At 36.2% G+C, this 144179-nt stretch overlaps 4 protein-coding genes and 1 long non-coding RNA gene across 15 annotated transcripts in view; 3 read left to right on the forward strand and 2 right to left on the reverse strand.

The window, feature by feature from the left end:
• LOC139958982 (uncharacterized) overlaps nt 1-818 on the reverse strand; it is a 22663-nt gene extending 21845 nt beyond the window's left edge. Inside the window, exon 1 of the long non-coding RNA XR_011789917.1 lies at nt 434-818. This is a non-coding gene — a long non-coding RNA (uncharacterized lncRNA). The remainder of the gene's footprint in view (nt 1-433) is intronic.
• Nucleotides 819-10031: 9213 nt separating this feature from the next.
• LOC139959015 (transcriptional repressor NF-X1-like) lies at nt 10032-38289 on the forward strand. The gene is made up of 18 exons (XM_071956514.1): nt 10032-10192; nt 11589-12952; nt 14050-14442; nt 19350-19452; nt 20243-20451; nt 21360-21577; nt 22166-22274; nt 22799-22998; nt 23303-23407; nt 24357-24488; nt 26999-27078; nt 27541-27630; nt 28407-28448; nt 30348-30440; nt 32797-32863; nt 33956-34101; nt 34669-34773; nt 35678-38289. The coding sequence occupies exons 2-18, from the start codon at nt 11596-11598 to the stop codon at nt 35787-35789; spliced, it is 3561 nt and encodes a 1186-aa protein (XP_071812615.1). The 5' UTR covers nt 10032-10192; nt 11589-11595; the 3' UTR covers nt 35790-38289.
• Nucleotides 37917-41439, reverse strand: LOC139959017 (uncharacterized). Its single transcript, XM_071956523.1, has 3 exons — nt 41301-41439; nt 40593-40714; nt 37917-40210 (listed from the first exon to the last, which is right to left on the reverse strand). Exons 1-3 carry the CDS (start codon nt 41382-41384, stop codon nt 39808-39810), a joined length of 609 nt encoding a protein of 202 aa, XP_071812624.1. The 5' UTR covers nt 41385-41439; the 3' UTR covers nt 37917-39807.
• A 92-nt stretch (nt 41440-41531) lies between these two features.
• Nucleotides 41532-88017, forward strand: LOC139959013 (uncharacterized). 7 transcript variants are annotated; one of them, XM_071956507.1, is made up of 14 exons: nt 41532-41665; nt 53723-53977; nt 58808-58916; nt 59377-59493; nt 61038-61257; nt 62361-62410; nt 63381-63395; nt 66540-66987; nt 68032-68217; nt 74894-75514; nt 77308-77790; nt 82381-84098; nt 85320-85335; nt 87690-88017. In XM_071956507.1, exons 2-14 carry the CDS (start codon nt 53874-53876, stop codon nt 87722-87724), a joined length of 4122 nt encoding a protein of 1373 aa, XP_071812608.1. In that variant the 5' UTR covers nt 41532-41665; nt 53723-53873; the 3' UTR covers nt 87725-88017. The 7 variants fall into 7 exon arrangements, with proteins under 7 accessions (XP_071812608.1, XP_071812611.1, XP_071812614.1 ...); XM_071956509.1 differs by lacking the exon at nt 41532-41665 and adding an exon at nt 52058-52076; XM_071956508.1 differs by lacking the exon at nt 41532-41665 and adding an exon at nt 52342-52602.
• Nucleotides 88018-105713: 17696 nt separating this feature from the next.
• Nucleotides 105714-144179, forward strand: part of LOC139959016 (calcitonin gene-related peptide type 1 receptor-like) — an 88643-nt gene continuing 50177 nt past the window's right edge. Inside the window, exons 1-2 of one of the 5 annotated variants that reach the window (XM_071956519.1) lie at nt 129993-130141; nt 131214-131237. The gene's annotated coding sequence lies outside the window, so the exon portion shown is untranslated. Of the gene's footprint in view, nt 105948-129992; nt 130142-131213; nt 131238-144179 lie in introns of those variants that run through there. The other 4 variants (XM_071956517.1, XM_071956522.1, XM_071956521.1 and 1 more) reach the window with 4 other exon arrangements.

The raw sequence follows: 144179 nt of genomic DNA on the forward strand, positions 1-144179 counted from the left end.
AACTGATATGTTGTTTGTTTTCAAAGATATATTTTATATAAAACGAAAACAATTGAAACTATATGGAAAATGCATCTAGTTCTTTTCAATGTGTGTGTGTGTAAAATATGTTAAAAATATACAAATTCAGATATGAAGATCGTTCAGAGACATTTTGAATGATTCAAAAGTATTTGTGGAAGTTTAGATTCTCATTTAAGAAGGCAGTTGCATATATAAGTACTAAGTTTGTTAAGAAAATGACCAATATAACATTAGCATGATTATTTATAATACAACACCCACATGATAAATCTACAACAGTTATCGTCCACTTGATTCAAGACCACTTCTTTGAAGCAACACAACACACGATTTTTTTTCACGAACGTTACTTAGTTCTTAATCTTCAATGGCTTTATTAATATTTTAGCTATTTAATTAAAGTACTTACCCTGAAGAGATGTAGCCACTGCCTACTATATCTGTCAATGTCCTAATCGGACAACACCGTCAAGTGGAATTTCAAAAATGAAAATGGTTCTCGCCCAGGAAATCACTTTAGCTACTGGATCTATAGTGACAACTGAAAGGTATATCTTGACAGTAAAGTATGAAACTAAATGTTTTCTTGAATCTATTTGAACATCTACAAACTCCCCTCGTTTGCTTCTCTTGACCAAAAAAACGACTTTAAGTGCACAATCTTGTAATCTTAAACTGACTAAGCCTCTCTGACTTGTCTTTTCAATTTATAAACTCGTTTTTACAACCACCTACGAGCACTTTCTCAGTTTTGGTTATTACTACTGACTTCCCTTCTACTCGTGAACACATTGAATGAACTATACAGCGCGTAACGGAGGGGTTTTCATTCATATATTTATCTGGTTATGTGATTGGCTGCTAAGAATTTTTATAGTGTAGTCAAACCAGTCACATAAAACCTCATCTAACAGTTGAATATTCATGACGATTTCTGAGTGACTGCACTTACCAGACGTGCTTAAGGTTTACATCAAGCTCCATATTGGGTGATAGGGTTTCTCAATCAGCTCTATGGTTTTACATCCTTTGATCATTTCACAGCAAGTATTGGAGTTGATATTATTTGTCATGATCTGTCCGGAAACGTAAAAAATTACACGGCTACGTGGACAACAGGAAGTTTGAATCTCTATTTTACATTGTCATTTTATTTATATATTTGTTATTATCTCAATTTGACGATCATTGTAGTGGCAAATCATGAAAATAAAACAGAAAAACAACCTTTTATGTACAATACTTAACATAATTTCATTTAGGCATAAAAGAGATAAATGGCGTTATTTGTAGTTTTCCTAATGTTTTTCACAGAAGACATTTGTGGAAGAATGAAAATACACAAAAATGTAGAAAAATGGAGAGTCAAACACTGTTTTCAAGTGTTCAAGATTTCGTGTGTTATTAAACATCGGCGTTGTTGACGTAAGTAAACTATGTCACCGTTACTTTATACATATATTAACACCATTGTATTTCCAATTTTTGAACAGATTATTCTGCTTGGGGTATACATAAAATGAAATAAAAATAGTCCACTTTGAGAAAAAAATTCAATATTACATTTAGCAGGATCACGACAAAGGGCTTAACAGCAAACTCATGGAACAATGTGTAAAGTAAGAAATTTACTGGTTCATGAGATCATTCGATTTCAAGATATAAGTTGAAGGTATATAAATAACAAAATAGGCTATTATAATCACCCACATTGTCATAAACTATTGGAAGTGTTTCATTCAATTACTTCTTTTTCTTCAATTAAATCTGAACTGTGCCCAATGAATCATAAATTTGAACAAATTGACAAAACAAATGTTTAAGATGTTGTCAGTAATACTTAAAGGATGTTCGAATTTGGTTGATTCCAAATTTTCAAACAGCGAGTGACGCAGTTTGATTAACGTGGAATACAAAGGCATATGTGATTGGAAAATCAAGGAATAACTATAGACAAATACCACTCCAGCGCAAGAAACGAATGAATCTATTACCCCATATTCCAGGAAGTTACTTAAATTAAGATTTAATTACAGAGGAGCAATTTGTAGGTTAAAACTATTTACAGTACGGCTACATAGTACCAAGTCCAATAGTAAACGTTAACAAGCAAAATGACCAGACGTCTATTAACGTCATAATATTCTATAATTGATATTTGATTATCTCTCAACATGTGTTACCAACGAATGGCGGTAGTAGCAATCCAGGAGACATTTCGGCATAAAAAGTCATATTTCAGTGGGACAATATGGGTATTATATATATATCTTTATTCATGACATTTGGAAGGAAATTAGTAAAACATTTCTGTACGTCTATGCAAAAAATTTTTTAAATTTATTTAATGATAACTGTAGGGAAAGGAGTTATCTTTTCATTTGTATAAAGTTAATCAACCCTATTGAACACAATGTCTAGATCGCCGGATCGTTCTTCGCTTATAAAAATGGATTGCATTGTTTCGGACGCCACGTAAAGCTGCTATGAATGTGTACCGTACCGTACTACTGTACACATTCATAGCAGATGCAGCTTTACGTGGTGTCCGAAACAATGCTTATCAGTTTTTATAAGCGAAGAACGATCCGGCGATCTAGTCATTGTGTTCAATAGGGTTGATTAACTTCATACAAATGAAAAGTTAACTGAACAAGAATGCTATATCTGCTTTAAGTCGGACATTTTTCCATTCGACACAGTCTTCTACCTTTATCATACAAACACGTACTATAGGCACGAGTATGATTCCAGATTTTCGTCTGAACGGTATTTTTTTACTAAAGTAAGCGAAAATTTAGTCTATTTGGTTCTACAAATGTTTTAATATTATAAATCGAGAGAGAGGGAGAGAAAGAGATGAGAGAGAAAGTTAAGAATTACAACAATTTCAAAAGCACTTTAATTTGAAAGTCAGTAAGTAAAGATAGTAAACGAACGCAATTGAAAATATTTTGGTTGTTTTATTTTTCGAATTTTCACATTTAGTTGATTCTACCTCGTGTAGCCGCATCAATTTTGTGACTAAGTAGTATTGCATATGCGTGATTATCGTGTGGATATACCGTATAACTATATACTCAAAAGGCTAAACATTTATCAAGTCTCACGTTTTGTCCCTCAGATGTTTCTTTTTTCCTTTCCATTTTCGGTTTCAATTGAAATGCACCCATCTTCTTCTACAATATGGCATGTACCTATTGACAACTAAGAATCATCAGATGTTCTGGAGATTCATGTAAATCATTAAAAACATCTGTTTATCCTAATAATAACTCTATTTTTGCTTAATCATTACCATTGTGACATAACCCTGTGTCTAAACTTTCAAACGTTTCTCTACATTCAAAACTTTGTGGCAGATAAGCAATGGCTTTCACCGTTTTTGTTCCGTGTAATATAAAATATATATTACACGGAATATATATATATATATATATATATATATATTTTATATAAGTTTGATTAAATAACAATAACTAAAATTGATCAAATCATAACTTGTCTGTTTTAGGTTAATTTTTGCCATGCTCGTGATGAATTTGTATAAAACAAGGCACCGTAATATTTTGTAGAAATATGAAAGTCACGTGTCTCTTTTGAATGTCGTTACTACGTTGTATACATATTGCTACGTGAATCGTAACTAGGGTAACTGCGTCAAACGTGCTCAATCATGATCTTGGATAAAACAGTGCAGTTTTTCTATATATTTCAACTTAAAAATTATATTGCTTTATAATAGTTCGTATCATTATATTTTATACGTAGACAACCTACATTCATGCGACTGTTATATATACGTTCTTTGAACTTTAAAGAATGCTTTAAGCTGACTCGCTATCAACAGAAAAAGATGATTCAAGTTAAACTTGATGACTACGTAAAGAATCACATCGAGATAATTGAAGCATAAACATGTGTCCTTCTGGATGACATATCAATGTGTGTACTCAATATAGCAACAAAGTGAGTACACCGAGAGCGAAAATGCGAGAAATTATTGGCAATTAAGTATTCATTTTTGACTATTATAATCCAGCTCAACCTTGTTTGAAGGATTTTACATCGGCAGAAAAAACAAACCACTGACTAACATAAGGCTGTGTCCTCGACTATACATTCATACGTCAAATGCGTTTTAGTGACGCACACTCAAATTGTTGAAGAGGATTTGTGACAGCGACCGAACTAACACGAGAGTTGCTCTCTTAAATAATGATACGAGCAACGAGAAATCTTGTAAATGAAAAAAAAGGCTACGGCTTTATTTGTAGGTATTCACCTTTTTGTCTCCTTTCCACCCGGAAAAAGAAGAAAAAATAGATTATAGATGTCGTTCTAAAGGAAATCAACCGAGCAAGCATCTTCCTGGAATCCCGGTTTAAATTTGTAAACCTTATATGTTTCTATGATTGGTTTTCTACCCGAAGATGACAAAGAAATGTTGCAACTTCATGTCACAGTAACGTTAATTGAAAATGAGAGTTTAATTTTTCTCTTTTTCAAAGTGTTGAGAGAAGAATAAAAAGGGATCAGAGATTTCATTTCATTAGCAGCGTGCCAAGATAAGACTCGAAAACGTCATCATACAATGAATATAAATCTTGAATAGAGTGAGTACAAGATAATCACTAGAGACAAAATTACTTTATAGTTAAGTACAAAGTAAAGCGATCCTCGGATCACTGGTTCGCATTCCGTTTTAATTTGATTTAGTTTTGAAATGATATATGAACTACTCGCAGAGAAAGAAAGTTTTCTAAGTAGACTATAATATTTCCCAGAAGAAAGTTTCACTCTTCACATAAAATCTCGAATATTGTATCACACATCAACTAATTCACAAGGAGATTACAGTAACGATACTGTTAAACATAAAGTTTTGTACCACAGTAAAATTTGGATTTTGTCGATAAATCTGATAAATTTGTATAGCATGTGCTATTAGGATTACAGTAAGAACTGAGGATAAGTGTAATTTCCAAATAATGCATCAAACTGGATTTGTTGGAAATTACACATATCCTCGGGTCTTACTGTAATCCTAATAACACATAAATACCGATTTATCAGCACGAACCAGGTTTTAACTTTGATACCAAACTTTTAAGATTATTTTGTGAATCGTGTGAAGACAGAAAGAAGAAAAAAGAATATAGCCTAACAAGTTATTAAAATGTGATGTTTGTTTTGTGGACACATGGCGTTCTATAGGAAATCAGACGAACCAAAGTCTTCGATGAATCCCGTTTAAATTTGTAAAACATCTATAATATAAAACATTATAGGTACCTTTCAAATGAGGGGTACTGGGTGGAGCGGATATATGAAGACACGTTGCCATAACATGTTTTCTTTACGCCAATGCTATGATGACTAAAATCAAGCGATTTTTATTTACACTTCAGTCAATTCTGTCCAATAATTTAATACATGATTATTCTGCCGACTATAGTTCTTTAATTTTAAATTTTTCTCAGAAATCTTGAAAGTTATTGGCACTCTGATTCACAAATGAAGAACCTACGTCGGTCTTAAATATCTTATCGATGTACAATTGAGTTCAATATTAATTATTTGCGTCACATGTATACGGCAAAGATATAGGCCTACTCCAAATTTAGAAAGCATGGCGTCCAATTTATTTGACGTACGAAAATTTTATAGGTTATCATGGTAATCATTGCTGTATGAAATAATTATAGGATTCAATATTCTGTGAGATCCACAAATCCAGTATAATGTTTGGCAACATTGGTTTATTAACGAATGAACTTTCGTCGGGTGAACGAACTATAGTATATCAACATAGAATTATACTTAAAACCAAATAACCTGATTTAAGCTACTATACATGAAGCTTATACTACCTTAAAACTGTCGTTTTGAAGTCGTGTGACGATTTTAGGTAATGATAGTAAAATTCTGATTGTATTTTGACGTCATGTATAAGAATTCTAGAATATCAAACTGTGTGACTGACTCTTAGCAAATATCGCAACATTTCCAAGCACGGGGTGCTATATAAATGTGCTATTAGCGTTATCTAAACTGTGTACAGGCTGCAAGACGCTGTTTGAATTGATTAGGGCTGTAATTAGACCTCAATTGATGCTGGCACTTATAATCGGTACGTAGGCCTATTCAATTTATACGAATTCTTGATAGGTTAATCGAATTTATTAGCTAACTTCATTCAATTAATTGACGACTGTTGTACGTATGCGTAATATATGCATTATGTCGTTGCACAAATTAACCTCAGTGTACACTAACTGACGTCATCTTTACTTGGGTTCCGAGTGAAGTCACGTGCTTGTCTCCATGCACTATTTTACTTGAATGTACATTGAATAGGTGGTGCAAGTCAAGATTATCTTTACTAACATTTAAACTCGCCCTCCCTCCCTCCTACCATAGTTTTGAAATAAGATCGAACATAGATATTATTTATCGCAATTGACGTAATCATTCATGATGTATTTCGAATAAAAAAGAATCTTGAAAGATCTTGCACATGTAACACTGTACAGTTTTGTCGACATGCGTTGCCCTCTCAATTACATCAGTAATAACTTAAAAATGATTTTACTTGTACGCATAATGTCTAACCAATATTATGATTCGTTAAAGGTCGTAGATTTATTTACAATAAAACATTTGGATGTCAAAACCTTTTCATTTTTTTTTTTTTTTTTTAAATATCCCAATATTAAAATGTGCTTGAATGCAATTACTAATGCATTTGTGCAATATATACATGTAAACATGTCAGACGATACAAAACAGAATCCTTTTAACGTAAGAAATATTGCTATTGCAAAACACAAAGTGTTGTTTATACATGATACGAAGCGTATTTATTTTCAAAACATGGTTCATATCGAAAAAAAAAGGAAATTCATTGTGAAACCTGACGCGACCTAGAAAAGGGGATCTTATCTTAGAGAAGACGGATGGGTATTTGATCAAACTCTGCGCGACGGTAAAAACTTATTCAAAGACATATAGTCCTCTAAAAACAATTGCCGCTCCTCCTCTCTTAACCTCATGTCGATCGTTTCTTCTCGGCCTTCTTCCTCTTTCTTTACGTGAAGGAAGAACAGCGGTTAGCTTGCGTAAGCGGACGTAATTATCAATCAATTTCTTATTTTTAAAACTAAGATGTAGATTTAAGTCAGGCAGTTGAGTGTTTGTCTACATCGACGAGAGGCTGGGAAAACATCACCCATTGGATTGAGCGTGACCAGCCAGTGCAATGTTTCTCAATTGATTGAGGTGGGAACTGGAAATATGATAAATTGACGTTTAAATTTGACGAAATAACTGATTGGTCAGGTTTTTAAGAGCTAATGAGTATCACGTATACAGGTTACGCACGTGCCATTCAGATCCGACTTGTATTTGGCTCCATGTCAGATTTGATCAACCACTATATAGACCACACCTGCTTCTATACTATTGAACTCTATGAGACATCAGACAAAAATATAACTCTTTTTTTTCATTTTTTTTTAAGAAGTGTATTTACGGCATCGTCTCAATTCGATCTTCTTTACTCTATTAATTAGAACCGGAAACGTAGAGACGGTTAGATTTTTCCGGATATGCAAAACAATCAGACGGATCGTTATATTTTGTATAGTTGTGCTGTGATATGGGATCGTTAAGTAGCGTACGGGCATAGGCGTAGGAGGCCGGGGGGGGGGAGGGGCTGCAGCCCCCAACCAATTTTTTTGTGAAAATTCGGGCAACATGATGAGAATTTTTCGGGCACCTACTGAAAGAAAAATAATTTGCAATGTGTTTGTCAATGGTTAAACTGATATTGTTATCATTATTATTGTAACGACTTCCCCAATAATTATAACCAATATGGAAAGGTAATAACACGGGAAATGATTGTATGTTATTTGCATGCGATGTAATAACCGATGCATGCCTATATGATATGCACATTAAGATGTTGAATGCCCGCGGATGGTAATATTTTTCGGGCAAGTCGTTACAGCCCCCCCCCCCCCAATCAAATTGGGCTCCTACGCCTATGCGTATGGGTAGGGTTTCGAGTTGGTCTAGTCAGGTTGAAGAGTTAGAGCTGGAACAATTCACGTTTACCTCACGTCACCAGGGGGTAGGAGCCGGGGGCACTGGGGGAACGTGTCCCCCCACTTTTTTTCAAGAATAGCAAATATGCCCTACTAGCAAATAAAATGTGCCCTTTTGATGAAGAACTGTCTTTTGGATATCTAAAGCCTTTGTTAAGATTAATATTATATTTGTAATATTTATTTTTAGTCTGTACATGCTATTTTTAAAATGGCATCCCAGTATCATTTTGTATCATGGTTAACAATAAACAATCTCAATAAATAGTATTTATAGCATTCTAACACATCATATATATTTAAGTGGTATGGCCGGTGTGTATCGGGGTGGGGGGCGTTGGGGGGGGGGGTTGTACAATGAACCATGAGCCACTTATTAATACTCCTCTGGGATCGTTCACAGTCAAATATATTTTGTTGTGTAAAATGATGTATTTTAAACTGGTACTGCAGAAATCACTTTTCTTGTATTTAATTTGTTTATTATTAATTAATGAAAATAAAATTTTGATTACTGACAAAATGACGGTACATTTCCGATAAAATTAATTGTTTGATAACGGACTCGGATGAACCACTATGTCATTGGACAATCCACGATCTGGGTAATTCACTAACTGGATAATCCCACGATCTTGATAATCCACCATCTGGATAATCCCACAATCTGGATAGGCCTAACTTCCATTACCTGGATAATCCCACGATCTGGATAACAGATCGAGGTCCACGTCATCCATGTCTTAATGTACCTGCAAGAAATTTCTCATACAAGTCACACATATACTCTACATTGGAGGCTGAAGGTGATTTAATGGTGTTGTACTCGTACACAGGAAATAGAACGTAAATAAAATAACCAAAAGAAACATGGACAATTTATTCTTTGTATGTTTGCAGGTATTTCTTTCTTCATAGTTTACATAACAGAAAAAGTTGTACACAAGGGTACAAACTTATCGGATTTGAGTAAGAAGCTACGGAGGCTATAGTGGGCCGGGCCCTATATATTGCCCGAGCAATCAGTCCGCCTGCCTGGTCACCTATTTTTGGTGCCCGAAAATAAGTTTTCTGTCTAGGCATTATCCACGTAGCCTGCGTAGGCCTATAGGCACTGTAATTTTACAATAATTTATTGTGTTAATCATGACAATTGCCAAAAAGTGATGCATTGATCAAAATCGCTTCCAATATTTACTTGTTTAAGGGCATAACTTTACCCAAACGTATGGCATAGTTTTGGTTGAAACATTTGCCCAACGTTTTGAAAGTGACGTATACATCCATTATAATTAATTTTTAAGCGTCACAAGGCCGTTTGGATCCAGATTTGGGATGATTCGAGTCGAGTGATGAAATTAAACTTCAGACTCGAGTCAAAATAAGTTGAGACACTTGTCGAGTCCAGTCTTTTGAACTTGAGCAATTATAGATTCGAGTCGTGTCTTTTTTCTGCAAAGGGTTGAGTCGAGTATGGAGTCCCTAAAATCGGGGCTCAAGTCTGACTCTAGCCCTAGACCAGGGATCAATTCAGAGAACCAACCCTGTTAAGCTGGCTCTCGGCGGTAGTGCCAAACCCCAGGGCCCACATTTATATAGCTCCACCATGTTTGGAATAGGTTGTAAAACACAGAATTGAATCTCCATGCAGACAATGTTATTTCTGATCTTTGTCCTTTATATCATAGAAAAAGAAAAAGGAAAAAAAAGTGCGGTAATTTTCAACATGGAACTTCATCCTTTCCAAGTTTGTTGAAGGAGCATTTTCGATAACCCAATTGATCCCGTCCATTTTTTAATTATTTTTATTTTTATCCTTGTACATTGTTGGTAGCGCTCTTGCACCATAATGGTACAATCCTCTCAATAACACACTGTACATCTATATATGTATAGACCAGACGTAACATGTGAAAATATGTGTCTAAAACAGTGTGAGAGGCTATATGGCATACATTAACAGTAAAAGAATCTTTCATCGGGACAGCACTTGTGCCCTCGCATCTTCTGGATTCAATCAACATATTTTTTCGCTGTTTGGGTTATTGCCTATGCTGGTGAACATGAACTTTGTGGTTTCCTTTCTTTTCTTTTGTTACTGTCGATAAGTCTGAGCTATTATTAATTATTTCATTGATCCTGGGCAAATAGGCTAAAGCCTAACATACACTTACGTTGGATTTTACCCTGTACATTTTCTTGGACAAAGTAGGCTAGGCTAGTACATGGCATTGAAAGTTAGAATTGCTTCGGTTCGTAATCGCCCGTTATTCGTCGTATGCAAAGTATACTACCTTCATTTATAAACTACATAAACGTTGTAGATAGCAATAAGTTGCTTAGGCCAAACAGCTATTGCTAGGTAGAGAGTCAGCTGAGAAAGGAATCAACACAAGCAAATACTAGCTAGGCCTACAGTACTACTAATACTACTAACAGTTAGGCCTACTGTGGGTAAGCTGGCTAGGTATATTGTACAAAACATTAATATGCCGAAACTTTGCCACAAATTAATGCCATTTGGAGGGTTTGCTTGTGGTTGGTTATAAATTTAATATATTTTAAGACTTCCGTTGACAAATGTTTCTTTTTTGCTGTTCTAAAAATTGCTATGTAGACTATTTCTAACGGTACATCATCAGTATGTATGAACTAGAGGTATACCATTAATATTTAATATCACATAGGCCCAATTTAGATTCCTGTCATGTCAGATTATGTATTTTGTAACAAAAATTTTACACGGGGATTATATTTAATCTTTAGTTTACAGAAAAGAGATCATGAATGCACATTTTATTCTGCAAAACTTTGAATGACCCCTAGTTTATAATGGTACATTCTACTGTCTTCAGACAGTAATACTTTACACATTCCAAAAAGACACCTTGTTTCATGCAAAATTAATGTTTAACTTATTTTCGTTCATTTTTGGAAGAAATTAGTTGCAGTTTTGGTTTACACTTAACAATGAAAGACTTGTGAATTGTTTTAGGCATTTGACAACGATCCAACTTTTTCAGTTCGTGTCTTGAACAATCTGACAATAATTGAGCTGTGATATTGCTTTCCTTTGGCGTATTTGAAATTTTGTTTGTTGGTAAGGGTAAGCATTTCTTCCTGACTGACTGAGATTTTGACCAAAAAACAAACCTATCCAGCTACAGTAGCCCAAGTTGTGCCTGTAGTGTAGGCTTGGTTAGGCTTATTGTAATCCTCCATACTAGGCCTATGTCTGTGTAGCCTATATTGGCCTACAGTACTTCTGGTGGCCAAGTAAAGTTAACATTATGGATATAAACTTCAGGTTATGGTAGTATTCCCAGGTAGTTTTTACTTTTCATTTTGAGTTTGGAAACCCAAAGTAATTTGAAGCCAAATTTGCTACAGAGTTCACAATTTTGTATCCATAAACTTATTATCATTATACATGTAATGTTAATTTTTTTACAGATTAGTCATGGCAAGTAGTGTTGAAAACGACTTGGAAGATGTGCACAGCAAGGCCCAATCAGCACAACAGACAAGAAACAACCGTGGGAACAGACGTCCTCCTGATAGATCTCAGAGAGCAAACCAAGGCCTTCGAAGAAAGGAGGCCAACGAGACTTCAGAGAGTGGCCCCATAGATTCGAATGTTCAGCAGCAGAAAGGGAGGAAGGGTAGATTTCCCAGGAAGAACCATCTCAACCACGATGAATTTGATTCTTCATCTCAGGATGAAAGCTACCGAAGGAGGACCAACTTCAACAGGAGACGGGGTGGGGGCACCCAGCACTGGAACTCGGCGTACCGGGGATTCCAAGGTGAAAGGTCACATGGTAGGCAGAAGCAGGCCAGAGACTCAGATACTAGTGAACCAGATAGACCAAAGGATGGCGAGAGACAGGCCGAAGGCAGCAGCGCGGGGAAGATTGGCGAGGAGAGGGGTAGCCAATCGGAATCAGAACCCACGAGGGGACAGAAGCACACACAGAACTATCAGAACCTTCCGTACGATTTAAATTACCACAACGACAGTGGCTCAGACTCTGGTTACAGAAGAAACAACAGGAGGTACAACGGCAATGCTAGGTCGCAGAGGAGGTCGTACGACGGTAACGGTAACGGCGAACAAAGTCGATATTCACCCAGTCCGTATTCAGGGAACTATTCCCCCACATCGTACCATAGCAGTGAATCTCCTGTAGGGTTTCATGGCAGCTACTCCCCGCATATGTATCCTGGTTATCCCGGGCACCCTGGCGGACGATACCCATCAACAAACTCTTACCAGGGACATTTCTCTCCTACGCCCTATCAGACCCACCACGCTCCTTCGCCGCAAGGTTGGTACCCTCCTACGGCCGTCGACACCTCTGTCGACGGTCTACCACCGAAAGGAAACTCGCGCTTTGTCGAGAGAAATGGAAAGAGAAACACGGATAGTCCAAGAAGGCAGAAAAAACAGCAACAACAACATCAACAACAACATCAACAACAACAACATCAACATCAACAACATCAACAACAACATCAACAACAACATCAACAACAACATCAACAACATCAACAACAACAACCTAACCACAACAAAGCCCCCCATCAACGTTCCTCTGCAAGTCCAACAAGACGCACAGGTAGCAATGACATCACCGGGGACGAGAATCAAATGAGTGTCCTCATCGAGCAGCTTAGCAGCGGGTCGTATGAATGTCCAGTGTGCTACGACCATGTGCGATCCGATGCCTCTGTATGGAGTTGTAAGAACTGCTACACAGTCTTTCATCTCAAGTGCATTCGAAAGTGGGCATTATCCCAAGCAGCAGCAGTCGAAGGTGAGTCTAGATGAAAGCAACTGATTGTTGGGTGTGGGGGGGGCAGGAGGGATGGGGATGAGGGGGGTCGGGAAGGGCAAAGTTGCGATAGTGTTCATGGTTGCTGTTGCACTGTGTTTGTTTTACATTTTGTGTGTAACTAACAGAACATATTATTTTAAACCACTCTTTTACAGGGTCGCTCCAGTTAAGTGAAATTTTTCAAAATACACAAAGTGACCAGTCTGTATTCATGGATGGGGAAGCTACCAATGTCAAAATCTGTTTCCATTTATTTGAATTCATTACGTCCTGTTACGAGAATCTCTCTTTCCCACAAAAACTTGAAGGTACCTGTACACTGTGTGTACACAAGCAGACCTGCCCAGTATGCTTCAATGGCATAAAAAGTCGGCAACTTACCAGATACCATCTGAAAGTTTAATCCCGTCAAAGTACAAAAAAAAAACTTCCCCTTTAGAGGCCTGCAACATTTCACAGTGTATGTTCTATACACAGCGCAATTGAATTATTTGAAACAAAGAGCATGGTGTTGACATTTGCTGATAAAGAGTGATGATAAATATGCTGGTTTTCATTGAAAGTTTTACTGGCCCAAAGCCGGTGTTCTATGCACGAAATTGACATCTCTCTCCCACAGTAAACATTTTGGTCATTCTTTGTTATTTGTCATTTCTTTCCGAAAACCGAATTCGCTGTTCTGACAAGTTCAACAACCAATAAGTAAGACCTGGTTGTGCTAGGCACAACCACAAACAATCCTTATGAGTTTGCCCTGAATTGAAACTACATTGTCCCTAGAAACATACTGACATTCTAGCAGAGAGTTTGCATGAATCGACTCTATTTGGAATTGACTGTTGTTCAAAATGTACTTTACCGACATGGTACTGTAGCCTATCCTTACCTAACCTTACTACTGGGCTGTTTGGGTGGCATCAGTGTTGAATTATAAGTCCACATAGCATAACAAAGAGTTAACCATAGTAGGCTTTCACCTGTCGTACATTTTGCCTGCACAATATTTTCATATATCATAAATTAGCTATTAAGAGCTTGTTTTTCTTTTGGTTTTTTGCTCTCTATTTATTATAAAGGCTCCGATGGCTGGATGTGTCCCGCCTGTCGCCATGACGTCCAACAAATCCCTTTCGCCTACAAGTGCTTTTGTGGAAAGACCAGAGATCCGCAGTTCATGCCCGGAGAGATACCGCACAGCTGTGGCGAGGTATGTCGAGGCCAACGGCCTGGGGACCACTGTAAACACCCCTGTACGATCCTCTGTCATCCTGGGCCGTGTCCGTCGTGTCCAGCTAACGTGGAGGTGTCCTGCCTGTGTGAGAGAAGCAAGAAAACCGTCCGATGCAGTACAGTCGAAAAGTTCCAATGTACTGAGGTCTGTGGAGAAATTCTACTTTGTGGTCAGCACTACTGTGAAGAGATTTGCCACAAGGAGAACTGCAAACCCTGTAGCATACTACTGCAGAAAGGTGAGTACAGTGTTACCGTTGTTGTCGTATCCTTCATTCAAATCAGCAAGTAATTAATTACTTCATTTGTTTCAAAACTGTCATACACTAACACCCCCCACTCCCCCCTAGACACCTTTTCTTAATAGCAATTGCTGTATGTAATTGAATTGTTCCATTGTTAAAACTAATGAATCTCACTATTAATGGGGTTAGCATTGAATGTAGTAAAATTAATGTAATTTGTTAGCTATTACTGTATGTAATGAAATGAAAGTTCAATGGTTAAAATGAATGAATCTTACTATTTATGCGAGTAGCATCGAATGTACTTATGAAATTATTGAAGTGTAATGTAAAAAGGTACAGTATAAAGCTGTTTTTGCTATATTGTTTATAAGTGCATAAAGCCACAATAGGTCTACTGTTTATATTGTAGTTAGTTATTGGTTATCTATTAACCACAAAGGCAGCCTTTCACATAGTTCAAATTGACTTATGAGAACAAAGTGTGGCATATGCTGGTAATGCTGTCACACATTAGACTGACAGTTATCGTTGACATCGTTCAGACTATCAAATGCATGCACTAAGCACTGTTCAGTATGTTATACTGCTACATGCTCATAGTGTTGAAGTTCCTTTATATAATAATGCAATCTCATCTTCTTCTCAACATGATAAACATGTTGATTGATGTGATAGACCTTTCAGTATTTTTAAACATTAATGTTGTCTGCGAGACTGATGACGATGATATTAATCTGATTCCCATCTGATGAGGTCGATCCATCAAAAAGGCAATCTTTTGAGTCAGTTTTGGCTGGGTTTGGTTAATTTTTCGACTCCATTCCGTGCTTAAACTCCAGAACAATAGGTTGACCAGTCAAGTTTTATGAATATTAATGTGATGAAGTAAAATAATAAAGTAATGAATTATGAAGTAAAATCCAATAATTTGTAAAGTTTTTTAATTCACTTTTGAAAAGCGCTTAATACATTGAGTGGAAAGAAAATGCTCAGCATCGACACAATTCATCGATTACTACTTCGTGTTAGTTTCATTGTTTGGTTAGTAATTAATTAATTCTTGGCAATTGTCTTAAAATTGATCCATTACCATCTAATTTAATGTAAATTGTCCTTACTGTGTTCAGATGCAAGTTTTAGACCAAGTGCGAACAGATGCTTTAATGAGAGAGCACTGTACAGACGCTGTACAGCACTGTACAGCCTGTACTGCACTGTACAAGCGCTGTGATCTTTGTAGAGCGCTCTATCAAATACACATAATAATAATAATAATATTTATAATAATGATAATAATGATAATAATGATAATAATTATAATAATAATAATAATAAGACAGGGTATCATTTACCCGGTATTGCATTGCAAAACGCTATGGAAGATGAGCAACCCTGCAGTACAGATTATATTGCAAAAGATGTAATTTATAGCAAATTTGAGCAAACAGCAACCATATATGTATTTCATATTATAAGAGACAAAGTTCACAGATCTCATACCTGCAAAACAAAATTTGAACATACAGATTATTATTACTATTCTCTGCTGTAGGATGCATTAGTCCTGACCTTGCTTTAAATAGCTTTGCTCATCAGATATCATCTGAGCTATTTTGGTTTACTAAAGGTCATTATTTTAAATATGTCTGACATGTCTACCTTGCCCCCTCATTTGGAGGCATGTAGTTGTTAATGACTAGTACAGGCCTTACTCTACAACCCTGGGCTTAATCTCTTAAAATGGCCTGGCTTAAATACTGTACTCGGACTCTGACAGTCAGGGGCCTCTAGATTAGACCTTGATATCTAGGGTCCAAATGAGGGAACAGGTTTGCAAATTTAACAAATCAAAAAGCTGTCTGATGAGTTAATTGCTCAAGTTCAACTAGAGTTCATGTCACATATACTATAGTAAGTAGTGCTGTTGCTAGTAAGTAGTTAGCATGTGCTTTAGTAAGTAGTTAGTAAGTAGTTAGTAGTACTACATGTTAATTGTTATTAATTATTTTAATTGTTGTATTTTAATAGTTCATTGTTGTATTTTAATAGTTCATTGTTGTATTTAATAGTTCATTGTTGTATTTTAATAGTTCATTGTACAGCACTGACAAACAATTGTGCTTGAGCAGAATGCTGTGAACTTGACACAAGGAACAGTATTATATCAGTTGTGCTGTAGTTAATCTGTCTCTTCCCCTCCCCTCCCCCTCCCCTCCCCCTACTATTGTACCAGACATAAACATTCAGTACCAGTGTCATTCTGAAAGAAACGGCAAGCTATGTACTTACGCATGATGTTTGCTGGTCTTATTGCCTGGCTAGCATGTGCAGGACGTTTATTTTAAACTCGACAGGTAAAGTACAAAGCTTACTGCAATCTGTCTGGCTCAAACTGAAAGGGTCAGTTGGAAGATTAATAGGTTGTACACATTATGCATTAAAGCACAGTGAATAAATGTTATCTCATTGCAAAATGGTAAATATTGATATAACAGGTACGAATATCTGCAGCAAGTTTTAACGCAGGAACTATGTAGCATTTAATAAATAAAATAGCAGAGCTTTTGCAAGTACAGTGAAAGTAAATTTTAAAACTGCTTTTTATTCCTAAAACTCCTAAAATTCCTAAACCTGCTTTATAAATTACAAGCGTTCCATTTTAATCATCTGCGAGGAAGTTTCTTCTGCAAACTGCCAATGTTCATGTCTAAAGCCCTACAAGCCTAACAGTGCAATACCCCCCGGGCCCCCCCTCCCAATGGAACAAGCCAGTGACATCATCGTTTCTGGACAAGGAGCATCTTCTTAAAGGACATCAGATTGCCACCAAATGTTACAGAAAGACTTAAAGTGATTGTGAAATCATCTTCCTACAGTAGTATCACCTTAAATATTTGTATTCCCTGACTCACACATGTTTATGTTGTAATTTAACTCATCCCTCCCCCTCTCAACCACCCACCACGACCAACATATCTTACATAGGCTAATAATTGTGGTCACTTGTGTTCAAAATTCAACAAGCATTTTTCATTACCTGCCAAAAAAACAATTTCCCTAAAGATCTGAGATGTCTTTATTATCAGATTTAAATAAGTAATTTCATTAATTTGTAATTATTTCAAAAATTATTGTACCTGAAGTCTCAGGAGATTCAGGACATCTTAGATAGTCCTTCTTGAAAAACTTTGCTCAAGTTTTAATTTGCTTTAAAATAATAAACTGGGCACTATATTGATTTCATGCCCCCTTTAAGTCTGTTTTCACATATGATTTCATTGTTTGTCATGAGGTGTGAAATTCTGATCCGGATCGCATAATTTACGGACCCTACCCTATTTCTGTAGCGTAACGTGTTCGTCGCCTTGTGTGCACTGCTGTTCCTTGGATTCAGAACTGTACACTGCCCGGACAATTACTTGTACTTAGTTCTTAGAAACCATTTACCTCAAGTCTGCAAAACCGTGATGGTGACAAGTTATTTTCAACTCAAGTCCTCTTTGCCTTGGTGTCTATTTTAATAATAGTGTTTACCTCTCGGGGGAATTGTCTTGAATGTCAACAGGAATGTGCCCTAAGAGAGAGTGGGTGTTGTGTAATTACTGTGGGTCACTGTAGTCTGTTCTAGCAGCACAGGCTTGCTGTACAGAAGTCCTGATTGGAAAGTAATTTGGCAAAGAAGCCAATCCCTAGATCAACTCGAAACCTTAATGATCAGTGGAGAATATTTTTGAACTTTCTTTCTGCCCTGTCAACGCAATACCTTTCTCTCAGTAACAGTCATAAGATAATAATAATACTGCCTAAATGCAAACGGTATTAACAATGACAAACCAGTATATGATGCATTGTGTGGTGAAATAACAGTTGTTGAATCAGAACTATTGTGCCTAATGTTCTGATGCAGTTGATATTAATACGTGCATAAATATTAGAGGTTCGAAATCGATAAAAGAGAGTCTCCTTTAGTTCAAAAAGAGTTGATATAATTCTTGATCAATAAGGAAGACTTGTTTTTCACAAAGGGTCCATTTTGCTAAATTAAAGTTTCAATTCTAAGAAGTAACTTGATTAACTCTCTCCTACTGTCGATTCCACCCTTCGTTTCGAGACTGATCTTTGTTTGGTTTTGAAAGATCAACGGTTAATCTAGTCAGAAATTACAGTCGCTAGAAAACCATAAACTTGTGGAATGCACATGTATGTATGTATGCAGGTCTCCATTCTGCTTAAATCAAAGGAAATTGTGAATAATTCACCCAATTAATTATTTTCAAATGCCACATGTGAGAAATCATGGGGGTATGGCCCCCTCTTTCTTCAAACACAAAAGAAGTAAATAAATAGGGGAAAATAGGGGAGAAAAAAAAGGGGGTTCAGAATGGAAAAGGAAATTGGATTTCATCAGAGAAGCCAGCTCAGATTCTCTGTGAGTGAAGGTTTTTTCCGTCCAGTACAAAATTGAAAGTGCTTTTTTGTAAGCTTCACTAATTGTATAAACAGTACAATAAACTATTCTTGTATGTACCTTCTTGTGCTGATACTAGAGCTATTATAAATTCTTTATGCAGATTTCTCTGTCCGACCATTCATAATTTTAGAATGGTGTTTCATGTACTGTATGATTGGCCTTGGTATTCACAAGCTACAGTATTGACATACAGTAACTCTTTCTCTCCAGTAAACTGAAATTCAATTCTCTCTACCTAACCTTAGACTTGGTAAATTTGTAGCAGTGTGCCCCCTATCCACATCACTCTCTCTGCAAGCCCTCGACCCACTTTTTTGTTTATTTTGTTTATTTTGATTATTTTGTTTATTTTGTTTATTTTGTTTATTTTGTTTCTTTTATATTTTGTTTCTTTTATATTTTGTTTCTTTCATGGTTGTATTTTCAGCTTGTTTTTGCGGCCAGAAGACAGTCTCCTTCACATGCGGTTCTGATGACATATCCATATGGGGTGCTGATACTGGATTTTCCTGTGATGTACCATGTCAAAAGTAATGTTATCTCAAAACGATCTAGTTCACATTAATATGTCAAAGCAAAGGTCACAAAAATGGCTGCAAATTTGTAAAACAATAACCATGAATTTTTTAATTTATGCAACCATAATGGTTGGTCTTGCGTGATTGGAACAAGTGACCGTTGGAATGCAGTCCCGCTGTCAATCAACTGAGTTCTTAAATTTTGACTGAGAATAATATTTACATAATTACCATATATGAATAATTTATGTAGAGGTGCAAACCCAACCTTAGAATAGTGACTTGTACTGTACACAGTTTGCTTCAAATGTTGTACACGAATGTTTGTTCTTACATAAAATGGAAAGTTGCCCCAACTTATGACTTGATAGCTCAGTGGTATTACCTTAAAAGCTATGTTTTCTTTCCCAAGTTTACAGTTAAAGATGTATTCTAGCCCCCCCCCACCCCCCTCCCAATTTATTTCCAATAATTGCCCTAAAAACAAATTATAAAGAAACAAAAGATAATAAAAACTAAATGAAAAAATTGCATTTAGACCCAAGTTTTTAACTTATAATGGAGGATTCCAACGATGTAAAGCTAAGTGTTTTTACCACAGTGCAGTTTGGTTCTGGAAGGCTTGGTTTATCCAGATTTAAAAATTTAAAATTAAGAGATTTTTAATCATAAGCTCAAGAGAGTTTAAGAAATGATAATATATATTCTAAACTGATCTGAGGGTAACCAGAATTGGATCATCAAGTTTGCCTAATCATCAGATTGCTAGATTGTCTTCTTAAATTTGCTTTGGTCTGTACAGACAACTCTCGTGTGGCTATCATAACTGCAGTAAGATGTGCCATCACGGCGCATGCGGAGCGTGCCCTCTGACCCCAGAAAATGTGTCTCACTGTCCATGTGGCAAGACACCCCTGGCCGAACTGAAGGGTAATGACAGGGACAAGTGCATTGACCCCATTCCAACCTGCGAGGAAGTATGTGGGAAACGCCTTGGCTGCGGAGGTGAAGGTGAGGAGAGAGGAGGGTTATTGTTATGTTAATTCTTGTTTGTATCTGTCGCTAGAGGCAGGATATGACTCATCCTGTGGAATGTTAATAGAAGGTGTTGAATCATAAATGTTGACGTTAACAGACTGTCTGAACATTCTGTGTCTATTCCAAGTCCAACTCGTATCATGTTCTTGGGAAGTAAAGCTAACCCATCCCAACGATGTTATTCAAGAAGGCAGAGTAGTTTTTTTGTTTTTTGTTTTTAATAGAATAAATGCAACTTGTTTTAAATATGTTGTTTCCACCACGTTTGCTGCATTTGGACATTGTCAGAGATCAAGATTATTTTATAATGGACTGTAACGGGGATGAATTTTTCAGACTCTCGTAAACTGATTCTGTTGTGTTCCTATGTTAGAGGGTTACCTCATCACAAATTAAATGTTATCTTTTAATCAGTTAAAAGCAGGATTTGTGTGAATAAAGCTTCATTCTGGTATAATGTTTAGCAACTCAAACAACCTGTAAATTTCTCTGTAAGAGTAGAAACAAATTATGAACAAGCAGAGTAAATTTATGGCTTGACTGTTCACAGCCATAAATTTTTTTTTTTACTCTTTCAAAACTTTACAACGGTTACTAAGGTTTTTAACGGTCAAGATTTATGTACTTAATTCACTAAAAGCTATTTGTGAGCAATCAGATCATATTTCTATATTCTATAATCTCAGTAGAATACCCAAAAGGCTACACAGTCAGCGAGGAATAATAAAAATAACTCTTTGTGACATGATCCAGGCTTCTTTTCCCCAATTACTTTAACAAGAGCATAAATTCTAACAGATATATATTGCTGACATTGGTTTTATATAATTAATATAATAAAATATATAATAATAAGTGTTTAACTTTTTCTTTATGTGTAGATAATCCTCACACCTGTCAGAGGGTATGCCACGAGGGCAATTGTGCCCCTTGCAACAAGACTACATTGGCCAAATGTGCCTGCGGGCATCGCTACGTGGATGCCTCCTGCATCGACGTGCTGAATTCAGACAAGGGGTACAAGCTCCCCAGCTGCGATCGTAAATGCACCAAACGGAAACACTGTGGCAAACACAAATGCAACAGAAAGTGTTGTACTGTGAGTTTTAAGATACTACTATTATAAATACTTCACCTTACCTGTCTCATCTACACATCTGCATTATGATCTACAGAGCTAACAAAAATTGATGACATTTTGGTACTGCTTCTTCCCTCCCCCTCTACCCCCCTCCGCTCCTCCCTCCACCCTCCCCACGTACCACCTGGTTATTGCTCACATTATCGTCCCCCAGAATCTAACATTTTGAAGCCTTACGACATAAATGTGTATTCTACCCTTTTACTCGTAGTTATAGGGTATTGTTTTCTATACTCATTCTTGTCTTAATTGTTTAGGTCTGTACTCTGGGCATCGTAATATATGCATCCTGTACTTCTGCTCATGCATGGAGCCTTAGTACAGGGGGGGGGATTCTACTTGTACTCATACTGGTGATGTTGTACTCATACCAAAACCTGTTAGTACCTCTAAGTTGTGAGAGTGTGCTGGTTGTATATTCAGTTTCAAAAGTTGATGATGATGGTGATGATCATGATCATGATGATGATCATGATGAAGATGATTATGACCATGATAATGATGTTGAAAAATATAGTCAAATTCCTGTCTTTTCAAATCTTTTAGGATCTCAACCATATCTGTGACCAAGTTTGTGGGCGCAAGTTAAACTGCGGAGTTCACTTCTGCGAGGAGTTTTGCCACATTGGGGACTGTACTCGGTGCCTCGAAGCAAGTGAGTATAAACGTCCAATATCTCAATGCTAATGGAATCAGTGTTTTAGCTAGATAGATGTTAGAAATACTTTGCTTGTGGTCTGTGGGTGAAACATGAGTACTATAGATATCAACTTTTTCACAGAAAAAAGGAACAATGTTGATATGTCAAGCTGTGTAAGTTGGCAGTCTCGAAATCAAAGTACATTTATAAGTTCATTTCAAAATATGCTAAGTCAAGAAAAAATTTGAATGCACCTTTTATTGTAGAGTTAAACACCATTCTTGGGTGTCATTCCTTAAATTTGGTAAATATTTTATCTTTTATTTTTGCATGAAACACTGGTTGTAAATTTGGTCATCATGAAAGACGTAAAAATGCAGTTCTTGAGAGGAATGCATTGGCTCCATCAGCTGCAAAACATATTGTGAATAAACAAATGGACGATAATCGTCAGAGTTTGAAAACCAAAAGCTCAATAGAACTAACTCTGCTTTTAAAATTTGTTTCAATGTCATTGTATGTTTTAATTATACCTCCAGGTTTTGAGGAACTCACCTGTCATTGTGGTGCTCAGACTATGGAACCACCTATTCCATGTGGTGCTACGCCACCTCCCTGTGATTACCCCTGCGCCCGCTACCATCAGTGTGACCATCCCATACGCCACACATGTCATAACGATTCCCAGTGTCCTCCGTGCGTGGAGCTTACCTCAAAATACTGTTTCGGTAAACACGAGGTAAACGCCTTATTCTTTCCTTTAATCTGTCCTTAATTTCTGAAAAACCTGAGTCTGAACTTGGTATCAAAATCGAGTGCTTCATGTTTTTATGTTTTTATGCTTTTATGCTTTTTTTATGTTTTATGTCTATATTTATTAAAATGCTAATTTTGTTTTGTAATGGAATATGATTTTGAAAATTGTGAATTTTAAAATGTTAAGCCTGGTAACATTAGCTAATGGCATGGGATATTGTGTCGACGCAAGTGCTGTCGACATTCTACAGTGAAAAATATCAAAACATTTCTATTTCTTCCTGCAGTTGCGACACAACCTTCCGTGCCACATCAAGGACATTTCATGTGGTAAGCCGTGCATTAAACCCTTGGTCTGTGGAGCACACACGTGCCAGAAGACATGCCATAAGGTTAGTATCTCTCTTCAATTATTTCTTCTCTCCGATAAGTCCTATTGAGTCAGAAATCAAGAGAGAAGGCTTACCTTAGCATACGTTGCATGTAGATGTGTGATATTGAGTGCATCATGTGTATAGTTGTTAGTAGAGGTCAAAGGTTATCTGAGGTCAGTAGAGGGCCAAATGTGAAATGAAGAGCCCTCAGGAGCACCTCTGGTTACCCCTATAACAGCCAGAGTGGAAAACTGTCTTTTGTATTTATTAGGTCAGATTAGGCATGGTGGACTGGTGCTCCCTTGTCAGTTGCCAGATGGTAGAGCACAAGACGTGCTACCCTTTTCTTTGCTGTGTTCTATTGTTTTATAATTTCCCAGTCAGTTTACCCCCATCATTCAAGTAATACAGTACAACATCCAAATTTCTCTTGCAATCCCTGTTTTGCTGCTTTCTGGGTAAAACCTAATGAAACTGGGTGTGATTCATGGTTAGACGGTGTGCAAGCTACCGTGGCATCTGACTGGTGCCCCCCCCCAAGCAATGAAATGGCTATATAGGGTGTCACCATCAACTAAGGGATTGTTGGGTACAGTAGTTCAGTTGGTAGAGCTCAGAGCTTTTAATATCGAAAGAGGTAATGCTCCTCTTGCTCTAAGCAATGGTGAACTGATATTTAACAGTTATATCCTCTCAGTGAACAATGTAACCCTATTTACCCCTCTGCTGATACCATGGTTAGGTTTGCAGTGAAGGAACATTCTGGGCTTTAACATACGTCAAGGTGTATGTCATGTACAATAGGTACTTGGAAACAGGTATCTTAAATGGTCAAATGAATGACATATTGTCTATTTTCTTATGACTTTTGCATTATGAGAGCATCAGGTTTGTTGACTATTGCATCATCAGTGCATCAGGTTTGTTGAATATTGCATCATCAGAGCTCTCCTTCTCTTCCTCACAGGGACCATGTGAAGAGGGAGGCGTTTGCACTCAGCCCTGTACTGTCCTGAGATCCGATTGTGGCCATCCATGTAGTGCACCCTGCCACGTTGGATTAGCTTGTCCGATGGTGTGGACCTACTGCAAAGCAAAGGTGAGTCACCGTCACGGGGGAATCTATTTCTCCCGAGACCTTCAGTTTGTACAACCAACTTGGGAAGCAACGTGATGACAGGGGGCATATCGGGATTAACCTCCTCTGAAAATTAATGCCGATTTTTATGTGTGTCAAAAGTCGCTGATAATACTCCCTAAAGCAGAGCTTAAAATACATCGAATACTGCTAAAATTAGCAAATACTGCTAAAATTAGCTGTCCTCTGGATAACTTTATCGACAAGAATAGAAGTCACTCTGCTAATTGTTATGAAAAACAGAGAAACCATCAAGTAATGAAAGAAAAACAAAAACTAATTAAAATAAATGAAAATAAAAAGAAAGCTAATGTGTTTGGTGTTGGAGCTTTAATAGCAGAAAAAGATAATTAGGGATACTAATTAATGAGAAGGTATTTAAATGGATGGTTCTATGGCATGTCAAATTACCCACTCTGCTTGGTAACCTAATTAGTAAGCTCTAAAAATAGAAAAATGGCGGGGTGGGGGGGTTATTGTGGGTCTTTGTTTTCTTCACTTTTTGAGAAGCCTGTACACTGTTTATTTAGGTCAGCTGAATTCCCCCTAACAAAAAAAACTTGCTTTCTTTCTTAATTTGTAAGCAGAGCTTACTGATAAAGGTTACCTTCCCCTAGAAGATAGCTAGAAAATGATTCCACCTGGAATGTGATAACAATTTGAAGTCACTGTTAAAGATACTCACATATATCAAAGTTCTGGCTAGTGGGTGGGGGGTGTAGGGGTGGCGATTTGGGAGAGAATTGGGGGCGGTTAAGATTTGGTTTCAGTGGATTATAAGTATCATTCCTTTGGTGAGGATAGTACTAACGGTAGTACCTCTTTCTAATCGAATGGAATTTAGAGAAATGTTTTTCACCATGGTATCGTTTATTTTTTATTTTTAAACTTTCATTTATCAACGTAAAAGCACTGTGAATGACGATGTCTGTTTCGCCCCCAAATTTTCACATTGAATGTCAAAGTTGAGATTTAATTCCGTACAGCGCTAATTGGATTGTCAAACGTGATTTGGTGAATCGTATGTCAGAGATAATGAACCAATTACGCTTTTCACAGTTAATCTCTACTCTGTCTCTTAAAGCCTTTAGTATGATTTGTTGAGGTAGGTATTCTTTCCAGAATTATTTATAGGTAAACTTAAGGTCTTCGGTACGAGAATGGTGTCATTTTACAAACATCAACAATTTTGTGTGTCTTGAGTGGTCATTGGTTCATGTGATAGTGAAACGAATCAACTTAATATAATGTTACTTACAAAACTTAAGTCTGGTCCAGTGGCTTAGAAACTTGGGTCTTGCCGCCATAAAGGCACTGGAATTTTTTGCCGTAGGGTTCAGTTAGAATTTAAACATGATGAGTTAATAAATAACTATCGTCAGTCAAACAATTGGCATGTTTTCGATACCTGCAGTAATGTTAGCCCTGTATCGCTGCTAATTATCGGCAAATATATATTTATTGGGCTGCTGTGCTCAAAAGCCTGCGCAGTAACTCATGTGAGCCGCAATTCAGGGAAAACGCCGAAGAGAGAGAGAGAGCTTGATTTTAGCCACTGGATTTATATTTGCACTTACAAAGTTTAGCAAGTGGCAAAAGTTTTTAAAATTATATGCCTGTGACTTAACTGTCATATGCAGCTCATAAATTGACCTTTTACTCGGCACTTTCATTCCCCCCACACCTGCAGTCAATTTATGTCAATAATTAGGAATGCTGGGGAAAATGCATTATGGAAGGAACTAGTTCAACTAAATTCAGGCATTATAACCAACCTTAGCCCGTTTATGGGATGTTAAATTTGAAGCAATTAATTTGGGGCTTGACTGGAAAGGGCTCCTCAAAAATAGTATAATTATCTACGGAATCTCTGTTTGAGAGCATCTAAACAAAACGATTTCACATTAGAAAAAAACTTGATCTGAAGGTAAGCTAGAATTACTACTTCTTGTGCTATAACATTATTACATTAAAGAAATAAAAAACAATGGTTGGTATCAAATCAATCAACCCAAAAGGGATAATCTAAAAATAACTTGAAGATGTCAAAAAATTACAAAATTCTGTATATTTGACTATTTTAAGATATGTTTGGACTTAGGGGTAATGCCACGGTATCCTCTTCTCCCATGCCTAGCAGTACGTGTAGTAGCATAAGAGAGCCTACCAGGGATTCTAGCCCCCCTGGTTCTTCTGTCCGCCCCTCCTGAACCATAGTATTTACTTCACTCCTCGCTTACCTGTCTCCTCACAACCTTAGCACCTTGTTCTACCGTGCCTATAAAGTCCTGGTAAAAGAATAACACTGTGCGCCCTCTTTGACCCGACCTCCCGGTCACTGCCCTTCCTTCTTATTCTACCATTCAAAATGTCTCACACGAATTTCTTGTGAAAAAGTTTTCCTTTGGATTTCATCTTGGTTTTTCGTCTATATCATGTATGACAAAGTGTTCTGTTTCTATTTATATCAGGTTGAATTAAAGTGTGCGTGTGGCAACCTCTCAGGGATGGTGATGTGTATGAGTGGAGCAGACGAGACCCAGCTGCAGAGGTAAATTAATTAAAATGATAAAGAAATAAAAAAAAATGATAGGTAAAATGATAAATTCTTCAGCATGATGTTCCTCGGGTTGATAAATTGGTGTTACTCTGTGTTCGTTAAAAACGTCCATTATCTAACGGGTCGTCAGTAAAGTTAGGAAACGTTTTTTGTTGCATTAATCGTGTCACAAAACGGAAGGAAGTTTTGATCGTCGTTGTTGTAAAAGGCCCTTCACTTTTTTCAAAGCAGATATTATCACATCGCTGAGGTGTACAACAACAATTTCCATAGCAGATGAATGAAGGTGTGACTTAATTTATAAAATTTACCAACTCGATTTGACCTATTGTTACACCTTTACTTTTAAAGTTTCTCAGTTGTCATATTGATGCATCTTTTTCTGTTGGTCTCTTTCACCCCCTCCCCCTCTCCACCCTCCACCCTCCACCCTACACATGACTGTTTTAATAGGACATCTTCCGTCATGGCTAGCAAGATGCACGATCTAAAGGCAACCGAAGGAGTTGATATCACAGAAATGATGCCAGGGGGAAGAAAAACGTAAGTAGTGAAAGCGATATTTGAATTATCAGAAATGCTAACATTTGATTGGTCTATCTGTCTGTCTGTCTATCTATCTATCTCAAGTTGGTTAGCATCATGTTTGATCTCTAGAATAAGGCAAAATGTCACCAAAAACAGGACTAGTATTGTTCGAAACAGGTGACAAACGCCTACAGTGGAATTACGACCTTCCTTGCCGGTTTCGAACCTCTGGACGTACAATCAGCGTCCACAGCTGACATTGCTGTTATAGGTACTGACAAAACTTCTTCTTACAATATAATCTTCGATTGTCAATTCATTGGTTGGTTATTTCTCCCGATGCTAAGCAGCTGAACAGGTTTTGATCTTCATGTTACTTCTCTTACATTGGTTCACATGTACGCTGTCGATTTGATCTCACTCGACTGACGAGAAAAAAAGAAAGAAGGAACAATAAACAGACAGACAGATAACCACACAAACATATAGACAGACAAAGTAAAACAAATTTGAGACAATTTCTGTCGGACATGTACATCTTCCTCATCAATAACATTTTCCACCCAAATTGAAAAAAAAACATTATTATGGCTCGTTATAGAGGCTTATACCTGCAAAACAAAAACCTCCTCATTGAATGTCAGCTAATGTGTATTACTTTTTATTTATGTGTATTACTTTTTATGCCCCCCCCCCAAGAAAAACAAAAAAAATTGTATAATATGAGGAAACATTATGATATGAAACACAATAATAATAATAAAGACAATATTAATAATTCTCTTTTTCAGTTTGGAGTGTAACGAAATGTGTGCCATCATCGAAAGAAATCGGTGAGTGTGAATTTGTTTAAATGAAGCCTACTTATAGATTGTATTAAGATGAATATACTCATTTCCTGTGGCGTGGGAGTATCTCAACTTTAAATTATGTGTTTTATACTTTGTTGACTTCGTAGGGATTTGCTTCTTCGTAATTAGGCATCAAATTAAGGCTAATTTGTCATTACCGAAGGTCTTTTTTTGAATTTTTTTAATATTTGTTTTTGATTCTTGCCAAAGACCAAAGGTTTCTATGTTCGTAATGGTGCATGGGTGGCTTGTAAACATTTTTATCTTCAAAAGTAAACTTTAAGGTAGGATGAACTTAATACTTGGGTGTGTGGATCCACCTTATAGTGCGTACAAGTACCATATATTATTCTGTGAAGGTCAAAAGGTCATGTGAGGTAAGACAGTGGTCAATTGTAAGAAACTTTGTAAAGCATGATAATTCCAAATGGTAAAAAAACTTGATGAACTTAAACATAATATGTGGATTTGCCTTTATGAGCACAGGGAACCAGATCGCTATCCCTGAAGGTCAAAGGTTATTTAAGTCAACAGATTTCAAGCCAGAAGACTTTCCTTGTAACTCTTTTCTTCATAATAATAATAATATTAATAAAAACAATATTAATCAACAGTTATTTTTTAACATGTCAGTCATTATCTAAGTATTTCTTTACTTCACTCTTGTGGGAACTGCAGTTTCATGTGGTCGTGTGCTCAAAATTCGACCAGCAGTTTGCAGCATTTTTCCCTTTGTTGAAACATTTATTTGTCACGTCGCTTAACGTGTCACAGCAAGGGATATTCCAGTGGCTGAAAATTGAAATGATTTGAGAACAATGCTGAACAATGTTCTGTATCTCTAGATCAAAACCACATCCTCATAGCATTTTGTATGGATATCAATGTTTCAAAAACAATTTTTTTTTCTGGTGGGTTATGTTGTGAATCCATCTGATGAGTTTAATACTGTTAAGCTGAAAATGCTAAAATATCTTATAATAAATATGTAATAATATTTAACGCAGTGATTCGCAGAGGAAAAAGACATATTTCTACCAAAGAGTTTGATTTGAAACAACGTTTCTAAATCACAGAGAACCTTGACAGCAGAGCTAATATTCCAAATGTGTCAGGTATCGAAGGTAAATGAAACAAACAGATTATGCGAGGAAAGCCAAAAGATTTGCCGTTATGACGGAAGGGACCAACACTGTGATAGGCTCCAGTGCAGGATCCAGGGTACAGCCAGCCAAAATAGGTCCAAAATTCAAATCAATCATATCTCGAGTTGGGAACAATAATATGGGCTTTTCATCTAACAATATGCAACATTTTTTCTTATTCCATATAAATGTCACACTATCTGCCACCGGAATATCCCTTATTTGCAGATTTTTATTTCTGTTAGCGAGTTGAATTTTTAGTTTAGTTTAGTAGAAAAAAAAGGATCAGGAGGGACACTTAAGTCCCCATCAAGGACCCTATAGAGAGAGAATAAAAAAACTGAAGACACAAACACTCAGACCTGATTACAATGATTAAAGTGCTTGTGCAAAGCATTCTTGAACCCATTCACACTACTTGCAAGTACAACTCTCTCAGGCAAACCGTCCACTTGTTCACAACCCTATTAGAAAAAAAGTTATGCCGAATATTAATCCTACTATGTGACTTTTGGAGTTTAAGACAATGACCTCTGGTACAACTACTGTTAGCAAACATGAAAAAGTCGGTAAAGGATAAATTGTCAAAACCATACACACTCTTGAAAACCTGAATCAAGTCCCCACGTAACCTCCTAAGCTCCAGTGTTACTTTCTTAAGCTTCCAATGTTATTTTTTGGGCCAATAATCAAAGAAGGCCCGTTTTCCTGATGGAATATTCTTCTATTTTTACAGGAGAATGGCAGAAGCTCTGCAAGTGAAAGATGCAGAGTTGAGACCTGATGTTGGTGCTCCCCAGTACTCTGACTTTTTAAAGGATATGGCAAGGTAATTTACTTAATGGAACTTTTGCATATCTTCTGTAATATATAAAATTTTGGGGTTCTGAAGGAAGAGGTTTAACAAAAAAGAAAAAAAAGCTATAAAATGACACCCAAAATATTATCATTTTTTTCTTTTTCTTTTGATAAGTCACTTAAACTACATGATTTTGAGCTAACCACCCTGCTGCGAATTTATTCCCAGGGGGCATAAATACCATCTAATATGAACTTGGGACATTTTTCATGTTACTCTCTAAAAGTGCTTAAAATTAAATATGAAGTCCTCCTTAAATATGTCACAAACATTAAGCGACCCTTTCTTCAACTTTCATTCCTTTTCCAAATTTCAGGCATTGATATGAAACCTTTGTACATTCTGTATTTGTGATTTTTTTAGATTTTTTTTTTTTTTACTATTTCCTAATTCTGGAATCCTCTCAGTAATATGTAAGGCTTCGGGAAAAAGAAACCCATTTATCATCAATTTTTGCTAGAGGGTTGGAAGCTATTGGTCATTTTTTTAACACATTTTTTACTTTGATCCTGTTACGTTAGTATTGAAGATAAGAGTATTAAAAGCATAATCCTCCGTTTTTGTGTGGTTTCCCCACGTGAGTTGACAAAATGTTTACAGTGTTTGATACACATCATCGGTACAATTGTTTATGCAAATTGTTAGATAAGACATCTTGGGGGAGGGGGGGTGGTTAACTTGCAGCATACTTGTTTACCTACCTCAGTGTATAAATTAATCAATAGTTATTCATTATTAATCAATAGTGATGAAATATTCAACTCTCAATCCAATATATCAGCTGTTTTCTAGCCTTTGTACACAAGCATATAGAAAATGCAAATTAGATATCATAGGTTCAACGTCCTGTCTGGGGAGCTGTGATTTTGTAAACAAATCATTTAGTCCCCACTATGATCAGAAACGTTTCACTTTCTTTGCTTTTCATATTTTCGACAAGGTAGAATGTTTAAGGTAGTGACTCTGAAACCAATACCATCATTATAGCTTACATTGCATTACGTAGAGCATACGTTAGAATCAGCATTTTGTAAACCCATTGCCATCACAAAAAAATTAGCATTGTAATATTTGGATGAAATCATATTAAGAACCTGAATTGCTTGCTGATGTCATAGTTAGCCTTGATTAAGCCTTCAGCCCTGTACGTGAAGAAACATTAAATATGTGATATATCCCGAATGGAATATTGGATATTTTTTCTTAAAATAGGCTGTTTTGGGAAAGATGTTCATGACAGTTAGCTTTGTTGTATCTTATAGATCAGCACTTCAACAGTAATATTTTTAATTTTTTTTTTTTCACTCCTTTAAGAAATTTTCAGAGACCATTGATTCAATAACAATTTGGCAAGGCTTATTTCATGTTTGAGAAGCGTGTCTCTTTGATAATCTGAATTTTCAGGTGAACTTGGGCAATGAGGTGCCTGAGGGTAGGAAAATGTTAGAAATTGATAAAGTCTTTTTTCCAATATAAAGTTTATGTTTGACTTGATTTCAAGATATTTTTGTCACAGACTTGGAATATCAGATGGAAAGGAGGAACAAGAGTCAGTTGTTTATAAGTACTATACGTTGCTCCATATTTTTTAAATCTTTTTTTGTTTTATTCGAGTACAATGAATCTTCATCTAAGTCTTAATGGCAAAAGGTAGTCAAACAAATACCGAAATACATATAAATGATAAAGGACTGTACGTGTTTGAACCGCTCTGTTTAAAACAGGATTTTGTGTTTGTTTCGGAAGTTTAGAAATTTTTGGGCAAATTTCTTCTGACTGAAGGCAATCAGCAACTTTGTTGTACCGTGAATATTACTGCGATGGTCTTATCTGCATGCGTTGTCTCTGGATGGTTGGTATTACGTGAATTAGCAAAATAAACAGACAACGGTTACATGGCCCCCCCTAGAATGTCTTCTGATTTTACATAAATATCGTGACATATCTGTCATTAAAACGCTGAGTATGTACTCGTTTGATACAGTGATCATGTAGCGTGGTTCATGAAACGTAATTCTTGGAGCAAACACAACATTTGGTCTCTGGACGGCTGAACGTGAATTAGCAAAGTGAAGGACGACTGAACATCACCCCCTGGAATGTCTCTGACTTTCCACAATCACAAATGTCTGTCATTGTATTGTTCGGAAAGTAGGAAGGATCGTTAAAATAACATTATTACAACTTATTTTAAGTCATTGGTCTTAAACTCGCGAAAGATAACCTGCTGATGAGATGCATCCCTGAATTCAAATATAATAAATTCATATATATAAAAATAAGCCATAATTTTCCCTGTTTTTTTTATTTGTCTTGTTCCTTCCAGGAAAAATCCATCTGTCATCATTTCAGTTGAAAAAGGCCTGAGCAATCTGGTGCATTCAGTCCAAGATGTAAGTTTTACTTTTCATTCGTTTGATCTGTATGTATTTGGTGGTAACTATATAAAGGTTAGACTGGTCAGATTGTTGACTGACTACACCTGTCAAAACCAATGGGTACACAGGGCGTTGTGGTCAAGTGGTTCAGGCAGTGGACTTGTGATCTAAGGAGTACAGGTTCGAGCCCTGGCCAGATCATTGCCTTGTAGCCATGGGAAAGGCACTTTATCTCCATTGCCTCTCTTCACCCAGGTGTATGAATGGGGACTTGTGAGGTAACTTGTAAATATAGTTGTGTGCGCCGGTTTGTGGCTGCATCCTATGGGAAGTCCCCCGGGAGACACGTGGCTGTGGTGCACTGTGGTGCCCCAGGAGAGGTTGTTTGAATTGTGCACCCTTTGGTGTGGAGGTGTGACAAGTTACCAATGACCAGGGTTAAGTACAGCGCGACGAGACTTGATTGTAAGTTGCGCTATATAAGAACTGAGAATTAATTAATATTTATTTTGATCTGGTGTTTTAGTCAGTCACCACCCAGCAAAAGGAGTTTACTGGTGGTATTTATAAATTTGCTAATTTGAAGTTAAATAGTTTGTTTAATTTGTATCTTGCCGTGCACACCTTGAAGCAGATTGGTTTAGGATTGTAACATGACGATTTCAAGCCCCCACAGAAACACTACTTCAGGGAGTATTGTTAGGTTATTAATACTAGAAATCAGAAATGATGCTTAACTTGAAGCCACAACAACAGTTAATTTTTGGTAACAGTATTAATGTCTATATGGTTATAGGTCAGTGTTAGGTCTTACAACTGTGTCACGGTAGATATGCCAAGGTCGAGGATTGTAAGATGTGATGGGGGGAAAGTTTTTGTCATTTAGTCATCATGCTATTTGCTAACTATCAGACAATTAAATGCACCCTGGGATAAGAGATTGTTGCATGGTGTGCGTATGGAAAGATTCATACACATTCACTCAGGGTTGGATCTGTCCTTGGAATGCAGCAGGGTTGTCAAGTTCAAGAGACGATAAATAATGCAATCCACTTGTCCTTTGTATCGTTTCTGAGTACACGTCCGTTTCGCCTATTTCTTTCCCAGTCCAAATTTGCCACGAGGAGTCACCAGTTCCCCGTCATGAACAGGGACTCGCGTCGCATGATTCACGAGCTGGCCGAATTCTACGGCTGCCAAACTCAGAGTTACGACCAGGACCCCAGCAGGAATGTCGTAGCCACTGCTAGAAAGTAAGTTGAAAAATTGCTAGCTTTTAGAAGGTACAAACAGGCTCATCTGGAGTTAATATCTGGATGGTCGCTGGTTGCTGACCATGCTCAGATTAGGTCATTAGCATAGTTGCCCGAGTGGGACGTGTAAATCGTTTGGCTTCCTAAATGAGTAAATAGGAAGATTGCAAGTGGTTTTGGGCAGGAAAACTTGGTGATGAACTGTTGCTTGTTGAACTGAAATCTTTGCCGGACTGGACATGGGATATGTTGTCATTCTTTGACAGCAGTGCCACCACTCCCTAGATACCCTATTCCACCCCCCCCCCACCCCCTAAAAGTGTATTTCTTGACCAAATGAGCCCTCATTAAAGATCTTTCAGCTTTTCTATTTGATCTGCAAATAGAGAGTCGATACTTGAATAATTAGGTGACCACAAATGGATTAAGACTTAAAGCTATGATCCCAGGACTTACCAAGATTGGATTTATCCGACAAGTTTGGAAGAGAATCTAACAGCTTTTCATTTGGAAATGTTTACAAGAAGGGGAAAAAAAAGTCCAACCCTTCTTTTTCATCTATTTCAGAGATAAAAGCTACCTCCCAAACATGACGTTGTCAGCGGTCGTACAGAGAGAGAGATTCCCCAAGGCTCCCATGCCGATACCTCACCACCGTAAGATGGATATTAGGTAAGTTCGGTGAAGGATAAACACCACGATGGTTTATCGATCACTGTAAACCTATTCCAGATCTGAACTAGATATACACATCAGTGTAGACGAGTCAAACCACACCTTTTTTGCAAAAGCAAGGTCTTGTGAGAGTTAATCGCAGCATAAACGAGATGTGACAAATTAAGGCGGGACAGGACAGGGGGAACTGTAGGGTATCATTATCATGTATGGGGCAGGGCTTGGGGGAGGGGGGGACAAGGAGTTAATGGCAGAATAAACAAGATGTGACAAAGTTAGGATATGGACAGGAACAGGAACAGGGGGAATTGTAGGGGTATCATTATTATGTATGGGGTGGGGGGGGGAACAAGGAGTTAATGGCAGCATAAACAAGATGTGACAAAGTACAGGATGGACAGGAACAGGGGGAACTGTAGGGGTATCATTATCATGTATGTGGGGTGGAGGGGGAACAAGGAGTTAATCGCAGGATAAGCAAGATGTGACAAAGTAAGGATGGACAGGAACAGGGGAACTGTAGGGGTATCATTATCATGTATGGGGGTGTGGGGGGGGGGGAAACTCTACTCTAATGTTGCATTGTTGAGAAATACATCTGTAGTTTAGAATAAGTACATGGAATAAAGTTGAGTCCACTTTTAATATAACAAGTAGGTAGAGTTATAATTATTATCATCATTATTATTATTTTTATTATTATTACTATGTATTTGATAGAGGGCTTAAGATCACAGGGCTTTAATCGTTAACGAAAGTTGACCAGTCATAGTACAGTTTAAGGGAACGAGATATGCTTGATAGCATATCCTGCAGAAAGTTGTCTCATGTATTAACTTAACAAGCATATGGAACAGAAAATGAAAGACACTTTAAGTGACTTTAATATATCGTCCTGTAGGTCTCCGTCTCCAAGTACCAAGCTTTACTCTGACTCCGAGAACAGTCTCCCCGACAAACCCAAGAAGATCCATCCAAAAGAAGCTGAGGATTACTTTGATTGGACTGGTTGAATGTGGCCTCTCTATCTGACGATCGCCGAAATGTTTGTACGACCTAACAACACATTTAAGGGTCATGCCGGGTGTCAACGTTGGATGAGAGAAAGGATGGAAAGATTTGTTAATCGAGTTTCTTTCGTTATCGAAGATGTCGATTGTTCCATAAGGAGCACGTTGCTGGAAGAAGTATGACAGTCATAGAAAGGAGAGCATTTGGTTTTAACAGGAAATGAAAATCAGCTGGCATTTATTTAATATCAGTCATGGAATTTCATTTTTTCTTAGCTCCAGTGAGCTTACCTTCAAGTTGACCTTAGTTATTTTTTTCGATCTGGATACGAGTGTTCATAAAGTCATTTCTCTTTCATCTTACTTCTGACTTTAGCACAGATCATCCTGCTAAGGTTCTTAAAAAATGCATATTCATGTGTTGTAATACACCAGATTTTGTTTTCTGAATCAACAAATCACATTTGTTCAGTTGAGTTCTTTCATGGTTGGTACTCGGAGAATCGTGACAGATTTTTAAGTTTCTTGTAAACATATTGAAACTCCTTTAATTTTAATGAAGTTTTGTTTTGTTGAATGATTGTAGGATGGTATTTTTTTATATTTATAGCAGTTTACCTGTAGGCAAGAGACAGCATTTAATATAGCAAATTGTATAGCACACGACCGGATTCAGCTAGTCCTAATCTACCATTATAACTTAAAGGCATTGAAGACTCGCCCCAAACCGCACTCCAAAAAAGTTAACTTTCCGTTTCTTGCAAGTGAAGTTTTTTTCTTGTCGCTACAAAATGCAGACAGTAATGAAACGTGATACCTTGTTATCTTTAGCTGGACCTGAGATGTCCATCGCTGTATCGTTCATACACTGTGCTGTGGGTATTCTTGAATAATCTTGAAGAAGAGAGTGACCACTTTATTTTGATTTATGCTTCCCTACTTTAGAAATTTCCAGTTTATTTCTTCTTTTTTTTATGCTCTATCATCATTTTCATCAAAATCAGCAATAAGAAGGAAACATATTAACAAGTTACATTAAAGCAGTTCTGCAGATCAGCTGACTAAAATTTGTTTTAATAATCTGACAGCTATCATGGTCATGAAACTTGTTCTTATCAAAAATTTCAACATCAGATACTAGTTACCCTGTCTTGACTAATCAAAGGAACAAAGGTAAAGATTTAGCAACAAGTTGACCTGTTTCAGTTTTCAGGGAATGAATATCGCATCTGTTAAGTAAATTGTTGAATGCCATTTTTAGTGTAAAATCAAATATTTCTTTGCTGGTTTCAATATTTCTTTAAACTGATTTCCTAAGCAGTAGTTTTCAAATAATTTCTTTCCTGCAGACATTATCTACCAGTGATCAATTTCATTTTACTGGACTGGAAGTTGTGGTAAACAATTCTCATAAAATTATGGCTGGGAAAAAGAAAAAAAACGAAGATTGGTGCTGTTCTTTCCATTGGCTGTTTTCATCAAAAGATGGCAAAATAGAGAGATATGCTCTTTAAACGGCTCAGTTGGATTCAATACCTTTTTTCCATCTAATGATTAGAAAAAAAAATATAGCCAATTAAGTTGACCTAACGATGTCCGTCACCTGCTATGACTTCTTGCTCGTCAAGCTGACCATGATAGCAATCCTACCAAAAGCTAGTATTTTTCCATTTAATTGTTTGTAATAATGGTTTTCACAAGATTGTTTTGTGTATTAATGAGGCAGAAAAATTTGTCTTTGAAATTGCTTTATTAGGCTGGCATTTATGACTAAAAACGGCCTGTAATTCTGGACCACATTTTGTGAACATTTGAAAAAGTTCTCTTTGACCTTGATCAGAAGGGGACTACTTAAAACAAACCACCAAAACAAAATTTTTGCACAGCTCAGGAAAGGACATTTGGCTTATGAATTGAGAATTTAAAGTTATTAGTTTTTTCTCCTTTCTCATCAATTTAAATTAGCATCTTGTTACATTATTGTGAAATTTGATTAGCTTGCCAAGGTGCAAGTTTTGAAGCTAAGTCAATATTTTACAATCTTGTTTCTTAAGTATAGAAGTTAGTGTGAAAACATAATGTTGCCCAAATTTTTGACAAACCTGAGAAAAGCTTTGTTGCAAGCCGGACGAAAGCCGACACTTAAGGTTGTTGTTTATTTATTTTACAAAACAAAAGTATTTATAAATCTCAGTTCACTCCAGTGGAACTAATTTTAAGAATTTGATCAGTCATATCAACGTTTAAAAACTTTCTTGCCATACAGCCATAGTATAACTAGGCTGATAGAAGATTAAAAAGCTCCTTGCAACATTCTAAGCAGATAAATGGTTAAGCAAATTAGAAATTATAGATTAATAGCAACAACAAAAAAAAGAAAAGAAAAAAAAAAGGATAGATAGGTAGGGCCGATAACCTAAGGCTAAATACCTCATTCGGAGCACTGCTTATGTTTGTTCCTTTGGCCAATGGTTCCTAAGAAATGTTTTACATGATCCTCTTTCAAAGGAAAAGGGAGATTGATGTAAACATGCACTAGGGATTCATATTTTCTCTGCATTAATTTGTTTTCCATTTTCATGTATGATGTGTAAAGTAACCTTCATACACTTTTGTTTTCTTTATGAACATTCTGACAGCTCTGCAATTAGTTTTTGTTTTTGTCAGACTTGAAGATTCATGCTAGATTAAAACATTTACTTCTCTTGTTAGAATAGTCAGACATTTCAGGTAGGATTTTTTTTTTTCTTTTGCTCACAATCAATGATTGTGTCAGTGATTTCTATCAATCAATGATCAGTCAATCAATGATTCAATCGAAGATTGTAAAGCTGACAAAAATTATAAAATACAAAAAAAAAAAGAGAAAAAGAAAATACATATTCCACGAATTGTAAATTTATTTTTGATATTGCGTTTTATTTACATGTGTTGGTCTTTAATCTTGCTCAGTGGTAGTTGCTGAGACATTTTATGTTTAAAAAGGGAGTAAGATCAAGATAGCTAGAACTTTCCAAAACATAGAATTGGTACATGATTTATTAGGAAATATTTCCCAGAAACTGACAAAACTATATTTTTGGGTCTACAACCTCTCCACACATTGAGTACAATTATTGTAAAGTGATTGGACCATTGTGTTAATCTGTGTTTATAGCAGTCTCACCCAAAATCTAATCTAAAGTAAATCTTCCAACATATAACTGGCTTCAGTAATGCAGCACAGTTGACCATTTATAGGCCTAAAACAGGAATCTGGGTCTCCAGTTTTATGACGGAAGCAAAGAAAACCTGCATGATGATTAGACTTATCACACAAAAATATCTCGCATTCCAATGTTTAGCACTTTGCAAAGTGAACATTTTAAACAAGTTCTGACAAGTTATTATAGTGTGGCACAGCATTTATTTGTCAATATTTGTAGGACTTTAATATTCAAGACCAGTTTCCAAATATTAAGATACTGAGAGAGAAGCAGTGGTTGAGTACAGGCCCTGTTCTCTCCATCATCGCAGGAAGAAGATCCATTAAATAAGACCAACAGCAGCAGAGGAAAATAAAATAAAGTGAAATGAACAGATCTTGGTGGATGCTTAGGATGTGTATTTTCATCCAAGAAGTACTCCACAGTCAGGTTTGTATCCATGATGTATGAGCTTGGAGGGGTACAAACAATTTAAGGAGGGGTACTAATTTAAGGAGGGGTATACAAACAATTTAAGGAGGGGTACAAACAATTTAAGGAGGGAGGGGTACAAACAATTTCAGGAGGGGTACAAACAATTTCAGGAGGAGTACAAACAATTTCAGGAGGGGCACAATATTTATGTTGTGTAATTGGTGAAGTCTTTTCTTGTGAATATGGTAATGGCATAAATGGTGGAAGGCAGGGGGTGGGGGAGGGGAACAGTAGTCTGTATAGCGATCTTTCCTCCCCCTCTTGCTATGTATGGGTCATCTCTTCTGAAAGTGCATCACTAAACAATACTGTCAACAAAAGCAACTTCATCAGATTTAGCACTAGCTTACACCCGGTTGATACTTTGCTAGATCTAGGAACCCTAATTTCTCTGAAAGTTTTGCAAAGTCCCCTCTGATGATCTCCATCTCATTATCAGTTATCCCATCGCTAACATGTCTGCTGCCACCATCGACTGTTTTGTTGGTGTGTTCTGTCCGATCTTCAACAACTGCTGGCTCGTTTCTAGTTGAATGGCCACCGGAGCTTGTCTTTGAAGCTGTTGCTCCAGGTGCATTAAATGTTCTTGTTGAAGTCTCTGCATTTGAACTTTGCTGGTGAGATGGTAAATGATGCTGTTTGGTTTTCAATTGTTGAAGTCTCTGCAGGATTTCTCTCGCTGTGGAAACTTCTGATTCAGTGAGATTGGGGATGCCATGTACTTCCTGCATAGACAACAGACCGCTACATCAAGTAAGATAAAAAAAAGGGAAAAGTTTTACAAGTTTATGATTCCTCAATGAAACAGTCTTGTATACTAAAGGGCTAATGTAACCAAACCAGAGGATTAAAAAATATAGAGAGATAATACATATAATTAATATAGAGTACATTGTATCAACTCTAAATAGCTTCTCCATTGTTGAGCTAAATATTGACATTTATGTATTCATTATGTTTATGTCAAGAATAACAAAGAATTCACTTATCCACATCTATACCTTCCATGACAAGCATCTTTCAAACATTGCTCATTGACAAATGTGTATAATGAGACATGCAATACACCACACTGTCGTTATTCAGTGTTACCCTTGTTTATTTCAGTAAGACTACCTTTTCTTACCTCAGCGTGCCACTCATAAATCCATGCAACAAGGAACCGTTCAGATGCTCCTGAAATCCCTTTTCAAACCCATCTTGGATTGCAGCTTCCTGGCCATTAGTAACACCTTCCCTGTACCCATCCTAACAAATGAGGAGATGAGGTGTTTGTTGCTTTGGAGATTATTAGCTAGTAGTGGTTAAAATAAAGCTCAGGAAAAAGGAACCATATATAATACAGCCTCACCATGTGTTACGATTACCAGAGAGTGAATGTGGGGATTAACTACACCTGAGGTGCGCTGTGTCATTATATGATCATGTGTAAGGCCAAATATGTATCATCACCCTTCAAGTTCTCAGATACTACCCTTCTTCCCTGTCAAACCGAGCACCCATGAAGATATACCAACCCTTCACTGGCTACCAACTGGATGGGCTTTACAGTAAATGTTATGCATGTTAGATTACAAGTGCAACAATTTTAAACCGTAACATTGGGTCACCCAAACGTTCTACAGAGGTGTTATCAGTGTTATTATTATAATTTAACAAAAATGTGAAAAGAGCCTGGCTTGCCTTGGCTTAGTACCCCAACGTTTCGGTCATAAACGAAATACGACTTTTGTATCTAGGCCTAGGCTAATTTCCGTGCCACAGGCCTAGTACTAGTACTGCAATGGATCCGGAGATGCTGACCGCCTGTGACATGGAATCAGATCTTTCTTACCTTTATCCTTCTTTCAGCAATGTTCTTCCAGGCTTGCTGATCTAGTTTCCTATCATCGGAGCTATCGTCGAATTCTTCGTCCATAATTAAAAAGTTTGTACTGTAGTAACGTTAGACATCTTACACAACAAGTTACAGTTACACATACTACATTTACACTAATTCATGTAGCAAAACCCATACCAATGGTTTCACATTATAATAATGCTGCGGTTGGGCACCGACAGAGGTTAACTCAATTGGTACGGTAAACAACAGTGTGAATATTTACAACAGGTGACATCGCCCATCGATGCATCACATATCTTAATGTCCAAATTGAAAGGAAACATGACGGTGTTCTGAATTTCCATGATCGTTATACGGTTAGTATGCTTATAAAAATTGTGTAATACTTTAGGCTAATGAATTATTTTGACAAATGAATTCTTTAATAAGCCGTTTTGTTATGTTACGTTATGTGTGAATCTTCAAGTGGCATCGAAAGTTGACTGGAGTGGGTGTGCGACTAAATAACACAGGAGTATAAATAGCCTACAGGTAGGCCTATAACCAGTTAAGTCTAACGGTCGACAGTTAACTCTGTAGGCTAGTACAATCTGTAGGCATAGGCCTGGTCTTGGTACTAAAACTTCGGTAATCGTTGCCAGTAAGTCTATACTTTATAACCTGGAGGTTGGAGCCCTAGTGTAGTGAGTGGCTGTTAATTTATGAATTTAGGACCATTTTTAGGCCGAAATTAATACTGTAGTCTATGCTATGGGCCGAAACTGGGCCTGGACTGGAGTATAGACAGGGCCTATCTTTAAGTTTTTCTTGCTTACTTTACTTCTTGACTGAGGCGTCATCTACCTGTCTAATCAGAATATAAATGCAGACTTGCACACAAGGTTACAAAATTTTAATGCTGAATACCCGGTAATACTAATATTTAGTTACTTGTTAGTAGGCTAGACTAAGTAATATTGAACTTTTGGCAAGTATCCTAAGCCCAACCTTTGCATCACCTTTACCAGTTGAATACTTATAAGCCAAAAGAGAAGCCCTTTCAGCAGCTGCAGTAATGTTATCATTTAACTCATGTAGAATAAAGTAAATTCTGCGATAATATAAGAGGCCCCATATACCCTTAATTCATGGATACTACCTCTATTTAAAATCGTACACCCAAGAAACATTTAAAATCGTTGACACAATGCAGCGGGATGTACAAAATGTATTTGCTACTTGCCAAGAATTAGTAACATAGATTTGCATTGATCCCAGTATATTGTTTTATCTTAAATCTAGTAAATTCCTTTCCATGACATAAATATGCAAATGTCAAAAGGATATGATTTTATACATCTTACTTAAATAGATATGCCCAAACAATATTTTTCTGGTTCATCACCGAAACTACCAATTGGCTAAAACTGTCAGCCGACCTGCCAACATGTCTTTCACAAAAATAGAGAGATGACAAATGACCAAGAGAAAGAGAGAAGGCTAAACAAAAACAAAAACAAAAAGAGAATGTTACCACAAATATAACCGGAACCAGGAGAAAATTTCAAAGTCACAGAAGGGGGGAACCTCGCTAAAAAAGCATTATCTAGGAAGTTTTGTTTAAGTTTTTGTTGAAAAGAATGGAGAATTTTACAAGATTTAATTACCCTATAGATGTCTTGCCTGATTTTACAAAATTAGACATTTCAAACTAATTTTCCGTGTAAGGTGTTACTGTATGTCGGGTCATCGAAAACAAAATAATTAATTACTGTACGTTTATTTATATCATATTTTGCTATTTTAACAATAAGACATATAAGAGTTGGAAGCATACCATTAATGACAATATTTGTAAATTATACTACATTCACAGTGTGTGTACATGGTACAGTATGGTATGGCGTATACATGTATGCAACATATTGTAATTCCTGCAGGTCAAGATTTGTTTTACTGCAAAATGACCTGGAAAACTTAGCAATATTGATAGTTTTTCTGGGGTAAATTTTGAAGCAAACTAAAGTTTGGGGGGGGGGGTCATAGACATGGTAGGGAAAAGGGAATGGGATTGAGGCTAGGATGAGGAACAAGGTATAAGATTCATTTGCTCAAATATTAGCTAAATGTGTTTCAAGAAAAATAGGTTCATTTATTTAAAGTTATGTACAGTATATACTATATCAGTTCCGCATTAAAGGAATGAAATTTCTACAGGGACTAAGCAAGTTCTCTAGATCATTTTTTATGTTGTGGTGCGTGTGTGTGTTGGTATATTAGTGTGTGTGTGTATGTAAAGTGCACTGGAATTATTCATAATGTTTCATACCACCTTCATTCCCCCACCTCACTCAAAATAGGCGATCTTCAAAGTGTGAAGCAAAACCCCCCAAAAATGCTTATAAATCCTTTTACCAGATCATCAGTCTTCATAGATAATAAATTAATAATTTACGTGTTTGTGAGAACTTGGAGAAAGACACAATTGTACGTGTACAGTAAAAATGTCACGCTAAAATTTATATTATATTTATTCTGTTCTTGAAAAATATCTGCACTTAGCATTCCTAATCTTATTGTGATATAACTGAACTACAGTAATAATCCATTATCGAGACACTGACTTTTTGGTAGACCTGTTAGCGATAGTCAGAGTAATGTTATATTTCATTCATTCTTTTAGATGCAAGGTCTTAGGCTCTTAGCTATCCCAATTTTTCCCTCTAATGAAATTTAGAAGGTTGAAAAAAAGATGTAAAAAGTAAGCGATAGTTATTGATCCCAGTTGAAGGAGGATTGGTTGTGTTTACTTCTAATGCACTGACTCTTTTCCAAGGGAATACTTTGACAAGTGAGCAGCTTATTATATATTCTCAACAGATGAAATATACTGTATACTGCAGTTATAAAATCAGATTAGCCTTGTTTGGTTGACATTTTCGTTTGTTTACAGTACGTGTGCACAGTTAGTTCACCTTGGAAGTGTATTATGACGCATCTTACTCTCTAGATGTGTTTAAATTGCACAGTGCAATTCAGTGTGTACCTGTACATGTCGAGATGTGTACAGTTAGTCTGTATGTATACAGTCTACAGGCAGTACAAACACATTGCCACATTTTGTCACTTTTACTTGACAGTACTCGATTTTAATTCTCTGTTAGTTTTGAGGAATGAAAAATAATGAATAATATTAATTATAAATATTCAGTTTGTTAATCTTGCATGAACAATAGACTGCACAATAGGGGTCATACAGTAACAAGTGGAAGTAAACCTTACTGTGTGGAATGTGTTCAACACCTTTAAGGGACTTAAGTATGGTGGATTCTATAGGATCACAATAAGTGGCATTCTTCAGTCATAAACTACACAATAGAAGTACGTAAATAGATCTATAGTATATTTATAACACCATTTATACATCTGTGCCCATTATCTTATGCTACTGTAGTCCATTTTATTACAACTGTGCGTAGTAAAAACACATGCACACATAGACACACACACACGCGCACACACAACAACAACAAATTAAATGAATTAAATAAATTAATAAAAAGTAAACGTTGTTTATCTTAACCACCTGTTGATTATGAAATTGTGCTCGCCGAGACATAGTCTACTGTACATACGATGATCACTGAAGAATATGACGCCAGTCCAAAGTTTGGTAGTATACAGTAAATACAGTACCGTCGAGGGCTAAGTTGGATCTTCGGTAACAAACTCACAGAGAGAAGGTGTGTGAGCGGGTGGGTCCCGTATAGGAGAAAGCAGAACCAGGGGCCAATATTTGTATTTAAAGAGAAATCAAGAAAGAAGGACTAGATGTATCAGCTGCTCAGACTGTATCATACAGGGAATATAAATACTACTTTCTCGTTTTGCTCTCCAAACTTCATTAACTTTACCTGTAGTACAATATGGTTTTCTTCATTAACTTTATTAACTTGGAGTGACTTGAGTCACTCCAAGATTACAGAGTTGTTGACAATTGACAATTCATAATCATGGACGTTAAATATGAATGTAAGAGACTGACTTCGGTCAGCTTGCGGCTTTGATAAGCCAATGAGGCTTCTTCGTGAGTTACTGCTTGCAGGAGGATCTAAAATACATACATTGTATACATACAACATACATACACACATACATACAGTACAACTTTACAGTACAGTAAAGATTTTCTTTCTGTAAACAATTTCCAACCTTGTAAATCAATTGACTTACTGACTACAAGGCTGAGGTTCTTGATCTGTCCTTGCTGTAGAGTTCCTACCTTTGGATTGTTCCAGGATTTTAATTTTTAATTGTCAGTATTTTAAATTAATTTCTCTCTCTGGATTGTGCAGCATTTGAGCATCAGAGGCAAGCAAAACTAAAGTGTCTATAGTGTGTGGGAGATCTTTGAAAAATTGATGAACAAGGTTTTACAGCTCAAGTGCATGAATATTTAAAGACTGTAAGTACTGTGATGTACCGTTTACTTGCAGTGATACAATAATAATAATGGACATTTATAATGCACCGGTATCAGTCAAAAAAGACGCTCATGGCGCAGAAACACAAACAGTGCGACAGCAAAACAAAAAACAGTAAAGATCACATGAGTCTTGAAAGAGCATTTAAAAGAAGCTAGAGATGGACTGGGTTTTACATGTTCTGGAAGGCTGTTCCACAGAGAAGGGGCAGCAGCAGCAAAATCTCTTTAGCCCCATGATCGATTTGAGCGATTTTCACACAGAAGTAACTTATTGTGTGATCTCATGAAACTGCGATTTGTGTGATATGGTTACAAAGTACCATATCAGGGAATAGATCTAGTGACTAAATTATGTGTACATGGCACTGACCAAGGCTCTATACACCGTCGAATATACAACGCTATGGTTTCTGTGTACAAAGCCTGCTACCTGTATCTTTGCACTGTATCGCAATTTGCAAAATTTGCATATCATTTAGAGATACGATACGATAAACGATTCTTGATAAATTATTCCCCGCCGTATCGTAATTGTGGCAAAGACACAGAGCTCTGCAGATATGCTCACCAACCAATGAATGTATGCATTTTTGCAACTAACAGTTCGGTACATGATGGTACATCTAATAAGGGGAAAATCACATCTCTTGTTTAGAGTGACTTAGTTAGTTGGCATTCATGCAGAATGACAACTTACTCCCTGGAGTGACATAAATAAGACCATACATCACTACACAACACAAAATTCAGCTTTTACTAGTTATATATCTACACCAATTAGTTTCCTTTTCTAAACTTTGACTCCCAGACATGTTATACTCTACAATGGAGGACGAGCTGCCAGAGAGGTTGAAGTCAGACTACATGTATGTCATCAGTTCAAAACCAAAACATGAAAGTACAAACATGTGCCAAGGGCAAACATTTACTATTTACCTCTAGCTGTTGACATTAAAGGAAAAAGAAAAGGGGGGGGGGGGAGAGGGCGGAAACTAGGAAAAAACATGTCCTCCTTTTTTTTTTCTGTTCTTTTTGGCCTTTGTAACCCTATATAACAATGCCAATTAACTAGTACAGTAGAGTTCATTCAAATGTCATGTTTTTCTCAGCAGGAGAAACAATCCTAGATGTCTGTAGATACTGGTTTAGGAAATGACATTGTATTTGCAGCATAGAACTCTAAGGAGACTGAATTCACTGGGTTAAGATAACATGTACTTTCCACTGCCTGCTTATGTTTGTACAAATTGTTCAAATTCAATAGTTATTCCATAACAAGGATCTTTATATACAAAATGTAAAAGTACTCACCAGGTGAACAAAAAACCATACTAAGGCATTGTTCAGCAGGTTCAGTAAAAGGAGGGCAAAAAAAGGAGAATATTTATGTATGTACAGTTACTGTATAGTTAACTGTTTTCTTACTTCCATATTATCTTAGACAATTTATGCTCAACTTTCAGTAAAATGATCTGCTAGTGGTTGTCATACTTTTGTCGTGGTTTAGGACCCACAGTGGTTAGTTAGGACCCACAGCTCTAAGCAATGGACTAACGTCATTGGGTAAAGGTCTTATACAGTTCAGTAAATCTGCAACTATTGTGGGTGTTTTGCAGATTAATTACCGAATAGCATTTGAACAATTAATTCCAAATCTATACAAATTGTACAAAGGTTTTTGTGTTACTGCGTTCCATCATTCATAAACCTGATTTATTTTATACCCAACCGCACACCCCCCCCCCCCAAAAAAAACCCCTAAATTCCCTGAAAGGCTCATACAGTATACTGCAGGAGATGAAGTGGTCTCGGTGAAAATATCAATGTTGTTTACAAACAGACCTGTAACGACAACCAAATGACGTTATTCGTTACCTATTAGATATATGTTAAGAATAAATGTAGAAATTATGCATATTAACAGTACTGCAATAGAAATTGGGTAATCCATCCTCCCACCCAGAATCCTTGTGCTTTAACTGACCACTCACTGTGTGACCATATGATGTACAGTAGTTGCCTACTGTATACAGTGAATACTATGTATCCAGAACCGGACGTATTGTCTGTAGTGATTACTAACTGTGCACTGTGTGGTATGTGTACATCGCAGTTACTCACCAATAGCTGCTGTCCTATTGTGAACTACTGTTTATAATATTACCTCCCACTTCTCCATACCAGCGTTTTTCTTCACCACCTGGTGAAGAATGCAAACAAACACCAAACCCTATTGTTAACCTTCAGTGAACTATGGAAGTCTCCTTGATGATCATTTTAATAAGTGCTCAAGCAACACTTATTGTGAACAACACTGATTTCTGTTTGAATTGGAAAGGGAATCCTCTATTGTGTGCTTCGCTGAGTGAACAACACTGATTTTTGTCCAAAGGAAAAGGGAAAGCTCTATAAATACACATGTATACCATCTCACTGCATTGAATAAGCTGTGGGTGATGGCTACAGTAGTCCTACAGTAGAACTACATAATATGATCTTATCTATGTACTGTATATTTGTAGGAGGCAATGGGTTCCTCTTTAATTGACAATTACACAAAAAATTTTTGTTGCAACATCATAAATTTTTATATTTGTGGATAATTATATGGCAATCATTATAGCTAAAGTGTAGGCCTGCCTTTGATTAATGGTGTTCACTGTAAAGCATAGCGCTAAGTAGCTACTACCCATTGTCGTTTGGTACTTCGGAAGTACGACAAGAGTTTGATACTAGAACCAGCTACTTAGGATAGAAGGTTTCTCATCGCCTTTGAGTTGCACACAGCTTCTTCATCATTGTTAAACTGCTTGGTATAGTGATCTGTTCACTTTGTCACTCCTTGTCAAAATGCAACAAGGAATTATGCACATCAATTGATGGCGTTTTGAAGTTAGCGGACTAGGTCAGCAGGTTCACCTATGATCTATTAATCCAAGAAACCCTGTTGTTTCCTACGGATATCAGTCGTCCTTGAGATCAGCAGAATTTGGAAGGTCGAGAACCTTGTAAACAATGAGCTGATCAGATCCCTTGACATAAGTAATGTTCAAAGGTTAAAAGTCTTGTGCTCAGTGTGAGCATTTAATGTTATCACGTAAAATGTGGCGGGGGAACTAATCACCAGTCTATTTTTAGCTTTCTTGTTTGATGTAGTTATAGTTTTACAGATGGAAATGCGGGGGGTGGGGGGTTGGAGGAGTGAGGGGGAGGGGGAGTGTATGAACAACCCTTTCCCATCAACTCCTCAAAACAAAGTTAACTGTAATTATTAGCACAACCTTTATATCTGACCTAGTTTATAGCCTAAATATACCTCAGAATGCATTATTTCAGTCTGTTTGTTTTAGGGCTAGGGGGGGGGGGGGGGATGACCTCTCAGAAAGTTAGTTGGTTAATTGACATTTTGATGCACTTTATATGAATACATGCCAAAAACATACACAATTGCTGAAGGTAGTTAGTTTCATAAATCTTAAACATAGCCCATCAAGCAATTGTCAGGTTTCCAATAGATGTGATTTGAACTTTTGTTATAACATGAAATCTGATACAGAAGGCATTTACTGGTTATCTAGAACTAGAACAGCTTAAGTGTACAGTACCAGCCAATCAGCTGTAATTCATTACACACAAAGTATTGTGTATTCACATAGCAAACACACGTTCCTATAACGCCTGTTTGCAGGTTGATAATACTGAACGCTTATCTTGTTTGCAAGTATGCTAGATATAAGAATCTATTCTCATACTAGCTGCCTCACAACCCTGTCTACCAGACTAGAAGAATGAACCCACTTATCTCATATTTGTATTTGACTAGCCAAGTACCCTTAGAAGCTAAATGGAAAGTCTTGAATTAAATCTTATTTTCTTACTCTGTTTAGTAAGGCATCAAAGCAAACAACCATCCATGAGATCTAGATAAAAACTCCCCCCCCCCCCCTGCAAGTTTGGTGTGACAATCAAGCGTAAACTTTGCCTCTCTGGTGAAGTAAGCTTATTATTCAATTAAAGATTTACATGTGAAACAGGTATTAATGTAGACTGTTTGAAAGATAGCCTGCCATTGAGTACAATTAGTTTACATTAATGATTGCTTCATTAGGTCCTTTGAGGAGGGAGGGATCAAAGGTGAGGAATTGTACAACATACATTACCAGGGTTTAACAGCAGTGGTTTGGAAATGATTGATGATTCTCTTGTCATTACGGATACAGATTGTTTGCTTTGGTGATCAATGCGCGGTAATGATAGTACTATGCAATTTGTAGTTTCTGGCGCATTAATGTCTGGCGCATTAAGTTTTGCTTTTCGAAGGAAACCAAAAAGTTATCCCCCACATTCTTGCTTGCTCATCGTAAACCACTGCACCAAGTTGCAGACATACTGTGTATAGGCCCAACATCTCTGCGTTTAAGCAATAATATGTCATATTATTTTAATGGATCGCTAAAGGACCCTTCACATTCCACTTCAGGCATGGTAACCACATTTATTTAATAGTAAATTATATTTGTATCCCAAGTCCCAAGGGTTGCCAAGTGTCAGCATAGCTACAGGTAAGTGCACTATATACTGACATACAGTTCCATTTTAAAGCAGTGTGCAAGGTACTTGGAACTAGTCTACTGTACTACAGTACATGCATTGGAAAGAGAAGAATTATGACTTTATTCACTTTAGTCTGCTCTATGGTTAAGTTTGCCTCGTTTTAATGACATTTAAAGATATTTAAATGAGAGTTTAAAAGCTTACACACATGCACAAATAAATCAATAAACAAATGAATTATTAAAGGTTCTAGGTCAATTAAACCATACGTAACTACTGTAAGTATCCATATCATAAAATCAGATTGAACTTCAAAACTTTACTGGCACTACAAAAGAATGGTATGTAAGCTACCAATTAGGCTTTCAATGTACTTCTCACAGTACTTGTCTGCTTTTATGTTGCTTCATTGTAATAACATGAAAGCAAACCAAAGCAAAACAAACGACACACACAACCACACCCACCGGCATGGACGTAACATATATTTGCAGAGAAAAGAAAATTATTATAATGAATAGAAACAATTGGTTTACCTGCCACAATATAACTGCACTCTGTATTGAATCTAATTGTACACTACAAAAGAATTTGATTGAAAGGTGAAAGTGTGTCATACTAGTACTAACAACTATTATATTGATTGTAAACCTGCAATGTAGAACCAATTAAGTTTTGTGTAGATCTATTGCAGCTTACAATCGATCACATTTTGTACACAGAAACTGGGGCAAATGTTTAAATTTTTATATCTGGTTGTCCCTCAGGGGTCTGGGGGTGGAGTGTCTGCTGGGTCAGTGGCTCAGCCCTCACAGAAGATCCTTGGTCATGCAACTTTAACTTAGTTTACGGACTGAAAATTGTTAATGCAGGTTTTTTTTACTGTAAACCAATGTATGGTTTTTAATCTTGTTGCCCCCAGAGGGGGGGGGGGGGAGGAAAGTGGGTCAGTGGGTCAGTCCTTACAGAAGATCAGGTCGTGGAACTTTAAGTTTGTGGTCTGTAAGGTGTAAATGCAGTTAATACAGTGCTGTCTTTTAGCAGCTACAGGGGTGCAACAATTCTGAAAGAGTAATTTGTCTCATTGTGTAGTCTGGCTTAAATACACAGCATGTTTTAAAGTTTAGAAATTTAACCGGTGCTACGGTCGAGTGGATAAAGGTGGTGGCAATTGAAGCAATGAGGCTTAGCAATTATCGGTAGGTTCCGGGTTCGATCCCTGGTCGGGTCATAGTAAGGTGAGCTTTTCATCCAAGAGCAATGTACGATTTCCCCATATGAAACGACTTTCTAAATTGAAAAGATTCCAAGTTTGAGTTCAAATGTTGAATAGGAATCCACCCGATGTCAAAGTTGTAATCCATGAGCCCTCGCGGGCTTATCCCACATTCGTGGTTGCTTAAGCGTCGTAAAAATAACTGCCTGATTATTAATATGATAAGCCAGTGCAGTCTACAGTACTTACCAAACTCAATATTAAACTGAGCACTATCAAAATTGAGTAAATTATGGAGAAAAAAAGTGGGTACATACAATTGCAATTTATAATCTACGGTTACCCAGGCTGTTCTACTAGTGTACTAAGGAGGCATACAGACATATGCTACTGCAGTACTTCAACACTCAAGGTATTCCATTTCTATTGAGTCAACATCAGTGGCAGCTTTGTGCTTTAATTTATTCAGTGTTTTTATTGGAATCGCTGGATCATGATCTGTGTCCATCAGGGAAGAATCAAATCACTTCAGGTTATTTTATTACTACCTTTGCTGAGTGTTGACTTGTCAAAACTGGCATAATTGTTGCCATTTCTTACAGGGTTAATAATCTTTATAAAATGATGATTGGTGTAATGGATTGTTTTTTTTTTTTGCTCCCACCTAACAGTAAAATGTGGAGTTTAATATCCTTTAAGAGCAGAAAGGGTTCAAAGTTTATCAGAATATTTACAGCTTATATGATAGACAAGTTTGATAAGACTTTAGTTACTGTAGTATAGTCAGGCCTTGTTTGCAGATTCTTTAAACAAAGTTGTCTTGCATAGTTTAACCATGCATTGACTGAACAAATGGTAAATTTAGCAGCCACATAAGAGTCACCACAGTGTAAAATGTGTTTGTGATAAGCAGATATATAGGCCTATACTGTACATACAGCTGCTGTTATCATTGGACTTCTTTTGTGTTGTAAATCTTCTCTGTAAAACTTGTAGGTAAAAATGTAGGTAAACTGTACGATAGTACGGGTTAGTAACTGGATCCACTTGAGAACAGGGTAAGTGTTGTTGCATATCAGCTCTTCATGTAACTTTTGTTGTATCAATAATATACTGTACAGTTGCCTATGTATTGTATGTGCATAACTTAGCAGAGTTTCTCCTGGGATTTCTCCTGTGAAAGGCGGTAACTGGTTTGTGACACTGGAGGACATGAACATACCTGGGAATTAGGGGGGGGGTGGGAGGGGGAGGTGATCTGGAGGCATGAGTGCCCAAAAATGTTGCTGAGCATACTTAATGTCAATCATCCTAACAATAAATTAGATAATAATGAGCATGTTAAATAGGCAGTTCAGAACTTTTATTCGTTGCTATAATTTAGTGTTCACAGCCAATTCTACTATGTCAGATGATGGCATGGGTTATATAAAGTTGGATTGCAATCATTGCATGATTGATTCCTTCTCTGAAACAGTGAGGTTGCGATGTTGGAAATATTTTTGCAAGCCGATCACAAAAAAGCAGTGAAGCGGCCAGCTCACAAAATTGACTACTAGGGGAAAACCCTGGCATAGCTCTACAATTTTCCTGAGTTTGTTGCAGTATACTTGATGTAAATCAAGCATTCGCTTTATCTTAGTGTTTAGTAAGTTTTGTATACTTTACAGTACTTACAGTAAAGTATGTTACAAACCTGTGGTCATGATAAAATTGATATGTGAATTGTAGCTTCATTTGAACATTAACCTGTTAAGTTTACAGTTCTTCACTTTTAATTGCAAATATTGATCTTACAGTATACTACATGTACATAAACACATGCTTTGATTTATCCTGAATAATTAATCAAGCTCTAACTCTTGAGTGTTATTTGGGGTGTGTGGATGTGCGTGAATTAATGCGTTTCTCTTTTATGTGTTTATTTTTTAATTTTTTATTTTGTTTATATATTTTTTTATGTAGTTTGTGGTTAAGTTATATTTCCATGAATTGGTTACTTATATATATCCACTTATTCTGTAGGTTGAAGTTAAAATGAAGAACATCCACTGTGTGTCATTTGAGCACGATATATGTATAAACCATGTAAAAATTTGACTTTATTTTTAAATTCAGTATGTATTAAATATACTGATTCTTCCCTGTCTATTTGTTCTTGGTTTTAACTCCCAACAGGTAATTTAAATGCCCGAATCAGGACCATAACTCCTTTCAGAAGACGTTGGTTTGGCTAAAACTTGAGAAAGCTTTCAGCGAGGACGTACGATACAACTTAATGTGAATCAAAGTTGCGGGCACAACTTTCGGAAAGGTGTGAGTTAGCACCATGAGTAGCTCAACGCCTGAAGGCTCTCTCGATGGGGATGGGAACCGTATCTTGAGCATCCAGCTCCCAAATGGCAAAACAGTGGAGGCTACAGTTGATCCAAGGTATAGTACCACCATGACGTGATGAAATGTATTTTATAACTTAAATGTTGTTCCTATCTACAGGCGCGTTATTCATTATTACCAGTTAGTAGAGTTACAGTAGGTTATGTTAATGAGAAAAGTACACTACTGTAAGTAGAGTAGAGACAGGTGCAGCACTGTGTGTATCCTCACTCATAAATTCCCAAACCAGTTAAGTTTCCAGGATCCTCTATCGAACACATGAATAGAACACATGAATAGAACACATGAAAAGATTCCAAATTTGAGTTAAAATGTTAAATTGGAAGCCACCCGACGAGTAAGTCCATAAGCGCATGCAGGTTTCTCCCATATTTTTGGTCGCTTATGCGTCGTAAAAATAACTGCTGATTATTATTATTACGATTAGTTTTATGATGATTATGATTATTATTATGATTATTATTATTATTATGAATAGAACACATGAATAGAATGTTCATTGCTGTTCCTTCCAGGGACATGCTCAGAAATATTTGAGTGCCAGGCGGATCTGTGCGGTAGTGTGATCCTTGTCCTGGGGGGTGGGGGGGTCTAAGGGATGAGGTGGAAAATTTATGCAACTGAGTTATGCTTAGATGGCAAATGGTGTTATCTTTTACACCTAATCCTGGCGCTAACGTGTGTGCCATGTATTCACCCATATTTCAAGTAAATTTAAATTTGTTAATTTAATCATCAAAAATAGTGCCGGGCGGAAACGTTCCAAATACTGTTTGTGCCCGGCGTGAGCACATTTCTGCACTTTGAAGAGTAGTTTCCAGGTACTGTAACTTAACTAGCTTCAATAATACTGTACCCTGGGCGTGAGCACATCCCATCCACATGGAAAACTTAGTTTTCAGGTAACCTAACTAGCTTTAAAATAAAACCCTGGAAATGGAATGCATTCAGTATTGTTAGGGAGGCCAATAGATTGATCCCTCATTCCATTGCTATTCAAACCTCTCTGAGCTGCTGCATAGGTAATGTATGACTCAGGATATTCACTGTTCATACAATACAGATGAGCTAACACTAGGTTCCACATAGCAGAGAGATAAGCATCAGTGATCCCTTTGCCTGCGGCAGATAACGATTTCGCCGTAAAAGGAGGATTGTATAGGAAAATGAGTTCCACTGTGGATAGCTCTAGATGGGAGTACGAGCAGCTTGTCTATCTATCGAATCTAATGATAAATTACAATCTGTCCCAGTGCATGTTTTTCAGTAGGATACAGTACTTGCTGAATTTAATTCAAAGATCTGGAACCTTTTTTATTGAACACTAGCAAAAGCGACAGTTTTTTTTTTTTTGCCGTATTTGACTAAGGGTACCTAGCTGCGAAATGGTGCTGGATTTCTTTTTTTGACATTTGAAGCACTTTACTCACTGCCGTTTTGTACCCACAGTAAGAATTACCATGTAGTCAGGAAAATGTGGATGCCACCCCCCCATCCCACTATGGGGTATGTGCTTGTTTGTTAAGCCAATGTCGTGCATTGGAGAACATCCATAACACTGCTGTAATTTGTACCATATGCAAATTTGTCGGACTAAATAGAACATCAAATTGCTCAGGTTTCTGATATTATGTAGCCCCTTTAACAGCTGAGTACTTCACAGCCAAGTACAGCCAATTACCTTAGTATTATTATGACCGGTGCTGTGGCGGAGTGGATAAAGGCGGTGGCATTTGAAGCAGCTAGGCTTGGCAATCGGGAGGTTAAGGGTTCGATTCCCGGCCGGGTCATGGTAAGGTGGGTTTTTCATACAAGAGTAATTCTACAGTTTTCCCATCTGAAATGACTTTCTAAATTGAAAGGAATCCAAATTTGAGTTAAAATGTTGAATTGGAAGCCACCGGATGTGTATTAAGTTGGAGCTCATAAGGCCTTGCAGGTTTCTCCCACATTTGTGGTTGCGTTACAAGCGTTGTAAAAATACCTGCTGATTATAACTATTATTAAATATGATTACTATTTTACTGTCAAGAATTAATGTGTCAAATTTTATTGATTTATTTTATTTATGAAATCATTGCTATCTGCCACTTGACAGTAGGACTTTAAAAGGCTCAAACCTAGATATCTGGAGAGTGAGAGAATTGCTGTGTGAATGAACTAACTTACATTCACTCCTCCCCCTCTCCCCCCAACTTTTATTCCCCAAGGGCTGTGCTTGTTTATCAGTGAATGTCAGAGCAACACCTACAGTTTAAGTGGTTTCTTTTTTAACCTGCTGATCCAGAGTCACTCAGAGCTCTGCCTTCATATCTTAATTCACCATCTTCTTTGTAGACAGGCTGTGAATTAACAGACACAGGCTGCTGGATGTGTTCACCCCGGAGCAAATCAACACATCATTGAAGCACAGATCCATATATACATACATATAAATGTCCTTTTTTGCTGCTCGACCCTTTAAACCGAGCATTATTGATCGTACCGTGTCCTGGAGTGCTCTCCACAGTTAGCTACCATCAAGATAAAATGTAAAGCTGTCGTTAAAAAACCAATGTTCCTTAAAGATCTATAGAAACCATTAAAACTGATAACAGCTCATAAAACAGTGCCACCCTACATGATACCATGTACACAAGTACTTAATGTGCTTTCAAACACTTAAACACTGTAAGAACGATAACATTAGTTTGTACTAAAAGTGGTTCAGAGTGAGTCATTCAATGCTGCAGTACTTACTTCTTGTTGACCTGGCAACGTATATAATTATGTACAGAATGTTAGTTTCAGTTTGCATAGCAGGGTAGAGAGTTTAAAGTCCCCCAGCATGGGTGTGTCATTCTCCCAGATCTAGGGTCCCCCCCCCAGATAGTCTTCAGCTTGTAGTAATTGAACCATTTCCATTCATGTAATATGATATGCATTGTACAGTACCGTAGACCGGCACCAGCTCGATAAATTACAAACATGTAATATGCTGCTTGTATTGTACAATACTGTAGACCAGCACCAGCTCTGCAGTACAGTGAGTCATGTATATATTTTTAGCGTGGTATTTGTCAATCGGAAGACATACTGTATGTTTGTTGTTATGACCCAGTTAGATATTTAGTTTTGTTTTATACCTTTCCTTGAAAGATGTTTGCTAAACCTTGAACCTAAAACTATTGGGTACGGTATATTTTAGTCTTACTGTACATGTACAGTTACCAGTGGTTTCGTGTCCAGTCTGTGAATTTTTGCCTGCATGAGTGATTCACAGTACAATAGTTCTCACATTCTTTTCATAATTCCACTCCTTGTGCACACTGTTTTGTTTCCGCATTAGACCATATATATTTCGTCCCAATTTCCCCAAAAACAGCTTGCTCTAGAATATTCCAACTCCCTAATTACCAATCTGAGTTTCTTAAAAATTGCGAGTGCTTTAAATACGAAATCTATTGGCTTTAAAATGAAGTTCTCACTGGTCAAAATTAAAACACACATCTGTTACTGTATGTTCAGTACATGTAGGCTTTGAGAGCGACTCATTAATTAATCAGCAGTTAATAACGGGCTTTTGTTATGTATGGATATCAGGTCAATTGTTTGACTAGCGATCATTAACCGGGTAATCATGGAAGTGTTCTTAATTTCTACCGGCGGAAAAATGCCTGCTTCTTGTTTCTTCTACCGGCAAACGACGAAATCCCCTGCCACTTTAGCCAGTGAATTTACCAAGAAGCCCAAATTTCGAGGCCTGAACAGCTCGAGATCTCTGAATTAAATATCCACAGCTTTTTTTCAGAGAGAAATTACGGTCACTGCTAGAATAACACGCCAAAGACTAATCTTTCTTTGGGTACAATGTGTACATTACATTTGACAGTTTGTGTAGATTTACGACATTAGGATCTATATTTACAGACTTTCTTTCCTTTATATACCCATTTTATTTTGTTCTGCATGGCTTTATGTTGTCCAAAGTGCATTGCCAATAGTGGTTTTATGTTTTCCAAAGTGCAAATGCCACTAAAATGGTAACAAAGCCATCTTCTCTCCAACACATACTTACAGATCTATAAATTATCCACTTAATACGCAATAAGCAAACACAATTGATATAGACAACTCATCCATCAAATTTTATGGAAAAATGGAAAATTATGGAAAATTATCATTTTCTGTTTAACTGTACCAGTAGTCTACTTGAAATGTTTATTGATTCTCGTACCAAATTTTTATTACCCTGCAGTACAATTTTCATGGATAACTCTATACCTGAACATACCAGTCTATTGTAAGTGGAAGCTGGTGTAGTAACGACCAGGAACTATGTTGAATCCGGTGTAATTTTTTTCCCCTTTCGAAGCTACATGATTATTTTGTTGTCAGATATGAAATAAATAGATATAATACTAAAAGTTATATAGGACTTTTATATGAGATTGATTGATAGCACTGAAGTGTGCCATCTGTTTGAAGGGTAAATATAAAATTTTCTTTGGTTTTGGGATAATTTGAAATGATCATTACTTCATCCTCAAGGCCCATCCTACCCAAGCATTCAGTAGTGAATATGTTGTGTTTCAAAACCTATTCCTTTTTTGATGTCTTAATAAAACTGAGGACTGTTTGACCTGTTCAGAGCCAGTGATCTGTTTGTGCCCAAATATTAACTAAAAATTTATATACCACAGGAACAGTTAATTCAACCTAGCTGGTTTAAGACATTGATCAAGCTTTAAAAGAGTTCCTTAGAACTTTAAGTCATGAAGGTTTTATGCATCTAGGCTACCATGCATTTGTACTATGCTCATATGAATATGAAATTGTTATTTCTGTATTCATTTATAATAATCTGTTTATTCTTTGTTTTCTCAGCCTGAAAATGATGGACCTCTTGATATCGATAGCTTCCAATAATAAGCTGAATCCTATTGCTTACCAAATAGCTCAGCCATCCAAGTACAAAGGCAGACCTCCTAATGTGGTGAGGATTTTACTTTCTGTGGGTGTGTGTGTGTATGAACATGCCTGTTTATTGCTTTAAGTGTTAGGCTAGTTTGAATGTAGCCTAGCTTCTCATAAATTTATGGAACTGTTTGCTGTAGTAAAGGCTTAATTTAGAGATTTACAGACAAGTCAATCGTTTGTAAAAAGGTTTAGCCTTTAATGTATGTTTTATAACTTAAATGGTCACAATTTACTTACAGTAACACTTCATCTCTTTAATTAATAATTGTGTCCAAGTGATGTTAAACAACAGGGACACATTCTTATGCTGACACTTATCAAATTTTCATTATTTTCATTAAAATGTGAATTAACTTAAATGTTCTCAAAGATATGTTCTCCTCCTCCAAGTCTTCAACCCCAGGAATGCCAGTGCATTTTTTTATAAATTTTTTAGATGTGTGATGTTCATGTCTGTTATTTTTCTTCACTTGCAGTACACTCCTAGCCAATCAGCAGGCGATATAATAGGCAGTAGTATCATGCTCGTACCGAAGAAAGAGAGGGAACAATTCAGTATTTATAAAGGCAACAAAAAGTCAGGTGTATTCGAGGTAAGATTGGCCAGGATTATCAGCTATCGTCTGCAAAAGTGACATCATTAAATTAGGATCCAGTCGGTCAGCCATTTTGTAACAGATCGTCAATAGAAAAGTCAATTTTTTTTACTGGTCAGTATGCAGCCCTTGTCACTCCAAGGACTTTGTAATATGGTTTCTCTTTTGGATTTTGTGGCTTTCATTTGGATCAAAAGGGTACTTAAGAATTCATTTATGGGATTATTTATATGTGGGTATAAAGATAAAGCCCTGATAATATGGTATGTATATTAAATCCTGCCACTAGCTACTTTTTTTATTAATATAAACACTTGGTGTCTGTATTTTTCAGTTACCCAATGAGGTGAACGCGGTACACTCTATTTTTTTCCTAAAATGGTGTAATATCTGCTTCAAGTAGTAATTGACTACCAGTTACATTGTGAAAGTGCTGTGGGACAAGTAGGTAAATAAACACCTAACTTCTTAGGCCGATATTAATGGGCTAGATTTTTTCAAAGAAGAAACTGAATTTCCAAAGCATTGAGTACAGTTGCATGCTGTGCTATTAATTCAGGACAAGTGTTTTACAACACCAAACAGTTTTTTTTTTTTTTTTTTTGGGGGGGGGAGGGGATCAGACAAAACACACAAACATATATGTCAAAAACAACAGATATTGCACTTTGACTTTGCAACTAAAATGCTATTAATTCCCATAAAAAAAAATTCATTAGCATTTTAGTAACATATATCCAATAATAGGAATAAAGGCAGAAATTTGAACTGTTTGATACGCTATTTAAATATGGTTTTATTACACGTGAATCGAAAAAATGAAATTTTTCAGAATTGAATGAAATTAAGCAGATCTTGCCAGTTAATGATCACTATGTAATTTGTAGTCTGTAAATTTTGATGTCTTCATTTGAACAATTTGCAAACTTGATCTGAGTAGAACTTGGTCCATTTTTAAAATGGCCAAGATTGTGTCAAAATCCAGAAAAAAAAGGGGGAAAAAAATGGAACGACTAGAAGAAATAAAGAACACAGATCTATGATCATAAAGAGCACTAATATATTCATAGTGAGAGCATTGTGGTCAAATGGCTATTGATCGACTTGCGATCCAAGGATTACAGGTTCGATTCCTGGCCAGAGCAGTACGTTGTCTCCTCTGGCAAGGCATCATAGCTCCATTGCCTCTTCTCACCCTCGTGTATAAATGAGGGCCTGTGAGGTAACAGGTGGGTATTGTTGTGGTCGTCGGTTTACGGCTGCACCCTATGGGATGTCCGTCAGAGGGGGTAGAGATGGGAACTGTATTGCCTTGGGAGGAAATTACTGTACAGTATATTGAATTGGGTATGTGGGGGGCTTGACAAGTTACCAGTGAAGATGGCTAAATTGTTGTAAACTCGTGTGATGAGGCAATATTAGAACAAGTTTGTAAACCTCCAGCTATCAACTTAAACTTTCATGGTTTATATTTTTATATTTCTACTGACACGATAAACTTTTATATGTTGTTTTTGTTGCTTCTACTCTTTTTATTACAGCACACTGTCAGGCTCACGATTCATTCATCGAGGAATCACAAGATGGTATTTCGCACCAACCCGGGGAAGACGTTAAAGGAAGTGTTCCCCGACATCTGTGAGGAGCGAGGGGTCGATGCCAGCCTGTATTTGATGAGAGCGCACAAGCAGAAAGTTGATGCCGACCTCAGCAAGACCATTGAGAGTTTCGGTACTCTCGATTTTGACCTGATCGAAGCAGGTAGGTTTGCTGTTTAAATTTACGAGGAATTTTGCAAGCTGTTCTAAACTTAAAAAAAGAAAGTTTGTTTTCTATTTACACAAGGTTATGAAAAGTGTTTTTGATTTGTGAAACATTGCTGAAGGCCACTTCAACCCCATGAGATCATGCTGTGATCTTGATTGTGGTGTATCATGTTCAAAGTCTAAAAGCTATTTTGCTATTGTAAGGCAGTAGATTCCTCAAGTAACCATAGATAGAAAGACTTTGACTATGAAGCAAGAAGTAGAATTTACTATATTGGTATAAATGCCAGTAAATATTAGATGCAAAGAGAGAGTTGAATTCAAATATGCAGCTACCCTCAAAATTTTATTTTTAAATTTTTTTTTGGCAAAGACTAAGTTAAACTTGGCAGCAAGTTGCATTTCAAATGCGATTACCAAGTGTCAGAAATTTTGTCGAAAACAGGCAGTGTGTATAAAAATCACTTTCTAAGATATTTTTTCACTGTGCCAGGGTGGGGTGATGTACTTGCTCAAGATTGGAACTTGTACATTTGTCTATCTGTCTTTCCCTCAATGTGTTTGCTGGTCTGTCTGTCTGTTAAGAATAGTCTGTCTGTCTGTCTGTATAGAATCGTTGAAAATATTGCAGCATTCCTCTGCCAGATGTCCTTGGAGTAGTGAGTGTATCATTGACATTTTAGAGTCACACGGTTACCATGATTGTCTCCTCCGGGGGGAGGGGGTGGGGGTGGGTGGGTTTGCCAGGTCTGGGGCGGCCTCCCAGTATTAATTCAAGTAATTAAGTAATAAAGCTTCCATTCTGAGTTATTTTGCTAGACTACCGTACCTACCCTTACCAATATGAAAAATATTAAAGAAAAGTAAACAATTTAATAGTCTGTTTTTGTTTCAAAAATTATTTTGCTAACCAGCAGGAGCCGTGCTTAGCATAGCTCGATCCGGCTTGTCCCACTCTGACCACTGCATGACGGTTCTAAATCTGCATTCAGTTTATAACTTGAAGTTGATTTGTACGGCTTAATGCCTTGTATCACAAAGTGTACGTTTATAAGCGAAGCATCTTCAAAATTGGGTCTCTTTGAATTTGATTCACAGATGGTGAAAATAAACGAAAATCAGGAATTTTTGGAAAATTCAAGAGAAAGGTAAGCAAAGTAAAAATCAAGTTAATAGCAATATCTTGCATTCATCTCTCACGGTGTCTCCTAAATGATATAGAAATATATTGTGTTTGCCTTACATACTATAACTTGTCCCTGTGGTGATGGTGTTTTACATTGAACATACATTAGAAAGGAAATAAACACTGTATATCTCGTTACCATGTATTACAGAACTGAATCTTAATGGCTAAAACTCATTAGGTGTAGTATCCCAAACTAAAAAGAAAGCAAAACAATCACATTAGGAAATATCACTTGATATCATAAATTTAATTTGTGTTCCTGTGGATGATTTTTAAATCATTAAGGGCTGTGAGGAAGAAGACCTTTTCTTTGGTCGGAAAAAATATTCACTTTTAAATATGATTTTGAAGGTTGCGTATATTATCATTTTTGCAAGATTGTAGGTTTTATTTACAGCATTTTGCTTCTCCACACTGTGAAGTTAGGGACAGTGAAAGGGTGAAAAGGGAATCCTCCAATGAAAAACTATATAACTGTGATGTTCATTTTGCGGTTTCAATCTTACAAAATGGTGTCTTATTAAAAACATCAAAAAGAGCAACCTCTCCACTCATCATGAAGTATTATTATTACTTAAAGGTCGAAGGTCATCAGTATTCTTCTTAAATCTCAAAGCTAGAAACTGTTAAGAAGTTTCAAAGCACATTCTTGGATGGTCTGACTGTTCAAATTCACCGCAGATCTACTGAAGGTGTGGGTTAAATTAGATAACTTTCTTAAGTAACGGGTAAATACTTGAGGAAATCTGTAAGCGTGAGTGTTGGAGAGTGACCAGTTTTGTTACTTTCTAGCATATTAACATGCCATCCCGATGATATCTCCTTCACGTACCGTATGCATATAGCATTGTTTTCTCAAATCCACGCACATGTTTACTTCGTCGTCATAAAAGTCTCTTCTAATTTTAAACATTTCTTCTTTTGTACAGGAAGATGAGGATGAGGTATGGTATTGAGTTTTTGCAAAACTGAGTTTTGCAATAAGTTGAGCTGCAAAAATAGTGCTCTAGTTTTTGAGAAATGCATTATCAGTAATTGCTTGTCCATGAGAATTTTTTTACCCATCATAGATTGTGAAAATTGAGAGACTTGCATGCTATGTAGTTGCTTTATAGGCTCTGTGTCAAAAGTAGGAGGCTGAGGGGGCTGTAGCCAGTAATCTATTGTGCTCAGATACCATTGGTCTGAAGAGATAATCCCTATTATAGATTCCGTAGGTCTGAAGAGATAATCCCTATTGTTTGATAATCACTCATCCTGTCCAGTCTGGGAGTTTTTGCAGCTGCTACAACTCTTCTTCTTGACATGGTTCCTTACCAAAAGTTAACTTGAATCATCAGAAATAGCCAGTATTGATGCATATAATTTAATTCAAACTAAACCCTAGGATCAGATGAAGTGGAACCTTTTATGATATTGGAATACAATTTGTTGAAATTCTAGATCTATAAGCAGAATACGAAAATGTAGTATAGCAAAAAGCAATAACATTCTGACCATTTTCTCAAAGGAAAATTATCAAAACAAATCTACTGTCTTTATGTAGACAGGGTTGTAATCCATAAATATATCTGACCTCAGCACTCAGATTTCTGGTGGTTTAAAACCCTAATCTGTCTCAGGGAATAGGTCATGTTAAAAAAATTCATGTAATAATTGCCACACAATTCACTAAAAAATTGCTACACAGTTTTGCTATCAAACTTAACCAAATTTGCTTACACCAATGCAAAGACATATTTCAGGTATTGTGCACTGCTTAACCTTGAGTATAAATTACAAGATGTTATGATTATGAAAAATTAATTAATGTCAAAAAAATGCAATGTACAAAAGCAGTTATCTACAGCTGAAAAGAAGTCAGATATCTTCACTTAGACAGCATAGTAGACAGCATAGTAGTCTGCTCACCGTTACACCCACCTATGTACGTCTTATAATTGAAATAAGTCAAGTTTGGAATTCAAGAATATAAAGAAAGATATATTTTGAGTTCATTTTACTCGGAGATGCACTTTAAAGTCGATCCTAGTTAAGTACAGTAGTTTTGAAGTATATCGTCCGACGTCCACAAGTACTAGATTTTGAGCTGTGGGGACCCTGTTCTTTGTTGGCAAAAGATGATAAAGATATATAAATTGTAGCAGTTTCATATTTACAGCAATATTCTAATTTAGTAAATTGCTTTGTAGATTTCAACTCTGCCTCAGATTAGACAGTTCTCATGTGCTTGATTACATAACATCCATCGTTGAATTATAACTCAGTTAAATTAATTCATGTAAATTAATTTATTCATGTAGATTATTCTTAACCAGCTTAAACATGTCCTTTTGCACCTCTGAATATTCAAGCTTAAGGTATCATCTGAGCTGATTTAATTAGTGAACCGCTAAACCATTCATGTCATTACCTACGCTGTACTTGAACGGAGTGAACCCTGCCCCAATAATTTGGCCTGAAGATATAATATTTTAGTCTTGTCAAGCAAATCCTCAGCTACATTCCCCAATTTTTTTTGCATTTTTTTTTTAAGGCATGTGAAATATTTGAAATAGTATAATAAACCTTTGTCGTATTCTCCGAGTCATTTCGTTTATTGAATGTCTTATGTAGAGTTTGGTTTCTTTGTTTTATGTTTTTTTTTATTCAATATTTAATGTGCTTGCTTGTGTCCAAAATGTACATATTAAAAGCGACTTAAATTAATTTGTGATAAGCGTGGCATAAAACATCTTTTTTTGGTCATGAGCTGTGCTAACATCAAGAGGAAAAAAACCAAAAAAAAAAACATGCAAAGTTTTTTCAATATTTGATCATCATGTCAGATTTTTTATATTTTTTTATTTGTTTATTTTTTAATATAAAGTTGGTTTACCTGGAGATTAGTACTTTTGAACCAAACGTTTGATTCCGAATTTTTGATATTCAACTTCATAATTCTGCACTTTTTGTCACTTGTTGATATGTGATGAACCTTGTCTCAGCTGGTGTTAACTGTGCCCATGTCTAACCTAACAGCTTAAGCAAACTAACCATTCTTGCACTTGACAAATTTTTAACAAAAGTGGGATTGTCGAGTCATTCGTTGTTCTGTCTGTGAATTTTTTTATTCATCGGTAAAAGTAATTCTCCCAAGTTTTATACATGCAGCTGATCCAAATTCAGAAGTTCAGAAATATTCAGAAAAATGTCTGGATATTTTTGTGCTTCCAAATTGTCCTTGAATTAAGGACCTTAGCAGCTGTTTAATCAAAGAAGTGAATGTCAAACTTGGTTGTGTCTGCTATCATGAATTTCTCTCTTGTCTTCATGCAAAAAGTTGACAATTTGAAACTACTATTCATGATAATGTTTCCACCCTGATCGAGGGAACTTGCTCTTTGTCTCTGATGTAGTAGTCATGGTAACATAGGATGTGTAGGGTAGTGGCTCTGACTTCTCACATCAGATGAAGATAACTGTGACAGGTCACCGTATTGCTGGGTAGATTGAAATATCAAAATAATCTCCATAATAGCAGTTATCAGAATCTGAATTCTTACAAAATTAAAAAAATTATTTGACGATGCAATTTGATGATCGAAAATGTTTTGTAAGATTTTTATTTTCTATTTTCTCGCCGAACCTACATGACTTCATAATATTCTCAGATGCTCTAAAATCTTCCAGGAATTGTCTTTAAATTCTATTCTAATTCTGCAAGATTTTAATCATTGCTCATATCAAAGAAAAAACAAGAAATTAAGATATACCCATTGGGATCAGTTGCTGTAAAGTTTGAGTCCAAATCAAGAATCTGCACAAAGCTGTAATCCGGTTTTAGCTTTTGTGGGACATTTTCTTCTTTTAAGGTGTCTATGTGTTATTTCTTTGCGTAAACTTTTTGTAAATTTCGTTCAGGGTTGGTGTTTGCAACTAACCATTATCTGTAGTAGAATCACATGCTAGATTTTGCTTGAAATGATGTTTTGTAACATGCTAAATAAAAGGTCTGCCATAGTTTGGGAAAGAGCTATCAATAATACAACATATGGCAGATCAATTGGACTGGAACTAACAAATGATGGCCCTTTTGACTTCTACAGAAAACGGAAAAGGCAAAGACTCTGCCACCAACCAGCAACGGCTCCCACGTAAAGCAAGAACTGCCGCCAAGCGAGGCGAAACCTCCAGCGCAGACTGCCGTGGATGCCAGCGTACCACACAAGAAACGGCCCGCCCCGTTGCCCCCCTCGGCAGCACCTACCGAGGTCCAACCACAGGTGGGTACCACGGAGAAGTCGGCGCCGAAGATTAGCCGTGTATCCACTAAGAAAAGGAGAGCGCCACCAGCGCCACCGATTGTCGTACCGATCAGTATCGAAGACGCGCCAAAAGAGGAAAGAAAGACGGAAACACCCAACGATGAGACTGACACCCCTGTGACGGTAGACGGGAGCAACCAGGGAGTCCCTCCGTCACCCGCAGTCTCTCATGGTTCCTCTCAGGATAAGGATAGCATCATCGGCTCGGTCAGTGAGCAGGATAGTGCAGGTCAGTGTCTGTTAATATTAACTAACACGGACAAAGTAAAAACCTATGCATATAAAGGAAGTTAATAACCAAACGGTTTCTTTGAATTTGAAATATCGATCATTAAAAATCTTCAGCGCTTTTTCGTAAATGAGCTGTGTCATCTGAAAAGGTCATGAAGTTATCTGTATGGCCTTGTTATCTTTGCATTGACCGACCAGTTAGGAAAGATCGGACAATTTAGTAAAGACATATATGCAAGCCATACTGCTGGTTGGATGCACCTTACAACATGACCTTATGGCAGATTTTCAAGTTTTGATATGTCATAGTTCAAGAAAAAAAAAAAAAAAACATGAGCATATTTATCTCCACACTACATATCTTGGCAGCAGGAATATCTCTTTTGTGCATAAGGTCTGATGGGGCCAAACAGATCATATCGTACTGGTTCCTCCAGTTCAAATTCAAATTACATGGCATTGGTTTAAATAAGGATAATTGCCAGCCCTACGTTCCAATCGGGTTTTTTTTGCTCACGAGCACTGATAGCAAATCTTCTTTCTTAGTTTGTGGACGGTGAGCTGTGTAGACTTTCCAAACTGATCCAATCTGTCTAGCTTATTTTCTGCCCTTCATGTCTTCCTCGTTCTGTCTGTGTGAAAATGTTTCAATATTAACAACACGGCCCAAGCAACGGACCCCATAGGTCATTGCTGTGGATGTGTAGATTTCCCATTTCAACTATCTCGGTAGGACATTCCTCATGTTTTGAAAGAGTAGTACCTCTCTTGTCACGTAAACCCATCTGTAAGAGATATCTTGACAGCTTGCTTTCATTATCAGTTTTTACAACTACAAACAAAAAGAAAGAAATAGAAATCGTTAATTAGAAGTTAATCATTCTCATGGAGTGACGTGTGCTAACGTTAGATTTGTAGCTAACACACTGTAGACTCGTTGCGAAAGAGTTTTCGTGAGCGCTAGAATGTTGTGTTTGTTTCATGTGTATTTTTGTTTTGTCTCCTGATATACATGTATTTAGTCAATTATTACCTTTCGTAGGCTCACCCCCGTCCAAACCCCCACGTCTGAACCTACACTCGCTCGACGACATTGACCGGGACCTCCCCGTGGATGGTAAACCGGTGTTTGTGCCACCTTCCCCTCCCCCTACCCCTCCTTCTGCCACTGTGCCGAGACAGGACATTCAGAAACTCATTGCGGAGGGACGTCTCACCGTAGAAGAAGGTAGCGACCAGTAATATAAATCAGTCTTCAAATTCACTTCACGCATCATAGCCTCTGTATCCTCCTATAGTAAATATCCATCACACTCAGCCTATACCACAACAAACCACCTCTCATATCTCAGCTCCAGCAATCTCCAAGACATTCTGCTATGTACGTAGTACGCCTCCTCTCACCATATATCGGTGTCTGCTTTCTGCTGCTGTCCGGGGACAAACGTATTACTAATCAAAGGGTCATCTGTTTTGACAATTAACTTTAACCTTCCTCAAAATTGGTGATTATCCTCTAACAAAGTATTTCTTATCAGTTCAATTCCCCCATTTTCCACGTGCCAACTTTCCAACTCCAACAGCAAAACAAATTCTCAGATTGTTGGACAAAGCTCAAGTTGAAATTTCAATAATGAAAATAAAATGCAGGTGTTGCCACAAGAAAATGGGATAGTCATAAAAAAAGGTGCATAGTTTAAATCTTTCTAAGAACATATTAATGTCGATACATGTGTGGGAGGAGAATGTACTATTTAAAGGCATTGAAGACTCGCGCACAAAGAAACGTCTGATGCCGGTAATCTGACCTAGTTTCGAATGAGGTGTAACAGAAGTGTTAGACACCACCATCGGTTCCAGAAAATACACACAGCTTGCTACCGTCAGTAATTGGACACTAGTGTACAGTCAATACATGCAGCTACGGTCAATACGCACAATGCAGTGTACATAGCAGCGATGGACATCTCAGGTCTAGATAAAAGATAACAAGGTATCACATTTCATTACTGTCTGCATTTTGCAAGCAGCGGAAAGTTAACTTTTTCAGAGGGCGGCACACAGTTTGGGGCGAGTCTTCAATGCCTTTAAGGAAAAACAAACCTAGCCATCATCACTTACAGTATCTATGTCATCATAGCTCTCATAAACAACTTCCACAAAACAGCTAAAGGAAAAATCTTGTTCCATGTATGTGAGATATCACAGGTGTTAATGTTCCTTGATGCACAACTCTGAAGACTTGGTCAAGTCTAAATATGACATCACATGACATCACACGGTGAATATTGAATGTGAAAAAACCAAAATATTAACAGCCCTGAAGGTTCTTCTCTGTACCAAATTATGACTTACGAAGACTAAAATTCTGCTCTATTCCATCCTTTTAAAGGCAAAGCTGACCAATGGAAAATGTTCTGTGTTACTCTATGCAGTCTGGCAGTGTTTTTTAGATCAATATGTAACATTTTGCAGTCAAGATCAATTTTCTTCAAACATTCTGTAGACCAGGGGTGGGCAACCTACGGCCCGCGGGCCACATGCGGCCCGCCAGTGATTTTTTTGCGGCCTGTGAGATGTCTCAAGAAAAAGAAAAAAAAATCAATCTATTCTACATGATCACAAAAAACATGCTTAGAATTAATCGGCGCTAATGATGCTGTCGGGTAGGCCTATATTACCCCCATTAATTATCAACTGTACTGTAATGACATCATGTTTTTGTGAATACAGATTAAGTACACACACCTATTGCTTGAAAGTCCTCGTAATCAAAGGTTGAAATCAACAGCGGGTCGGTCGTTGGTTAGGTGCGGCCCAGTCAAGTTTTCACCCATTATATCTGGCCCATTCATTCAAAAAGGTTGCCCATCCCTGCTGTAGACTATTCCTGGATTGTACTGTATCAGTATGACGTCGATTAAATTCATTTTCTACCCCATCGAAACTAAATTTAGTGCAAGGGGAGGCTCACATCACCCCACATATAGCAGATTGTTGTGAGAATATCAAGCTCAAGTAGACAATTTTTAATCCTTAGTCTATTATCAAATTTACGAAATTTGCTGCAGAGAAACCCCCCACTGTTCACGCCTTTAGGGACAAACAAAGAAGGAAATGTTCCCAAAAGACTTAACATAAACAGTGTGACAGATCTAATTAGCAGTTCCTTGCGGTAATGATAACGTTTCGTGGAGGGTTGTTCACCTAAACGAAACATCAAGAAGTCACACCAGAGAAACGAAAGCGTAGAACGACATCGACAGGAATTGTCCTACGCTTCGTTTATCGAGGATAATTCGCACCTACTGTAAAGCAATCAAGTAGAGGACATGTTTCTTTTGATAATTCATAAGCTAGCAACAGATACATTTGTCGTCAAGTTGGACAAGAATGACAAAGATTTCTTCCCCAAATAAATTTGACAGGTATGCACGTCTAATGAAATGCAAACAATAATACGGACGAAATTCAAGCGATTATGAAAAACAAACAGATCATGGAAATGAACATTTATTTTTCCTTAGATTAATCTTAGAGTACCAATTAAATAATATTTATAACTGTACAGATTTTTCTCTGCTGCTTAAAGTTGTTGCGATCTTCATGCCAGAAATTTCTGTCAAAATGTTTTCATCGCATCCGGTCGTAACGTGCATCTAAAGTGAGACTGTTGGCATTATCCTTCTGGATTAATTTATTCATCAAAATCATTAAAAATATTTGTCAAAAGTTTTTTTTTCTTCAAAAAGTTGTGGTTGTTGTAATTTAGCTTAGATATTTCTTGTTTGATCACCATGCTTAACATGTGTAGGTTGACTTTAAAATGAGTACAAAACATTAATTTTTTTTTTTTTTAAATTCACAGTTTTTGTGCTGTACATCTACCCCTTTTGATTGAAAGCTACCATGTTGCTTGTAGATCAGGTCTAAAAGTCATTTGAGGCCAACGGTCATCAAAGTTTTAGAACTTTGGAAAACCTCATGACTCTAAAAATAGAAAGTTACTTGACATAATATATTGCACTTGGTATGTAGCTCCTGTGTTATTAACATATGATTTTCCTGTACAGTCTATTATTTTTCACTTGAAACCGTAAGAGATCAAAATTTGAAAAAATTGTGTTAGCGCAATAAGATAATGTCACCTCTCTAGAAATATCAATGTTCTTCCCAGTGATGGACCTTCATATTTTAATGTAAATTTTACAAGCTTCACTAAATACCGAATTAGCAGGTGAAAAGTGTAATTAATACTAATATATTGGCTTTGCAACATGTCACTGTATGAAGTCCTGTGTGGATTATCCATTCGTGTTGTGCGATTGCTGCTATTGTAAAGTAGCGCTGGTTCATTTTGTAGAAGTTGTATTCTTTCATATGCCTCTTGGCTGAGGCCTTGCTGTGCAATAAAACCTGAGGTCGTCATGTCACCATTTTTCCTCGAAGACACAAAAAGAGGGCAGTCTCAAAGTTCTCTGGGTCGATGCATTCTATCTCTACTCCCCTAAATTCATTTACCTACGTAGGACGCATAAAATGTAGCTGGAGGAATTCAAATTCATTATGACCCTGTCATCGAGAATTTTATTGTAAATCAATTTTTATTTTGTATCACAATTGGGTTGGTTCAGAGTACTATCAACCCATGCAGTGCGAGTGGATGGGGGTTTGGACTTGTGTGACAAAAGTAATTATGTTGTTTGTATAAATAGATTGTATCGCTCGAGGTACGGGATGCATTGGCCGTTCTTTCTCTTATAACGTGGCTATATATAGCAATAGATGTCCTGTGAATAGTATTCATTGGTAAAGGAGAACTAAAGCATCATACATGCATTTGCTTGCAAAATGATTTATTGATGCAATCATGGTAAAAGTCCCAGAATTATATCAAGCAGTGGATGTAAAACAGAGTTTAAAGTTGCTTTTAATGGTAGGGGGGAATGTGAGAAGTTTGTAGCTCAATTTTGTCCGCTAAGTTAATTTAATATACAATCACTCCATTGCACTGCTTATTGAGATATATTTCAAGTTATATATTGTACATGGTGATTTGGCCAATAATAAATTTTAACAACAATGCACATTAACTTCAATTTGAAGAAGAATGTGACTTTAGTTGCCATCATATTTGCAAATTATTATTACTTTTTTTTTTTTTGTTCAGTGGAATTTTTATAGTTCTGAACATCTTTTAGACAGTTCACTTACTGGTTTAAATCTTCAAAAAAAATTAAAGTTACTCAATTCAACAAAAACTCCAACAAAATGGTGTTTGCTGACAAGGACAGTGCTTTGATCTTAATTGTTAAAGCTTTCTGTTTAATCCCATTTCTTATCAAAGAAAAATGTTTGATATGATGATTTGCCACTAAATATTTGTGACTTAACATTTCAATTTGGATCTGATGAGGAACTTCCATTTTCTCATTGTTACCATTTTCAATATGGAAGTGAACATTTATGGGGGGGGGGTACATCTCAAATTTCTCCATCACATAAACTTAAGATGATGGTTGGGTTTGTGTTTCCTTTAGGGTAGACTTCAATACATCTTGACTGTGCTATATGACAGAGTTAAATAATTTGTAAATATATTTTTTGTCTTCTTCACTTCACAACACTGCATGCATATTAGAAAGACCGGCTCGTGGAACAATGTCATGCGGCAATAATAGATTTTATTATGAGATCTAAAACTAACTTTTAAGTCAAGTTAATAAATTAAGACAGGACAAATTGGTTGTTAAATTTGATGGCAAAACATCGGTCCGTTTTTTAACGACCGGCTTCATGAAATGACATCAGTAACGGTGATGATTTATCTAATAATAGCTCCTCGGGTATAATGTCATTTATTACTTTCACGGAGTACTATAAAGATAGTTCTTGCCATCACACACTTCTATGCTCGTTGCCGCCATAGTAGTTCTTTAATTTCAATAATAAAAACAAAAAATGTCACTAAAGGTCAAAGCCATCAATTTTATTTCTACTCAATTAGTAGTAAATGATAAAACGTTTTGAAAAACTGACAGTGATACACTCCAGGCTGCTTTATATTAGGTCTACAGTAACAAACCTTTTTGTGATTGTTTTTTGAATCCCATTGTGTTTTTTAAAATTTTTTCTGTCTTTTAGAAGCTTCTTTCGTACATGATGGGTTTTTTAAAATACTTAATTGCTGAAGGGTACAAGAAAATTACTAACTGTACTACACTGCACTGCTGACATTGTTTCATGGCATGGTTTACTAACCTGAATTAGGTGGAAACCATTTTGTTTCACCCAATCAGAAGCTTGTTTCTGTTTAAGGTTTGTATCAAGTTTAATGTAATATCATCTGTTGCAATAATGACAGATTTATTAAGAAAGCACATGTTTGAAGTATTTGTGTTAAATCTCTCTAAGTGGTTCAAGAAATCATGCCCCTATTCGCCCCTCCACCCAAAGAAAACTTTATCACAAATTTTATCACATAGTTTAGTTTGGTTTAGTTTACTTCTTGGTCATGCTACAGTAATGTACAGTATGTCTATTTCTCACTTAAAAGGGCAAAACGTTAGTTTCAATATGATGATCTGTCGTTAAATTTTAAGAAATAGGGTCTTTATTCGCTATCATTCAATTAATTCCAAGCAATGATAACCATTGTTCTTCAGATGTTGAAACGATAACTTTCGGAAAATAAAAAGAATTTTGAACGATGACTGGTGGAGGGAAGAACTGGCATTTTAGAGCTTGAGCAATTACTGCATCTGGGCTGTTTTATAGATTTTTAGCTACATAATTGTTAATTTTTTCAGGCAACCAATCATGTTTTCGAGTACTTGATAGTCACATGTCTTTGATGCAGTACTCAATAGTCACATGTCTGTTGTGATATTGCCAGTATATGTGACCTTTTAGATGTCATATTTGTGCTTGTTGTGGAAACACAATGGTTACAGGCATTACAATGCTTGCTTTGTGAAAAGAGTGACAGGTCTTAATAGCAGAGATAAATACAAATGAATGAAGAATGTTGTATAACGTTAATAGCTTGAGGTTAGTATTGTACACTATACTGTTAGCCATATTTCATATGGTTTACTCAGTTTTTTCTCCACTGGAGGTTTTAGTTTGACAATGAAAAGGTCTTCTCCAACTATTTTTTGTGTGTAAAGAGGTTTCTGTTTTTTTTTAAGGGGGGCGGAGGGGAGGGGGAATGGAGAATTTAGTTTTTGGATGGATTTTTGAGTGCCTGTAAATATTTAAATTCCCTGTGTAATCCTTCAGCATGTTACTGTTTACGCTAGTCTGCTTATTATACTGCAGTAGTTTACAGTAGCTAATCATTTCTTCATGAAGCAATTCAGATATAGTTTTCACTGTTCATTTTACATGCCAATGCTTCACAGTAGGTTTTAAAATTGTTTGTAGGTTGCATTCAAAATCATCTTACATTCATCGCTTCCGACACACAGAAATTGTTTGGGATCCTAACAGGAAATAAATAAACGATTGATTTTTGAGTTCAGGAAGTCGATTCTTCAGAAAATAAGTGAAATACTCCTGTTATAAACAGATTGCTGTCATCATTCAAATACAATATAAACAATTTGAGTGAAATTTATAATGCCTTAAAATTTCTTCTGGCACTTGTGTCCTCTGACATTTATATATATATATATATATAAAACACATTATCGAGATAAGCCTGAATGCCTATATGAAATGATACAAAATAAAGATGAAATGATTTTGACTGAACTCGTCGACATTTTGCAAACTTTCCGATGACACTTTCACACCTCTGTATGTAGCCCACCCACCACCTATCTCATCTCTCTTCACTCAATGTTTATCCTCTTCAGCGTAATTATGTAAAGACACGTTTCTGCTCTTTTTCCTCTTCACAGATGTGGAAGGCAGTGAAACGAGCAGTGTCAATCCCGACCGGAGATCGATGACCGAAGATGTCGAAGAAGCGGTCGAATCATCTTCTTCAAAGGATGATGATAGTACTCAAGGGCAAGACATTGTGATAGTGACCAGTTCTGCTGCATCTGCAGAAGGAGGAGGAGGAGGAGATGGAGGAAGAGAGAATGAAGACAAAGAAATCAGAGGTGAGGTACTCCAGGTCAGTACCAGTGGTGACGGCGAAGCCGACAACGTCGTCGGAACTCTGGACATGAGTAAAGGCGGTACATCGACGACGGAATCAGAAAAGGATCAGGACAGCAAGGAGGTCGTAAAAGTGTCTGATTCGAGGGAGCGCATCGAGAATCGGGAAGATGTCTCGGGCAACGATCTCCAAACGGATGAGGTCGATGGCGGTAGCGATCCGCCCTCCGAGGAATCTCGCAGAAATGTTTGTAAGTGCATCGACCCCGAAAACGGTGAAGAGTGTGATCATATGCCTACAGCAGGTGACGGTACCGGCCCATCCTCGTGTGGAGGACACGACAGACCCTCAGAGGATGGTAATGATAACGAAGCGGTCACATCTCCAGAAACTACAGCCGAAGATGATGTCAAAGGTATGTTCTTCCATGATGATTGCCGTTTTTTTCCTGTTAAATTTGCATTCTGATTTTGAAAAAAAAGTTAGGAGATTATATGGTGGTCACTTCTTTCTGTCATTGTTCCATAAGATTAAAAATCTATAATTATTTGTGATCATGTGACTTGTTGTCTTCTTTATGTTTTAGTTTAAAAGTGATTAAATCAAAAGCTGCAATCATGTGTAGTTTCAGGTGGTAAGACTGCTGCTGATTTATATGATGAACTTTGAAAGAATCTAACTCTGCAAAAACTACATCAGACATTTTTTAGGAAACAATTGTTTGTTACAGAGAACTTTACAGTCTTTGGCATTACTAGCACTATCTCTGAACAAAATGAAATGACATGATAATTTGCTGGAATCAAAGGTTTAGATGCAACATCGTGCGGTACAATTCCAGATTTTGGGGTTGGTCAGTTTCACAAGTTGAAAATGACCCTGAATAATGATACTGTGGGATCCACTCAGTTTTGCTCATCTTTTACACACTATGAACTTCTTGATAAAAGCATCTTCATGGTTGTGATATTGGGTTTGTGTTGAACTTAATACTTACAGCAAGTGTCAGTGAGTTAGAAAAGCAGCAGATAGAATCACTACTGTCTGTGTGATATCCGTGGCCATCTTTGTCCTGCAGGAAGGGGTATTGACAGTTCTTCCTGTCGAAATTACAAGTTGTATACGCTGGACATTAGAGAGTTTTTGATCATATTTTTCAAGCATCCATATCACAAATGGACAGGATGGTGCACTGATTTGTTTCTCCTGTAACGTTTGCCACTTGTGTTTCCATCATTTTTTTATTCTTCTGCTTGAAGTTTTTTTTGTGTTGTGAATAATTTTGCACATCCTACTTTTGTCCTTTTGCTGCTTTCACCTTATTTTACAAGATTACTATTTTTACGTGATTTCTGACAAGACATTTTTTCTTACCTAATTTGTTCAGAATCATCATATTTTGCTGCCTGCATGAAATATATGCTTTTTGCTTGGTGTTGAATTTTACCTAACCTATATGCTTTTAATTTTAAGAACCAATGTCAATACTTTTGAAGGTTTTATATATTTATTTCTTATTTTGAAATTGACATTTCTTCCATTTCTCTTACCAAGATGATATCAGTGTCAATTAAAGTTACGACAGAATGGTCTCTTTTAATGTTATACTCTACCCATTGGGTATATGTATATATCCATAATCTTGTGGGTACCTTGTCAAATGTAGGAAGTTGAGGAGACTGCAGTATCATGCAGCCAGGTTGCAAGCTAATGGCATAATCTATTGTGATTTGCAGTCTAACACATTTAGGCATTGCAGGTCTGGAGAGATAATCAATATATTGTTTGATATGGATTCATCCTACGGTAGCGCGAGCAGGATTTTGCCAGCTCCTGCGGCTTTGAATTTTGACACTGTACTCAACAGAGGTTTGTATGGATGGAGAATGGTTGGTGATGTAGCATATGCAGCTAGCACATGCAGGTAACACATGCAGGTAGCTCATGCAGGTAGCTCATTTGCTTAGTATTTCAATACGTTCGAGAAAATTGAGACACATTCGTAATATCATCCAGAAAGTTTGAGCAAAGTACAGTAGACTGGATCTGTAAGTGATTCTGTCCTAACATATTATACTCTTGCTAATAATATTGGTTAAATTTCTTGCTCTTTCTTATTTCATCAAAAGATAACCCACGGTATTCGAAGGAGGATTCATCCTTTTTGCAGAGTATATCCCTTGTTTGCTGTTTTCTTTTCTTCCACAGAGCTTATCTCCAAAGTTTCAATTGGCACTGAATCTACTCCTCCAGACAACTCAGACTCCCTTCCTAAAGATAATCTTAAACTGGTCATTCCCCCTGAACCGGTCATTTCCCCCGAACCGGTCACTTCCCCCAAACCGGTTACTTCACCCAAACCGGTCATCTCACCCAAACCGGTCATTTCACCCAAACCGGTCATTTCACCCAAACCGGTCATTTCCCCCAAACCTTTCGTACTACCCAAACCGAAACGTTTTATCATAAGTCAAGATTCTCCGCATGTGTTAGGAAGCCGCCTATCTCTCTATGAAGAGAATGATGACCCCGAAGAATCAAATTCTAAGTCACTGAATCCTAGAAACAAGTTCTTTGAAAATATGCTTGATCCAGTAAATATTGAGATATCAGATAAAACTAAGACCGATTTATCTACCGGAAGTGGAGTCGAGTTGTCTGGATCAGTAAATAGTTCAGCCATAAGTCAGGGTAAGAACCTATCATGGATTCTAAGGTCACCTCTATCTTATAATATATACTGTATATAGCAAATTCCTCTAATTCATGAACTTTTATTACCCTGTATAATTTCATACAACGGATATATTTATCTCTTAGTATTCAGTCTCAAATTCTCAAGAGTTCTCAACGATAAGTGGTCGGTGCAGATCTGTAAAATTTTGTCAAGATTTTTAAAAAACAGGTTTGACAATTTTTGGTCAGTGGTTCTGTATTTTTGGAGGACTTGTTGACATTTGATAAGACCAAATAACGTGGCTAAAAGATACTTTTACTCGCAAGTTAGTGAAAGCCAAACAGTCATTTGTAAATGAATGACCAGAGATAGTTGAAGTTGAAGGCAGAGGATCCACTGTGTAAAGACATGAAATGGATTGTATTTTTGGTATAGACCAGGGTTTCCCTAACTTTAATCCCCCCATGACCCCCTGTGGATGTCAGATTTGTCCACGAACCCCCAACTTTTGGAGACACGATCTGAGTCGTTATTATACTATAATACGCATAACAGTGCTTCGTAAAAGATCAAGTTCATAGTGTAATATTGTAGAGTTGTCGACTTTTGTACATTCTAAATTATATGATATATCAGATTTTAGTTCAACAAAAAGTACTCTAGTTTTGACTTTCAGAAAAGTCTCACAAACCCCCTGGGATGGACTCACGCACCCCCTGAGGGTTTTATGCACCCCAGTTAGGGAACCCCTGGTATAGACCAAATGTAAAATTTGCTTCATATTTGGTTAGCATCCTTTTATGAAACATTCACAAAATAAAGTCTTGAGACCTTTCTTAAATCAAATCTTGATCAAAATGAGTACCTTGTCTCGCTCACTTGATTCCATTTTACCACTAAAAGACTAATATTCGCTGAGACGAAGAAATGCCTCACAATGCAGGAATGCATGAATCTGTTTAAAATTTATGAGGACCTCTCTGCCAATTATCGCAGTCTCTTCACAATCCATATCTCACTAAACTTACGTTGAGAACTCTCTTCAAAACCCATCAATATTCTTTATTCACTGATATCCTCAAACAAAATGTCAACCATGTATCATATCTACATTTTGTTTCATACACACATACTGGGTTTTTATTTTTATTTTAACACCTCATGCACTTAGTTACTCATGAAAACTGTCATACCATATCCAGTTTTATATATTTTTTTTAATATTAAATCAAAATAATTGAAAATATGGGTTAAAACCGTACCTTTTAACTGCTGGTGCACTTTCGTTCTGTGTTTAGTGCAAAGACAAGAATATGAACGAGGCGTGTGTGAAGTCACTTTATTCATTCTTTATTCTGAAGTGGGCACAAACTAAAGCATATTGTAGTGGTATTTACTGTAAGTTATTGAAAATAGGGCTTTTCATTCACTGCTGAAGGAAAAGATACCTAACCTTCAGACACTAGCACACAGATGATGCAATTTACTTTCAACTTAGAAAGTCATTTCAGATGGGAAAACTGTAGATTGCTCTGGATGAAAAAACCCACCTTACTATGACCCGGCGATCGCTAAGCCTCATTGCTTCATACTGTATATGCCACCGCCTTGTATCCACTCGGCCACAGCACCGGTATATAAAGATGAAGATTAGATGATAAAGTTCAATTTGCATGTTCTGTATGGCCACAGTATCTCAAAAAATAGTAACTTTGATTGCAAGAGGAACTCTCAGCTAATTGAGAAACATGTTGCATTTCAAATATTTATACCTTCTATGCATGTTTGACAAGATCTGAGGTTTGCCCTAAAACTGATTGATTGCATGGAATGTCTTACTCAAAAGTCAGCTGGGTAGCTAGCTGGGTAGCTAGCTGGGTAGCTAGCTGGGTAGCTAGCTGGGTAGCTAGCTGGGTAGCTAGCTTAAGTCATTGAACTGATAGCTAGCTTAATCTCATCATGACAATACCAATTAAGGTAGTGCAGCAGTTTGTATAAATATTAGGCGAGAGTTTGATTCAAATCTGTTATTAATCAGATATTCATGTTTCGAGGCAAAAACACTTTTCTGTATGACCAAGTAGCTGTTCAAATGGTGCTACAAAGAAAGAATATTTGTCAACCAGAACAAGTTGCTTTCATTTAATGCTTTTATACTATATCATGAAACATCAGGGAGGAAAAGGTGAACAATCTCTTTTTTGGCTGATTTACTGTCCAATTGTATCCTTTGTTATCATTTCGTAAATATTGTAAAGCACGCAAAACGACAGGATGTATGATTGAATCTACAACAGAAAATTGAAAGGTGTGTAAACAATTCACTGAAAAGACTTAGCATAAATTAAGCTATGGCTCGCCTTCAACGAGCGTAGCAAGTTACAACTTTAAATGTCTAGCGTACATGAAATGCAACTTCAGCACCGCTATTTCAAGTAGTCCTCTTTAATACTGTAAATGTTTAAACATGTAATATAACCCTGAGATGTTAGTGTTGACTGAATTAAAGCAATTCTGACCCTCTCTCATATGTATAGTATGTATGAAGTATAGCATATGCTATGCCGTACCATACTTACATACTGTATATATATATAAATATATACTGTAACTTTCGGCCAAATTGCACTAGATCTGGATCAAAGCAAGATAGCAATGCTAGAGATAACACTCCTCAGGAGCTTAAATGCCACATGTTTGACCCATATCTGATCTGGATCGAAATCTGATCTGAATCAAAATCAAAAGTGGATCAAAAGGAATCGCTGTTTGTTACCTACCATTATTTTCAAAGTGTACATTGATATACATGTAATTTCATAGATCACCTTTGACCTGAGGTCATCTGTGATTTCAAGAGCATGTCTGAGCATGCCCAGTTCAACCCTGAGTCTCTTTCTGGTTTAAAGTTTCAGAGTTTGATCTAGATCGGAATGGTGCATCACTTTAACAGTCTAAGTTGAAGCTTCATGTTGAACCTGGAGCTCCTTGTTCCATCCAGTTCTGGTGTAAAACAGACCTTATTATGATCATGAACTCTTCATTTAACCTACTTTGCTAATCAGTTAATACTTTTCTCAGCTGCAAAATATCCTTTAATAATTATTACAAAAGAATCAAATCTAATTGTAATATTTTACTACTATGATCTCTATTCTTAATATATAGATACTTTTGTTTTCTCTCCACGTAAAAGTGACACTCAAACGTGTCAAGAGTGTGGAATTTATATCGATTGCTATCTTAACCCTTCAAGCATGTTAGTCTTGATACAAAATTTGTATCTGTTCTGCCGGCCTTAAAGTTAATGATCTTGTTCGTATGTCCACAATCACAGCTAAGGCACAGTAGTGAGAAATACAGCACCTATTATTTATTTATTTATTTTTTGGGTAACTTTTGACACACTTTTATACACATTCATACAGTATATCCCCCAATAGGGTGGAAGAAAAAAAAAAACAACTTTTACTCTTTTCATTGAAACTTCTTACTAAAACTGGTGGTTTTGTATTAATGAGGGCATCAGGCACAAATCAGTCTACACAGGTTACCTTCATTAAGGATGTAAATTTAATTCCCCTGATATTTTGGTTACTACCTCAATTGTCGTGAAATTTATTCAACACAGACAGCAAAGATTTAGGGTATTAAAGTGCATTAATAATGCAGTGTTGGAGAGGCCAACATCCCAGATGGAAAGTCTAAAGTGTTGTAAAGTATAATTATCATGAAACATTTATGACGATGGTTGTAGACGTAAAAGTCAAAGCCCGTGTGGCTCTATGATGTCATACAGTATGTACAGTAGATACGATCAATTGGTCAGCTTTGCATAAACGAAGAAAATATTAAAATCTGTGATACCTCTCAAATGGAATCAGATTTTTCTTAGCTGTTTGGGGAAGTTTGTAATGACAGTTATCTCTATCACAGAGATCAATAAGGATGGTTGCGTTATGTCTCCTTTCATGTCCAGATGTGTCGTGGACTAATGTTGAGCACATTGTACAAAGCTTAAGTTGCATTTGAATGTTGGCTTTTAAATATCAATCATTCTGAACAAGCCATCCAACTTTCTTTAACCATTTAATTGCTTTCTCTTACTTTTTTTGATTTTCAAAACCACTAAGTTTTCTTGGAACGGCGGTGTAATAAGATATCACAGGATCGTGGCAAATTCTATTTCTCGTTGTTACTTGTTTGTTACAAGCGCAGAATCCATTTAAGTTTTTTCCATCAAGTGAATTGATTCTAGGACCAGTTATTGCACAACTCGATAAACGGATGCCTAATATGTCTAAAATGTGACATCACAAGTTATAAGTAATGCTTGCACTTGCATCCTGTCTAGAAGTGTACATGCAGCTAAAGATTCACTTTGTACATTTTAAAATTAAACAGAGAAACTTCACATGTATGTATTAATGTTTTGCAGTAAATTTTCCATAACATTTGGTATAAAGTCCACAGAAGATATTTTTGAAAGGTCAATTATCATATTAATAGTTTGTTCTTACCTTATATCTGAATATGATGACAAAATAATTAGGAATCTTGAGGAAGAAGTGGCCTCATGTTTCATTTCCCTTTTCCACTTGTAGGAAAACATTCATCACCAGAGATGAATAAAAAGATGGATGATAACAGCAATGAGACTACTAGCTACTCCACGTTACCCCAAGAGGAAGACCTTGCTCATGAAATGGAGGACAAATCCCTGCAAATGTCCGCAGGTCTTGCCAAGGTAGGGAAATCCAACTCGGGAAACTCGGTACCGTACCAAATGCAGACGGACCCGCCGCCCGAAGATGTACACGACCTGAAGGAGATGTACCAACAGATGCAGCAACAACTCATCGAGCTGCAACGGACGATGTTGTTGAGTCAACAACAACAGCAGCCGACCAATCAGGGAGCTGCTTTACAACTACAGCAGCTACAACAACAGATGCTACTCCATCAGCAGCAGCAGTTACTCGCTCAACAAGGGATGATGCCACAGCCAATGATGATGCCCCCCCTGATGATGCCCCAGTCTACCCCTCCAATGGTCCTCCAGATGCCACCTCAGGGTCTGGTCATGCCCCCCGGATACATGGTGCCGACTCAACAACCAGTGGTGATGATGCAGCAGCCACAGGCTGCTCCCGCTCAGATGGTCCAAACTGGTTCAGAAGAGTCTGGCAGTATAAGGGATGTATCATCAATGAAAACAGAAGGGGCGGATGCCAAAGCAGATGGAAAGCCTTCCGCAGGTGCGGAACCACAAGCAACAGATGAGAAACACAACGGTTTGGAAAAGTCCGACAGTATTAGTGAAAAGGAGCCACAAAATACTTCCACCAAGGAAGCAGTCATTGAGCAAGAAACTCCTCCCTCCAAACCTCTGTCCACTGTGCCGCAATCTTCTCCCCCAAATGAAGAATCAAAAACTGCTAGTCCATCTTCCAGAAGAAAAAATGTCTTTGCAGATATCGTAAAGAAAAAGGGGAAACCAACGTCAAATTATGTGTTATCTGCTCAAAGGGAAATGTTAAATAGGCAGAGAAGTAATTCTGATTCAAAGTCCAAACCTGCATCTTCTCCACCTCAGGTCAGTGAAAGACTTGAGACTGAATCGGACTTAACATCTAAAGACACTGATAGAACACAAGAAGAAGAAAAAGATAAGGATATTAGTACAAGTGAGAAAAAGGTTGCTTCAGTTGGTAAAATACCAGTTGAAGCTGAAACACATAGGAAGGAAACTAATAATGAACCTGAAAAGTTAAGTACAAGCTCACAAAGTGTTAGTAAGATAAATGGTGCCCCTGCTAGTTTAGAAATAGTAGGCCAAACAGGTGACTCCCACCCTAAGGCTCAACCAGTGAACGTTGATAACGAGAGCAGTACTAGAGCAAAGGCTGAGGGTTTGCCACCTACCGTTATGGATTCTTCAGCGAAACATAGTAACAACCAATCAAATGGACAGCCCGCAGCGGAACCATCTAATGAGACTGCAGTTACAGCAGAAATTAAGACAGACACAAACACAAACGAGAGTATTCCTAAAGAAGACAAAACAGTCCTAGTGTCTTCTTTTGAGCCGCAGTTTGCAGACGACCAATCAATTACGACTCAACTAGGTGGTGGAGATGCAACTGCTCATATGCCTCCAAAAGTGGCACCCAAACCGGCGCGGAAACCCGTCGAAAAACCACAAAGTCGGGAGGCGAATCGTCCTTTCAGAAGATCATCGAGACCGGTGTCCTTGGCATCCGATCGACACGGCGAACTCCAGCAGATGGCCAGTCTGAACAGTGTGAGCCGTTTCAAAGAGGTGGGTTTCCAGGGGGCTGTGGGTCCAAGAAAGAAACCTTCTAATGCTGTTAGGTCGTACATGCAGGTCGTTAATAAACAGATGAAAGATAGGCGAGGCCAGAGTAATGTTTATAGCTCATTGAGTAGTGATAAACAAGATCTTCTTAAAATCTTAGAGGGGGGATTAAATCCCGCCGAAGGTGTCAATCCGGATGTTCAGGTTGGAACCGCACACATTCAGAAACTAGTAAAACATGATGAGGACTCAGATATTTATTCCGATGACTGGGATACTGATTGGGATAGTAGCTCTGATGACAATGCCCAATAAACAATAGAGATTGAGATAGTATCTTGGGGGACAATTGTTAAATAAACAATAGAGATTGGGATATTATCTCAGGGGACGATTGTTTAATAAACAATACAGATTGGGATAGTATCTCAGGGGACAATCGTTTAATAAACAATACAGACTGGGATAGTATCTCGTGGGACAATTGTGAAATAAACAATACAGATTGGGATAGTACTGTATCTCGGGGGACAATTGTTTAATAAACAATACAGATTGGGATAGTATCTCAGGGGACAATCGCTTAATAAACAATACAGATTCGAAAGACATTTGAAATGAAACGAAGTGTATTTATTTTCCTACAATTGATACAACTCAGTTTTGCCTCATTCTTGCATCAAGATACCAATCAGCTTATTAGTTTCAAAGTTTTGCTTAGTCCCCTTTCAAAATTCTGTGAAGTTTACAACATGCAGCTAGTACACTACCATAGCCTTTGAGGAGAAAGTACATTTTTACTTCACTTAGTACCAATGTGTGGTTGATAGTTTGTTGACAGTGTCATTGTAACAAAGGTTTTTTTTATTGTATGAATTATTTTATCTTCACTTAACTTAGAACAAAGGGGTATTGTGATTGGGGACTAAATTATATATAGATATTCACTTTAACTACAAATCGGAAAAGAAAAAACAATTTAAAGTATAAGTTTGTGTTTAATGAGTTTTTTTGCACACCTGCCGTACGTTACTTCATAGTCGATTTACCAGGTACGTCAGCAAACATGATGACCCTAGGGATACATGGTTAATTCTTTGTAAAATCATTAAAGAACAAGAAACCTCTTCAAAAGGATTTGTGTCATATAAACAATGATTTAAACTTGATATTTGTCTTTGAAACCCTTTTTTGTTTCCCAATGATGACTTACTGGTTATCCAGACTGACAATTGTTCTGGTATGTGATTAAAATCTGTTAATCCAACAATTACTCCACACCAGATTATTTCAGCTTAAACAGCTGTTTTCTCCATTTTTTTTAACCCTCTCTCTGGTGCTCTTGATGAACAAAAAAGCAAACTCTCTTTACCTTTGCATTAATATCTTGCAGTGAATGATGCTGTGTGCTCTTGCTTTTGAACGTGCCTGCACCTTCTTCCTTCTGACCCTTTTCTTTACAATGCAGTTTTAATCTTTTGCATAGATATTAGATTGTGTAGCACCTATTAGGTTGTTGTGAAATGTCATGAAGAGAAAAGCCCTATAAATTTTTAGTCTTGACCAACCACAATTGGCCATAATGTGAACATAGATCAAACTTGTTCATCAGGTATTGTACGAAATTCTTTACATCAATGATTCTTTGTTCCCCCTTTTCTTTAGTCATTTGGTATTGTATACAAATCATTTTCCCTATCATTTTCTCAGCATAGGTATGTATCACATTCACATCTGTAGGTTTATTTTGGATCACAATGTACACTCTTAATACATTGTCATGAACTTTGAATTTCTCAAGCAATTAAAGACACACCTTAGAACAGTTATTTTATTTCCCATTCCTCCCTCAGTCACTAAACCCATCAAATTATGAATGTTTTATCTTTTTCGTATTTCATTTACATGATTATATTTCGCCTTTCTCTAAATGTTTGATATTTTCTTTTTCCTATTGTAAATTTATTTTATTTTTTTATGCATTTTACCTTTCTTTTACAATCATTTTGAATGATAGTATTGTATAGGTAAGTCTCAGATCAGAAGGAAAAAAAACCCCAAAAATATAAAAAAATGAATAAAAAAAATAAAAAAACGTCGATTAATGATACTGTAAGGCGTATATGCAATTATAAAAATCCTATCCTTTTCTCCTTGAAAGGGTTGTCTTCGTTAAGCTGTGACGGATGGTCTAGTTGTTCTCCAGCTGGGTAATTGTTGAACATGTATATAAACTAAATGGGGCATAGTTTTGCTGTATTTAAGCCTATAGTGAGTCTTCACGGTGGTTATATATCACACCCTTTATTAATATGGGAGTTAGTATGTATATATATTGATATATTAGTCTTATATTGAAATCCGTTAACTAATATGCCTGACAGTTTACACATACAGTATAAATTCCATCTGATTTTGGCATCTTATGGTAAATCCAAAGTTCAATTTTTCACTCTTTTAGTTAAAAAATCCACCGAAACTAAGTGTCTTCATTGTTTTACAAATCGCTCCCCTCCCCCACCCTCTTCTGTGGTGGAAAATGAAAATCTTCAGTTGATATTACATTAAAAACCTCAGAATTCAGAAATATTTGTTTGGACAAAGACTCCATAATTTTCGGAGCTTTCTTTACATTTTGTTTTGTCGCTGGTAATGGAAAAACCATTTCATTGCTTATGGATAGAATGGTCACAATCAGAAAACTGAAATCAAGAAAATATTTTTTTTTGTAAAGAAATGTCATGAGGATTGCCAATCAGTTACCAGAGATATTACGTATGGGGCATATGTAACAAAAATTGGGATGATTTTTGCTTTCCGAATATTGTCACATGGAAATAACATTCATGTATATATACTTGAAAGTATGATTATGTTTACCTTCTCTGATGAGGTGTTTCCTTTCGCCCCCTTTTATGAAACCAAAACCTCTTCAATTCATTGCAACTTTCAATTTTCCGCTTTTTCTTTAGTGCGGTTTCTCTGGGGCTTGCATAACTTTGCATGTCCGTTGAGGAGCCATGCTTTCTCTCTTCAAAGCACTGCTAGGGTTTATTTTGGGGTCCGTTAAAAAATATAATCATTTTGGATAACGCATTGGTTACTATTCAGAGTGGCAGCCCTTTTAGAACAATTTAAAGTGGTATGAAAAATATAAATATGGAAAGACACGCACTAATTGCCAGGATGGTATTTATGCTGGAAATATCCTTGTAGGCCTAATACTAATCCATACTGCAGTGAATTTTGCATTTCGGGAAGTACATGTAAAAGCAAATGTGTACTCTTCTGATATACTTAAGACTAACGAAATACCCAGCCACATAAATTTTCATCGATGAAATATAAAATGTCCGATGTGCTAATGCATGTCAAAGATGCTCCTTAGTGTCAACTTTGTGAGTATCTCAAATGAAACGTACGTACCCCGTTTTACTTGAAACAAAGCCTATTAAAATGCAAGGTACAAACTCCCCCTCCCCTTACCCTCACCCCATTTTTTCTTGTTTTTGGTATTTAATGGTGAAATGGTTGCCCTAACAAGCTTCTGACTTATGCCATGCTTTTCGCTTTTTTCCATTTATCTTCTAACAGATGATGGAGGCGCTAAAGAACAAGGAAACCACTGACTGATGCAATAATATTCATGGTGGACATACCCTCCCTTGTTTTATCCGGAGCTCTACTTTATCTTACTGGGATTGCTTTTTTTTTTCTCTGCTGTTGGAGCGAACATTCCCTTCCCCCCTCTCTCACCTCTTTGCTTCTTGTACGGATCATCTTTATTTAGTGAGGGAAGACTAACGCCTAAACGAGAGAGATCTTTCAGATAGCTGCATAGTTAATGTTTAATTCGTTACCTTTTGGAGGAAATTTCAGTTAACTTAAGGGTCAACAGAAATGTAAAAACGAGCCTGAGAAAGAGAAAATGTTCTTCTTTTTGTGTTAAATCGGAGAAAAAGTTTAATGGAGAAGCTTCTATACGGTAATGATATGAATTGATTGATGTCATTTATCTTCAGTTTATAGAACACTTTGTAAGTTCAAGAAATGCAAAGGTGGGATTCGTGAACTGATGATTGGTTCTAGGATATTTGGAAACGCTTTTTTAGTAAAACACCAAAAAACGGCTACCATGCTATATAGCAACATCATCATCATCATTACAGTTCAGAACCAAAAAAAAATATGTATTCATTTATTCATGTCTTTATTTTATTTTTATATTCTTCAGCCATTCTGTACAGTTACTATACATTAACCAGAAAGGAAACTATTTGTGTCAAAAACTATTAAAAAAATAGAGATTATTTTGTCGAGGCTTTAATCTATAGGAGTGCCTTATTTAACAAATGTCAAGTAGATGGTAAAGAAGATTACCGAGATATTTAACCTTGCTTAATGTGATCTACTTAGAGAAACAAACTGTTATTAACTTTGCCTCTATTGTCCAGCCGTCTTTAGTTTAAACTAGCAATGTCGTTAACAATAATGTATGATAGCTGCCGCATTGTAGAAGATGCTAATGAAGTTATTAAGTTTATCACCGATCGTCCAGAACCGCAACCCCAATTGAGTGCAGCGTCAATCTTATTTTATGCTATAAAGATAGAAACAATACACATGCGATAGTTTGGGCTTGTAATGGCAGCCTTGGATGATGAAAATGTTCAGAATATCTAAACAGCAAAAGTATTTTTAGAATACTACGACTACTGATATTGCATAATCGTAGCAGTTTAGCTTGTAATGGGACACTTTTGGATTAGCAACATGTTAAAGATAACTTAACAGAACAGGGAAGGGTAGTTTGGATTAGTTGAGAATCCTGGCACGTTTGCTTGAAACTTAAAACGTATCTTACCCTCTTCGGTGGGGATATACAGTTATAATTTGAACAGGGAAGGGTAGTTTGGTTTAGTTCAGAATCCTGGCACGTTTGCTTGAAACTTAAAACTGATCTTACCCTCTTTGGTGCGATATAAAGTTATAATTTGAGAGGAAATCTGATGTATTTCCGTTTTTTTTTGGTTTTTTTTTGTAAACATAATAGAATTAATGACACGGGTCAAAAACGTGTAACTAAGAAAGAACACAGGCTACATGATGGGCCTTAAACGGAATCGTGTTGTCATAGAAACTGTTTTGTGGCCAATACAATACGGTTAGATGAAACTATTCGACTCGAACGGGGTTTATTGTTTTATTTTGGATTTAGCAAATTCCTTCTGTTGTACACTTGGGTTCGATATATATATTTTTTTGATACAAGGCTGATTTTCTGAACTTTGAATATAATATGAATAAATGTAAGACATTGACCATACTCTAAGGACCAAGCCGCCAAATGCATTTGTTTTCATCTTGTTTGTAAATAACAGTATTTGTGTATCAATTTGTTTATGAATTCAGTATAAATGTATTCAATGAACATAGCCTTGCTTGAAATTGTATGGATGTTTTCTTCCGTCATCATTCCTGGTCAAGTTATAATTATTATTGATAGAAAGTTATAATTTGAGAGAAAATCTTATGTATTCGCGTTTTTTTTTAACTTAATGTAGAATTATTGACACGCGTCAAAGTAAGAACACAGGATGGTTCTTTAATGGAATCGTGTTGCCATAGAAACGGTTCTGTGGTAAAAACAATACGGTTAGATGAAAATATTCGACTCGGACGGGTTTTGGGGGTGGGGAGGGGGGTGGGGTGGGGAAATTCCTTTTGTTATACACTTGGGTTCGATACTTTATACAAGGCTGATTTTTCTGAACGTTGAAAATTATGGATCAATCCGTCAATTGCGTATGTTTTCATCTTGTTTTGTAAATAATATGATTTGTGTATTATGATTAATTTTGGTAATGAATTAGTATAAAGGGTATTCAATGAACTTAACCTTGGTATTAATTGTATGGATGTTTTCGGGCCGTCATCATTCCTGGTCTATAGTCTTTCAAAAGATGGAGCTTAAATCCGTATATTTGAAATACAAAACAAATTTATAACCTTGCAGGGATAACATTTTAAATTGCCCTTTATCCATTTTGAAAGAGATTTTTTTTGTAAGCCATCTATTTAATCGGCAACGGTTTGCCACTTTGTAACACAGTACTGAAAACGGTCTTAACTCAAACGATGTATGTTATCAGTGATCATGGTTTGAAGGTTGTGATAGTGTTTACTCTCAGTAGGACCCGATCCTCGTGGCTTTATCGGTTAAAACTGGTAAAGGATGAGTAGCCCGATAATCACTTAAAAGTGATGTCATGTGTTATAATTTCTTAACGTGTGTGTTACATTTATGACCAGTTGCTATAGGGCTTACCAACGGAAAAATACTAAACACACAATACTTTTTGACTTGACTAACCAGACTACTCTAAAAGTTTCGCCAATAATTTTCGTCCACATTTTAACATAATGTGGATGACACTTTACTGTAATAGGCTTAAAATCTGCAAGTTGAACCATCTTTATGAAGTGTTCTTACTAGTCAAAACATATAGGACAGTTGTTTAGACTCCTTACCAGTCATTAGTTCAAACAGCCTTTTGAGTAATGAATTCTTATGTTAGTGATATTTCCACAGTAGTATCTGCTGACAGGTGTAACATGTGTTACGGTGTTATAACACACTTCGGGTTATACTGATTAACGGTTGTCTGTTATTCACAGTACGACCTGATCAAGCCATGTACATTGGGTGTGTGTAGTTATCTACACTACTGTAAGTATATCCCTACAACTTAAACAGCTCAATATATTTCGCATTGTATGACAGTGCTATGGTTTTATAGGTTATTATTACAGGAGACACAAACCCAACCATCAGCCTTGGTTCTGAGGTCCCTGGTTTATCTAACGGTAGGGGTCGCGACCCAGTCCACGGTCCCCAGACAATTCTGGAAGGGTCGCCAAAAAAATCGGGGGACGAAAACGATATACCATAATTTTTTTTTGGAAAAAGTGAAAAATCTTCATCATAAATTACTTCAAAACATGCAAAGTATACCACCATTTAGCCACTACGCATCCTTAATCATATAGCAATTTGTGAAAGTAGAGGGTGATATCTCCTCCCCGTTGAACCCTTCCCAGTGTACAACAACCGCCCCTGGAGGGTCGCAAAGATGACGAGGGTAAAAGTGGGAAAATAGGTGAAGATTTCCCAAATTGAGCAAGATTGATTTTAGCTGTTTCGGGGAGTTGTTCTTCCCGCCCACAAATCTCTGTCATATTAGATAATGATGATGGTTGGCTTTGTGTTTCCTTGTATTAACTGTAGTTCTGAAGAACCTTAACGTTTAAGGTGAAATATCTTCATTGGTTGTTATATCATTAAAGACAGTACCTCGCTATTCAGACTGTGACTAATTAATCTATAAAGCATAATAATCTATGCATGATAATGAGCTATGAATAATCAGTATAAAATAACGAACAGTTTTCCATGCATATTTAAATCTATACCAGCTATAGGCGTGACAATTGGCACGTTGGAGAACCCCTAAATATTGTTCAATGTTATGAGAAAGAATCTTCCATTGTTTGCTGTAGAAAGTGTTTTGACAAGAAAGCCCCACACATAGACCTGCCTCACCCCACATACCCCTCTTGCCTTAGTTGTATACTTCCAGACAACAATGACAATCTTTCGAATTTTTTTCTCTGCACCTCACTCACTCTCATCGTACAGAAATATTTTCAATTTTATAGGTCCCCATTTCTCAGCCAAAAAGACTGCCCGTTTTTTTATAATATTAATACCATTATTTATCTATGCAGGATAAGAGATCGTGCCTTTGTCGAACTGTAGAAAAAAAAATCTGAATCAGTAAACGCAGGTGACACAAATTTCTTCCGGAAAGCTTACCCACCTTGATGACGTGTCTTGTGTTCGATTATGCCCCCTGGTCTTCCTTAAGTTGCGATAGTTGATAAGATCATTAAGTCATGAATTAAAAGGGGGATAAACATGGTGTTAAGTATTTCGCCAAAATACTAAGCTATAGTAGTATTTATTGTGCTTCTCTTTTCTAGGTTTTAAGAGGGAGGAAAATTTAAAGCAATCTTTTGAATTAATGTGATTGTATAGAAAATATCTGGACAAGTTGAAGACACAATAGAAGATAACATATAAAAGGAAAGAAATGTATGGATCGTTGGTGAAGAAAAGCGTAGAATTTCTTTAAAGAGTACATTTATTGTGTCAGTGACAATGCCCTGTGTACCATGGGAATGTCGGTATGTATGCTACAGTATAAATTAACGATAGGCTTATTCAAGCGCCACTTATAGCGTGTTAGGGTAAGAGAGAACTTAACATGATAGTTTCATGGTCGTATGAGTTGATAGTAGGATATGGTTCATAATTTACAACCAATACGAAGTACAAACGGTTAAATAGTTGAATTAAATATGCAGATCATATTTTCATTGTTTATACCAAATGATATATATATATATTATAAAAAACATCCGTACACTATATGTATCAACAATAAATGTTTGTCTTTGTTATGTAATTGTAATAACTGCGTTGCGACATGGTGGCTGGACATGCATGCTGTAGTCAAAATTACTTTTTTTTCAAGAAGATATTTAAATAAATATTCTAATGAAATATTCTATTCTGTATATCGAATCTATTTGAGTTCTTCGAGAGGTGTATGCCAATAATATTGTCTCGATACCAACAGCGGTCTCGTGTTCTATATTACAAATCATTCTATAAAGTTCCCCATTTATTCTGCTTTATCTATGTGTGATCATCCATAGAGTCCGCTCTATCCTTACTACGTCAAGTAGGTTTGCACGGTGGTGCTTCAGGGCAGACCATAAACTTGAAAGACTTACTGCTAGAATTGACCGATTAATCGGCTATGTACCAAGCTTCGTGTTTGTCTTAAATGTTGTTCTATAGTGTTACATGACACGTCAGATAATAGGCTATGCCCGTCATGTTTCTACGGATAGTCATGTATACCACGTCCTTTCTGTCTATAGAACAAGTTACTGAACGTTGGCCACAAGTTGCGGTTTATGTTTTAGGTTGTTGTACAGAAATTCAGATAACTATGGACTACATCACGCATGTCTCTTCAGGGACACCGTAGATGTGAAATAGGGCCGAGTACTGAATAATATTTCTTGTCTTACGTTGTGGGGATAGTCGTTACAAGCCCCAAAGCACAATGATTACGGAGTATTTGAAAATCTTCATTTCGTGACTGAGAAAATGATATGCAGTTGTGTATATTAAATTATTTACAAGGAAGTTACACACACGAAAAAAACGAAAAATATATTAGAATATCAGGTGAATATCCTGTTCTAAGATAAATCATTATAAAATCACTCACTGTAATTAAAAACAGTTGCATTTGATTGCTGTTGTTCCACTAATAAACATATATTATTGTGATTGGAGTAAACTAAACCTTGGGATGTAACTAAAGAAAAGTATATGGAAGAAAAATGTAGGCTAGGAAACGGTATAGAAAGACCGAAATGGATAAAAAAAATGTCGGGTGCTGTAATTAATATTGCCTAAAATTTGATTAATTTAGTTGATCGAACTGGTACAGCATAGTCTCGGTTACTTTCATAAATTAATTGATACGGTTGAACCATTGTGTTACATCACGCGTGTGATCTCTGTTATGAGGCCGTATTTAACAGTTTCCCAGCTCATATCTACTGAAGGGATAAGTGAAGCCTGCAGATAAAATACATGAGCGAGTTATATAGAGATACACTTGGTCTAATTGCCAGCTCCATAGCGTGCACACATCCGCTGCTGATTTATCATTTTGAAGTTTGAATTCTTTTTTTGAATATAACGCAAACTAAACACCAACTGAACAACTTTTGATGTATAGCCTATGTGTGTGCAGACATTACGATGTTCCAGTTTTTATATCGGTTGCACTGTTTTCCACGGTTGAATTAAATATGTTATAGAAGTGGAGAGCACCTTATAGCAACATAAACACAATACCATCCAATTCTCTTAAACTTGATAGTATATTCCTATGCTATCATCATTCCACTTTAAGAGGAAGACCAAATATAAGGTTGTTGGTTGGAGACAACTTCAGACAAGTGTTTTATAACCTTTTCCCCGCTGTGTTAGGCTATAGCAATTAAGAAAAAAACGTTTACCCTTCCCCTTTACCAGATGTAGATGAACGGTTTGCACATAAATCTATTGTTCATAGTTGTAGCTTCGCACCCATTGCAGTGCTGCTTCGCACCCCCATGAGGTGCCGCGTACACCCCAAGTTAAGAATTGCGGGTCTATGTCCCTATGCATGTTGTCAAAAGCGTATTGCGTAACATCAAAGCGTATTACGCAAGAGGTATACCATGTTATTCTGACCTCCACAAAGTAACTAGGTATGTTTGAATTTGACCCACGAGCTCCGTTAATTTGGAGAATTAGCTCTGCCTGATGTATTCGTTTGTATACATTTTATCTTCTGCTTGGCATCAAGTTGTGCTTTCAAAGGCGGGGGTGACGTGGGGGGGGGGTGAGGGTATATGTCATCTCAGGCGCGGCGGAACGGAAAAATTATTGGGGGGGGCTAATGTGTGGAGACTATCTAAGCGGAGCGCCACCATCGGTTGGCGCGGAGCGTACAAGAAAATTTTGGGTTTTTTCAAACCCCCAGATGGCCGGAAACGGCACTTCCCGAGTGTTTTATGCTGCGAATACCTGGCCCTAAAATATGGGTCTCAAGCCTGCAATTTCTCAGATTGTACGTAAAGTCTGTAAAAACATTGTAATTTGTATATTCGATGGTGTTTTAAGAGAGTAGCTATTACTCGTAGTGTACTCGCAAAGACGTTTTTGAGTGTAGTAAGGGCAGTGGCGGGTCTAGGGGTATTGGTTGGGGGGCAAGAATGGTCTGTAGGGGCACTTTCGACACTATCTAAGCGGAGCGCCACCACAGGTTGGCGCGGAGCGTAGAGAAAATTTTGGAGTAAAGATACTCCCGAGATTGCAGGAAATGACCCTTTCCGGGGCCTTGCTAATTTGCAGATAAACGGAGAATAAATATAGGTGTCGTCGCCATTTTGTCGGAAAATACACCGACAGAATATGACAAATGTCAATAGGTATATGAGAGCGCAATAAAATAGTCAAAAATCGCGAATAAGTAAAAAGTAGTGAAAAGCTGAAAAGGGCGCCAGCAGTCCATTTGAGTCCGTCAGGGGGGGGGCATCCGCCCCTGACTGTACATATGGACGCTCGATCCGCCACTAAGTAAGGGGATGTTGGAGAACTGGCTGAAATGAGGCAAGTCATTGGCCTAAGACGAAGTTGTGTTACGCTTACCGGTACTCACACTCACTGCTTCAACTTTTCACGGGCGTGAAGACGCGGTTGGGATGACAATGTGGTCTATAGCCAAGGGACGGGCCGAGGGTCCCCCAGCAATTACTAAAATTATTACACCTATAGAGTATACGTGTGCATCGGACAGATCGACAAGTATGCATTGAAAAATGGGCAGATGTACGTTTCGGAGCCTTGGTAAATATTGGGGGGGCTAATCAAGCATTTGCCCCCTCAACTTTTTTATTGGGGGGGCTGAGCCCCCCCAAGCCCCCCCGGTTCCGCCGCCACTGTGTCATCTATTCTAATTGAAAACGATGTTCAGCTTATGTCTTCTCGCGCCATGTCGACGGCAGACCGATACCCTTTTCGCCGATATACGTATATACAAATAAATCAATGAAACAACATAACACGCAATAAAAGGCTACAGTCGGTCATTAAATTATAACAAAAACCTTTCAGAAATAAACTCACTGATCCGCTTGATTGGGAAGATGGAAAGGTCGCCTGTCCACTTAAAGGTTTTTTGTTCTTTTGTATGATAATTATTACTATTTATTTACCCGTACTGTAACGACACTGTGGGAGGATATACATAGTGCCGTCCTCCCGACGACGGTTTATATAAGAAAATGATCCAGTTAGGTGTATAAGAGGCCTAACCTTACAATCCATATGTACCCACTAAATAACTCAAAGTTATTTTTGAACGGATGATCAAAGTTAGACCCCAAAAAACAATATATTTTAGATAGAAAAAAAAGGTTTTAACTGCAGTACTTATATTTAATTTACCGCCGAGAAAATAGACAAAGGTTACTGTTAATGAAAGACAGATAACACGTGCATGGGATTACATTAACCTTTTACTTTAGTCCAGATGTAGGGACGAAAAGGGTTTACCTATAACACTTTTATTTTTAAACCGACGTTACCGTTATGGTTATTTAAAAAAGATTCGAAGCGTTTATTCTCCAGACTATGATATAGGTCGTATTGAATACGATGTATATATGCAGACAGGACAACCTGATGTTTAGTCCAAAGTCTAGATTTTCAAACACAGAATATTACATTCTGCTGATTCCTTGTCTCTGCGTCGCATAATTTACCCGAACAACTTAAATTTAGAAAGTTTTTTATTTAACTTAACGAAGTTGTTGCTACTGCGGTGGACGGCTATCATGATTATGACCGAATTAGAACCTCGCAAAGTGGTAGTTATAGAGGTAAGTCCATTGAGTCAATTAACTATATTTGTTACGTAACTAATAGCGAAGAAAGTGGAGCGAAATAAACCTGCAAAATTGATATATATATATGGCCCTCTAACGAACTTAAGTTGCTTACTTATCTTAGAAAACGCTCCTAGCTTATTATATAAGGTTTCAGCTGTGTGAAATAGCGCCTCACATATATTCTTACAATGGCGCGCCGAGGGCTTCCTTTACATGTAGTTAAAGTGATTATTTTGCAGTGCATTATGAGCGAAAGATCAACGATTTCATTTTTTGGTAAATAGGTCTATCCCAAACAGCTGACCAACAAATACTGCCCTTCTTCAAGTAAATAAAAATACCAACATTTCCGTGGCTTAGTGGCAGCGAATTGATTATTTTGCCGTAATGAATGTTGCAGTTCCAAGTGATGTGAAAGAGGCGATCATGGCTTTTGCTTACATTATACCGACACGAAAATATCCCGTTGCGTCATTTCGGCGCCATTTTAGAAGTACGCCAAAAGGCGAAATGTATTTACAGAGTACACGTGTTTTTCTCATTGAGTGGGGTTTAGATATCAATATGGAATTGAAAAATATAATAGTAATTGTTTACGTTCGAAATGATTACAAATAAGGCGCACTTCGAGTCCAAAGCACCTTTATTATTTTTTTTACTCGAAACTTGGGTCACAACAAGTTCATGTATCTTATTTAATGCAGAAAGGCAATCGCAATTGATGCATAAATCCCTCAAGTTTCGATCCCTTTGGTTTGTGACGTAAATGAAGGTCGTTAACTGAGCTAATTATCCCAGAGAGAATTCTTCAGGTCGCTGAAAAGTCAGATCGAATTTGCAGAAAAGAGAGTCGAGAATTGAAAGAAAAACAAAACAATTTATGGGAATGAACATGAGTTTTAGTCTATGCTTCTATCACTCCCTCTCGGTGTCTGTCTGTCTTTCAATTTCTCTATCCGTCCGTCCGTCCGTCCGTCCGTCCGTCCGTCCGTCCGTCCGTCCGTCCGTCCGTCCGTCCGTCCGTCCGTCCGTCCGTCCGTCCGTCCGTCCGTCCGTCCGTCCGTCCGTCCGTCCGTCCGTCCGTCCGTCCGTCCGTCCGTCCGTCCGTCCGTCCGTCCGTCCGTCCGTCCGTCCGTCCGTCCGTCCGTCCGTCCGTCCGTCCGTCCGTCCGTCCGTCCGTCCATCCATCCGTCCGTCCATCCATCCATCGATCCACCCATCAATCCATCAATCTATCAATCCATCCATCCATCAATCCATCAATCCATCCATCCGTCCGTCCGTCTGTCAATCTGTCTGTATGTCTGTCTATCTGTCTGTCTGTCTCTCAGTCTATCTGTCTATCTATATAAACTCTGCAATTTAAGCATCATTGACATTAAGTAATGTCTAATTTACATATTGGGACGATGCTGATGACTTGTAAATACCCTCTCACCCCCCCCCCCCCACCCTCACCCCCACCCTGGAACGGAAAAAACAATTATAAGTGTATTTTAAATTTGCATTTTTCATAAATATGCATGTATAGTTACCCGGGTATGACGCATCGATTTCGAAGATGACGAACAAAATTAATTCTACAGTCCTCTGAAATATTCGTGATTGGATAAGTTCAATAACCTCATATAATGCTTCTTTATCAAAAAACCGTCTGACAAAATCGATTTCGAAATAGAACAAGTAACATTACACAATGTAAATCAGATAAGTAAAAATAAAAGAATTGATTCCCCCCCCCAAAAAAAAAAAAAAAAACTCCGTAACCTGGATGTAGACCCTCTATGTAATGTATGGCATATTAATTTAACAAATACAATACTTTTGGACTAAGGCTATCACAGAAGTAAAAATAGAAACATACAAAAACATATAAGAGTTACGTCTTGTTTATTTAATTGATTTTAGTTTTGTTACCACCATCTTCTTGTCAATTATATATAACGTACAACAAATATCTTTGAGCTGATTGATTCATGTCTTCATAAAGTAGTTCGGGGTTGATGTAACTGTATGTCTTAGGTCATGGAACCGAGCAAAGGGCAAATGTGAAACTGGTGGATGAGTTTATATCCGAGGAACCTCTTGATCTATAAGAAGGCTCAACAACCAAACCGTAGCTTACATGACAGAAATATTTATTAAAAACAACTCTATCCCTAAACAGCTAAACAACGTATACTCCGTTGGGAAGGTATAAAAGTTTAAAAGTCATGTCTGGGTGAAGTCATTTTGTAAATCTGTGATGTCATGGTGTCACTACAATCTAAAGCCCTTCATCGTCGTTTTTGCTTATAATTTGAAGGTAACACGTTAACACTTTTGACACTAAAACCAAAAACATCACTGGATCATGTTGAGGCCGTCAATCTTTTTGATTTCAGGTGTTCAGCAAATTCATATTCATTCAAAAATATAAACATTGTAATAATTAAAGAGAACTATAATAAAAAGGAAGCACACGTGACCTGATGACGTCATTATAAGACTTGATCAAGTCTTCAGCCTTATGTGTGAAGGAACATTTACTCTGTGATATCTCACAAATGAGAAGAGGTATTTTCTTAGCTGTATTGGGGAAGTTATTCATGCCAGTGGATTGCAGCTACATGAATAACTGGAATGAATATCTCATTGCGGAGTAATTTATACACATAACGATACACTCTTTGAATAACTGGATATTACATGAATACATAATGGAATACATGAATAACTGGAATGAATACATCATTACGGAGTAATTTCTACACATAACAATATACACTCTTTCAATAACTGAATACATGAATACATACGGTAATGGAATACATGAATAACTGGAATAATTATCTCATTGCGGGGGTAACTTCTATACACATAAAATACACTCTTTCAAAGCAGATGGGAACTTAAATAATGTTAACAAAAGTAGGTTTCGTTCGAAAGGTGATTTTAAATATCAGTGAGGTTTTGTGTAGGCCTTTGTAAGGTTGGTCGAACCATAGCAGTATCAATACATTCATGGTCAAATCATTTGGGAATTATATTGAGGAAATTTAAGGGGTTACTTGGATGGTGGAATCATCTGGTCCCTGTGCGAATAATTCTAAACGTCAGGAGATTGTGACGATATCAAATGGTACATGTAGACATCGAAAATCAATCCGCCGCAGGACAATCTTTACCAACAGACACACAACATAATATATTTGGTCATTACAAGATTCAAGAAACTTCAAGTAATGACAAATCGGCAAAAAATAAAGCTACGCGTAATTTTGGAGTTAAAAGAACACAATCATTTAATGTGTGTCTGTTTGTTTGGGGTGTGTGTGGGGTAAGGGGGTTGGGTGGGGATGAATTCATAATCTACTGACACAATATGATGGAATGCCGTTTTCAAGTTGTATAAATGCATATTCATAGAATTATGGTAAGCTTGTAATGATAATTGACTAAGTGATGGTGTTGGTTGACAGAAGTTTTTTTTTTTTTTATCAATTTGTAGATTTATACGAAATTGCAAACTCAATGAAGCACGCACGGCTGCTTATAGGAAGAACGCTGAATACATAAAGACAAGGGTGAGACACTGATGTCATGAATGTAGATTATAGTAGCAAACAGATATATATATATATATATATATATCGAATCGCACGTGTTCTGACTACACCATTTTCATGTAAGTTATAATCATGTGTTCAAGTTTTCTCTGTCAATTAAAACTGATGGGTTTGATATCTCTGCCCCTCTGATGCGTTGGGTGAGTATTTCAATCATTCAGATATTTTGAGTATGTGTTGATATAGCTGGAGAAAATATGTTTTCATTCATTTAATTAGGACTCGGGGGGGCTCGGAACTATATGTTTAGGCTCACACATGCGCTAAATTAGTGACAGGTTATAACCCATCATATAATCATTTACTCGCTGGTTCTTTTCTTTCCGTCTTCTTCTTCTTCTTTTTCATCTTCTTCTTCCACTGTCAAAGATTTGCAAGGGTGTGATATATTCAGTTCGCTATATACACAAACTACCCCAGCCATTAAGATAGTCGCAATGGCCATAAAAAAATGTCGGTGGGTAAATAAAAACATATAACTAGAACAACGACAGTTTCATGATCATATGTTTACTAACGTGGAATATTATTTGCAAATGGCATTGCCAAATTGGCATTCACAAATGATTTGTTTGAAGTGACCTATATTTGTCAAATTCTTAACTAGTTGGTTACAAATCTTATACAGAGGTATCATAACAACGTTGTATTAATATGCCCTTGGGTATAGGTACGATTTAAAATTGATTTTATTCCATATATAAACCACCGTGTGGTTTGTATTGTTTAGGAATGTGCCGTAGATTGATAAGTCGAATGTTACCACTTTATTTATCCTTGTTTGTCGAAATTACAACTTTGTATTTCGGCATTTCGACTGTTTTACCATTAATATCTTAACAACGTCCCTGCTGGGTGGCCTTATTTAACATTAGAGCTAAGCATATGAGCCTTGTAACGTCTTTATAACGGTTGTTTCTGTTATTTTCCCAAAAAATACTTTAAGGCACGACGTACAAATGGTCATTTGGTTATTTAGCACCCTTTCCGCTAATTCTGTGGAATGTTGCTAAAAATATGCCGTAAAAGTGTGTCCTCAGTGCAAGACAAAATAAATGTTTTAAAAGGGCAGAAACATTTTTGCCAAAATATTTTTTATCACGACTATACTAATATATTGTAATCCATTGACTGGGAATACAATACCCAAGACGTGACTTAACATACACGTAAGCCTACACTAAAGCGACCTTTTCAAACTACCATCTCTAAGATTTACAATAGAAACCGTTTTACATAACATAATAAGCGTAACTTAAGGCTTTCCGTCGCGTTTTGGTCTTCCTCATCTGTTTAACGTTAACCCTATACCATTTGTAATTCATCTTGCCCTACATGCGTAAACCAACTTTTGAGCGTTTCAGCACGAGCGGTAATTAATGGCACGTTGATCTCGAATCCCATAGGCTGATAGATCATGTAAAGGGGGGATGTAGGGGGAGGGAGGGTCGGGGGAGGGGGGGGACGATGCAAAGCGACGCTGGGTCGTTTCTCTTATCGGAGACAATCACATATTTTGTCTGTCTTTCCTTGTGGATATATACCGTCTTCTCTTAATATCGCCGTTAAAAATAACTTTTTTTTTTTTTAGGTTAATGAGTAATTTGTCGGTATGACAGTCGCTATTGTTTTTTTTTGTGATTTTAACAATTTATAGCTCTATTTAGTTAGAGTTATTTGTCACACATTTGCACCTGAATCATGAAAACAAATGAAAGATTAGCTACAGTATTAAATGAAACGTTAAATTGAGAACGTTTAATGTTTCCGTTCCGATGGTAATGTAACAGAGAAGTTATAAGAATTCAATTAGCGTTGGCAGTTGAGCTTATCGCCATAAATTTTGACATCTATAAACATCCTTTCTAATAATGATGGTTTATCATTGCAAATAAACATTTATACGCCACTGTAGTTTGGTCACAGTATATATATATTTCCGAAGAATTTCGACCGGCTCGGAATTAGGTAGCCTGCAGGGAAGTATATTGTAACGTATGGAGTTGTATAAATATATATGTTCTTTTAGTGTGTCACATGAAGACAAGACTTGCGTTATGTACGACCTGCTTTCGCGCCAAAAGGTAAAGAAAGAGAATACATATGACCTGGTTATTTTGTAAGATTAACTTTAATCTATATCGCAGTCATAAATGAGATTTCTTTCAAGTTAAAGTTACAACGTGCCCCAGTTCGTTTTGTTGTTTACAATTGGCATTTGTGTTAACGTAAAAATTTGTTTTCATTTTCTTATCAGTTGGTAAAAATTTGGTCTCGTTATCAACATCACCCAAATTGACAAAGATTATTGATTGTTGAATTAAAAGCTTACGGTGAACGGATGGAAAGTTGTCCATCGGTTTGTATCTCCATAGCAACCTAAGATTTTCAATTTGAATCTCCCTGAAAGGAAACATGCGGCATGATATTTGTCTTATCAATTTAGTACTCAAAATCGTATGTTAATCATGTCAATTCTCTACCAATATATATCACTTGTCATGTAAACAAAGAATTGTGCTTTTCATGACTGATTGAGCAGTTTTTGACACAACAACAAATGGCAATAAATAGAACGCTTTTGTGTCGTCCAGCCATTGCTAGTTACAGATGCACATGGATTTTTAACAATGTTTATAAATCATACATCTTTTTTTTTAAATCCTTGTGATAATCAAAGAAGAAGCTCTTGTATAGATTAAAGCCCTGAGCAGGCATTTACTGGTTAAATTTCCGATCGCTATTCATGTTAGATGTGAGTCTTTTTGATTGATTACTATCGAAGACAGCAATGAATATAACTATATCTGATGCTGCATCCCTATAGGGTTAACATATCTATAGCAACGATGATTTTAGAACATTCTGGAACTTTTTTTACTACAAATCGCATTCTTAACTATCCGTACCATTGGACACTACAGATAATGTAGTCGCAAATTGCAGATTTAAACAACACATTCTCTCCACATTTCAATGAAGTTATTACGCTAATATAAAAAAATCTAAATGGTAAGTTAGGGAGTAAGTACACATAATTGAATTTCGGAAGAATTTCTTTTTGCTTTTGCATAAACAGTTGAATTTTCTCACAAAACTAAACAAAACATCAATTGAATATATGATATTGTTCAATAATCACCTACTTTGAGGTTAAATAACCCAAATATCGATATTTTGGAACATTTCAGAGATAAATTAAGGGACAACAATCCACTTAAACCGCTTATATACTCAAAGTACCAGCCAGTTGGGACAGTTTTGTAAGGCTAATACCTCTCCAAACTGTCCTCCCATGCTTCAAAGCACTGGTATTGACAGTACAAACAGTTCCTAACCTCTATCTGATAGAAACATGATATTCATACTGCTCGTACTGACACTACGAGTGCTCTGAAGCAGGACATGACACTACAGTATAACAAAATAATTTGTCCCAACTAGGTGCACATTTCACGAAGAAAGGTCACTTACAGCCTCACACCAAGTCTAAGTTTTTTTAAAGCCAAAAAGTCGGCCAGTTTTCATATACCAGACAGTATTTTGATGGTGAAATTCTGTATTGATATTTGTGATGTTTTCAAGCTAGAAATCTTCAAATGAGACAAGTTCATCATACCGTATACCTCAGTAAGATACATTGTAACTACGTTGGTTAAAAACATACTGATGTTGCCGCATGCCGAATTGATCAATTGATAAAGGTCGTAGCTTTCTAACACTAGCCTACTGCAAAATCAGCAATATGAGCCTATACTGTTAACACTGATAAACGTCGATATACACGTAGGCAAATCAAACGTAACATTTACTATATGCCAATGTTTATCAAAGACGCCTTCCCTCTCTCCGTGGATTGAAAATGCTTTCGCAAATGCTATTTGTTTAGGCATTAAATGCTAGAAGCTGAAAGCTAACAAGAATCTTAAGGGCTTTCTAAATTGCACCAACATCAGGTAGATCGGAATGACACGTGACTTCATGTCAACTGTATTATGTTACTAACGTCTTATTTTCATGATGTTAGCTCAGTTTGAATTCTTTCTCTTTGTTTTTTTCTTTGTCCCCTTTTGAATGATAAACATCGAATGTAATATTTTGCCTGTCAGTTTTGTCTGATTGCTTTCGATATATATGGTTTGCAGTTTGTGTGTCGATGTTGTCAGGTGTAGATGATATATTACTAAGAGGGTGACATGGAAAACACGCACGCAAGTAATTGAAATCCACACTGCATTAACTTGTGCGGAGGTTGACAGCCTATCAATATATATATATATATATATATATATATAAATGAAAATCGTAATCATTATATATATATATATATATATATATATATATATATATATACCATGAACTGGTGTCATTATATTCCAGTATGTTCCTGTTTGAAACCTCCTCCAACGTAGATCGTTGTGATAAATTCATCTAGGTTTGCTCGATTTCAAGTATAAGCAAGCCTCTCTATGTAAACATACAAGACATCCCCTTTTTCGTTAGAATCCAGACGGTTTTTTTTTCTTCCTTTTTTTCCTTCAAGTTTGGAGACTATTTTTTGCCTCATTGACGACAGATGTGCAGTTTATTTACATTGAAAAATTGAAGACACGATCACCGGATCACATGTCAGTTAAACTAAGGCAAAAAACAAGCCATTTCTTTATTTTCTTTATTAACACTCCACCTCCTCTTGAAGGGCAATGGAAAAAAAAAACACATTAAATCAATCAACTTTAGCAGATCAATCTTAACCGGAAGTCCTGTGAGCCGCAAGTGTTTTAATTTCACTGTACATCACTCTAACCAAGAACGCAGTTTTAATATATGGTTTGGAATATACCTTACCCAACAGTCTACAATCTGTTTTTAACTATATATATTTCATAATAATAATAATAATAAAAATAATAACGTCATTGATCGTTTTTAGAATTCTCTTATTGGATTTCAAGGATGAGTGGGTTGCTGTGATAAGGTATTCATCCATGCGCATTAAATAAAACCCAAGCTCTTTACGTATTAGCCATGTCAAGCGTAACCAACTTATAGCATAGCAGTATATATGTTGGTCGTTTTATTATTAATTCCCAGAACTTTGAACTATATATTCATTCCCAGTAAAAATCAATCTTTATAGAACATGTAAATTAGCTATTCTTATTACATATTCATGAAGTAGGCGTGGATATATAAAACATCAGTTAAATGTAAACAAAGAATGTTAAACTAAGTCAATAAGCAATGCATATTTCTTATTTATCATGCTTTTTGTGTATTTTCTGCACTCGACAAATGTGAATGTGCTTAATGTTCGTTTATTGTAGTTGTTTGCGTGTAAAACGTAAAGAGATTGCACTAGAACACGTTAACACCCACTTACCACTATAAATAGCTGAGGGAATAATTATCAACAATTCTCCATCTTTAAACGATTACGCGCTTGTTGATGTTGATTGTATGACTGTCCTGTGTGCTCTTCAATATACAGACAACTAAATGGAATCCACGGAGGAAGTGTTTCCCGGTGGATATCGCTGCAGTGACGTCGCGGAAACTCTGTTATGAACCGAGAGTCCTGCAGCCACCGGATGACTTTCTAAATAAGTTGTGCAGGGACAGACAGACAGCTCGAGCAGACAGCAATATCATCTACATTGTAAGTAATTGCTATTCCTTTGTGAGAGTTTTCCCGCTCTTTTTCGTTTTTCCCTTTTACTTCTCCGCTGTGTGATATGGAGATAACCAGCCGATTCACACAGAGATAACAGTAACTACTTTAAATCTAAAGTTTTGTACCACAGTTAATACTGGATCGTGCTGACAAATCTGATAAATCGGTAGCATGTGCTATTTAGTTCACAGTAAGAACTGAGGATATTTGTAATTCCAACAAATCCCAAACATATGGATTTGATGGAATTACACATATCCTTAGTTCTTACTGTAATCCTAATTGCACATGCTACCGAATTATAGCACGATCCAGTTTTTACTGTGGTACAAAACTGTAAGATTTACAGTAGTAACTGCGTTCTCTATGTGTATTGGGTGAGATAACAAGCCCCCAAAAAAGCTAAAGAAATTCACAACTGCAGGATGCCATCTTAAATTAAACTTTCTTGTTCATCAACTTTTTTTTCTATGGCAGTAAGAGAGTGTTAAACGTCAATGTATAGCTATTTTTAGCCCCTCGAAAGAGCCGAAGCGAGAGAAATCTAACACAGTCGCCACCGACACAACAAATATATAATCATTACCAACGTTATATACGTATTTATGCTACAAATATCGAAATTCATTGGTCACGTCAAAAATAGAGAATTTCCTTAATTGAAGAGCTACATTGTAGATGCTTCTTTGCAATTATTTTGTTTTCATTTCTGTGCATTTTTGTAATATATTGCAAAGAATACCTGATACCTAATAGATTTTATTATCAACAGACTATTCTGTTTATAAACCTTTTTGGCGAATCCCCCTAAAATAAATCAGTACCTCAATATCGCGATACACCTTGAAGAGAGCTTTATAGAGGATTCGAGGAGATGTTTGGCAAATGAGTATTTGTCGTGAGTAGTGATTTACAAAGGTTTTTTCTGCTGTATCAAAGCCATCGACAATGGATTGGTTTGCCGAAAGATAAAGTTTTCGCAATCTCAATAAAACACGTACGTCGCGGGTATGACGCATGGTCAATATTCATTCGCAAAACATTTTTTTTTTCAGAGAGAAGTGCAATGAGGCGCAAGCGGCGCATTGGATGCGTGCAGAATAAAGTAGACATACATCTGAACATCAATGTAACCTATATATGAATGTATACATTCATGTTTCGTTACATAGTATATACCTTAAAGAGTGTTCATTATAATAGGCGGTTACAACTGTTGAATCTCACCACACTGGGGCTTAGGAGGTTACGTGGGGACTTGATTCAGGTTTTCAAGATTGTGTATGGTTTTGACAATTTATCCTTCACTGATATTTTTCATGTTTGCTAATAGTAGTTGTACCAGAGATCATTGTCTTAAACTTCAAAAGGCACAAAGTAGGATTAATATTCGGCATAACTTTTTCTGTAATAGGGTTGTGAATGAGTGGAACGGTTTGCCTGAGAAAGTTGTACTTGCAAGTAGTGTAAATGGGTTTAAGAATGCTTTGGACAAGCACTTTAAGCATTGTAATCAGGTCTGAGTGTTTGTGTCTTCAGTTTTTTTTTGTTCTCTCCTATAGGGTCCTTGTTGGGGACTTGGTATTATATTCAGTAAACAAATACAATATTTCATTATGTATGTAGTATAGGGCTTATAATGTAACTTATATGATATTATCCTTTACAAACTCAATCTTTCGCGCGCAAAGCGTATACGAATTTGGACTATATATAATTCGTCATACTTTGTCAAATAGTCCTTAAGCAGCATTTCATATGCCTAGGAGTTGCTTTCGAGATTTCCTTTTACGTAAACAATTTGTACTAAGTAAGGGTTTATGCTGAATTTTTCAACTCTTAATAGTAAGTGTTCGGTTATTATAAGCATATGCATATATGCTGCTGTAATACATGGCATAAACTTCAAATGTGACAGGAAGCATACGGGGTCTATGTTATACGTTAGACGCATAGATCTATGGTTTAAAATTAAAAGAAGAAAACTTACAATATTTTCCTATATTGGTTCGATAGAACTGACATTTACCGGAACCAAACGTTTTAAAAAACCGAAGAGATTATTACGTCTGGTTGTGAGGTGTATGTGCTAGCAATCTTAGCGGTACGGGAAGAGATTCCGGTGTTGTAGGGGGTGGGGGGGGGGTGAGGGGTAATTATCATGTCAAACTACCCTACACTCAACCAAATCTCGAGTTAGGGACAAAATACTGAGATGGGTGTTTCAACTACCAATGTGGAATATTTTTCTCTTAAGGAAATCGAGTTAAAATTGTCTGCCAGTCTAACAAGTTACACATGAATCGTCGGACTGTACAAACAAATGTTTGAAATGAAAGATACAGGCGATAAGGGAGATATACTAATAAAACAACCCAATGTCCCTTTAAATAAATGTCATACGTCATATGGTCGAGTCTGGTTTCTTCCCGCCTCTTAGATCCTTGTATAATGAATGTATGGACACGATGTTCGTCGGACGCTTCGAAGAACGCCTACAGGTTGGCACACTGCATAGTGTTAAAGGAATTGGACAAGATATAAGACCTTATTCAAAATAGCTTTTGTTATCAGATGTTAAAAAATCCGAATAAAGTTATTAAGGCAACCATTGGATGGAGTATTCTCCTCCCGTCACCCCCCCCCCCCTCCATCTCCTTACCACCTCCGAGTCGGTAGTCCAATGAAAAATAAGAATTATGAATTGTTATGACTACATATCTTGAATTTTATGGGTGCAAATAGAAAACCGAAGGCCCACAAAAGGTTTTTGCAATTTTGGGGGTCTTTTAAGTGAATAATTAGATTGATCTTAAAATATATTGCTCACTCCACCCTATCAGTGATATACAATCGCCAGTGTGTATATTATTGGTTTTTACGGGGTTTTTTTGTGTGTGTTCTGTTTTAAGTTTTCACGTGCTTGAAGAATCAGAAGAAATGATCTATGGTACATAACATATCGCTTTAAAGAAAGCTATTTGGCTTGCAGGAAGACTATAGTTAGCACCTCAGTGACATTCCAAGACGGCTGTATCGTATGTTAGCCGGACGTGCCTGCGAATAAAGTTACTGAACGAGCCAGTCTAAATTTAAGCAACAAAAACAAGTAAAAATCACAGAGAATTATAAACGTATCTAGCTTTATGCACCTCGAAAATACGTTAATTTAAAAAAAAAAGTTTATGTCAAAATTTAAAAAAAAAATCCCATATTACCCAAAACTAGTGTATCCTATTTTAATTTGTTATCTCATTCTATAGATTTAACAAAATAAATCGATTACGCTGTAGGATTGAAGACCAGAAGACCGGATGTTTTTTCTCCTAACGGATGTTCTTTACCGTGCGGCATATAGTAGTCATAGTCGGTTATCATTAGCACGGTACATTTCATCTTTGTCCTAAAGGAGGCATGATTCTACTATTGTCACTCTTGGTCTGTTTAGTGAATGTATAGACACCATTTTTTTTATAATTCAAAGTATTAAGAAAAGCCTTGCCCCCGAATAAAGCCCCACATGTCAGTTTTTCAATGACCATTGAATTTCTTCTTTAATCTAGCAGACCCGCTTCTGGTCATCTTGTCGAACCCTTTTAAATAAAGGCTGTTGGCGATCCGCATATAAGACCATCGGCAACCAACCTAGTTAAATTTGGTCTGCGAGGGTATAGTTTAGTTTTGCTAGAGTACATATAGCGAGAAACAAAGGGGTAAAATGGGATGGAGAAACTCAAATTAGCAGACAGTTTATTCAATATTCTTTCCCTCCCTAATTCCTGAAACCATTTAAAAGACGAAGAATTATAGAGGGATCCGGATGATGACTTTAGGCTTATAGTGAAATACTGTTCTATTTCATAAAACTCACATTTAACGTTTCTCGACCTACATATTACATTTGACTAAAAACAAAGGGTAGGAGTAGGGTTATTCAAAATTATAATATATAATGTAAAGTGTTACGTCACTATCAGCTGACTTTATCATATTAAGGAGCCTTCCGGAGGGGAAATGATTTGATATTGTCTGACAGTCGCTGTGTTATGCATGTACCATGTATGGTTTAGCCTATACCCCCAAAAGATATGTACAGCCTACCTAAGAAAACCTCTTAAATTTAAAATGGCGTTTTCTAAAAAAAACTATTAAAAATTATTAAAAATCTGTTAAAAACTATTAATCATTTTTGAAAGGAAAATGAAAATAACTATTTGAAAACCAAAACGCAGCCTACAAGTGAACATTTTCGTCTTGATATAAAACGATTTAAGAAACCTAAATTTATTATTATATTTTGTTGTTGTAATATTCGGTCCGATTCTTCATGATAATTAAAGATACTTCTATATAAAACACATCTTGGAGGTCAGGCTTGAAGAAACTGCATTTTTGATATCATGTATATATATTAATATATATTTTTTGTTATAAAATTAACTTCCACCATATATACACTGACTTATATATGTACAGCGAAATGTTCTTCATTAACAATCTATACATTAGGTTTTGCAGCACAAAAGTTTGATCTCAACTTCAGAGAAAAGTATTGCTTTCAATCACAATAATTACTACCCACTTTTCTTTTCTTTAAATTAAAATTGGCCTTTAGCCAGACACTTCCCGTGTGAGAAAGTGCTGGAAGCCTATAGGTTAACAAATAAAGTAACGTTCCCTTCTTGAGGTATTAAGGATAAGGCATGTCGGGGCTATTGCAAAAAGAAAAAAAAATGAAAAAAAAAGCTAGCAATAATAAGTATCAGCACAACTGCGGACACTTTATTATCACCACAGAGTTTACATATAGCGTTACGTATATAGTCTATATCAACTACTTATCAGTGTTAATTTTACTCGATTTATTATACTCTCGCTTTATGTCTCAGACTGTCTCAAAATTGTTCAATTATCGCAGAAATCGTCGCAAAACCGCCTGTGGAGTTCTAACTCATTACGTAATTACAATTAAATGACGTGACGGTTTGTTAATTGATGGATTGTTTTTCTTCTACTTATCAAGGGACTATAGTGAATTCTCATTACAAAAAATGGAATAGAAAGAGAGAGAAATAGAGAAAAACTAACAGAGATTTACTCCGAGCTGATGAAACCTTTATAAATACTGGCAACTCGTTTCATTAATAATATCTAAATCTGTCAATCTTTTGAAAAATAATATAAAAAAATATACAGGGGAATAATAAACTTCAAAATCATCTATCAGTCACAATGCTTTATAAGTTTATTGTTCTGTAAATCACACTTAATAATACATAGATGATGGATTCGATAAAAATGAGATCGCAAATCTCGTGTATATATAGAAGAAATCTATTTGAAGGGAGGAATCATGATATTGGTGTATACAAAAAATCCCCCAATAACTTTGCAAAATATCTCCATTGAATCAAAGTTCGTCATCGAGAATTCCGAGTCCGTGTATTGTCAAAACGCATATTAAGGACTGTGACTATACCGCATCGATTGTTGTGGCATCACTTTTATGTAATTATGTTAGTAATATGTAACCGCACTATAGGCTATGTTTGTCATCCATACGATCTTTAGCGAATTTTTCTTCGATGTGGTATAAAGAATCACAAGAGCCACCTATTAATGTATTGTATTGAGTAATATATATATATATATATATATATATATATATATATATATATATATATATATATATATATATATAATTGGCAACTAAATGTTCAGTGGCAAAGATGAAAATTCTGATCAGACCCATCCTTTATAAGATCATGACCTACCAGAAAAGATTTTACTTAGTTCTGGAATTAACTGTGAAAAGAAAAATTGAAGAACTTTGCATAATAATTATGTTACCAAGAGAACTGATACCCATTTGCTCTTGGTTCTGATGGCACTGCAAAATCTTTATTTGGTTTCGGTTTAGGTTTAGGGATCGTCGCAGTATCTACTTGTTATTGACTATTGCAAATGTTCATGCGTCCACATCATGGAGAGACATATTACATATCAACTTGGACAAGATTTAATTATCCTCAGGTTCTTCTTAGACTCACTAGGCCATGCACGAAAGAATTTTGGCACATGTTATTTCCAAGCATCCTTTTCCGAACACGTTAAACGATTAAGTCCCTCGCGGCATTTGCGTGCAGCTCCCTGCTAAGACTATTGCCGTGCTTGTGAAAACCAAGACAGTTTGTCCCTCACATGCGTGGCACAGAAACACATATACAACGCATCTTGAAGATGCTATATGATGTTAATTGCAAAACGAACATCGTGGTAGTATAGTGTCTCGTCGGCGGTGGACAACGAACATCTTCTCATCAAGCACGTTTACATGCATATTTAAGATTGCTGACCCGTTTACCCCACACTGGCAGTATTTTGTGGGTGATTGGAACATTAAAACAAAAAATGCAATATTTCCTTAATGGAATACTTTTTTTCTTTGCTGTTTGTTGAAGTTGGCTGGGTTTGCGTTTTCCATGCATGCTCATACTGGCCTTCCCTTTAAACTCCAACAGTTAACCATTCCTTCACGATGTCTCCTGTGAAGTCCCCAGGTGATGAATTCCACCTATATACGTTTAATACTGCGTTGCAAAGCGTTGACCTACATACGGTTATATATTCAATAATTGCTCTTAGAGAGCCGTCAACAAGTCATATTTCATCAAGCGATTGAACATAATATCGTACAGCGAGACTCATCTATATATGATGAGACGCTATTAATGAGTACCATAAAATGAGTACCACTATAGTACCATAGCAGTCGGACTGGCAGTGAGTCTGTACTCCATTTCTCGGTACTCATTCTCTTATTATAACATCATTGATGGTGTTTTGTACCCGTCCCTTGCATAATAATAAACTTGAAGTCGTAAAAAGGAGAATTATATTTGATTTCGTACTCATTTTGTTGTACTCGCAGTATATCTCTGCTTGATCGAATTAAAAAATGGATCAAAGGCTGGACCGTTACAAATACTAGTCTAGTTTATCTTTAAGATCAAATGACAAATGACAAAATAAAATAAATAAAGACTTTTACTATAATAAAATAGGAATAAACATTTCTTCGACATTCCTGGCGTTTTGAAGCCATTTGCAAGTTTTCTTTGGTACGGTACCTATTTAACAAGTGTGCGTGTGCATTTTTTGGGGATTTTTACTTTGCTATGTTGACTTTTAATTATCCATGACGTAATTATTGATAAAAGAAGGCACAGTTTAAACGCATCAAACCGCATCAAATGAAGTATAATAAGTTCTTTCTTGGTCGATATTGAAATATCCAATACGTCCGTTAGCTCAAAACGTTCGCCGTGTGTATACTGCCTATCGGTGTTAGTATTATAGACGGTTAAGTACCATAATGCAAGACAATGAAAATGACCTATTTAAAGCCCCACTAATAGTTTTCAATAAATAAAAAAAAACTATAAGCTTCAGATATCCATTACTAATGAGTTTAAGACTGTCCGGGGGTAAATGATTCGTCTGGGAATGATTGTATCTTTGCAAATCGTTCGGTTGATATGATTATTAGGTCAATTTACGTCACAACGTTCCACATTGTTACCTCAACTAAAGTGACAGCCTCAAAATCGATCTTGCAACATGGTTAATTATTAACGTGCAGACTGAGGGGGGGGGGGGGTTGGGGGTGGGAAAGGGAGGGTGTTGTCTAGACACTTAACACAAAATAACTATGCTGGATTCGACGAAAGCAAGCTGGATAACGGTCAAATTTTTGTTTAGTATGTCTATAAACGCAAAAATAAATATTGGTATGTTGTAGACCGATTACAAAACCATTGCTGAAAGTCCAGATTGTATTTCAATACCTGTACCATGCACTTATTATTTTAATTAGAATTATTTTCTGACACAAAATTGATCAATCGAATGGACTGTCTGGGCTACACAGAATACCATTTAAAACATAAGTCAATTATTTATTGTGATAGAGTATTTCATATATGTCTATCAAGTCTATGGAACGCGGTACTTCGTCTTGTTCCCAACTTTTGATTGTTTTCAGTCCTAACCTAAGACTCATCTGTTATACCATGTACTCTAGTCTACATGACTGATCTCGTTTTCATTTTTAAGATTTTGCTTTGAATACTTATTACTTTCATTATATGCTGATGCATCGTATATTTGTACTTTTTAAGATTTTTATCTCTCTAAACCTGTGTAATAATGCTTTGAGATATGCTTTTTCGTATACGCGCTATTTAAATAGATATCATCATAGTCATCGTCATCGTCATCATCATCATCATCATTATTATTAAAAATCAATTTATACGTGCACGAACATTTCCTACCTCATAAAAAACAATTAAAAGTAATTAATATCCTTACCTTGCGTTAAGACCCAATTACAGACAGTTTGCTTTTGTTTTTGTCAATATTTCAAAACATTCCAGGGTTAGACTTTACTTTGTGAAGCTTAACGTTAGTGATGGTACCTATTTACTGCAGGTATTAATACGTCCCTGATCGAATTATTCTATAGCATTTTTCCTAGAAAACCTTGCAAGATGCATGGGGGACTCATAAAAATATGTAATTCCTTGTTGAGTTCAGAAATATTTCCACCTTTCCATTTCAAGATCGCTACATTTGTAAGATGTTCATACCAATGACCTTTCTAAACTATTTGTTTAAACTCTCGTACCAAGGCTCTTTGCCAGGCATTTATCCATGATCTTCATATAAATATATTAATTCTATCCTTTTGGCGATAGAATCGGACAAATCGGTAGAAAAAAATGTAGTTACAAGACTACATGTGACCTTTCATGATGGTGCACTCGTATAAAAGTTTATTCAACACCAAAGAGAAGAGATCGATTGCATCAACGCAGCTGATGAAATGAATTGCTAAGTAACCCTATACTGAGTAAAAGGCCATTTAATAGATCAACAACAGAGTGAAGTACTGTATCTCGTCCTTAAGTAACAAATCCGACAAATTTAATTCCCATTACAACTTTCGTTATTGCTACTTTATTATCCTCACGAACGGGTGACGTAAGTTTCTATAAATATAAATATATATATATATATATATATATATATATATATATATATATATATATATATATATTTATATGTATATTTATGTATATTTAATTGTATATATGTATATATATATATATATATATATATATATATATGTATATATATATATATATATATATATATATATATATACATATATATATATATATACATATATATATATATATATATATATATATGTATATACATTTATATAATTGTAGACGTAATGAGTATATATATGTATATATATGTCAATATGTATATATATGTATATATATATATATATATATATATATATATATATATATATATATATATATGTATATACATTTATATAATAGTAGACGTAATGAGTAGGAAAATCCAGGTATGTATAACAATATAAACAATAATTTAAAAACAGTTTGCGTGGGATTTTCTTTTCCTTTCATTTTATTCGTCGTCATGGAAATTGTCCCGCACATATACTTATTTACATTTTCACCCTTTGTACTGTACTGCATGACAGACGATTCACCGATTGTATATAATGCATTCTGAGATTCGAACCCTCAGGTACGTCACACTAGATGTGTGTTATACGAAAATGTCCCTCTTAGCTATGTATTAGCGGAGAACATTTTAAGAAATATTGTCTCTATAAACCCAGACAATCACTTCCCTCATTCACTCTGTTGATTAAGTCGAGAAGTCAGTCCATGATCTCTGTAGCAAGACGAGATGCCTGGCTGACTTCTCGGTATTTCAAGAATATTGAGAATTTCTGATACATTGCAAGCTGACAAGATATTGACGGTTCACTGATACGTTATATTGGGTGCAAACATGTGGTCACCAAACGACAATGTAGGATGCGAGCTTAAACGCAATACATCATCTTACTATATGTGTTAAGACTGGAGCCATATTGATGAACCGAAACGGACTTTACAGCTCCGTCAATACGTCTTCGGTTTGCGTTGATTGAATATTTTTTGCTCTACTGTAGTGGTATATATATATATATATATATATCTATATATATATATATATATCTATATATATATATATATATATATATATACATATATATATATATATATGTAAACGTAATGAGTAGGAAAATTCAGATATGTATATATAGCCGATATATGGCGTTATTAAATATACACTTAAACAAGTAACGCCACGAAAATACATATTTGATGGTATTTTTTTTACTTAGCCCTTACTTTGGCAATTTTGTTTAAATCATTCGTTCTTTCAACGTTCACATCACTGACCGATGCACTCATTAGTTACCATGACTACTAGACTAGAACCATGCTTAACTTTTGCAGCCCATCTTCAACTACACCAAGGAATTTTGCAGGCACGGAATATAAAGAAACATACACTGTTCGATAACAAAAAGGTAGCCGCATTTTTGTATACCAAGTATCGTACCACGTGAAATTAATCTTGTTTAATATTGACTTCAACACAACACGTGCACTGCGTCCTCCCGTGACGTAAGTGAGTTTTTTTTCTTGGATATGATTAATGAAGAAACACATGTATTGATATACGTCATAGCTGAACATTTGTTTGTTTAATGTTTTCATTATTTATATAGTGAAACAGCATATTTTTTTCTGGTTTTGTTGAATGCCTTTGTCGTGTTTATTTTGTACACTTCACACTCGGAGCAATAATTGCGTAGAGCCGTATTTCATTGTCATTCGATGTTAGAAACCACATAATGACTTCAAATATGAAATCAAACTAATAGACTTATTATACCGACTAAGTATATGAAACCATCGTTATAACCACGTTTATGTCGGTGATGTCGATATATCAGTATAAAATACTGAGCGGGCAACTTTAACTTGTTTTGCCCGTGCACCTATAGTGGCTATTTTCCAGATAGGCGGGCAACACTGTACTCACACTGATTTTCCGTGCAGCTGTTAACCGATTTCAACATTGGACAACAAAGAACTGCTTAGGTTATTTTTATAAAAAAAAAAAAAAAAAATTAAAGTTGGCAGGAAATATATATTTTTTTTAAATCATTTAATCCATGAAGTTAGGCCAATACCATTGTCTCATTGTTTTAGTTACGTCCTCAATAATGACTTGTTTGTTGATCTTATATATATCTGTGCTATGAAAATGAAAATGTGTGGGCCAAATAAAAGTGGGCCAAATAATCTTCTGGTAAGGGGCGGGGGGGGGGGGGCGGGTGGAGATGGTAGGGTATGTTGGCCAAACCATGTAATGGCAACGGGTATAGCTCGATTTACTGGGTGGACTAACTACTTCACTGGGTAGGCATTATAGCCCACCTAGTTGATGGGTTATTTACCTTCATTGTCTACGTTATACGTATTCCAAACATAATTATATTTCCTGGGTTCATGTCGAACGAAATTGTACCTTCCTACAATTTCCAAGAGACGTTTACAAAGCTCCCAATATAAAACAAGCTACTTGTTATGCGGCGTGGTGGTTGTCGCTTTGCTCCTTGTTAAAATCAGAAGATTCCCCCCCCCCCCCCCCCACCGAAAAGAAACCACGAGTCTTCTACTGTTGAGTTGTCGAAAGTTTCATAAACTTGAGGCTACAAATATTTCCGAAAATGAAAAGGCTTGTTTTACTTTTTCCTTCATCACAAGGCCTTTCCTTTGAGGGTAAGTGCCAGATCATTGTTTTAATGAAAATAGCGCGACTTTTGTTTTATTTTTTATTATAAAACAGAAAAATTGTTATGATTGTGAACAATATTCTTTAAAAGAGCGCGAGAGATGAATTAAAGATGAAAACTGTCACAAGGGAAGTTAGACACATTTAATATCATTTTTTCTCCCTTGAGTATATTCCATTAGTAACGAAGTATACAAAGATAGTTTCAATTAAATATATAGCCTATTAGATGTTTGACATCAATCATTGTTTAAGGAAAAATAGTCAAGGTCAAAATTCAAAATTTCATTTTAAAAACAAACTGTTTAGTGCGGTATATCAGGCATAGACACTAACGATAAAAATGTCAAGGAAAACTTTCAGTGAGAGAGAGAGAGGAGAGAGGAGAGAGGAGAGAGGAGAGAGGAGAGAGGAGAGTGGAGACAGGAGAGTGGAGACAGGAGAGAGGAGAGAGGAGAGAGGAGAGAGGAGAGAGGAGAGAGGAGAGTGGAGAGAGATGGAGAGAGGCAGGCAGCGATAGGTGGAGGTGATAGAGAGAGAGATATAAACTAGGTTTATAATTACACTCGGATGGCGAGATGACCAGATAGAAATCTCTGACATGTGTTTAGACGCAACAAATATTGTTCAGTGAAAAGTCTCTTTTACTCTCTACAATACTAATACAAAATTATTTTTTTCCTGATGTCTTTGTGCGTAGTTTAATAATTGACACCATATCAAACACCCTCAGGGATAAGACCGATTGTATTTCGGTTCATTAACGAAGTAAGTCTCATAGGAGGCTATGGCTCTATACGTATTCAAGCCTAAGTCAGATCGATAAGAAAAGAGAGGGGGAAAAAGAAGAGTAGAGCTATGATGGCTGGTCAAATATGAGTTATAAGCGGCTTAACCCTTACACCAAATAGAGAGACACTCGGCTCTTCTTCATTCTACGAAATGATTAAAAACGGGACATGGTATTGACCTTTGCAACAATTCTCCGTAACCTGGCATGCTGGCAAGCTGGCATGCGACAAAGATAGGTAGCATGCTCCCATACAATATAAATATGACTCCTCACCCGTGTACCTTCCCCAGTGCAATAAAAAAATATTTTTAACCAAATAATTTGTGTTTGGTACTCATTTTTAATACACAAAAAAAAACGTTACGTCGTTAACAACAATTATTTTTAAATGATCCCGCTACCTTAATAATTATCGTGCTGCAGAATGAACCCTGTTTTATGTAATTCTATATAAAACGCATATTGCACTTAAGCTGCAGTTTTAATACTTTATATCTGAAGAGTTCATTGGAGCGGTTAGTGATTGATTGTGCAATGTCGTTTTTGGCAACACCATTTTTCTTGTGTGTATTTGCAGTTTTTTTTATATTAAGCTGTTACAACAATCATTTCGAAATTGAGACATATGGGAAATAAATTATATTGTGTTCGGCGATACAGGATCATCATTTATATATCTATGTAAATCTTGGCTCGAACATGGTACGCTTCTTGTTTGTGTAGAAAATCTTATTTACACATTTCATTAAGATGGCTATATAAACATTCGTGAAGTCATAGCAATGCTTCAATGCTAGGCGTGCGTCGTGTTTGTATTAGTCACTGAGATGTCATCTTTGACATTTTGCGAAAAGAGAAACAGGTCGACACGGTTGGAATCTATACTTGGATTGGAAGCTTCTTTAGAGATGGAGAACACGTTCCATGTGTGAATCTTTAAATAATAAATTCACGTCAATACCTATATCAATCAATCGCGATTACACGTAACAAATTCACAGCAATTGAAACCCACATTGCTCTTTCATAAAATGGAATGTAGGTTAGCATAACTACCTTCCTGTTTATTTATAGCAGCTTACATATATAGTTCTTCATTTTTTTTGTCTGTTTGCACAATTCCTCCAAACTGAATGTTTGGTAGTCATATATATATATATATATATATATATATATATATATATATATATATATATATATATATATATATAATATATATATATATATATATATATATATATATATATATATATATATATATATATATATATATTATTTGCAAGACATGCACTGCATTTCTAATGACTAGCAATATTACGATATTGCATTTCAATCAATGGGAAACAGTGAATGTTTTAAATAGTACCATTATTCTCGAGTAATAATGAAATCAGTTTCACATTCTAAGAAATCCCTTACCGTCATTCACATACATACACTTTCCCTGATATCTATAAATAGATATCCACAATATTTAATGCTATATTGTGTAACTGGGACCGGTCACGGAAGAAGGAAAAAAAGAAGTCGTTAGCTAATCAAAAAGATTGGTTTAAAACACAGCTCTCATATTTTCTCATTAATTCCCTTCTGTAGTTTTCATATTTATCATCGAAACCTTCTGGAAAACCACATACTGACGTCTTGGAAATATGATTTATAAAATTAAATTCACCGTTGCTGTCTATTCGTAATAATTGCGAGATGAATAATTATTTTCTAATAACATAAAGTAATTATTAAAGCAATGAAACAGGAGATTGTCAACAAATCAGTGACGTGCTTGGGCGTTTTAAAAGGTAGCGTAATAATAATAATGATAATCAGCAGTTATATATTTATGACGCTTAAGCGACCACAAATGTGGGAGAAGCCCGCAAGGGCTTATGGATTACAACTTGGATAACATCGGGTGGCTTCCAATTCAACATTTTAACTCAAATTTGGAGCCTTTTCAATTAAGAAAGTCATTTCAGATGGGAAAACCGTAGGTTGCTCTTGGATGAAAACCCCACCTTACTACCACCGGCCGGGTATCGAATCCGGAACCTTCCGATTGCTAATCATCATTGTTTCAAATGCGACCCTCTTTTTCCACTCGGCCACAGCACAGGCATGAGTTAGGATACAGTGGGTATAGCGGCGGTGGGGGGGGGGGGGGGGATTATAAATACTAATTGAGGATGTAGAGCGAATTTTTAAGGAAGAACGTCTTGGTACTTAAGGAGTAGTCTAATTCTTCTCCGAACTGATGGCAAAAAGTCCTCCGACTGGACATTTTTACCCTCGACTGACGATGAAAGTTGGGAGGGGGTTTTGACCATGCACTGCAACACACTACTTGGAAAATGATCAATTTTTATCAGGAGTAATTAGGGACCAAAATGATCAGCGCAAGATTAATAAGAAATATAAACAGGGTTATTCTTTTCTAAATTAATTATTTCATTTCTGTTTTATAAACTACCAATTAGCACCGCTTTTCATTTCCTGACCTTCAGCCACTTCCGACGTATACGTGTTTGGTGTTTTAGTGATACATGCATGCACGAGTCAAAGCACTAAATGATTATATTATGTGGGATATAGGCAAGTAGGCTAATACAATAACTAATCATATTAAACATCACAGGAAACATCTGAAGGTATGACTTTTGTGTTTGTCCAGTATACATCATCCAAGAGAACACATCGATATTAGAATTAAGAGGCTTCTCGAAACAGATTTGTGTTACTGGTATATAGCCAACAAGCGGCAGCTGAACCGTCTGTGAATACTGGAATATTTAAGCCTCCATGACGCTGAAAAGAAATTTGCTACCCGGGTAGATTAATTTCTTCCCCGTTCTTTGCCTCTTAACAGTTGCTGCAGACGTCGTATACTATCAATATATATAGAGAGACATTCTCCCCTTTATAACTGCTTCCGGCTTCGAATGAAGCTCTTCCGCTCAGATGGTATTGAGTCAGATGAAACCTGGAGGATTCTTCTTTTAGATTTGTTGGCAAATGTATCAACCATTCTGAGTACGGCTTATATCATAGTACTACAATATGTATTACTCTTAATAGGTGACATTTATTGCATGAATGACCTTCGTTATAGTGCAAGGCAAATCCCACTCCCCGCACTTTAGTACAAACCACAATTCGAAACAGTAAAATGGCACCCATACTTGTGCAGTAATCTCAACTATAAAAAAAATATTAGTGACGTGCCCAAAATGTACAATAGTTTGCTCAGTCAAGATCATCAGTAACTTTCTGTTTTATCCCTTGATTAAAAAGTTTTGCTCGGGGGCTGAAACTCAATATCGGTATAATGAACACTGTCGAATCTAATGCACCATTAGGTAGGTATAGGTTTTATCCGTTTACGTTGCATGTCTACGACTGATTCGATTGCTGGGCCAGCAGCTCCATGATTGAAGCAAAGGACTGTCCATAGATGGTATCATGTATCCACTTTGGTTTGAAATGAAAATTAACAGTCATTACAACGATATTTTATTATATTAGTACAATAGCATGAGTACGATTTACGAGTACAATTCCAAGAGGATGGACGGGCACAAGAACAAGTCATTACAACTGACAGTTGTAAGCTATAAAGATAAAAAAGTGATGACTTCTTAAAAATCGAAATAATAAGACGTAGAAATGGTATAGTGTCTTTTGTGACGTAAATGTAAAGTTTCGGATACTTCTCGCTGGTATGGTCGCGGTCATGATGTTATGCTGTCTATACGTATACTTGGACATTAGTTGTTCCCTAAAACTAGCAAAGATAAAAGAAGACATCCAAGGTAACAACATGGCTGGAAAATAATTTCAGAGACTTGTCGAATCTTAGCATACGTTGACATCCCCACACCATTACATATTTTATACGAGTGAATCCGTTTTGGATATTTACGAGTGAATCCAATTTACATACTTACGTGGGTCCTCGAGAAGTGGTTGCTTCTTAGCTTATATGGATTTCTAGATTGTCAAACGTCATTACATAAACTTACGATTACAAGGTTGCAACTCTTCACGGTGTCATATGTGTAATTTGCCGACTACGTTGGTTTCAAGTCGTCTTAATTTGAAAACAAAAAATGGACAGGTCATTCGTGATGATGTGCTTTTTATAACCGACGTCAGTTTACTGAAATAACAAGTCCTTTCAAATGTCATCACTTATATAACCAAGGACAATTCTTTAAGGTAATGTCATTTGCCAATGATGTTTTGCAATTGATTTACCAATGGGGGATGTATATCTTAACAGTTGACGATGCATGGTTCACTTTTACAAAACATGCGCGTGCGTCACTTTGCTGTATCAATTAATTAAAAAAGCACACAACAACAACGTATATATACATGGCATATTACAAAATGTTAAGACAATTTTGAACACCGACGAATTAGATAGACATATGACTTTATTGAAGAAATAGGAAAAGGTTTTGTTATTCGGAGGCTTGTAAAACACACATATAAAGTAACAAATTACTTATTATATTATATATTACGAAACTATATACTTCCAAAATTCTTCCCTCTTTCCCTGCAATTCTATCATACCATTTTCCCCTTTCAGCACGAAAATGAGATCACTCACAATGTTTAAGTATCCCCCACAGTTTTCCTGATGCATAACTTCAATGAATGTATAAAACTTAAAGCTCATTGCCTTCATACATTCCCTCTTTCTTCAGTCAACAATTATTTTCTTGTCAACAATGATTATTCTATTATTTTTTGCGTCCAAGTCGGCTTCTAACATTTTACACAACATTTAGTCTCCCTTCGCGTCTCCCGTAAATATGTTTGCATGTTTCTGAGAACATTTCCTTCTTCCGATACTTGATTTTACGTATACCCCTTTTCTGTTTTATTTTGTTTCTGATGGTTTATTGATTTTCTAAAGAAATCCGAGGATCAAGATTGGGCCTTAATCTAACGGATAATTATGATTGAATTAAAGTATACCTATCGAGCTATGAATACTATGGATGCATGCAAAAAATGAGGTAGATCCGTTTCTTTGGGTTTGTAAACTCATCTATAAAGAAAGAGGGAAGGAGGGGCTGGAAAGGGGGGGGGGGATTAAATCCAGACTTGAATGTTCAATTGGCTGCAAAACATTTATAGAACATCGAGACCTGTCGAGAGCGATATCAAACACGAGTTTGCTTCTCGTAAAAAGACTCACGTGTGCAATTTGTTAATTACTTTATTTTTGATCGGTTTTGACGTATGCTTTGAGTTTAGTAACTACAAGTAATGGAACGTTTCAATACTTTGTTCTTTCCACAAGCCTGAAATTTGCTCCGCAAACATGGATAAAATGACAGTAATATAAATCGTGACTTTACAGTATCGATAAATCATTGACAATTCCTCCCAACGCAAAGCTTTAATCTCATTGGCATTTGAGAGGATGTCGATAGATACTTGATGGTGACATCAAGCTATACACAACTTGATCACGTTTCAGTGACGTTAATATTTGCTCGAAGACGAGCTCGATGCAAATAACCTTCCTTATTAATTACTTACTAACTAATTAAATGTATTTGATTTGCGCAGTAGTCCATTATTTTGTTCATTTAACTATATAGGGACTATAACAAATAGTTTGACAAGCCTTTTCACCCAAAAAGTGGAAACGGTCTACTTGTAAATGCGATTCGAAAGTGATGACCTTATTAAGAACCGACTTTTTTGGTGCTCATGGAGCAAATAGCAATAAGGATATTGGGATGGAAGGTATCTTCATTTACTGGGTAATCGCTAAGTAATAATAATAATAATATTACCAAAACGAAAGGAAAGTGTTGATAGTTATTCAATTTACGTTGAAATCTAGTTCATTTTTCTTTTCTATTATCCACAAGGTTTGCTAAGCATGAGTCTAGAGAGAACCATGTTAAAGAATGCTTCTTAAAACTACAATTTAATATATATTCCCTCGAACTCTCTATACCGTAGACTGTTTACTTCTCCTCGCTAGTGTAACTCTTGCTAAAAGGATTACCGTGTTGGAATATTTAGTCCAATTCTCAGTGTGCGTCTCCCAATAGTCCAACTATTGGCAGAGGGCAACACCACGTTCTTGGATCTCGCTACAGTTATGCAAATATAATAAACGACAATCCCCTTGAAGGAAGAATTAGGTTTTTAACTGGGCAGAGAAGAGACGAAAAAGATTGTTTGCTCATGGAGTTTGCACACTTAAAATGCCTCTCTGCATTTGCTCTCCTAAATGAAGAGGAAACAACATCTATAGGTTGAATGACTGGTAAGTCATTGCCAAGTGTACTGGCTACAAATATAGTTAAGCTATAGGTTTCATCTAAAAAGCGAATAATATATTACTGCCGTTCGATGAGTTATTGTAGGAATAACCCCGAACACACACTTGAAATGCTATGGCTCTCGAACTTGCAATGAAAATAGACCCTACCGTGTAGTAGTATAAGTATATAGTTATGTAAGCATACTTGAGTGTATAGTTGTACGTAGTTAATGGAAATATACGCATACTTGAGTAAATAGTTATGCGTAGCTAATGGAAATATACACATACTTGAGTGTATAGTTTACGTAGTTAATGGAAATATACGCATACTTGAGTGTATAGTTGTACGTACTTAATGGAAGAATATACGCATACCTGAGTGTATAGTTATACGTAGTTAATAGAAATATACGCATACCTGAGTATATTGTTATACGTAGCTAATGAAAATATACGCATACTTTTAGCCATCTCTTTCAACGAATTTCTTCAAAAGAACTATTAGTCAGTTATACGTAGTTCTCTGCTCTTTTTCCTTGTTGTATTTTTCTGGAAGGTTTTACTCGAAATAATCAAATATCCACAGGATTCTACAAGTAATGGAGCAGTTAATTGTCTTTCTGTATTCACATCAGTTTCTTACTAACTTCACATCGCTTTCTGTGTATTCAAATGACTGTTTGCAAAGATTCACCACGGTCAACCATGCAGTGGTTGTTCCATGCTCTATGTTTTCCCGTCTATTGTCATTTCAGCTGATTTCTTCTTGTTCTGCTTTCCTGACAGATCAATGTCATGAAGTCAGGGTACCCAAGGGACAGAATTTAACAACAGTACTATTCTCGTCAAATTGAAAAAAAAAGGTTAGCCAGTTCTCCGCGGGTTGGTGATATGAAGTCGGTTATCTAAAATCACATTAACCATGACATTTGGTGAAGGTGAAGGTTCAATGATTGGGCCTATAGAGTAAAAGTAAGAAAAGAGTGAAGATGCTGAGAAGAAAATAAAAGTGTTTGTTACCATCTATAGTTAGCCTTTTTCGGGATGTGTTTTCGCGTTGAACAAAGAGGAAGAGAGAGAAAAAAGGGGGAGGGAATGTCTTCGATATAATTAGCACTAAGTATTGATATTGATGGAAAGGTAACGAAGATTGTTAAAGGTATTTTAATAAATAAAAAAATAAGAAAAAGTTCATACGTGTGGTACAAAATAGTACCTTCCAGTTACCTCTTTTGTTTCTAGTTTAAACTTTTAAGAGTTTAGGCTTTCAAGTAACTTAACTCCTTTGGATATATGTGACATCTTAGTTTACATAAAAAAGGGATGTACGAGGGACATTAATACTTGTTGTTGACTATTCTTGATCACAGTCTGCAAGGGTTCCCTGTTTTTATGTTGGTATTTAAGTTGGCATGATATTAATAGATGGATAGAGGTCCCTTAACAGAACTCGCATGTATTCAAATTCCCGATGCACTTATTTGCAAGTCCATCGATGTGTTACTTGTCAGTCAGCCATACAAATCAATAAAAATCAACTTTTGGTATTTATGACTTACATATTAGAGTAAAAAATATATTAATCTTGGTAATGTCTTTCGAACGAGAAAACCAAAGGTAAAAGAGAATTTTATTGTTTATTGGTTAAAAGTTCAGCAAAAATATATATTTGAAAAGAATCTTATTTAACTTTTTCTTTCAGCAACACAGGAAACAAGTAAAATGAAATTTTATGCAAACCGTTTGGTTTGTAAAATTCAGTTTGTAAATTTCTTGTGTAAGGCTTGAGCTTATTAGAGTACTCTCTTTAAATCTTAAAACGAATAAGCCATTGGAGAACTTTATGTGATTAACTATGGACTTGGAAACACTAGCAACCTGCAGATGATAAATAGCTGCATTGAACTAATCTTTAAATCTTCCAGACTAGTCTACTTCTACATGCTGCAGACTGTATTATTTATGACTAAACCAAATACGGTTAATTATGTTGCAGCTCTCTATAGTTGAACAATAGCTTGGACATTTAATTGGCTTCCTGATCTGATGTTGCGACAACTTCCTAACGAACAGGAAACGCTATCGCCCCAGTCTTGGATGATTCAAGGTTTTCATTCACTAATCTGGGAAGGAGTTTCACAACTTTAGTCTATCATTCTGGCATTGGTATCTGTCAGTGTTTAATCAAACAAGTACGAGAAACAATTTTGAAAAAAAACGAGTCGTCGTCTAGAATGATGCATGCATAATGACATGCTTTAACATTGATAACAATATAGATAATTGCGGCATACTTGCCCCGTACAAAAGTCCCCTTTAATGAGTATAAACTGTGTGTGCAAATATAACCAAAATAGAAATAATACGTTATAGGAGGGAAAGATTCCTTAATAAGTGAACTATTGATATTGCCTAAGATGGATCAGGCATTGACATTCGTCTAACGTTGCCTGAATTTGTCGTTATTTTTATTTAAATTTGGCTCTTATATAAGCTTATATAGTGTTAAAGTTTTCGTCTGCATAGTGAGTAAATGAATCATCAACTAATTTTAAGCAGTTTCATGTAAAATAGTTTAGTTTGTTTAGTAGCGTATACAAATACAAGTGAAATTCTGGATTCTGGTCTGCGAAGTCATGTTTTGAGGCTTTGATGCAGTTTATGCCTCTCCAACGAACATGGCCTTTCACATCATGAAGAGGTAATTTAAGGTTTTTAACGAAGCTTATTAATAAGTGTTAGAAAGCCTAATGTTTCGATCCTAATACAGTAATAGGATCTTCTTTGGAGGCTGCAGGGGCTTAATTAACTTTAAGTCATTCATTCTATGACAATGTTTTCTCATCATTCAACTCGCCCAGTTATAAAATTAAAGTACCAAAAGGTGTCATTTAAATAAATCAAAAGTTGTTTCATCTAGTGAAAACAGAAAATTTGATATCAATAGGCAGACAATTGTGACATATTCCCTGTGTCATTCTTCTTGACATCTATTGCTGTTAATTAGGTAATTTGTATTCAACAACGGCGTCATCATATGTTGACATTGCCGCAACAATGGTCCTTTAACTTGACAAACGATATAAATGTTACTGTCATGGGACGCAGCTTGAAGAATCAGTGTATAACTTCAAGATCTCGTCTAGGGGCATAGCAGTACAGTAAATTACACTCAGAATCGAACGATTTCGAGGTATATGCCAAAAACCTCTTATCAGAAACTTCACTGACATTGCGAAATAACAAGGGTAGTTAGGACAAGCTTCCCTCGAACAAGCTATAATATGCTTTCGTTGCTGGGATTGCAGTTGACTAAATACAGTTTATTTCTATATAGTCTTGTGTGGCTAACATACTAAAGTTTTAAAGAGGAACAAAAATATGTATGCTCTTATTGCCTCTTCCTCGAAATTCCATTCGTCATAAAAAAATTGCTTGGAGACAAGGTAGACAATATTTATTTTCCGTCACCTTCTTCCCCTTAGACATCCATTCCCTTTTTTGTATCGGACTTAACAATTCTTCATAGAGACCGAAGGAATTAATGGATGATGTGGTCTTAATTCTGTTCAAATCTTTTCATAATAATTTGACATAAGCTGACATTGCCAGGCATTTGTCCATTCTCTAATGAACGAGATTAGAAAGAGGAAGAGAGAGAGAGAGAGGTGGGTGGAGGTGGGTGGAGAGAGAGAGACAGATTAGACTACTTGTTTATATAGCCAAGCCACACGTTAACGTTTATTTTGCTCATTTAAATATGTCGGTAATTGCGTATTTGCTGTCGATGTATTACGAAACATATTGACGAGATGTAGGCTCTGAATAGCCTATCATAATATTACCCAAGTCTAATGATAATTAGTGCATACTTGATTATCACAGATTTGGTTTGTGAGACATTTGAGAATTGACTATTTTATTATTATTATCTTATCAATTCAAACCCATTTCTTATTTCAACTGCAACAATCGTAACGTGAAACCGTCGGTGAAACAAGTAAATTATTATTTAATATTTAAGAGGTTTTCACAACACACGTGGGAGTTAATCAAAAATTCATTAATATGCCGTTGAAAGTCAGATATGATATGAAATCAAGAAAATCATTTGTCGAAAATCAGAAACCTTTTAATAAAAGCAACTACATTCTGTTAGCTCCTTTTGCACGCGGACGTTTACGTGAACGGTTTATTCCTGGTGTTTGTGTCTGCACTTTTTATTATTTATTTATTTATTTTATTATTTTATTATTTATTTATTTTATTATTTATTTTTTTACCGTAAACTGAAACATATATACACAAATGTTAAATCATGAAAAGCTCTACTAAGCATTTAGTGTCGTGTAAAGATGATACCTGATCTCAGAATAACGTTATTCATATATGTCCGCAAAGTTAAATTAACCCTGCTGGATTACGCCCCTACAATAGATAAGCAAAATGGCGGAATCCTCTTGGTGTAATATTTCCCTTCGGTGAGCCATGTGTGACAAAAGCGTAAAACGCGACAAATATTTACGACCGATTGAAAGTAGGCCAATCAATATCGAGAAACACTGGTTAAAGTGAATCTACAAACATAACACTTACTTATAACTAAAAAAACAGTATTTAACAACAACATATAAAAAACATGGTCAATGAAGTGTGAAAGTGTATATATAGGCCTACGCAAGAAAGTTTGCTATCACATACGAACAAAACCTAAAAATGAAGTCCCAATGGTATAGGAAGGATTATAAACCGCGAGAAACATCAACTCTTTGGCTGCTAAAATTCCTTTTTCTGAACTAATCGACGTTATTATTCAAATTTCGATCACTTTAAGTCAGATCCAAAGAAACTTGCCCTTCTTCTGCCTCCAACGTGCTTTACCAGTAGCCGTCACTAATCTTATTTATCATCCACGTTGGGTAATGTTTTAAAGGGCATTTCCTTGTTGGTTCATATTCAAGGTTATATTTCACCCTTTGCGAGGCCTAAATGATCAGCTGGTTTTCCTGTTGGAAATGTTATATATACAGTTATATATATATTCACAGACTATAGTTTACATTAACATTTCCGTTATTGAAGCACTATACACCATACACTGTATTTGCAACTGTTAAACTAACGTAGTGTTGTTTAGATGGTCATTTTGCATTGAAAGTGATTATGGTACATAAAGTTAACCCGACGGCTTGTCATAGTTCTATTCAACTACGATAGAGCTGTGTGTAACCGGTTTGATCTTCGTGATATCAGTCAGTGGGTGGTGCAATTTATTATGCCTGCTAGCCAAGTTTATGCAGCGTTTTAACACCATCGTCAGTTGTCTTTTACGTGCAACATTATAAGGTAATGTATTCAATTTAGATTTAGTTATCCAGATAAATTCGAAAGAGATGTCTCGATTTAAGTGAAGTATGATTTGACAACACACTCGCCGAGAAGGACGATGTTTTTTTTTTCATGTATATATTGAACCCCTCCTCGTGACTCGAAAAGGTTGAATTTTCATTGGAGTACTTTAAATGCCTCATCCAGCTGTGTAGGTACCTAGAAAGCTTTATCGATCATGTCTTCGTCTCAATTTAATCCTGTCAACGATGCGATAACTTAAATTAAATGATTGATCGATAACTTTGCTTTGGTTGATCGTACGTATTAATGGCTCTTAGCTAGTTGAACAGGACGAGTGTAAGATAATTAAGTGCCCTATGACGTGACATTTAAAGAAACAGTGTTATTAAGTTGACGGCGTTGTTGTCGGCTATTTTTAAACAATACCTTATGTGAATCTATTCCAACCCCTTCTTTTCAACCCTTGGTTTGCCATCCGTGGTATCATGTTCTTGAAGTGATCAACAATAACCATGAAATTCCACTACAAGATGTGCTCTACTAACGGTTTATCAGAGATAATATAGTACGCACGAATCAACGCTGGCTTCTTTTAGCCGGAGCTAGCACCCGATACACATAGAGAACACAGTTACTACAGAACTGTATATCTTACAGTTTTATACCACAGTAAGAACTGGGATCGTGCTATAATTTGGTAGCATATGCTATTAGGATTACAGTAAGAATTGAGGATATGTGTAATTCCAACAAATCCAGTTGTTTGGGATTGTTGGAATTACAAATATCCTCAGTTCTTACTGTAAACTTAATAACACATGCTACCGATTTATCAGATTTGTCAGCACGATCCAGTATTGACTGTGGTACAAAACTTTAGATTTAGAGTAGTTAGTGTTATCTCTGTGTGAATCGGCTGGAGCTAGTCAAAACCAAATCAGATTATAAACGTGCATATATACATAGATAGATTCTGTATTTCAAGTTTTGTTCTAAAACTGTCAATGAATTTCATGGGATACTATAAAATGAAATTAAAGGATGTATGTTTATCTCCCAAATACAGACTCCGGGGAAACGTTTATCATAGGTAAGATGAATTCAATTTAACACGTTCTCTCTTTATGAAATTATACTATCGATTCCTGATAATTAAGTTCCGATGTATTAGCAATTATTCAAGTAAAAATTTAATAAAAAATAATCATATTATAAAGAGTGTGTTCAGCAAAGCACAGAAAGATACAGCTTAGTTACGATAATGTATTCATTGTAAGTTTGCAACACGTATATGTTAACCCACATGCGCATCCTTTGAAGACATGCACACGAGATATTAAAATCATTTATGGAAACTATATCAATTCCTCCAAAAGGCTCCCACAGAACAATAAAACAAAAATGCATTTAATGTAGTATCGTTTTTGTAGGTGTGTTTATACGGTGGAGTGCCCGCTGTAGCCACATCGGTATTTCAAACGCTATTATACTATGTGCTAACCGAAACACTAAATTTTTCATTGCACTAAAGTCTCTATAGTTTGCTTGAAAAGATGGTATTTCTTAATATGTGCAATAGGTCTACATATATGTTACTTGTCCTTTATTTCTCTCCCCTTGTAAAAAAAAACAACGAGATATTCCTTTTGAACAAACGAATAAAAAATATCATCAAAAAGTTAAGAGGTACTTACAATTATGATAGGAAAAACACAATCTTTGTTTAAAATGCGAAATTAGATTGGAAATTCTAACACATGCATTGAAGAAAATGTAATTAGCAATATTCTATTATACTAGCCCTTGTAGTTTGGGTTGTTTGTCTTGAGGACACATCAATCACAATTCCTTATGATTTAATAATGAACGTTGCGATTCATAAAGCCGAAAAAAATGCCTTTTGTCGATTCCTTATAAAACATACTACGCTTACCTTACCTGCCAATCAAGAGATGGTAAGGCTGTATTTTTTCCTTTTGATACAGAATCAAGTATTCGGAAAGTTTGTACATATTAACAGGAGTCAAGCATAGATACAAATGGCATTGATGCGGCTAACACATGTCAGAGCCACAGCGCAACTCTGGAAATATATCGGATTGAATGTCAGGCTCCAATGACATTGAAATTGTGTCAATATTTATGACTGTGAAACTGCTTATCTTTTTAAAAATTTTAACTCCATAAGTATTTAATCTTTTAACATTTCATAATACATGAAGCAATGGCATGAACGAGCACGTAATAAGATAGAAAAGTGCATCTTTTATTAATTTGCGAAATAGTGCATTTAATGCATGTTTGGACGTTGCCATTTATGTTCTTGTATGCTTAGAGCAAAGACTGTAACTACATGAAGTTTGAAAAAATGAGCACATTGTTATAAATGACCCAGAGACTTACATTGGGATATCATTTCATATCATTGTTATCATGGGATATCATTTTATTAGCTGCAATGATGATAATTGAACATAGGTATCTCATATAACATTGAACGCGCCAACAACTCTCCCCCACCCCCGCACACACCTTCACTAGTTATACACCCTCTAATTCCTTCTCCTTTCTACCATTTCTGTAATACAAGATTTCTCCTAATACTAATAATTCCATGATTTTAACATATTTAAATTGTTTTCATTCCTTAGAAGATTGAGAGCTACAAGTCGTCGTCCCAAAGAACAAAATCTCTGATTTTTTTTCTAGAGCAATAGTGCAACAAGTACACTACAATTATTGAGAACTTAAGTTATCGATGCAGAATGCACTTGAGTACAATCACGCTGTGAACTACGCAGCTTTTAAGTTGCCTATATACAAAGTCTCGATTCTCCTCAACGTACGGCAATGCCGCTTTCCTTGTTGTTGTTGTAATATTAGTCTCACACAGAGATATACCCTCCATGCACAACTACATTGACAATCTTTAAACTCGCTTTTTTTTCCCTTCCTCAGTTCCTGAAATCGACGCGAGATATTACAATTAAAAGTTTTCTTGATACACTCAATCAGTCTATAGGCTATCACTCGCTATTGAATGATATCTTTTGTTAATCACTTACACACCTTAAGGAATTATAAATTGATAAAAGGCCACTTATACACTTCGAAAGCAGAGAAAGTCGACATATTAACCGATTTATAATGAATTGCTACAACAGTTTCGGTTTGTTTCGGTGACCCGAAGCAACTATATGACTATATATCTTATACCGAAAACAAATCTACTTAATGACAATGGCAAAGGTCATGTGTTTGCGTGCTTCGAAAAGTTGTATGTTGAGTGTTTTTTTTTTCATATTATTTATTTAACATGCTGATACTCAAGTTACGACAACAGGAATTGCTGGAAGGCAAGTTATTAAATAAATGGGATTGGGGGTGTTTTTAATGACATTGTAATGAAGTGCAATGAAGTTGCATTGAGTAATAAAGTGGCTAAGCACGATTAATTATCATATCAACTGGTAGTGAACTCCATTATGTATTAACCGGAATTTCGCGAGTGATATAAAAGCTGCTTTTGACGATAGAGGCTTAAAGACAACTCTCTAATTTGGACATGAAACACTTGTTTCTATCTCCAGTACATTTCATTAAACCTTTGGGGTCTAACCGCAACCAAGTAGATAATGGCAGAAATTAGGGTAATATACCTATCAATTTGAAATTGATCGTATGTAGGTCCTCCTATATATACCCGAGGTCAAGAGTTGTCATACATACTGTGGCGTACAGCTGTTTAGCATGACCAAGGCATGTGAAATTTACTTAATTAAATGCCTGTGGCGATTGATATGAAGTGCAAGGATTATAATCATTACTTTCAATTGTTATATTCTAGTAATTAGACCATCGCTGAACAGTATATATGAATATATAGTATAATAATTATTTCTTTAAGACGGCGATGGATATGAATAACGGTTAACTGTAGACCTCTACATAATGTTCAAATTGTGTTGCTTGTTGACCCCAAATTTCACCGCCAGCATGTTGGCGACCATCCCGCGGATGATGTTTTGGCATGGGAAAAAGTGTCTTTTGGTGGTATTCTCTCCCCTAGCGAATTGTTATATGATTAACTGGGTGCTTTTCGCAAAAGGTTGTTTTAGTTTGCAAATACTTAAGTCATTTATGTTCAAATCCCCCACCCCCCCAAAAAAAAAAAAAATTATCGGCAAATTCTTTTTGTTATTCGAATATCCTTGCATCGGTCAAAATAGTACAATATAAATGCATATTTTAATATATATGATAGTAACTATCCTTTTTAATTCCTAACTTTCTTAAAATTGTTGGACAGGAATTTTGCAAATTTAACATGCTTTGATTAATGCTTCCGGAGTATGTCGTTAAGAACAAATGCCTCGATTGGTTATCTGTTCTTAAACAGAACGAAAAGTAAAACCACACACAGTTTCACATGATAAATGACTATACACTATCTGCATACCAATTTGTGGTTAGCATTTCCAGACAATTTCTATTTCTATCAGGCAAATATTTGATTTGTCTATTTTGGCAACAGGTCGGGGCTGGTCAAATGACTAAAATTAGCCCACCTCTTTTTATGGGCGGATATTAAATAATTTTGAAAATTTATGCAAAGGAAAGTGGGAGGAAAAAAGAGGAAAGTCGTCCATTGCCGACCCAAACAATTTTCTTGTGCTTCATATATCAAAGTCGTGCCAAACTTGGTTACCGTTGCTTCGACCAATAAATGAAAGCCATATTTTCAATCAACGCAGATTATGGAATCAGATGAGAAGATTGAACTTGGCAACGATATATCTATATCTCTATATCTTAACTATTAAGTTGGCCAGGTCGCATAGACGCTCCGTTTGGCCAGTCGGCGCCAATTTCGTTTCCGCTGTGATTAAATATGCTTACCGTTGTTTGCAACAGGGGACATTAACAATACATGCGCCTTTTGTAATATCGACCTGTTTTTTTTTTTTTGGTTGCTTTAATAAAGGGTCAGTCTTTGCGAAAATCAAAACGTTACAGACTTTTGTAGTTCGGTGTTCTTGTCCCTTTGTGACATATGAAAGAGGCCCGTGTGTAATAAGAGGCGAAACTACGCTATTTTGGTCAGAAGTAGTAAAGGTTTTTGCCGGGATTGTTTATAGTCCTCTGAGATGTGCTTCCATATCACGTCATCACAATTTACCAGAACTAATCGACTAAATTGTCTATCTTGTTAACAAATCCTCTTTTACAATGATCAATCGTGGTTGACCTACATGATATGAAGTTGCATCGGTGAATAAGACATGGCGGGTTGTAATGGAAACTCTTTTTAAGGGCACGTGGTAAGGTGTTACCATAGAATAGTGAATATATAGTAAGAATAAACTGAACTCGAAATTGAAGAGAAAGTTGTGTTCAATTTGCTACAAAATAAAAGGAAGAGGAACAGAAACAAAAAAGGAAAACATTATTCAGCCATCCCATTTGTCTTATTTTCTCCTTTTATTCAAAGGAAAGTATTTTTCATTTGAACATTCCATCTGAAACGTAAAACTTTTCTCCTTCGTTTTATAAAAGGAAGTTCATCCGTATATTCCTGAAGCAAAGCACAGAGCATTTAAAATATTCATAGCCGTATCAGTCGGCTTGTTAAAGTGTATTGTAACTTAGCAAGCGTGTCCACTTAATTACAAGGATGCCGGACAGTTCTGCTTCAATTTCGGCGGGAAATTGCCTATTGCCTTCTCCAAAACACAAAATTGAGCCCGTAGGCCCACGTTTAATAATCTTTACAATTGTCGATTTTAGGAGTAAGGCAATATATATATGTACAACAGGAGGATATATTCTACATCACATACCCTTTAAATCAAGAGTCATTCGTATGCATTTACGATAGGTTCCCCAATGTAAAACGGATCAACTCGAAACAAAGAGGAATTCCCAAATTCCGGTTGTGTACAAAGTTTAGGCTTTAGAAATCGCTTTGAATCGTGTAGCTTAGGATTTGATAGGGAAATTAGAACATTGCCCCAAGTGTTCCAAGTTCCATTATGCTGTATCCTTTATGTTGTTTCCTTTATCGGAACGCTTAACAACTTCCAAAATGAGTACTTGGTTTTGGGGACAATAATTAAAACTTGATGCCTGAAGTAGTGTTCTTAGATTTACTTTTTAACGCACCTGGAAATTTCATGTTTTACTATATATAATGAAGAACTTTAATAAATGGAAATAATGGTAATGATATCTGACTGAGCCTAAAATAAACATGTTGCTGTTCAGGAAAACATCACAGTCAAGTGATTGAACGATTTTCTGGGAAGTTACCATATTTAGCCACCCGATACACACAGTAACTATACTGTAAATCTTTAAAGTTTTGTACCACAGTAAAAACTGGATCGTGCAGATAAATCGATAGCATGTGCATATATTAACATTACAGTAAGAACTGAGGATATATGTAATCCCAGCAAATCCGGTTTGATGCAGTTCTTGGGATTACACATATCGACACTTAGACTGTCATAACAAGTGATAAGTTAGGTCCATAGATAACCTTGCCTCTTGCTTAACATTCGCTAACCAAAACCTTTGCTCCTAATCCACCAAGTTGAGTAGATTGAGATCTTTAATATTCGTCCCACGTTTTATTCATGCTAAAATAGCTAAATGTTTCAAAAATAAATCTTCTGGAGGTCCTGGCACTCCAAACTATTTCATGACATTGGTGAATGTTCAATAAGATAAATGAAACGTGTCATCGAGACAAACAGTCTTGACAGTGACAAGATAATGCTTCATAAACTTGAGAATTAGTGTCCATTGTTTCACGTTTCTAGCATAATCTAGTGGCAAAACTGATAACATTTCATGAGCCAATACTAATCTAGTCTGGGCATGTTCGTGACAACCCATTTATACAGTTAATACAAAGCTTCCATTTATGAAGGCATCATTCATACTACATCAGTAACGTGAGAGGTAATATCAAGACAATTGCTTCCATGAAGAATATCTTAACATCGTTTTGCGGGTGACATTAGTAAACGCATTTCTATTTCGCAGGAATTCCTTGAGAGTTTGTTTTCTAAGAATGACTGCTGGTAAGGGTGTTTGCCGTTACCGCATTCTTCAAGCAAACAGCATCTTCTGCAGTTTGCAAAGGTCAAAAGTCCACAACTATGAGAAAAAAAATCACGTGTCAGCATCGTTTTCCAGTTGACAACCTAATTATCAGATTGCTATAAATTCAATTATTTTTGTCTAAAACTGTAAAATTACTAAATGCTGATTGCTGAAACTATTTCTTGACCTGAAGACTTCAATAAGGGTGACTGTGTGTTTGTAAATATGTCACTGTGAAGCGATAGGTCAACCATTTATAAACTGAGTGTAAATTAGATCATAAAACCATGCACCAGTTACAATGTGCGCTGAAAACACGTTAACAAAATTTGGAGACATTTTTAAACAAAGACAAATTTGATAATATATTTTTTCACACAGATGTAGAAATGTAACCAAAGTACTCAGTAGACTCTGAAAAAGTTACACAAGTTGTGTATAAATTGACAAATCCGCTGTGTACATGCACATAGCAAACGTTGTCTAGCAACTACAAAAAGTTTTGTAAAAACGTTAAGTAACTATAGTGTAAAATCTACACAATGCCTGTGTAAATAAACACATCGTTACTTGTTGAAATATTAACACAAGTATTGTGTAAATTCTACCAAACGCCTGTGTATTAGTGACACAACTTTCTTCATTAACTAACACAACAGTTGTGTAAAATCTGCCAAAGGTCTGCTTAAGAATGAAACTTTGTTTTCTATAACTAACACATCAGTTGTTTAATATATGGGAATGTCCGTGTAAGAATGACAAAAGAGTTGTGTCAAAGTGGCTATTGACTGTGTAATGATGACACAAATTTATATCAAAATGTATAGCATTGACTGACGCCATCTTTGGAAAACATGACACTACAGATGTTTAGAAAACCATGACGAAGCTGAGGTGTAAAATCTGTGTAGTTGAATCTGCATTAAAATGCATAGTTGAAAAGGACATTAAGAAGAATTTTGTCCAACCACATCACATCTAATGTAATTCTTAATCACAAAAAACAAAAATAAGGTTCACAATTTAACTTTATTTTATAGCCAAAATATAGAGTTTTGATTATTTTGAATACAACAACTACTTAAAATGATGAAAAGTAGTCATTTAATGCTAAAATACGATAGGAGGCTGAATGCACTGTTCCACACTACCACCAATCCCATCCCTTTAGGACCTTATGTACACAAAACACTTGAAAGTAGCACAGATGGACTTATAACAATGGACAACAGACCAGCAATAAAATAGCTATGTAATATGTATAGTTTATAGATATTACAGTATATGTAGTAACAATATATATAGTAATTATAAAATGTTACGATAATGATGATTTACTTATAACTGGCAAAATTGGCGTGAAAGACCTCCAACTTAACATATTTTGGACGGTAGGAGAGATGTAACAATAAAACATAGTACTTTCAGTTCTTTTATTAAACCTTGAAAACAAAACTTTTGAAAAATTTCATTGCATTTGTAGAGACTTGTGCACACTCATGATTAAGTGTAAAATGCGGCATATAAAATGCCTAGAAAATAAATAAGCCCCTTTTAACTATCACAGTCATGCCAATGATAAACAAGAGTTTACTGAGCAAAAGTGGACCTGACGGCAAAATGTTCTATATAATTGATTTCACCACAATCTCCCACAATACTGATACCTTATGAATATGTATTGGTATCGTCTACAATCATACGTTTTCATTGATCAGTTATGGTTTGAGCGTACATTATGTGTGTACATATATGTGATCAAGTCTAAATTTTTACACTAAAAATAGGCCACATTAAATCTATTGTGTCATTGAATACTATTTATATGTATAGGCGTAACATTGTTTACAAACTACATTAACCCATATACACTTCAATATAATACTAAATTTAGGGCCTACATCAGACAAATACACGTACCAAACATCATCCAGGGTTCCCGAACCCTGGCTGATTTTCTCCAAGAGTCTAAGAGCAATCTAAAGTTCACTTTTGTTGGCCCCAGGCTATGTCAAATTTCATGTCTAGATTTTTCTGTGTGCAAATCTAAAACTTTTCATGTTTTTCTATGACCGCTCAACCACTCAATACCATTATTTTTGTCTGTTAATTACTTTTAAATTACTGCAATGTATGGTGAGAGACTTTGTTCGAGGTAATTTACAATTCTATGGAACTATAGAATAACTAGCTTACTCCTTACTTTGATCACAGTTATCAGGGAGAGTACTAATGAAGTCAGTTCTTTCCGACTGCCAGGAAGCTTGTTAAATCTACCACAGATTTACATGCTGACGAGTACTCAACATTAAAAACACAGAAAGCTATGAAACGAGGATAAACTGCACCAATCACACTATTCTGGAGAACAGCAAATTCGCTCCACAATATTAATTTGTAATGGCGCTAGCATATCACCTAACACAATATGGTTGGTTCCCTTCTGCTTTTTTCCCCGATGCCTGACGGTAATGTGGCAAGTTTGTTCCAACCTGCAATTGGGAGAAAGGATCATTATATTTTTAAAATGCTAAACTAGAACGCAAAATATGCAAGAAATATAGTTTCAATGCCGTTATATGTTTCAATCAGTCTGTGAATCATATATTCTAAGTTTGCCATAGTCATTTACAGTTAGCAATTTACAATACTATATTTATACTATATTTTTATACTATATTTTGCTTATTCATTACTACACATGTTATGATAGTAGAAGAAATCATGTACTCATTATGGAAAAACATATGTACCAGGTATGATAAGAATCCAATTAGTTGAAATATTATGTTTAAAAACGATTGTTTTAATTGCAAACTTTCTAGACACATCCAGTGATGTATATTAATGAGATTCAATTTATTGATAATATGAGCATGCATCTACCACCAACTGATCATACCACGAATGAAGATATCATTTTGATGCCAAATTATTAATATTTTAGCACCGCCAACTCATTAATATACATATCGGAACCAATAGAACCCATGTGCTCAGTATGGCTGATATATCGTCCTAGTATGATATCGGTCCAACTTGTCATTGACCTTGTTATTGGTGCTTACATTTTTAGTTATCTTCAGAAGTAATCAATATATTTTCTGCAAAGTTTACAAAATTCTCCCGTCAGTTAATTAAATTAGAGTTTACAAATTTATTGATAAATAAATAATAATTTTTATAGCTATTTTAAATCATCATTCAACAAGGTTCTTGCTTAATATTCTTTGGTGACGCCCGAGCTACATAGTTCTTGTGTTCCTGTAACGCAATTGCTGTATAGTTGGAGAACTTACACATGTGAATTGTGTGCACATTTCTACACAACCTTGTTTAGAGTGTACATATTTGCAAAAGACACAATAGTGGAAATAATTGGACTTATTCTGAAGCTTACTAATGAGTAAAATTTGCCTTTATGCATAATGCATGTTCGTTCTAATTATATATAATGCCTATTCCATAGTAATTGATTGTAAACGTCTGTGTATAATCTAACATTCCACAAGTTTCAATTCTTTGATGATTTACCCGGTTCTTTCTTTAAATAAAGAAAGTGTGATATGCCGCGACCTATCAAATTCTTTTTCAAGCATTACCATCTGTCGTTTCTTTTCTTCTTGTATTTACAGTCAGACAAAAAAAATGCGCATAAATAAAGAATTTCATTGTAAGTTATACATCAAGTTTGTCAGTATGGATAGTTTACATATAAGAGATCTTATCATGTAAATCTACCACATTAAACTATTCAGAGCTCAGATTTCGGAAAAAATGTTCGGATTGCTGGAATTTTCTTTCTTATTTCAGTCTTTTTTCATAAGTAGGGTTTATCAGGGATGAGTTAGGGATATGTTTGAAACCTGGTGTATGTGCATAATACATATTAAAATACCATTCATTCGATGTAGATGTTAAAGAACTGATAACTATTAAAGTGTGTTGATATGTCAAAGGGGCCTCCGAACAGCCACCCCCCCTCCCCCAAGGCACAAAGTAAGAAATATTAGTGTTCAGGGAACTGCTAAAATGAGTACTAGTGATATTTTTGCCCATGCATATATATATTTTTGTACGATAATTCACCTTAAAAAAATAATGGCATGTGTCCGGATTTCCCATTGAAATCGATTATAATGTCGACTCCTCAATCCAATTCAACCAAAACAGTGTCCTTTTAACTCAATACCTACGGTAGTTGGATGGTTTGAAACATTTATAAGATGCCTATAATATGGTATACATGTCATTCAAGGTCATAACAGCCAAATACTATCAAGCATCGAAAGACATGCATTCTGGGAAAAATGCCTTGGAACTTAAACTTCACTACGAAAGAGGCATAGGCAAGAAGTATGTATATGCCAATAGGTAACTCAGAAGAGAATAGTCTCGTTTTGTCCATCAATCGATTGTATTCATTGCTTTAGACCGTGAAAACTGTCAACATAGTGCCCGCCAGAAAGGCCTTTTAAAATGATGATATGGTTAAATGAACACGTCGCGTAAAAGTCTGTGCTTGTTTCCCCAACTGAGATGTTCCCTATCGACTTTGTTAAGGATGGATTAGGTGACAAGACTCCTAAGGTAAAAAAGCCTTTCGTCAATCGATAAGATTGACAACGGAATGATGACGGACCATATAGTTTCCTTGTTTTAGTTTGGCAAAGGTATAGGGTATATAATACAGAAGTAAAATGGGGAACATATATAGGGTTGGTGCTATGGGTACGTGACTGAAATAAACTTTTACCTAATCATTTACCTGAAGGAATCGACTTCAAGCTGCAGTATCAAACCTTTGACTTTTGTTTTTACTTTTAATTAAAGTCGTTCAAAAAGAGTCAATGTCCTTGAAATCAAGGTGATTATGTCAGCCTGGAACGTTGACTGCTAGCTCTTGCGTGAATTTAAAACTTATAAGAAACAGTTCATGCACCTGAATGCGCATGTCAAGTTAATTCTCATGTCACGCAAAGATACCAGCGCGCAGAGAATATTGTTAATATTTTTTTCTCCCATTAAATATGATGGTACGCAGGGGATTGTACGTTTCTTTAGAAATTATCTTTCATTTACAATGTCAATGTCCTTAGAACACATGCTACATGAGGTTATAGTCCACTCGCGTGCAAAACTTGATGTAGATGTTGTTGTGGTTACTAACTGAGAAGAACCAATTGCATCGGTTTGCTCCGTAAACAACTACATGGCAAAGCATCCATGTAAAAGACCGTTGTACTAGTTACTGTCGAGCGAATGAATGTTCTGAGAGGAAGAGTAAGGTTATCTTAGCTTATTAATAAAAATCACTTAGCTTCTTAACTATACATCACAGTATTGATATCAAGAACGCCTTGCAATGGTTACTGTTGAGGGAATGAATCTTGTGTGAAGCAGAGTACAGATATGTTATATTTATAAAAGGAAGAAACGTCTTAAATTTCAAGTTTTTGAGATAGTACTAACCAAATTTATGCTTCATAATGTCGTTAGTAATTCATAAACTTTCTCCATATGTGTGTGCACTACACCTTAAAATATATACGTTACCAATCAACTACATATTACATAAGTTTAGTACTTTTTCCCACCTACCTTACTTCCGCTACATTTATATAGGTCTATGTCGCAGAACCCATCTCCACACGACTGTCACTGCCGATTAATATGATTCCTACAAGTTCCTATCAAGCTTCAACTTACATACCAAAGATGATTAATCAACGTCTTCATCAATACTAAATTAATCATCATAACATTTATATATACTTGCATAATATCATGCCAATCAGTTAGCAACTTAAAGCTTCTTCAAGAATAGAGACATTTCTTAGTTATGAATGTGACTTAGTCAATAGTCGAGATATCAGAGGCGACTGTAAGTAAAACAACATGGGTTTGTGCGATATGGAATTCTTCGACATTTCACCTGTAATCAGTGGTACTGCTACTTTTCCCTCTAGTATTGTTGACATCAAGCCCGATACAGCTGATTTTCGTACCGTTTAGCCCTATCATCTTTCGAAGCCTTATAATTTGTATCAACACAAGAACACCAATAATCTCAAGCTGCATAAGTTCGCCTAATTATCGAGCTAAAACAGGCAACGGGCAAAAGTCCAGCAAACAGGATTTAGGTCCTATCACCTCCCAATTTCACATCGTCATGATATAGCCTATAGGGTTAACGTGGACCGTCATTTACACGTCTGTGAAAACTTTCTGGGTTACTGAATTAACCTTGAAGTATCGCCTTGAAGTAAGTTAACTTAGATATAAGTGGAAATTGTATTGTATATTTGAGCGTTCATGCACTGTCGAATAAACACACGTTTAATCTCTTGCTATTTCACCCAATTCGGATCTCATGCTGTACTGATCTTTGTATTCAATGAATTTACTCATGAGAACATCTAAACACAACTTACTCGTTATTGTTATTCTTAGTGTTTACAGTATTGAAAGCCACCTGAATAATTGTATATAGCTCTTAGGCATACTGATGAACGTTTATATATATATATATATATATATATATATATATATATATATATAGATAGATATATATATATATATATATATAGATAGATATATATAGATATATATAGATATATATATATAGATATAGATATATATATATATATATATAAATACATAAATGTATAAAGCATCTTTGGAGTATCGTCTGATAGTTTTGCCAGACATATATCGAAAACGTTCACAAACGCAGTGACATAGGTTGAATTAAGTTTTCAAGAAACGTTTGATTGTATGCCACTTTGCAGGTCGTCAGCTAGAGGCTGTGATGCAACATCACGCTTTGTACTGGAAAGCGAACAAAACAAATCAAGGAGATCTTATCTCAACTGCATATTAGGCCCCATTCAAAATGCGACATCACGAATATCATAAGAAT

Source organism: Apostichopus japonicus, chromosome 18 (genome assembly GCF_037975245.1).
Source record: "Apostichopus japonicus isolate 1M-3 chromosome 18, ASM3797524v1, whole genome shotgun sequence".
Taxonomy (NCBI): Eukaryota; Metazoa; Echinodermata; class Holothuroidea; order Aspidochirotida; family Stichopodidae; genus Apostichopus; species Apostichopus japonicus.

Excerpts from the sequence above, each read along its gene's own strand:
- LOC139959015 (XM_071956514.1), top strand. The coding sequence starts at position 11,596 with ATGGCAAGTAGTGTTGAAAACGACTTGGAAGATGTGCACAGCAAGGCC. Across the intron at positions 21,578-22,165 it reads GCAACAGAAAGTGTTGTACT|GATCTCAACCATATCTGTGA; the intron begins GTGAGTTTTAAG and ends CAAATCTTTTAG. Across the intron at positions 28,449-30,347 it reads GCCATCATCGAAAGAAATCG|GAGAATGGCAGAAGCTCTGC; the intron begins GTGAGTGTGAAT and ends CTATTTTTACAG.
- LOC139959017 (XM_071956523.1), bottom strand. The coding sequence starts at position 41,384 with ATGGACGAAGAATTCGACGATAGCTCCGATGATAGGAAACTAGATCAG. Across the intron at positions 40,715-41,300 it reads TTGCTGAAAGAAGGATAAAG|GATGGGTACAGGGAAGGTGT; the intron begins GTAAGAAAGATC and ends CTCATTTGTTAG. Across the intron at positions 40,211-40,592 it reads TTTATGAGTGGCACGCTGAG|CGGTCTGTTGTCTATGCAGG; the intron begins GTAAGAAAAGGT and ends TACTTGATGTAG.
- LOC139959013 (XM_071956507.1), top strand. The coding sequence starts at position 53,874 with ATGAGTAGCTCAACGCCTGAAGGCTCTCTCGATGGGGATGGGAACCGT. Across the intron at positions 59,494-61,037 it reads AAAAGTCAGGTGTATTCGAG|CACACTGTCAGGCTCACGAT; the intron begins GTAAGATTGGCC and ends TTTTTATTACAG. Across the intron at positions 77,791-82,380 it reads TAGTTCAGCCATAAGTCAGG|GAAAACATTCATCACCAGAG; the intron begins GTAAGAACCTAT and ends TTCCACTTGTAG.